Below are 144,179 nucleotides of genomic sequence, written 5' to 3'. Positions count from 1 at the left end.
CAAGTTTATAACTTATTTATAATTCCATAATTTCCATTTCGAGGTCTACATTTTAAATCAAGAGGGAGAATTTGATCCACTTCTTTTTCATATTTAACTATAGCATTCGAAATTGCCGCCATGATTATGATCAAACTAATTTACAACAATATTGACTGGTTGGCAACATAATGAAAACACTATAAATCGATCATTTAATTGGTCGAAACGCAACTTCCGTTGACTTTTTTTTTTTTTTTTTTGTGGCTTTGCATGTTTTTATATTTAGGGTGGATCTTATAATGCATCTGTTCCGTTTTCGGAATTACACTGGGATCTAGAAGCACAATACAAATTAAATACAGTAACTGCATTATAAACTTTCATGTTATTCTATTTGTCAAATTAAATATAACTGAAATACAGAGTCTGTCGTTATGTGCTGATTTATTTCAAACACATTATGTGAGTAAAGTTGCTTTCTTCTACGAGCAGTGTTGTCAACTCAGAATTCCATTTACCGCTGCACAAGCATAAAAAAAAAAAAAATTTGAAATACAAACTATACAGTGTTACGAATTGGAGAATTTTATATAAATATACACTAAATTAATACTTATTGAATTTGGTATTCCCAAAAAACTAGTTCGATTAATTAAAATGTGTCTCAATGAAACTTACAGCAGAGTCCATATAGGCCAGCTTCTGTCTGATGCTTTTCCAATTCACTGCGGGCTAAAGCAAGGAGATGCACTATCACCTTTACTTTTTAACTTCGCTCTAGAATATTCCATTAGGAAAGTTCAGGATAACAGACAGGTTCTTGTCTATGCGGATAACGTGAATATGTTAGGAGAATATCCACAAACGATTAGGGAAAACACGGAAATTTTACTTGAAGCAAGTAAAGCCAGGGCCGCCGGGAAGGGGGGGCAAAAGGGGCAAGTGCATATGGGCTCGTGAGCAGTAAGGGCCCGTCAGATTATGTGAGTCATGATTACTTTTTATTATCATGAATCATTATTCACAGATATATACCGGTACCGGTACTATAAAATTTTGTAAGACCATTTGTTACATGAATCTGATATATTAACCAACAACAGTAGAATTAATACAAATTACCACTTCATGATGTAAATGTTTGACTTGTATATAACAGAATATAGGCTCCCACGATTCAAGAATGTCGAATTTGATTTGACGGATAAATTAATATTTGAAATCCTGAAAAAAAAAAAATTACGTTTTCAACAAGTTCCTTAATTTTAATGCCAGATTTGCAGACTTTAGGAATTTATTTCTCCGTCAAATAAAATTCAATCATGATGAAATTTTTAGGAATGGCACAAAAAAATATGCTCTCTTAAATGCATATTAATTAATTTTTTCAGAGCCTCACATTAAAAAGTCGTAAAATTGTTAAAAATTCAGCACTAATCAAATCTTTACTGTATTAAGATAGACGTAGGCCTACCTTAAAATATGTATTTCTTGGAGCTCCTTTCAGATTCCAGACGTCTCTTGTTTTCCAAGGTTATTTTGTAGAATTCCTGACAGCTTACACTCAAGTTCATTTTAATACAAATTTCCGCTCTCACTAGTTCTGTTGACATTTTGTTCCTATCATCCGTCCACAAACCATTCATAACACTGAACACCATTTCCATATGCGCGTTACTTAATGGAATTTCTAGAACATGTCGCATTATTATTAACATATTAGGAGCCTTAACTTTCTCGAACAGAAAACTGGAAGTATACAAGTAACAAAATACATAAAACGTTCTGCCACTGACATGAATGTTCATTTACTTCATCTTCTTGGGAACATACAAATTTCCAGCGGGCAGCGCCCGGAGATCTGGCAACCCTATGTTTTTTTTTTAATTTTATTAAGTTATTTTACGATGCTGTATCAACATCTAAGGTTATTTAGCGTCTGAATGAGATGAAGGTGATAATGACGGTGAAATGACTCCGGGGTCCAGCACCGAAAGTTACCCAGCATTTGCTCGTATTGGGTTGAGGGAAAACCCCGGAAAAAACCTAAACCAGGTAACCCCGATCGGGATTCGAACCCGGGCCACCTGGTTTCACGGCCAGACGCGCTGACCGTTACTCCACAGGTGTGGACGGCAACCCTATGATAGGGATAGAATTTGTATGTACTAAAATATATAATTAGTAAACAATGTCAGTACTAGGTTGGGCATAGAAATCCTAGCCGTAAACAAATCTCAAACCTTGTTTCTCTTTCCATTTCAAAACATAGAAATAAAAGTTTTGAAGTCAGACGGTTCCTTTTCAAAGTGGCAGTTGCTCCTGCCTTGGAGAACATTAATACTAGAACAGTAGTAAATAAACCTCCCGTCTGTCTCATGTTCGCATACGTTGCATTTTGAATTTGGTACTGCATATTAAACAGTTTGAATTCGAATTCCAGCCCAGACAATCAGAGAAAGGCATTGATTGGATTGAATATTTCAAGGTTGCACAATTATGTAACTGCCCACTTTCATTAACGCCATCTCTCAGGGAATTATCGAAGTTAACTAATGTGGATTTTATTCTTCATAATAATTACACGAAAACAAATACAGAAAAAAAAACGATAGATTTATGAGGAAACCGATATATTATACAATATATTGAATCAAAATTTCGATATCAATATATCGATATATTGAAACGAAAATATTGATATTTCGTAAAAACCGATATATCGTTCCCATCTCTAGCTTTAGTTCTGCTGTATTGTTCGTAACGAGCACAACGTAAAAACAATATGTTAATGGCTTAAGAGCGAACATGTCAACAGACCAGTTATTACTACCGGTTCAAGAAATAAATTGTTTATGCTCTCTTTTCTTTGAACGAGATGACGTCATTGTTGTCCACCGGTCCGGTGAGATTCAGAATACGCTGATAGCGTTAGGTCTGGTGACCTGGGGGCCAAGGGAATAGAACGTGGTCATCTGCACTAACACGCCTTGAATTGCCGATACCACCGCAAAATTCTCTGTTTACATGGCGGTTCGCGTCCATATTTCGACTGAATGCGCGTTGCACTGCTATAACCACAGGTTATAACAGACGTACATATCGCATATTCCAACACACAAAAACTCTTTTCTTGTTTTGTCAAACCTTAGATGTTGATAAAGCGTCGTAAAATAACCTACTAAAATAAAAAAAAAAGTTTTGTCACCATTTTGTGCAGGCACTACACTCGTGCTGCCAACTGGTGTACACAATGCAAACCAGGTGCGTTTTCGGTTCTTTTCATGTATCACATTGTTGTTAGTGATGGGCGAAGTTGTTCTTTTCCCGGAACAGTTCCGACGGTTCCGGTTCCGAAAAAATACTATGTTCCTAATAACAGTTCCGAAATAACAGTCACCAGTGGTGATGAGTCGGAGTCGTTGAGTCGTTCAAACGAACGGTACAGTACCCTCTCTTCACCATGCAGCTCACACTGGAGAACTCATAGGCATGACATAGTACACATTCTTATCTATAGATGGCACTGCAATGCACATTCGAATCGATTTTGGAAAATTGCTGTGCATGCGGACAGAACTCTAAAGCTTAATGTTAGTAATTACACAGCTGTTGACTACAAGGACAGAATACACTTTGTTTTCGTACATAAAGTTATAAAGACATGGCAGCCAACTAAAAAAAATAACATAACATTTAAAACATATGGTATGTAATTTCTGTTCTCTCTATTACATAATAAAAAAAAAACAAATCATTAATTTTTATTTTTACTTTTCTTAATGCACAGTTATAATAATAATAATAATAATAATAATAATAATAATAATAATAATAATAATAATAATAATGATAATAAATATTACAATTTCATAATTAAAAAAGATATATATTGGCAGTACTGAAACCTGGAAACCCCGCAGTGGGTTAGTAAAATGTTAGAATCGCATCTTTACCAAAGTGTAATTTAAACTTCGCATTAAACCTCGCTCTCCAAATCAGTACTTACATGGGTAGTTTCCAACAAATAATGCTACAACATTTTTGTCGTTCTTTGATAACAGAGAAGATAGCACAAAAACTTATGCTTGTCAGACTTAACCTCAACAAACGACATACAGACATTGTAATTAAACCACTCCTTACCATTTACGACTTTAACCTTTGTATAGAATCAGCTGATCAATGAATTAATAATGGTATGCGTACTTTATGACTTTGTAGAATGTTTATAAAACAGAATTAGTCAACTAATGGTGAAATAAACCATAAAGCGGGAATGAATATTACAGATTATTAAATACTTAATATAACATTACAGATAATTGGCCAGTCTTACAAATGTTGATATTAAAGTTCGCGCCACCGCAAGGATTTCAATTTCCATGCGCCCCCCTCCAACCACGTGAGAGTTTCAAGTACCAACTTCATCCAACGAAGTTCCGTACAACATAAAGAACAACGAGAACAGTGTAACTGCAGCTGTCGTTGGTTCATCGGAACAAGCTCCGACGTTCCGACTGTTATCTCGGAGTCGGAACATACCTTGTGCAACGCGGTACTGCGAGCCCGCAACAGCTGGGCAAGTGAGCAGCTCGGAGTCGGAACACTGTTATTTCGGAACAGGAGGTTCCGACCTACTGTTCATTTTTGCAACAGTTCCGAGACCGGAACAGTTCTAAAATAACTGTTGTGTTATTTTTTACCCATCTCTAATTGTTGTACGAATAATACTTTGGAGAATATAGCAGTTTGAAAACGAATGATTCTTTTGCAGTAGCCTTGTATAAGGCTTGAACTGTAGGTTTACTACAAATTATAATAAGGGATAACTTAAAACAATCTCCCTCTTTTTCCCTCTCGTACAGAAACACATGTATACATCAATAAAACTACGTAACAGTGCCAACAGAAACTTTTAATGTAAAGTTTACCTTCCTGAAGATATCATAATTATGAAATGCAAACTCGAATTATTTTATTTAATCTTGTCTTGAAGTTTACACATTATACCGGGATCACTTTTTTTTCCTGCATTGTTGTGCAGTATGTTATTCATATTTTCTGAAAGTGGCGGCCTGAACGCCTGCAGACTTGTACAAGCTGTTACAAAAGAAACATTACAGTGCTTCCATTCCTCAAATGGAGTATAGAAATTCTTATACATTCAGAAATTAAAAATAAATATTATAGTCCAGACACATGATCTGTAAGACATTAATTCATCAATTTGAGAACAGAAACTTAATCATAAACAAAAGCCAAAAATATATTCTGAATTCAATATTTTCTGACATTAGTAGAAACAAATTCAGACAAGTTTGGGAGGGGGCCTATGAAATGGACACTACGAATGGTAATATTTTCATGTCCAGTTATTGTGAAGAATGTTAAGTAAGGATCATGGGTGAAAACTAACAAGAAATCATACTCCCAGTGTGTAAAACTATGGAATGATGTATGAAAAAAGAGGAACATTAAAGGTTGAACTACAAATAGAGAGGCGGTTGTTGATGAATACAAGCCGAGTGCGCAGACAGCGATAACACCAGTGTTGCCAATTCAGCGGTTTTCACGCTAGATCTAGCGTTTTTTGGCGTTAGTTTAGCGGGTAAAATTTATTAAATGTGTATTGCTGATATATTGATTTAGCGGGTATTTTTAGCACTCACAGCGGCAAAATAATATAATTGTACATTGACAATATAGCAATTTAGCGGTTTCTACACGCCTTCACAGAGGATTTTTAAGAATCGAGTGGCAACACTGGATAACACCTCTATAGGCACATGGCTTGGCTTTTACGAGTACTGGATCAGGGACGGGTCTGTACACTTAGGCATAGTTTGGTTCTTTATGGAACTTTATACTGTATTACGCGATGATTGTCAAAGTCCGACTGGTAGCCTGTGTGGCATTCGTGAATCCAACACTGACAGGTGGGTCACCCTGCATTAGCCCGTGATAGTCATTTCCCGTTTCATGTACCAGTAGGCTTGCTAACTTTCTTAAGTAAAAATTAGGGACAAAAACGTTACTGACAATTTTATTGCACTAATTATTTCCTCCTAACAATCCACATATTCAACAGTAGTATTCTTATAAAAGTATATGTATATTTTAACAGAACCACCTCATTTAATAAGTAAAAGAATTACAAAATCTTGCCAAAATTACCACAAAACAAATGGAAGAACAGTATAAATTCCTTATAAAACAAATGTTAACTCGTTGCAAACTAGGAACCCATATTATTGATGTAATTACTAACCTAATATAAACTAACCTAGTTTAACGTAACCTGAACTAACCTACCTACTGTAGACAAAAGATTTCATCCACTCTAAAACACAGATCTGTTTACGTGATTTATCACCAGAGCTATCAGATCTTCTCACACTTGAGGGGCTGTGGTATTTTACAAGTCCTCGTTGATATCTGTTTCTGTTGTAGAAGTCGTCGTATAAATCTTTCTTTTTTCAATTTTTCCTCCGAAACCAATGAATGACACATCAAGTGGAACAAAGTGGACATAATACTGAATGGCGCAAACTGAAGTCAAAGTGCAGAGAATAGATCTGTAGCCGGGAGGAAAAACGTCTTAAGTAAAAATTTTATACTTTTCAGGAGGGCAGTAGAAAGATTGAAATTGGTGTCAATTATAGAGTTTTTTTAATTAAGAGGTTTTTTCCTGGATATTATTTGTTTATATTTCTTCTAAAATAGATAAAGTTTCTCATTAAAAATTTTTCTTGATTACTTCCAAAAAAAGCCGCACTTAAGCCCTTTTAAGGCTAGAAGCCAAACTGAGTAGAAGGGACTATTAAACATAAGACCTTTTTCATGTCAAAATAAATTAGAAATTTTAATTATTAGGAATGCAAAATGAGTCTCAGACATAGGACTGTTTACCTTGGTACTTAAAGTTTTAAAACGAAAGGGCATCTGTTATGATAAAATGGCTAAAATACAATTTGGACCTTTTTAATAGGGAAGCATGGAAAGAAAACATGTGATGGTTTGTCAGGAATAAAGTATTAAATATTCTTAAGTTCTTTATTCTATGTGTGCTCGATTCAAAAAGTACTTTGGACATTTGGTAATGCTCTATAAATCCAGTCAGGAGTCTTATTTGACTTTAGCCGTTTTACCAGATTGTAGAGCATTGTTTCCGCTTTCAGAATATGTAAAAATCCCATTTTCACAAAAAACTGACTTAAGACCTTTTTCTTCCCGGCCACAGACTGATGATTCAGTAAGTATCCTGTAGGTTGTGATCAAACCTGTCTTAACTCGTGTATTATGATCATTGCATCCGTCACTATTGACACATCAACGAGAATTAAATTTCTGCCTTGAACATGCTAATAAAGTCATTTTTACATTCGTCACATATTGGAAGCATGTCTCTATGTGATTGCGGAAATATTTTCCAATCCAGACTAAATTACTTACTTGGTTTGAATCCTACCTTCGCGAACGTCAGCAATGTGTCATTGCAAGCGATTATTCTTCAAAATGGCGTGTCGTGAAATCTGGAATTCAACAAGGATCAGTTCTCGGACCTTTACTCTTCATGATCTACATTAATGACGTGAATAATATGATAAAACACTGCAGATATCATATGTATGCTGACGACATGCAAATTTATTTGCATTTCCAACCTGACTAGTCTAGTGATGCAGTAAATAAAATAAACGAAGACTTGAATTCGATTTCATTGTGGTCACACAAATTTGGATTAAGGTTAAATCCAGAGAAATCGCAAGCAATCGTAATGGGACATAATCGTCTACGTAATACTCTTCATAGTAGTACTATACCACATATAATATTGAATGGAATTATTGTTAAATATAGTGAAACAGTTAAAAATTTTGGCATTTCGAACACTCAAGTAGGCTAATACACACTAGCAAAAAAAGTTTGTCTTAACTTCACTCCTTGCTTCATATGAAAGAATTTCTACCACTTAGTCTAAAAAGGAGTCTTATTCAGACGCTTGTAATGCCCCATTTTGATTATTGCGATTCCTTGCTAACTAATGTAAGTTCACTCTTAGCTGAGAGACTACAACGTGTTCATAATGTGTGCATTCGATTCATCTGCAATACTCGTAAATTTGAGACCTTTCCTCCAGTTACTTTCATGGGTGCGTCTGAAGGAGTGAAGAACAATACATTCACTGTCTCTTCTGTTTAGAATCATGCATACTTCCACTCCGAATTATCTGCTATCGCGCTTTCAGTTTCTAACAACTCTTCGAAACCGGCATCAAGCACTACTTTCTTTCCCTCAACACAGAACGTCTTTATATTCATCCTCCTATACTGTAGAAATACCTCGCTTCTGGAATTCGTTACCTAATGACGTCAGGGACTACCGGACTTTAACACAATTCAAAATTAAATTGGAAAATTTTGTCTTATTTAATGCTTTTAGTTTTTGCTACAAGTGTTGATTGTGTTTTTTTACTGTAGATTAAAATTGCAAGTTTTTCGTTTATGTTCGTTAATTAGTTACGATTGATTAATTACGATACTTAATCACTCATCTACAGTTCGTGTGACTGCAACCTGTGTATATTTTTGTGTGGCTTTACTTTGTTTATATGTGATTTTTTCTTTTTATTTATATTATTGTATTCTGTATTTCTGGTGGTGTGGAAGAGAAGGCCTGATGGCCTTAAGTACACCAGAATAAATAAGTAAATTAAAAATCTGATAGGAACGAAAATCAGCTGTGAATGTCTAATATGTCACGAAATCGGGACTTTTGATACGTGTACAAATTATTTTGGGAAGCGGGACGCAATGGTTGAAATCGGGACTGTCCCGGAAAAAAACGGGACGGTTGGCAAGCCTATGTAAGAGTCCCAGTGGCCCGGAGCCCCAAGACCTTCTTATCATCTTCGGTTGACAGGTGGGAAAACCTGTCTCAGCCCCTGATAGAGCCAGGTCCCAGGATTTACTGCCTAACAGAGAATTTTCATTTGTTACATCTAGGCTTGTAATGTTTGGGACCGATAGGATGCGTAAGGGTGGATTCAAGTTGACTATCCGTTCACCAGTCATTACTCTAGCGTTCATAAACAGTATACGTGCCTAACATTCCGTTCACCAATCACTACTGGCGGATGCGTGAACAGCGTATTGTTCTCGCCAAGCTTAGACGACCTCACACCACTCCGCTGACTCGTGCCTTACCCAAAACGTAGTAAATCGTACGGTGCATGCCTGTTAGTTATGCAGCGTTGTCACATTATGACTCTGAATTAGCCCAGCCGCTGGGCTGAGGCAAGTACGATGTTTTTTTTAACATAGAAGTTAGTAATTGTTTCTTGTGGCAAGATAAGCTGACCTCTCTACTCTGGCTGAGGCCGTCTATGTTTGGCAGCGCTGTTATAAAGCAATTCAGTTATCGGACGCGGCCAACTGCATAACATAAACATCGAGAGCATGTTGATAGGACTTCTTTGACTTCTTTCCTCTGAGCTGGGATCGTCTAAGTTTGGCGAGTACAATACCTGCTGAATAATAATGCCGAAGGTTGAAGATTTTCAGGCGCATATTTTTGCAGCAGAATTTGGTGAGTGTTTTGAAGTGAATGTGAGTGAATTCTAAGATAATTCTTCTGCATATAACGAAAGGTACGTAAACATATATCTTTGTAATGCTACGTAACGGATACAGTATTTCATTTTAGAACTGTCTATATTTGTTTATGTGCATCTTATTACTCCCGTAATCGATCGTAGAACCAATTCAATGTCCTCGTATTAGCTCACGTCCTCGCAGGGGCGAATGCTAATCACGAAAGTTAGGCTTGATCTTTTATTCATACGGGAAGATGGGAGGATATAATAATTCATAATTAATAAAAATAATCAGACCCACATAAATAATTTATTTTATAATTATGAAATCATTATGAGTCATGGATTATATTCGCTTATCAGATGTAGAAGTTCGATATAATATAACAAACATGGCCAACAAAACAGTTTATTTAGTTTTTTCGACTCTGCCAATCAATGCATATTGTTCTATTGAGCTGCACTGAACGAGCGCACATATTCCCTATGTCTGTCTTCTCATGAATAGTTCTTCGGGAAAATGGATTTAATAATAAGGTTTCAATAACACACAATTCCGAACTCATTGCAATACTTCAAATTAATGTTTAAGAATTAATAATACATGCAGCAGCTAACACAATCACATTGCACTCGCACATCACAGCACATTCCCGCTGTCAGTACTGCTCTGTGTAACGTTAAATAGTCGTTGGTGTAGCTGTTGGATCAGGGCTTCAAACAACACATAACAGAAGCATGTGAGCCAAGGAGGAAGGCACTTGCGCGCGCATTATATTCACGCTGTTTCTACGTCTTTCCTGTAGCTCCGAGAAACGAGCAAGCGTTGCGATATTTGCGGGGTGCAACCTGCGGATGGTATTACGGCTTTACAGTATTCCAAAAAAAAAAAAATTAATGTACGTAATCCCATTTTGAGAAATACACATTCTACGAAAATATTGAGCTTGCGCACCAAGCATAGCATGCCCTGAGAAATCGCCCCTGCGTCCTCGGCCTATGTACCATGCTGCAGTCAACATTTGTAAGCGGTCCTCAACATTACAAGCCTAATTATAACTTTTTGAAAAACGAATCACCTGCCCAATATTGTAGAGAATTTGACGAGCTATTTCCTAGGGTTGATCCACCTAATAGGGGAACAGTTGATAAAATAATGAATAAATTCAAAACTACGAGATCAATATTGAGAAAGAAATCAAATCGAAGACGTCACAAAACAAATTCGAGGAGAAATAGCCAATATTACGGAAGCAGAGCTGTAACTTGTGAATGAAAATGTGCTTAGACGCCTACCTCGAAGCAAATGAAGAATTTCAACATCAGCTCAGAAATGGTAAACATGGCTTACAGTTTCAAATTACGGAAAAAATGTCCGTTCTATGGTATGTTTCGCGTGTTCTTCACTCGCAACCGACCGCTCTACAGGCCGCGTTTGCTTAGCTGCTCTGTTCAATGCTTCAAAACTGAGCTTCCGTGAGCGGGCTCTAGCTAAGTAAATGCACTCTAGAAAAATTACATAAGAGGTAAATAAAAACTCATGCATGTGGTATCGGGTGGGAGGAAAATGTAACTGAATGGAATCGGGTGGGGCACTACTAGAGATGAAGAGAGTTTATCTTTGCTAAGATTTGGTATCGTCAGTGGAAGTTGAAGGAACCCGACAATTGATAGAAAGGCAGGAAGGAAAAGAAACAAAAATAAGAAGATGGATAAATTATATTGGAATTTGATATTTACGGAAAATATTTTTTATTTACTGTAAAAATAACTACATAATATACTTTGTGGTTCGTTCCTGTTTATAACAATCAGCACGGAGAACACTTGTAGCATATCTGAGGTACAAAGGAATTCCTGAGTTGTGTAACATTGAAGGTATGCATGGTTATATTAACACGGTAAAACATTTCACAAAGATTTAACTCTGTACAGAAATTGTGACATAAATACCTAATGTGTACTTTGGAACGAAGTTATTGACAAGGCATCAAAGAACTGTTTTCAACAATCAACGTAGAGAACACTTGTAGCGTCTCTGAGGTACACAGGAATTCCTGAGTTGTGTAACATTGAAGGTATGCATGGTTATATTAACACGGTAAAACATTTCACAAAGATTCAACTCTGTATAGAAATTGTGACATAAATAACTAATGTGTACTTTGGAACGAAGTTATTGACAAGGCATCAAAGAACTGTTTTCAACAATCAACATAGAGAACACTTGTAGCGTCTCTGAGGTACACAGGAATTCCTGAGTTGTGTAACATTGAAGGTATGCATGGTTATATTAACACGGTAAAACATTTCACAAAGATTCAACTCTGTACAGAAATTGTGACATAAATAACTAATGTGTACTTTGGAACGAAGTTATTGACAAGGCATCAAAGAACTGTTTTCAACAATCAACATAGAGAACACTTGTAGCGTCTCTGAGGTACACAGGAATTCCTGAGTTGTGTAACATTGAAGGTATGCATGGTTATATTAACACGGTAAAACATTTCACAAAGATTCAACTCTGTACAGAAATTGTGACAAAAATAACTAATGTGTACTTTGGAACGAAGTTATTTACAAGGCATCAAAGAACTGTTTATAACATTCAGCATGGAGAACAGTTGTAGCGTGTCTGAGGTACAAAGGAATTTCTGAGTTGTGTAACATTGAAAGTATGCATGGTTATATTAACACGGTAAAACATTTCACAAAGATTCAACTCTGTGCAGAAATTGTGACATAAATACCTAATGTGTACTTTGGAACGAAGTTATTGACAAGGCATCAAAGAACTGTTTTCAACAATCAACGTAGAGAACACTTGTAGCGTCTCTGAGGTACACAGGAATTCCTGAGTTGTGTAACATTGAAAGTATGCATGGTTATATTAACACGGTAAAACATTTCACAAAGATTCAACTCTGTACAGAAATTGTGACATAAATAACTAATGTGTACTTTGGAACGAAGTTATTGACAAGGCATCAAAGAACTGTTTTCAACAATCAACATAGAGAACACTTGTAAGCGTCTCAGAGGTACACAGGAATTCCTGAGTTGTGTAACATTGAAAGTATGCATGGTTATATTAACACGGTAAAACATTTCACAAAGATTCAACTCTGTACAGAAATTGTGACAAAAATAACTAATGTGTACTTTGGAACGAAGTTATTGACAAGGCATCAAAGAACTGTTTTCAACAATCAACATAGAGAACACTTGTAGCGTCTCTGAGGTACACAGGAATTCCTGAGTTGTGTAACATTGAAGGTATGCATGGTTATATTAACACGGTAAAACATTTCACAAAGATTCAACTCTGTACAGAAATTGTGACAAAAATAACTAATGTGTACTTTGGAACGAAGTTATTTACAAGGCATCAAAGAACTGTTTATAACAATCAGCATGGAGAACAGTTGTAGCGTGTCTGAGGTACAAAGGAATTCCTGAGTTGTGTAACATTGAAAGTATGCATGGTTATATTAACACGGTAAAACATTTCACAAAGATTCAACTCTGTGCAGAAATTGTGACATAAATAACTAATGTGTACTTTGGAACGAAGTTATTGACAAGGCATCAAAGAACTGTTTTCAACAATCAACGTAGAGAACACTTGTAGCGTCTCTGAGGTACACAGGAATTCCTGAGTTGTGTAACATTGAAGGTATGCATGGTTATATTAACACGGTAAAACATTTCACAAAGATTCAACTCTGTACAGAAATTGTGACATAAATAACTAATGTGTACTTTGGAACGAAGTTATTGACAAGGCATCAAAGAACTGTTTTCAACAATCAACATAGAGAACACTTGTAGCGTCTCTGAGGTACACAGGAATTCCTGAGTTGTGTAACATTGAAGGTATGCATGGTTATATTAACACGGTAAAACATTTCACAAAGATTCAACTCTGTACAGAAATTGTGACAAAAATAACTAATGTGTACTTTGGAACGAAGTTATTTACAAGGCATCAAAGAACTGTTTATAACAATCAGCATGGAGAACAGTTGTAGCGTGTCTGAGGTACAAAGGAATTCCTGAGTTGTGTAACATTGAAAGTATGCATGGTTATATTAACACGGTAAAACATTTCACAAAGATTCAACTCTGTGCAGAAATTGTGACATAAATAACTAATGTGTACTTTGGAACGAAGTTATTGACAAGGCATCAAAGAACTGTTTTCAACAATCAACGTAGAGAACACTTGTAGCGTCTCTGAGGTACACAGGAATTCCTGAGTTGTGTAACATTGAAGGTATGCATGGTTATATTAACACGGTAAAACATTTCACAAAGATTCAACTCTGTACAGAACTTGTGGCAAAAATAACTAATGTGTACTTTGGAACGAAATTATTGACAAGGAATCAAGGAGCTGTTTCTAACAAGCAACATGGAAACAGTTGTAGCGTCTCTGAGGTACAAAGGAATTCCTGAGTTGTGTAACATTGCAGGTATGCATGGTTGTATTAACACGATAAAACATATCACAAAGATTCAACTCTGTACAGAACTTGTGACAAAAATAACTAATGTGTACAGACCCGAGGCAATTGAATTTTGGAATTTTGTGCCGACAGTACGTGTGAAGCAAATGAGGTTGTAGTTTTTGCTAATTGTAATATATTGTAATATATTTAATATATATTTAAAAAGTGTTACAATTAGCACATGTATGAAGCAGAGATGAAGAGTTACTGATGACATTTATTGATTGAATGAAAGCCCTACAAAGGGTATGAAGGAAAGACAAATAATTGAAGGGTTCAGAGCCATAGTAGGCCAAGCGCCATTTATTAAAAACGGAGAAAGCAAGGGTTAAAGTTAAGTGAATACCATAATTTAATGAAGATTGACATATAATTTAGCTTTAATGTGCACACTTTATATTATTTGCTATATGTTTCATTGAATTATGATAAGCGCTTAATTTTAAAACTTGTTTTCTCCGTTTTTAATGTATGGCGCTTGGCCCACTATGGCTCTGACCCCTTCAATTTATTGGTTGTATGCATTACTATTTAAATGATATCAACAATTTTCAACAGTTCAAAATGATTATTAAAACAACGTACCACCGATTTCAATGCACATGTCAGTTCTTTAGGTAATAGTACAGTGGAGCCTCAATTGTAGTCAGTTTGATTTCAGGCAGTTCGATTCTTGGATGGAGCACATCGACTCAGAGTTCAGCCACCTTACAGGGTCAGCAAGAACAATGGTCACAGGTTCTCATAGTTATATCGTAATTTTATCAACAGAGAATCGAGGCAATTTCGTAAATTAGGTCGCAAGAATGTAACAAAAAGATATATTTTAAAAGAAATGAATTTATTGCGGTTGAATTTAAATATCTGATAAATAAATGGACGATTATGAAAAGAAGGAACAATTTTAAACTTTTGTGGCATCTTTTTCATGAAAGAACTCTGCACTCTAGAAAATTAAAATAATTATAAATAAAATAAAGTTAATTATTGCTTGTACCATCGCATAAAATATACTTATTTTATATTATATCAAAGTACATACTGATCCTTTTGAGAGAACAAAGAAAGGGCATAATCTGTTCATTGTTTAGATTTGGTCTCCTTACTGTTTTTCTATTTTCAAGAATTGAACTGGAAATAGTATCAAGATCACTGTTTCCAGTAATACTTCTCTTACACTTTCCTACTGTACTCTCAGGTATGGTCAGTTCTATAGCTAAACTATCCACAATTTCAGCTTTCTTTAGACTCTTTATCACAGCGAACTTAGTTTTCATCGAGTACGAATTTCTTTTTTTTTTTTCTTTTAAGCGTGGTTGCGCTCAATACGAAACACCCGACTACTACCACGAGACAACTGTACACGTATACCTCATCTTCGTTCACTCACTCTCTATCCCCTACTGCCTAATAAAGAAAGGGTAAACAAGACATTTTCCCTGCCTAAAATTAAGGCTCCAGTGTACTTATACGTATTCTCTGAGATCGCCTTGGCGTTATTATATAAGTACAATACTATTCATAAAGCGAGCGACCAATCTTGTGTTTCTTTTTTCTTTGTAGACTTCCCTTTTCATCCATCCCCAGAGATAATATTCTCAAGCACTAAAGTCTGGGTACTTTGGAGTATAATGAATGTGACCACCGCCACCGATATATCGTTCGAGAAATGTTCGATTTATATGAAGTGTCACCTGATGGCTATAATGTGCAGGGGCTCCGTCATGCTGGAAGACCATGCTCATCCTTGTAGCCAAAGGAACCTCTTCCAGTAATAGTGGAAGCTCGCTTTGCAGAAAGTGTACAGTATATTGGTGCTACCTGTAACACGATTGTTATTGATCACACCGCACCGCACTGCATTTAAGATGTACTGAACTTTATCTAAACAATTCAAACTTCACTTGACAAAAAAGAAATAAAAATTACTCCAATTGAACACGAAATATTACAAGTACCTGAATCATTTTTATTCCTTCACATTGAAGTTGATGGTGAAGTTTGTATGTTGCTAACCTTCAGTCAGCTGTTCATAGTGTAATGTACTGTACGTAGTGTATATTAAACATTTTAACAACGACCAGTTCTGAAGATGACCCATAATAGGCCAAACATGTAAACAAGGTACGTTAGAATTTAACACAAGAAAGTCTTATCATACATATTTCGAAGTGATACAGTGTTAAAAGTTGTGTAATCAAGATGTATAAAAATATTATTTCTAAAATAATGCTATAATGCAAAAAATACTGTAAAAATAAACGTTTGTGAAGTGCATTACAAAATCTCGGAAATTGAAAAACTCGCTCTGCTCGTTTTTAAAACTTTTCCTCGATTTTATAAAGAGCACTTCCCAACTTGTATCGTAATATACTATTTCACTAGGATAGTTAACACTACCACCACTTAGATAATGTTTACTGTTAAATTGAAGCAGCCTTATCTTATGCTATGTTAAAATGATAACCTACACTTTTGCATAAAATAGTTAAAATTATCGAAATAGAAAATATAAAAACTGAAGAAGCGATCTTGAAAAAAAATATTGGCTTATATCAATATTATAAAATGATGAACATATTCATAGGGAAAGTGAGCAAGTTGGAGTGCAAAGGCGAAAATATGTTAAGTTGCACTCTTAGAACATGAGGTAAAGTTTATTTTGTCGTTTTAACACTCAATCAAGAACTTCATTTAATTGACGTGTCATCCCTTGACTCATTCATACGCTTCTCTGACTAATACAATTTTAATAAAAGTGTTAACGTCTTTTGTGACCGAATTAATTTAAAGCGATTTAATGAAATTACAGGTTGTGGATGCAGAATATGGTTAAAAAGGTTTCTTCGCGATTTCCTACAATTTCTGGAAGATAATCTCAACATACAGCGTTATTCAGGAAGAATAGTAAATATTTTAGGGAATAATAGCATGGACTATTTTGAATAAAAAGTTCATATAAGCATATGTCCAGTATTAAATGAGTGTGGAGATATAGCTGTTTGAATGTTACTGATGACAAGTGCTACAAATTGCTTGAAGAAACAAAAAATGACATTTATTCCTTCTATACCATGGTAGAAATACATTATTTCAATAGCTCTGTTAAAAACAATACATTTTTCTCTTCTGACTTAGTCTTGCCGTTCTTTTATGAGGACAGCACTGTTCATAATGTAAACGACCGCTTCGTCTATCTTGATGACGAATTTCACAATCAGGCAAAAATTAATCATTAACAAAATGTCTGTAGACAGACGTTTCGTCAACAGCAATACGTCTACAGTCAGTTCAACATTTTTTTGGTCAACAGAAAATTTGGCTATAGTCATTTCGTCAACAGTCTTTTCATTTTAAATTTATTTTAAATCAAGAGGAAAATTCGCACAAGGACTTTTCGTCAACATAACATTTCGCCAACACAATTATCGTTTGCATGGTTTTGGACATGAAATTGTTATCAAAATTTTTAGTACGAGTATGAATATGTATTGATTTTTAGTGTAGATTCTAACCAGAAGTTTCGATATGCCAAGACTAGTACAATCCAACAGAGCCAGCCTAAGTTAGAGGGCGAAATTCTAGAAAATGGTTGTTACTCACCATGCTAATATCTGGAAGTTTCTAGACAACATTCACAAGGACCAGCGTGAAAACATAATTATAACGCAACTACTGGAAGGACACGTCAAATTTAATCGGCCTAAAAATAAATATACTGTATTCTAAATTTGGACAAGAATTGAAATTATTGTAGGGAAATATAATGAATATGAAATAAACAATGACATACCACGTTATTTAAGTTCAATGAGCTACAATTTGAAATTATATGCATAAGACAACGTAGGCCTAGATGATGTAAGAATAGTACAAATAAATTTACATTTCATTATTTCCAAAGGTAACGTAGATTATGTATAAATAGTACAAACAAAATTTAAGTTTCATTATTTCCATTCATTCTCGTCAAATTTTTCAATCGGCGTACCCGTAGTATTCACGAATTTGAAAAATAGTCAAAATATTTCGTTGACGAATTTCACAAATAGTCATTATATTTCGTTGACGAAATATCTGTTGCCGACATTCCCCTTGTCGAGTTTCTCAGTTGTCAAAAGCATCTTGATGACGAATTTCACAACCAATCAAAATTAATCGTTGACGAAATGTCTGTAGATAGAACGTCTGCTAATCAGTGTAGGAAAACAGTTGTCATTAGTTCTCTTGGCTACAAGAATGGGCATGTTCTTTGAGCATGATGAAGCCCGTTTACATTTTAGACGTCAAGTGATACATCATCTAAATCTCACATTCCTCGATGGTCACGTGAATTTCTCACCAAGGTCTCCAGATCATGTTTGTGAAGATGGATGAAAGACGAAATGTACAATTAGCAGACGTTCTGTCTACAGACATTATGAACAGTGCTGCCCTCAGGCGATCTCAGAAGATCAACACGTACTATTTATTTCTACGTAGTCAATAATGCATAGTTATTTGTCTTTCATACAATATTCTGGTTTGTTATGCATAAAATTTAAACGGCTGTACTCCACACCCATTAAAAACTGGATACATGTTTATATGAACTTTTCTGCTCAGAATAGTCTATAATGTAATCCTCTAAAATATTTACTATTCATTCTCAAGAACCCTGTATAAAGACATTACATATGATTGCTATATATTGTATATTTTTAGTAGAGCCATCAATGTAGCTCAGTCGGCAGACTATAATCTTTTCGCTGTAAGCAAATCCTAATATAAACAATAGCACGTGACTGAAGTGAGGCTTCATTGGCCGCTGTTTGGCGCCATAGATTCTCAGTACGTGTTCCCGCCTACTGTTGTACATTCTGTTTCATGTTAAACATTTCGTGTTACTCGTCAAGTAGACCTAACCTCACTACTATGCATTCATTTGCTTAGGAAAGATTTACTTTATAATTACTGTAATTAAAACTCACATAACTTATATACATTTAAGATTATTTGTTTTTTTTTCTGCTTTTGAGAGGGTTTCTACTCTTATGTTTAATAACCATACATCAAAAGAGAATGCAGAAGCCATACTTCAGTACCACGTGCTTACGTGAACATCTACGAGCTCAAGTGACGCCAGCTTGTTACAAGAACAGACTACTTCGGTATTACTGTTTGTATTCATCCGCGTTCATAGTACATAACAAAATATAAAAGTAACTTTTCTTTCACATAGCGTTTTACATATGAGTGAAGTTATTTGTTTCATTGTATTTAACAACTAGAATTCAATTTTTTATTTTCAAATAATACATGATATTTTAAAAATACGGACTATATTTTCCTGCGTCGTGTGAGTGTTTCGAGTGCGAGCCAATCACGGGTATGACAGCCATGTGCTTGTGTTTACATTAGGGTTTTTCTTACAGCGAAAACAGTATAGTTATCCTGCTGATCCGGAGCTGCGTTCGGGCTTGGGTTGGATCTCCAGTTTGGTCTGATTGGTTGGTTTCTTCCGAGATTTTCCCCAGCCGTGGAGAGGATGCCGGGCAGTCTATGGCGAATTCTCGGCCTCACCTCACTTCATCTCCGTTTGGTCTGATCACCTGGTTGGGTTTTTTCCGAGGTTTTCCCCAATCATAATGAACATGTCATGTAATCTGTTGGCGAATCCTCGGCCTCATCCCATCACATCCTGCAAAAAAATTGTAATCTTATAACATTTTGACTTGTTCCACATCTTAAAGCTTCATCGCTAATGTAATATCTATGGAATACAATAAATGAAAAGGAAAAATGGAAAAAAAGAAGGTTAGAATATCAAAATTTCTTGATTATTTTAACGAGTAGAAGCTTGTCAGTGATTACAAGACCTTAGAGATGCAGCTAAATAAATTGTCTTTAAGGAAGGAGAAGTTACAATGACTGAAAGCGTAAAATCAATAGAATAGTTAAATAGGACTTACAAAACAAACTGGAGATATAATTTCGTGTTAAAAAGCGCAGGGACCCAACATGACGATAATGATTATATTGTATCTGGTATTTAACAACAGTCTATGGAGGCGGAACAGGCCATCGGCCTAAACCTTGAAGTTATTGATGATGATGATGATGATGATGATGATGATGATTTAACAACAGACTGAAGATCCCACGGAATATGACACATTTTCTTCACAGTTGAGTTTATTACGGAATAAGGATCTATGGTATCCGAGGATCTTATGTATGGGTTATGACAGTCATGTGTTTAGTCGGAAGTGGTAATTAAAGTGTTGAAATGTTTCCTAGCATGGAAAAAAGGTCTATAGAAACTTAAAAGATTGAGGCCAACTAGTGGTGATATTCAAGAAATTTAACAACTATACCTGATAAGGTTTAACTTGTCTCAGTAGCAATAAAACCAAGTCTCTTCAAATGAGGGTGGAGATTATAGGAGGGTTGTAAATTTTCAGGATTTCTGTCAAAATCTTGTTATTGTACAGGCTACCGGAACTCAGTTTCTTGAAAGAAAAGGTCAGTAACGGAACTATACAGTACGAAGAGAGATATTTTGTTACTTTATTTTGCGCTACAGAATGTATCAACTAGTCCCTTCCGCCACTGGCATCGCTTCACTCCCCCCATCGCAATAACAACACAGCCGAGGTAAGACATATTTCCTTTCTGTCTCTTTTTACAGTGAGACAAGATTTATCACACAGACTTTAGTTCTCTCATGTGTACCTATGTTAAACATATACAGTATATGTTGTTGTTTAGTCAACTATCCGAAGACAGTTCTGAACCCCACAAGTGATACCAAGAAGGCACCACTTATGATGCAACTAGGCCAAGAGATAATGGAGTAGGGTGCCCAGACTTCAGATCAGTGGCGTGGCGTGGTGTGAGAATTTCCTGGGTGTTGCCGGTTCGAAAATGATACCACAGTCGAGGAGAGGATGAATTTCTTTCGAGCGTTCTACTAACGTTTTACGAATATATATATATATATATATATATATATATATATATATATCTTTTTTTCCAAAAACAATATGCAATGTATAGAATTGTACGAAGAATAATAGAATTACAGGAATAGTAATAATAAATTTGGAAAACATTTCCTGAAATTACTGTATTTGAAGATCTGCCAGAAGTTGTATTGCGCCTACTTGTACTTCAGTTCAGTTCGTCGATAATTTTGACTTATTGAACATGTCTGTCGATTCATCCATGATCAAAGCGTTATAACTTGTTTCACTAATTTCCTTTTTAATTTCATTAATCAAAATGCAAAAAAACACATTCAGTTAAGTCATTCTGAATGTCATTTGATATTCCAGAAAACACAGTAATAGTCTGAAGGTAGTGATCTAAATTATTGTCATCACTTTGAGCAAGGAGGTGTAAAAGTTCCACATAATTGCCCTTGTTAAGAGCTATCGGACTCATCCCTACCGCTAAACAGAAGTTCTTGCTGGGCCAATTAACACACTACACTTATTAAACGAGACGTTACATATGTTTCTTTACACAGCTTCATTGTATTTTTCTATTGATTTTTAAATGCCCTGCTTAATGACAATTGCTTTGCAGTCTTGTAACGCGTTTTGGCAAAAAGAGAAATAGTCTCTTTTTGCCAAAACGCGTTACAAGACTGCAAAGCAATTTTTATAATTTTCATGACGCGCGCCATATTTAGCGATAAGTCGCTAAATCTAGGGAATTGTGAATCAGTCTTGGCAACAAATTTAGTAAAATACGATTAGCGACTTTTCTGCGGATTTTTATATCCTTCCACTTTTTCCTTTCTTTTAAGTTAAAACATTCAACTGAAGTCATGCACTTCTTAGTTTTAGAAGAGGCATGGGTGCATGCCTGAGTAGTCTAATCATTCATACGTGAAAGCCGTGATCTCATATATTTGTGATCAGGGTTGAAAGATGCTGATTTAATGATTGTCACTGGTTATGTCTCTCTCTCAATGCTACTGCTCCAACATCCATAAACGGTGGCAACTTTGATTGACACGTGAAGAGTCGCGAGCTGCAGCTAATGTAATCTTGGTTCTTCCCCGCAACGCGGAGATTTTCCACTCCGAACAGACCCGAGGCAATTTCGTTTTGGAATTTTGTGCCGACAGTTCTCGTGAAGCAAATGAGATTGTAGTTTTTGCTAATTGTAATATATTTAATATATATTTAAAAAGTGTTACAATTTGCCAGAAAATGTAGTGTCAATGATTGAATGAAGTGCAGTGTATTCACAATCTGCTGTTCCCACATCTTTCACCTCAACATCACAGCCATTAACAACACAACCAGACTCCGCAGAAAAGGGTGACGACTATGAAATGATGTTTTTCTCTATGTATGTTTTTCTTATTTTTATTTAGTGATATTTATTATTAATTTTTAGCGACATTTCTGGGGATTTTTTAAACAAACTTTGGAGAGATTTAGCTACTTTTTGCTGAAAAGTTAGCGAGATTGTAGGGCGACGTGTTGGCAACAGTGGCGTGTAGCATACGGAAACTATTCATATTCTTGATACCATTTTCGGTCTAGGCGTTTTTTTTTTCGCTTGAAAAAAGTAGTAAACACGGCCAGAAAAAGAGTCGTGATAATTTTGCACTATCGCACAGCCACGGTGATTCTGAATACCATGATACCACAGTCTAGTATATACAGTTACGAAGCTCAATGGGTAGGGAATATGCATCCATAGATAGTTGCTAACCACTAGGGTCGCTACTATCGCCTCATTGCAGACAATGCGAAATAAGTATGGGCACAGTCTGTTGTTCCTAGTACCCTCATCAACTCAAGATTCGTGACATTATATACTAGACTGTGATGATACATTAAAATGTCGTTCGGAACCTCCACATTGTCGAACAGATTGAAATTTTGCTGACAAGTTAAAAAAAAAACCTCCATGTGATTTAGTCTTCAAGTGTTTTAATTCAGGAGTTCATCTGCCATTCAAAACAATATTACCTTTTCTCACTAAATGTACGTGATTCTAACGAACAGTTTAAAAAGCTCTCTATAACACAGTCACAATAATAGGAGAATACTTCACCAGTAAATTTAGAAACCATACTTGGGGAGTGAAAGGGAAGGAAGAATAACACACGTTTGCCTTTATGTCTAACCGGCAAATAATTGCGTTACTATGGCACTGAAGGCCACTGACATTCAGCCTTGGCGTGTTTGCCTTTGAAGCGCTGCAGGCAACATGTGGCGTAAATCGGAAACACTGAAGTGTTGTGTATGTATTAGTTCAATTCTTCAGCGCTAGATGGCAACCATAACTTTTCTGATAGCGGCGAACAGCAGTAGTTTTTACAAGGAGATTTCCACGATTATTACAACCGCTCTCTGTTCAGAATCAACACATCCCCTTCAAAACAACGGTCAGATATCTTGGACTAGTACTGGACAGTCGTTTGACATACAGACAATATATACAGGTAATACGAGACAGAGCTTTGCAAAGATTCTTAGCATTATATCCAATACTTAAAAGCTTCATTCCCCTCAAAACCAAACTATTGCTGTACACACCACTTACACGATCATACATGTCCTAAACGTCAGAAATTTGGGCTCAAACCCATCCCCGCCACATCAAGAAACTCGATGCCATCCAAACAGCTGTGTGCAGAAACATCACAGGAGCTGATTTTTACATTACTAACGGACAACTGTACAGTGACCTGGAAATCATTTTATTCAGTGACTACGTGCAGCACTTACGTAAAAATTATCTTCAGAAACTACAAACACATCCTAATCCACTTATTAAACCATAATTACACATCACATTCAGTGAAAAATCAAGTAATGTTAACTTTTCTGCAAAAATCATTAACTCTGAAAGTTTACCTACATGTCCAGCTTACCAGTCTCCGTTTCTGATGGAGAAGATGGTCACACTTCATTTACGTACTCATGTAATACTAAGCAATATTCTTGTTAAAGCAAGGGTCCATGTGACCTGGAACTTGTGATGACATGTGTCTTTATTGACACCACCAAATAAATAAATAATAAAAAAATACCGGCAACGTAGGCGCCATGCCCCTGCTTCAGATGCATACAAACAAATTGTTCTTTCTCTGACACATATCGTCAAGTAAGGTGCATTGCCTGATAATAGATGTGCATATCAGCCAGAACCTCAATCAGAGGATATAGGACCTATTATGGATTATGGTATATTTCCATGACTATTACACTCTTACTACGTCATACTACTTTTGACCAATAAAACGGTACGAAAGGACGTATTTCAACCAATCATGGCTGCTTATCGCACAATTTTATCGCGTCCCTAGCATTTGTTTAATTTTATCACGTCCCTAGCATTTGTTTCTTTGTTTGCCAACATTTGAAACTGCGCTGGTCTGGACGTCAAAAAAAAAAAAAATATATATATATATATATATATATATATATATATATATATATATATATATATATATATATATAATTACAAACCACTCCAGTCGATGCACAGCAGTTTCAAATATGACTCGCATTGGCATTAAAGAACAAGAATTAATAAAAATCACTTATCATACCTATGCATCTTCTGAAATCCGATTTACAAATAAATGAAGAGCACCATTCGGAAATCCTGAATAAGTTGAATAACCATGTAGGCCTAAATCAACGAGTTCCACTTCTATTACGCACACGTCCAATATAACATCAATTGAACCACCAACCATATTCAAATTTGAGAATTGTACATTCAATAATTATTCCTTTTAAAATTATTCATTCGGAAATTCTGAATAAGTTGAATACACCATGTAGGCCTAAATCAACGAGTTCCACTTCTATTACGCACACGTCCAATATAACATCAATTGAACGACCAACCACATTCAAATTTGAAAATTGTACATTCAATAATTATTCCTTTTAAAATTATTCATGTTTATTTTTTATATTATCGTTGTTAATTAAGTTTTCTAACACTTGTGCATATTAGTTAGGTTATACCATAGCTTCTACTATATGATATGATGGATAGTCACGTATCAGAGATTGTTTAATATTAAGATTTATTGAAAATCATCTGTCAAGTGACGTTGATTACTGGGATTCGGATAATTGAAGTGCAATGTTGCATTTTAATAAAAATGAAACTGAATCAACAAAGCCTTCTTGACTAGTAACATTGCCATCGTGTATAATAGATCGAGAACTTCTCGACGAGAAGGCATTGCTCACTACTGCCATCTAGCATGCCTCTAGCGTAATATTTGTAATGTTGAGATGGTACAATAATACATTTGAAGACAGTTGTATTTTCGTAAGTCAATTAATATTTTATTGTATTGGAGTACTTCGTCACTTCTAATCTTCATATACTTTCTTCTAATCGTGTAATAGTCAATTAAATCCCACTCGAGTTTTGATTTTCTCTAGATAAATCAAAACGTCTAGTGAGATTACTGCTTATAAAACAATAATATTACTTTGTTTTAAGTGTTTACGTTTAAAATAATAATAATAATAATAATAATAATAATAATAATAATAATAATAATAATAATAATAATATATTCACTATATATTGTATTTCCAATTTCAAGGTTACAGAGGCAATGTGGTTAAAGTTATCTAATGGCAACCCCACATCTGTGCAGATAAGAAGGTCCCATAATATCATTGCTCCATGGGAGAGGTACAGTTTAGTGAAAGGTGTGAGAATGGAAGAAATTCTCTATCTGTTTCTCAGCCAATATGCATACTCGCAGAATTTCCTCAGCTATACATTTCGACATTGCCTATCAACACCGAAAAAATAATTTATCTAATGAATATGATTGAATAAGCCTATATACCACAACAATTTAGAAGGTTCTACATTGATTTAAAGTAATACTAGTGGCTTGTGCAGCAAATACTGCTGCAAACTAAGTTCGTTAGACATTCAAATAAAATTTTTTCAGATTTATTTTCAATGAAGAATACTTGTCTTTTTGATAGTTATTTGCTTCCATAATAATGAAACATACTCCCTCTGAATGGATTTTTTTTAGGCCAAATACTTTCTCTTGAACCTATCCAACTTCAGTTTTTGAGTTTCAACGCGAAAACGCAAGTATCAATGTCAGGACGATAGCAGTAGCTATTTCAGGTCATTGTGGATTGTAGGCAAAAGTTAAAAAAATGTCAGGTTTGCTAAGCTTTCGAACAATAGCATTTTCGTATAGCTGCTGCATGTAGAACTTGAAATGTACAGCGTAAAATCATTTTATCCTACTAAGAGATCTTGCTGAAATGATCTGAAGACTAAAAATTTTCTAGGCCTCTTATTTTATCAGTAAGTAATACCTTTTTATCTTTCCTTACGAACTGTAATTTTTGCGCTCTCTCGAGCCAATACTGAAGACAATGACACATATCAATATCTACACTACACCGCCATTAAGTATATGAAAAAGACCCAACCCCACTGGGTTAATAAGTATAAAAATATTTGATTTTTAATAAAAATATAATTATCTTACTTAAGTTTTGTAGTTATATATAGCAGTCACTCAGTAAATTATAGAAATGAAGATCTAAATTAAGATATTCTCTACATTTACTTACATAACCTCAAAACGTTTCACTTTCATGTCATCAATATAGCATCAATATTATGTACAATTAATGAAAAATAGACGCATCATGATATTGACTATAATAATATTTAATTTCTAATGGTTATAATGTCATCAAACCACCTCAAGTTTCGTAGATTTGATTATCAAATACAGAGCTGTACTCAGAAAATTATACACTGCAGAATCAGTTTTTAATAACAAATTGAATTGAGCTCTAAATATGTCGGCAATCCTGCAGGTCATGGCCTTCGTGTAATAGCCTATTGTTTATTGTAGTGTGTGTTTTGTTTTGAAATTCAATCAAGTCGGCCGTGATTCAATAAAATTAGTTCTCAAAACTGACAACAGATGGATTTTGGAAAATAGGAAAAATATGTAGGAAAATTGACATTTCACTGAAAACTACTATTTTTCCGAAAAACTTTGGATGCCAGGCATGAAAATGAGGGGTCACTCATTAAAATCCTTTCAGCCGTTTTCCCGTAATTTCCATTACCAGTTGAAATTATATATATATATATAGGTTTAAAATCACAAAATAACACTATGAAACTTACTCTGTAATGTGCTTTAGACCTTTATTCCATGTTCTTAAAAATAAAATCTAGTTTATTACCATGTTAACACATTGATTTTCATGTCAAGGTGACATTTGTATGAGTACAAACTGTAAAATAAAAACATGGATATTTTCAACATATTCTTACTTCCATTTCCTGAAAATTTCAGTTCTGTGCCATAGATCCTTATTCCCTGGGGACCTTCTTGTATCAACTATGACGTTACATATTGTGGATGGAGTTGGAAATAGAGAATAGTATTTGGTGAGATGAGTCGGGATTCGTTATGGTATTTAATACCAGATATTCGCGTTACAGTTGAGAAAAATGCTGAAATAACCAAACCAGATGCGTCAAAACAGTATTCGAACACACGCCCGAGTGGCTAACCCGGCACTACGCGAGTGCAGTGTAATGATGATGGAATGATGAAAACAATGCTAATGAGAAGGAAAACAATACACTTCATCTTAAATCCAGCTTGGTGAACATTTAATCCAGGGTCAGCTTCCTAAAAGATCCTTCGAATCCAAAGAGATCAGAAGTTACAGTAGCTCCAGATGGCCGTTTCGTTTCGTCCGACTTCAAATGCTCACGTTCAAGAAACCAGTCGTGGTAACTCTCTAATTTCTGCGTCCATCTACCTAGAAATCAAAATCATGCCCATTAGTATGTTTCGTTAAACCATGACAAATAAATAAATGAACAACTGGATAAATGAATAAATAACTGAATAATAAATAAAAAAAGTTAAATTATGGTTTATTTAACGACGCTCGCAACTGCAGAGGTTCTATCAGCGTCGCCGGTGTGCCGGAATTTTGTCCCGCAGGAGTTCTTTTACATGCCAGTAAATCTACTTACATGAGCCTGTCGCATTCAAACACACTTAAATGCCATCGACTTGGGCCAGGATCGAACCCGCAACCTCGAGCACAGAAGACCAGCGCTATGCCAAGTACGCTACCGAGGCCTACTAATAAATAAATAAATAAATATAAATAAATAGATAATAACCAATAAATAATGGCAATACGTAAATAAGCATTAATTAAATTTAATAGTCTGACCCAATATTTTGGGTTTATCTTGCGACACAGGATAGCTCACAATAAAATTTAAAATTACAAATTATATAAGCAGGTTTCAAACAAAAGAGATTAAGATATCAGAAAAAAAAATTAAATGAAGTGTACACCATAAAGATGCTGGCGAAATATCGCTACAGAAAATTTTGTTATGATGGTGACGATGGCATCTTGAAGATCTCTCTTGTATTTTTCTCTCCACTTTACAACGCCTTTCGGAATATAAATATTAAATATATAAATACATATTAAGTAAATAAATAAGTAGATAAATAATAAAAAATAAATAAACAAACAAATGAATAAATACATATCTAAGTAATAAATAAATAACTGAATAATAAATAAATAAATAATAAACAAATAAATAGGTAACATACAATAAATAAATAATAAATATGTAATTAAATAAGTAAATGATAACATAATAGTAAATACATTATAAATAAATACATAATAAATAAATTGATAATAAGCAATTAAAATACATAATAAAAATAAATATATCTATACTAATAATATATCTGTAGCCGAAATTTTTCTGGTAATTTTTGATTTTTCAAAAATAATTGGCCCTAACAGATATAATTAACCACCCTGAAACCGAAAATCGCATTTTTGAAATTTTTGTTTGTATGTCTGTCTGTATGTTTGTTACCTTTTCACGCGATAATGGCTGAACCGATTTATATGAAAATTGGAATATAAATTAAGTTCGTTGTAACTTAGATTTTAGGCTATATGGCATTCAAAAAACTTTATTTAAAAGGGGGGTTATAAGGGGGCCTGAATTAAATAACTCGAAATATCTCGCTTATTATTGATTTTTGTGAAAAATGTTACATAACAAACGTTTCTTTAAAAATGATTTGCGATAAGTTTTATTCTTTAGAAAATTTTGATAGGACTGATATTTAACGAGATAAATGAGTTTTAAAATTAAAATAACGCCATCTAAGACGGTGCAATGAAATAACAAATGACTTCGTCTATAAGGGCCCTTGGACAACAACAATCGAAAAAGGGGCTTTGGGCAGCAACAATCGAAAGCTATTAAACTTAGCCTACAGACAATGTTTCTGTGTTTGTATGAAGTAATATCGGAAGCTAAATTAGCCGATTTGTATAATTAATTATTATTTCACCATTGGAAAGTGTAGTTTCTCTAGATGGACATACTGCTATAATGTTATTACAGTAACGTCTTAGTAAATCGATGACAGATAAGATTAAAATAGCTTCTTATGCACAGAAAATTTGATAGGCTATTTTGTACATTAGTTTTATGTATTTCTTAAAATAATATTTATGTACACACTCATTTTAATCTCGGAGAATTAACGAACAACGAGAGTGTATTGATTTAGTATGCAGTAATAGTACGTTAGCTTACCGATCCATTATTTTATAATTCAAATTTTAACTATGCTCAATCGAATCGTGTTAAAATACATAAAATAGACTATATATGCAATAAATGCAATGCAAAAAAAATGGGTAATGAGCTAAGCAGATTATGTTGCGCTGTTGCAAAAGTTGTTGCTTCTGAGATTCAAGAGCCCCCACAAGAAATTAAAAACTTTTTTATCGGAGTATATCTGTTATCAACGCACTTTTTATATAATGTAATGTAATATAATATACTATAATATAATATATAATATATAATATAATATAATATAATATAATATAATATAATATAATATAATATAATATAATATAATATATACTAATAATAAATATGTAACCAAAAATTTTCTGGTAATTTTCGCTTTTCCAAAAATAATTGGTGTTAACATGTATAATTATTCATCCTGAGACCGAAAATCGCTTTTTTGAAATTTTTGTTTGTATGTCTGTCTGTCTGTCTGGATGTTTGTTACCTTTTCACGCGATAATGGCTGAACGGATTTCCATGAAAATTGAAATATAAATTAAGTTCGTTGTAATTTAGATTTTAGGCTATATGGCATTCAAAATACTTCATTTAACGGGGACTGAATTAAATCGAAATATCTCGCTTATTATTGCTTTTTTGTGAAAAATATTACATAACAAAAGTTTCTTTAAAATGATTTCCGATAAGTTTTATTCTATGCAAAATTTGGTAGGTCTGATAGACTTTTAAAATACCGGTAAGAATACAATACGTTTTCACCGCCGCCTCAGATTTTAGCGTTGTTGTTCCTGCAGTAATTCCCATGTGCAAAATATAAAATTTTTGAGTAGGAAGAAAAAACACATTTATTCATTCCATGGCAATGGTACATAGGAGATCGTGAATTCTTACATTTTCGAAAGAAAGAAATATAATTACATATCATTGTTTATGCTGTATCACTGTCTAAGTTATCATTGTTTATGCTGTATCACTGTTTAAGTTATTTGAAGGGTTCAGAACCATAGTGGGCCAAGCGCCATTTACTGAAGACGTAGAAAACAATGGTTAAAATTAAGTTATTACCATAATTCAATGGCACCATATAGCAAGTAATATATAGTTTACACATTAAAACTAAATGATATATCAATCTTCATTAAACTATAGTTGCATGTAATAACAAATAAGAAACATGTTAAAGGAATTGTCATTGCACCAAATGAGTGCTCTCTGGACCAAAATCATCGCATTTTAATTATTTAAATACAATTTCAATTAAATAACATCTTGAACGATTTATCCTTTTAACAAACACGAATGTTCCCTGGATCAAACGTCCTATTTTAATTATGTAATTACTTTATATTTATTTCTAACAGGTGCAGCGGAGCGCACGGGTACGGCTAGTAATAAAATATAATAAATAAACAAATAAATAATATTAAATACATAGTAAATAAATAAACAAAAAATTACTTAAATAAGTGAATTGGGGAATAATTAACTAATAATAATAATAACAATCTTATTTTGTTTCGTAATCTAACGTCATTGCTCTAGACATTGACTCTTTTTTAACTTTCATAACGGTGATACATAATTCCTTTTTTTTATTCTTCAAATTTGTGAGTTACTATTTAGCTAAAGTTCTTCTCAAGTTCTGTATTATCTGTTGCATAGAAAGCGTGTATCCAGCTGCTCTTCTGATTTTTTTAACCGGCTTTTATTCTGTTCTTGTATTTTGTTTCAGAGTTCAGACCACCCTTGCCTGTAATAAACTGGGAAGTACTGGTATATTTTACTTTTTATTTTAGAACATGTTACATTAAATTGCGTCTTAATAGTGTGGTTCATTATTATTTGGTGTAAATTTGTTTTGTAGTGACTCCAGTGTAAAAGTAGTAATTGTTTTCTATTTTTGACCATTTGCACAGAGTGTGCACCGCACATGTGATGAAAAATTGCTGGTGCACGTTGATAATGGTTGTATTCGCTTAAGGTCTCTAACACTATCCAGCGAGAAATTCCAGTTATAATTTTATACTATTTATTTGCTGATCCACTTCTATGAACTTCAAAATCCCTTGCTTTATATCTATGGGTAGAATGTCGAGTGCCCTGATCTGTGAATTCTTCCATGTTTCATCAAATCACTGTCAGAGAATTCTTACCGTCTACCCAATAAGAATTGATTCGCGAGAAGTTCAACGATTGCTATGAAACGACTTGTACTGCCTTTCCTCTTATCTCACCGAGAGGGTTGTTTCTTATAAGGACATCTTCATCATCAATAGATCAGTTCCGATCACACAGCTTCATATCCAGTCACCTTGCTATCTCCTTCTAGATCAGCGGTGACCAAAACTCGAGCTGCAGTGATTACATGCGACAGACAGCCTATGAAGTAAGGATACGGAGGAAAGGTACTTGGCTTGAAAACTACAACCAGTGGTGTTCCTATACTAACATCTTGATCAATCCCGTGGATAAAAATCTCAAACTTTGCTGTATCAGTAATGCCACTGCTGTCATCAAGAGCCAGTGAATAATATACTATTTTTCTTGCTTCTTTTTTTAACCTTACTCTTGAATGTAATCAAGAATTTTCTAAATTCTTCTCTCGATACTTGGTCGAAAAATTCGTGGTTTTTCAAAATTAAAAACTTCAAGTTATTTAAGCTATCTTAATCATTACTCTTTTCAGAAATTCTGTTCTATTGAAAGGCTTAAGGCCCGTTACACAGTCATCCGTATGCTACGCAGTACGCACTGCGGATCCGTAGGCAGTTTGCTTTCACAGTCACGCGTAGCAAATCCGTAGCAGATTAATTATATCAGTCGGCTTGTTTGTTTCAAAATGAGCGTGATTCAAGAAAAGCTTTTGGCTGCACATCATTTGTATTAAAAAGAGCGCATAATAGACCATATTGTGTTCACCCGCTACTAGTTCTAAAAATCCTGAAGGAAGCTTTTATAAATCTACGTAGTGACTTGCGCGAGACCGAAAGTTCCTTTAACGAATTGCGCATGTTTATTCAATCGTTTGATGAACAATTGGAAAAATTACAATAAATGCAGCTTGAACTGGATCTACATAATTATGTCCTACCGAGCTTATTGCTGTTAACATAAGGTGATAAAAATTACTCAGATGAATAAATTATTTATAATCGACATTTTATTATTTCTTGTTCATTATAACAAATTACAAAACCATCAATTATATTTGTTATAATCTATAATAGATCAGAGTTTCTCATCCTTTCTCATTTCCTCACTTTATTTTAGTGCGGGCCTCTAAGTATAAGTTGTAGATTGTGTAGAATATACTGTAATGTTTTTCCTTTCTCTTGTACGGGGGAGGGACTCGAAGGCTTACACTGCAGCCTGAAGCTTATTGTGCTTACCACCCTATTCTTGTGAATGATTGGGTAGCCGAACTGCCGCGCTCTTGTGCAAGTATAGCACGCTGCACCGTGTATGGATGATGATGATGATGATATCTGAATTAATAATGGCGAAATGAGTCCGAGGTCCAACGCTGAAAGTTACCTAGCAATTCTACTTCAATTAGTTGGGGGGAAAACCCCGGAAAAACCCCAACCAGATAACTTGTCCCAACCAGAATTTGAACCCGGGCCCGCTCGTTTCATAGCCAGACGTGCTGACCATTACTCCACAGCGGTGGACTACTGTAATGTTACTCAACCTTTTTGATTTTGAGGCTCCTTTTTTCCTCACATTGCTTTAGTGCGGCTCCCTGGCCTGAGGTGTGGAGCAAAATGTAGAACATACAAAGTAGTAATATGAAATTTGGTATCAATTCAAAAAGAAAAAACTTAATTAGCTTGTTTTAATTTAATGTAAAATTGTCAGATAATAAAATTTTCAAAGAACAACTTTTAAAATTGTTATATTATTATTATTATTATTATTATTATTATTATTATTATTATTATTATTATTACTATTATTATTATTATTATTATTATTATTATTATTATTATTACCACCATTATTTTTTCATTGCACCCCACTACCATTTGGTCGGTCACCCTCAGGGCTGCAGCTCCCTTCCCGGTTGAGAATCACTGATTTAGATTAAATCTGTTTTAAATACACTGAGGAAATATTTATATTGACTAGGTACTCTTAATTAAATATTCCTTAACTTATTTTATAGATAAGAGCTTTTATATATATTATATACAGTAGTGTGTTGCCCATAATAGGTAAATTCCTGTGAGTGAAAGAGTCTCTTTGGAGGTTGGAGATCGGAGAATTGACATCAAAGAAGACTATCGTTCTGTTTGGGAAATGTTTCCAGTGTGACAATGTGAACTGATATTTGTGTATTCTGATGTACGATTTTTCTGAATATTAGCCCACCGAAAAATGGCAAATGGACAGACTAAGTAAGTGATGTGAATGGGAAGGACGGAATAAAAGGGGATGGTTCATGTTTTGTATTCGAAAGACTGTGTTTCCATACAATAATGTAGTTTCTACTTCTGAAAAATGTCCTAACAGCTAACTAAATTATCCTCAACGGAAGATTTTTTTTTCTGGAACTTCTGCCATGTCTTCTCTCACCTTCATCACTCATCTGCATTTCATTGTGTGTTATTGTCCATTTCTGCAAAATTTTTCAATATAATGTCACACATATCACGCCACAACTTCTACCTGATGCCTCTATTTTTGTATTATTCACAAAAAGGATCCCAGAAACATTGTCTTCTATCTAATTGACTGATAATAGCTGCGTATCCAAACTCATAATGCTTTCAAACATGAATTTTACTGCTTATTATGCCGCTACGCTATGCGTAGTACGCATGACTGTGTAAGCCCACATTTGTCCAAGGTATTCATCTCTTCTCCGTAGTCCGTAGCGCGTAGCGGGACGTCCGTATGGATCCTACGGATGCGTACAGTACGCAGAACTGTGTAAGCTCCGATATATGTAAGGTATTTTGCTACGGATCCGTAGTCCGTAGCGCGTAGCATACGGATGACTGTGTAACGGGCCTTAGAGCACGAGATATTTCAAACCCCTTCCTGGCTATGATTTAAGACATGTCAATTCCTGGCGTTTAACAGTTCGTTGGCACATAATATTGAATCAGTTTTTCTACAATAGTATTATTAAATGAATGACTAATAAACAGTCACCCTTATCTAAAGATTAAAAAGATTAAAACTGAGATAAAACCTAATAATTTTATCCTTCTAGGGAGAAAATCTAAAAATATCAATATTCATGCGCATACAGGAAAATTATAGAAACACATACTTAGGGGTCAGTAATAATAATAATAATAATAATAATAATAATAATAATAATAATAATAATACATTATTCAGCATGGCAATTAATGTTTCTATATACTCCTAATTGAACCGTTGAGCAAAGTAAACATATTACATTTTGTCCGACAGAACAACAAAAAAGTTCTCCTTCTCATTCTTTACGAAAGCACCTCTTACTGCTTGTAGAGACAGAGTTTGTAGAGCAACATGATACCGCCACTGCTTGTCTTCAGTACGTGAATGAAACGCACAGCAATGTACAGGAAACTCCTCGTACATCTATCCATCCATCCTTCCTTTCCGCTATAAAGCGCTCAGGCTCTCCTGAGCTCTAAAGCTCGCGCCTGGCCATATGGGCATCAGTTGCCGTAACTGGCTTAGATGTAACTGACGTCAGTTAATGGATGGCAGCAGATGGTGAAAGCAATGAAAACTTGACAGATGCGGACATAGTCGCGGCTCTTACTCAGCAATACACTATTCGGTTGTGGACGGCAGTGATGATGAAACAGACGGTGATAAGTACAGGCCAGTCACTTTATGGTGACAGCTCTGGCCTGGCGACGCAGTGGTTTGGGCGAGTTCACTGTTTGTTCGAAGGGGGTGTTCATTTTAGTCTTCCCCTGGCTGCGCTGGCGGTCACATCTCGGGAGCGTCAGTGTGGGCGTACAGTCGCGCTAAGGACGTACTACACCACCACTGTCTTGTATATTGCAATTTATTGTGTTTGTTACGTACATTTCATTTAGTTACTTAAATAGTTGTAGTGCTTCTGTTTTGTATTGTTTAGTATGTAATATTTATTGTCTAGATTCACTGCTTTGTTCTGTTTGTGAAAATGCTGCCTGTTAGAAGCAAACTGAAAGGTCGGGTATTGCAATCGCAGTCGCGAGAAGTCGTGAGCAACGTGTAGCGCTTTATGAAGATAGCGCCGGAAGAAAAAACGTAACAAATGTTGGAAAACTTGTAGCAGAGTTTACCGCTGTGTCTGAGAGCTGTGTTAGCCAAATAATAAGGGAGACTAAAGACATTGATAATCGTCGCCAAAATCAACTGTGGACAACTTTAATGAAGCTATCATAAGACGAACCAAAGCACGAGTTCTATATTTCACAGAAACAGCGGCCCACACTTAAAAATATATATATTATTGAAATTGAAAGACTGTCGACTTTCAGGGAGGTATCTCGACTTTGAGGAAAGTTATTATGAAATTAGGATTTCATTGGAAATAAAAAACACAAAATAATCGCCAAATTCTGGTCGAGCATCACAGTATTAGGGTCAAACGTTTGCAGTATTTGAGGAAAATAAAGAAGTACAGAGAAGAAGACCGCTCCATCTTTTAGATGGATGATGATGATGATGATGATGGGAAAGGTAAAAGTGAAGCACTGACGAACATTACCGATATTTCCGCGTGAGTATATTTCATTGTTAATTAGTGATTAACTGTTAAATATAGTGATTCGATTGCTGCTCAGTGTATTTCCACATTAGTGTTTATTAGTGATTATTGTTTGGAACTGCTGCCCATTGTATTTCCACATTGGCTTACTTCTTTATTGTTTATTATTGTTCCGAACTCCTCCTCATTGTATTTCCATTAGTTTACTACTTTAGTGTTTATTAGTGACTATTGTTCCTAACTGCTGCTCATTGTATTTCCACATTACTTTTCTTCTTTAGTGTTTATTATTGTTCCGAACTCCTCCTCATTCTATTTCTATTAGTTTACTAATTTAGTGTTTATTAGTGACTATTGTTCCTAACTGCTGCCCATTGTATTTCCACATTAGTTTTCTTCTTTAGTGTTTATTATTGTTCCGAACTCCTCCTCATTGTATTTCCATTAGTTTACTACATTAGTGTTTATTAGTGACTATTGTTCCTAACTGCTGCACATTGTATTTCCACATTAGTTTACTTCTTTAGTGTTTATTATTGTTCCGAACTCCTCCTCATTGTATTTCCATTAGTTTACTACATTAGTGTTTATTAGTGACTATTGTTCCGAACTGCTGCACATTTCCACATTAGTTTACTTCTTTAGTGTTTATTATTGTTCCGAACTCCTCCTCATTGTATTTCCATTAGTTTACTACATTAGTGTTTATTAGTGACTATTGTTCCGAACTGCTGCACATGTATTTCAACATTAGTTTTCTTCTTTAGTGTTTATTATTGTTCCGAACTCCTCCTCATTGTATTTCCATTAGTTTACTACATTAGTGTTTATTAGTGACTATTGTTCCTAACTGCTGCACATTGTATTTCCACATTAGTTTACTTCTTTAGTGTTTATTATTCTTCCGAACTCCTCCTCATTGTATTTCCATTAGTTTACTACATTAGTGTTTATTAGTGACTATTGTTCCTAACTGCTGCACATTGTATTTCCACATTAGTTTACTTCTTTAGTGTTTATTATTGTTCCGAACTCCTCCTCATTGTATTTCCATTAGTTTAATACATTAGTGTTTATTAGTGACTATTGTTCCGAACTGCTGCACATGTATTTCCACATTAGTTTTCTTCTTTAGTGTTTATTATTGTTCCGAACTCCTCATTGTATTTCCATTAGTTTACTACATTAGTGTTTATTAGTGACTATTGTTCCTAACTGCTGCACATTGTATTTCCACATTAGTTTACTTCTTTAGTGTTTATTATTGTTCCGAACTCCTCCTCATTGTATTTCCATTTGTTTACTACATTAGTGTTTATTAGTGACTATTGTTCCGAACTGCTGCACATTGTATTTCCACATTAGTTTTCTTCTTTAGTGTTTATTATTGTTCCGAACTCCTCCTCATTGTATTTCCATTAGTTTACTATATTAGTGTTTATTAGTGACTATGGTTCCGAACTGCTGCACATTGTATTTCCAAATTAGTTTACTTCTTTAGTGTTTATTATTGTTCCGAACTCCTCCTCATTGTATTTCCATTAGTTTACTACATTAGTGTTTATTAGTGACTATTGTTCCGAACTGCTGCACATTGTATTTCCACATTAGTTTTCTTCTTTAGTGTTTATTATTGTTCCGAACTCCTCCTCATTGTATTTCCATTAGTTTACTACATTAGTGTTTATTAGTGACTATTGTTCCGAACTGCTGCACATTGTATTTCCACATTAGTTTTCTTCTTTAGTGTTTATTATTGTTCCGAACTCCTCCTCATTGTATTTCCATTAGTTTACTACATTAGTGTTTATTAGTGACTATTGTTCCGAACTGCTGCACATTGTATTTCCACATTAGTTTTCTTCTTTAGTGTTTATTATTGTTCCGAACTCCTCCTCATTGTATTTCCATTAGTTTACTACATTAGTGTTTATTAGTGACTATTGTTCCGAACTGCTGCACATTGTATTTCCACATTAGTTTACTTCTTTAGTGTTTATTATTGTTCCGAACTCCTCCTCATTGTATTTCCATTAGTTTACTACATTAGTGACTATTGTTCCGAACTGCTGCACATTGTATTTCCACATTAGTTTTCTTCTTTAGTGTTTATTATTGTTCCGAACTCCTCCTCATTGTATTTCCATTAGTTTACTACATTAGTGTTTATTAGTGACTATTGGTCCGAACTGCTGCACATTGTATTTCCACATTAGTTTTCTTCTTTAATGTTTATTATTGTTCCGAACTCCTCCTCATTGTATTTCCATTAGTTTACTACATTAGTGACTACTGTTCCGAACTGCTACACATTGTATTTCCACATTAGTTTTCTTCTTTAGTGTTTATTATTGTTCCGAACTCCTCCTCATTGTATTTCCATTAGTTTACTACATTAGTGTTTATTAGTGACTATTGTTCCGAACTGCTGCACATTTCCACATTAGTTTACTTCTTTAGTGTTTATTATTGTTCCGAACTCCTCCTCATTGTATTTCCATTAGTTTACTACATTAGTGTTTATTAGTGACTATTGTTCCGAACTGCTGCACATTGTATTTCCACAATAGTTTTCTTCTTTAGTGTTTATTATTGTTCCGAACTCCTCATTGTATTTCCATTAGTTTACTACATTAGTGTTTATTAGTGACTATTGTTCCAAACTGCTGCACATTGTATTTCCACATTAGTTTTCTTCTTTAGTGTTTATTATTGTTCCGAACTCCTCCTCATTGTATTTCCATTAGTTTACTATATTAGTGTTTATTAGTGACTATTGTTCCGAACTGCTGCACATTGTATTTCCAAATTAGTTTACTTCTTTAGTGTTTATTATTGTTCCGAACTCCTCCTCATTGTATTTCCATTAGTTTACTACATTAGTGTTTATTAGTGACTATTGTTCCGAACTGCTGCACATTGTATTTCCACATTAGTTTTCTTCTTTAGTGTTTATTATTGTTCCGAACTCCTCCTCATTGTATTTCCATTAGTTTACTACATTAGTGTTTATTAGTGACTATTGTTCCGAACTGCTGCACATTGTATTTCCACATTAGTTTTCTTCTTTAGTGTTTATTATTGTTCCGAACTCCTCCTCATTGTATTTCCATTAGTTTACTACATTAGTGTTTATTAGTGACTATTGGTCCGAACTGCTGCACATTGTATTTCCACATTAGTTTACTTCTTTAGTGTTTATTATTGTCCCGAACTCCTCCTCATTGTATTTCCATTAGTTTACTACATTAGTGTTTATTAGTGACTATTGTTCCGAACTGCTGCACATTGTATTTCCACATTAGTTTTCTTCTTTAGTGTTTATTATTGTTCCGAACTCCTCCTCATTGTATTTCCATTAGTTTACTACATTAGTGTTTATTAGTGACTATTGTTCCGAACTGCTGCACATTGTATTTCCAAATTAGTTTACTTCTTTAGTGTTTATTATTGTTCCGAACTCCTCCTCATTGTATTTCCATTAGTTTACTACATTAGTGACTATTGTTCCGAACTGCTGCACATTGTATTTCCACATTAGTTTTCTTCTTTAGTGTTTATTATTGTTCCGAACTCCTCCTCATTGTATTTCCATTAGTTTACTACATTAGTGTTTATTAGTGACTATTGGTCCGAACTGCTGCACATTGTATTATCACATTAGTTTTCTTCTTTAATGTTTATTATTGTTCCGAACTCCTCCTCATTGTATTTCCATTAGTTTACTACATTAGTGACTACTGTTCCGAACTGCTACACATTGTATTTCCACATTAGTTTTCTTCTTTAGTGTTTATTATTGTTCCGAACTCCTCCTCATTGTATTTCCATTAGTTTACTACATTAGTGTTTATTAGTGACTATTGTTCCGAACTGCTGCACATTTCCACATTAGTTTACTTCTTTAGTGTTTATTATTGTTCCGAACTCCTCCTCATTGTATTTCCATTAGTTTACTACATTAGTGTTTATTAGTGACTATTGTTCCGAACTGCTGCACATTGTATTTCCACAATAGTTTTCTTCTTTAGTGTTTATTATTGTTCCGAACTCCTCATTGTATTTCCATTAGTTTACTACATTAGTGTTTATTAGTGACTATTGTTCCAAACTGCTGCACATTGTATTTCCACATTAGTTTTCTTCTTTAGTGTTTATTATTGTTCCGAACTCCTCCTCATTGTATTTCCATTTGTTTACTACATTAGTGTTTATTAGTGACTATTGTTCCTAACTGCTGCACATTGTATTTCCACATTAGTTTACTTCTTTAGTGTTTATTATTGTTCCGAACTCCTCCTCATTGTATTTCCATTAGTTTACTACATTAGTGTTTATTAGTGACTATTGTTCCGAACTGCTGCACATTGTATTTCCACATTAGTTTTCTTCTTTAGTGTTTATTATTGTTCCGAACTCCTCCTCATTGTATTTCCATTAGTTTACTACATTAGTGTTTATTAGTGACTATTGTTCCGAACTGCTGCACATTGTATTTCCACATTTGTTTACTTCTTTAGTGTTTATTATTGTTCCGAACTCCTCCTCATTGTATTGCCATTAGTTTACTACATTAGTGACTATTGTTCCGAACTGCTGCACATTGTATTTCCACATTAGTTTTCTTGTTTAGTGTTTATTATTGTTCCGAACTCCTCCTCATTGTATTTCCATTAGTTTACTACATTAGTGTTTATTAGTGACTATTGTTCCGAACTGCTGCACATTGTATTTCCACATTAGTTTACTTCTTTACTGTTTATTATTGTTCCGAACTCCTCCTCATTGTATTTCCATTAGTTTACTACATTAGTGTTTATTAGTGACTATTGTTCCAAACTGCTGCACATTGCATTTCCACAATAGTTTTCTTCTTTAGTGTTTATTATTGTTCCGAACTCCTTCTCATTGTATTTCCATTAGTTTACTACATTAGTGTTTATTAGTGACTATTGTTCCGAACTGCTGCACATTGTATTTCCACATTAGTTTTCTTCTTTAGTGTTTATTATTGTTCCGAACTCCTCCTCATTTCCATTAGTTTACTACATTAGTGTTTATTAGTGACTATTGTTCCGAACTGCTGCACATTTCCACATTAGTTTACTTCTTTAGTGTTTATTATTGTTCCGAACTCCTCCTCATTGTATTTCCATTAGTTTACTACATTAGTGTTTATTAGTGACTATTGTTCCGAACTGCTGCACATTGTATTTCCACAATAGTTTTCTTCTTTAGTGTTTATTATTGTTCCGAACTCCTTCTCATTGTATTTCCATTAGTTTACTACATTAGTGTTTATTAGTGACTATTGTTCCGAACTGCTGCACATTGTATTTCCACATTAGTTTTCTTCTTTAGTGTTTATTATTGTTCCGAACTCCTCCTCATTTCCATTAGTTTACTACATTAGTGTTTATTAGTGACTATTGTTCCGAACTGCTGCACTTTTCCACATTAGTTTACTTCTTTAGTGTTTATTATTGTTCCGAACTCCTCCTCATTGTATTTCCATTAGTTTACTACATTAGTGTTTATTAGTGACTATTGTTCCGAACTGCTGCACATTGTATTTCCACAATAGTTTTCTTCTTTAGTGTTTATTATTGTTCCGAACTCCTTCTCATTGTATTTCCATTAGTTTACTACATTAGTGTTTATTAGTGACTATTGTTCCGAACTGCTGCACATTGTATTTCCACAATAGTTTTCTTCTTTAGTGTTTATTATTGTTCCGAACTCCTCCTCATTGTATTTCCATTAGTTTACTGCATTAGTGTTTATTAGTGACTATTGGTCCGAACTGCTGCACATTGTATTTCCACATTAGTTTACTTCTTTAGTGTTTATTATTGTTCCGAACTCCTCCCCATTGTATTTCCATTAGTTTACTACATTAGTGTTTATTAGTGACTATTGGTCCGAACTGCTGCACATTGTATTTCCACATTAGTTTATTTCTTTAGTGTTTATTATTGTTCCGAACTCCTCCTCATTGTATTTCCATTAGTTTACTACATTAGTGACTATTGTTCCGAACTGCTGCACATTGTATTTCCACATTATTTTTCTTCTTTAGTGTTTATTATTGTTCCGAACTCCTCATTGTATTTCCATTAGTTTACTACATTAGTGTTTATTAGTGACTATTGTTCCGAACTGCTGCACATTTCCACATTAGTTTACTTCTTTAGTGTTTATTATTGTTCCGAACTCCTCCTCATTGTATTTCCATTAGTTTACTACATTAGTGTTTATTAGTGACTATTGTTCCGAACTGCTGCACATTGTATTTCCACAATAGTTTTCTTCTTTAGTGTTTATTATTGTTCCGAACTCCTTCTCATTGTATTTCCATTAGTTTACTACATTAGTGTTTATTAGTGACTATTGTTCCGAACTGCTGCACATTGTATTTCCACATTAGTTTTCTTCTTTAGTGTTTATTATTGTTCCGAACTCCTCCTCATTGTATTTCCATTAGTTTACTACATTAGTGTTTATTAGTGACTATTGGTCCGAACTGCTGCACATTGTATTTCCACATTAGTTTACTTCTTTAGTGTTTATTATTGTTCCGAACTCCTCCTCATTGTATTTCCATTAGTTTACTACATTAGTGTGTATTAGTGACTATTGTTCCGAACTGCTGCACATTGTATTTCCACATTAGTTTACTTCTTTAGTGTTTATTATTGTTCCGAACTCCTCCTCATTGTATTTCCATTAGTTTACTACTTTAGTGTTTATTAGTGACTATTGTTCCGAACTGCTGCACATTGTATTTCCACATTAGTTTTCTTCTTTAGTGTTTATTATTGTTCCGAACTCCTCCTCATTGTATTTCCATTAGTTTACTACATTAGTGTTTATTAGTGACTATTGGTCCGAACTGCTGCACATTGTATTTCCACATTAGTTTACTTCTTTAGTGTTTATTTTGTTCCGAACTCCTCCTCATTGTATTTCCATTAGTTTACTACATTAGTGTTTATTAGTGACTATTGTTCCGAACTGCTGCACATTGTATTTCCACATTAGTTTACTTCTTTAGTGTTTATTTTGTTCCGAACTCCTCCTCATTGTATTTCCATTAGTTTACTACATTAGTGTTTATTAGTGACTATTGGTCCGAACTGCTGCACATTGTATTTCCACATTAGTTTACTTCTTTAGTGTTTATTTTGTTCCGAACTCCTCCTCATTGTATTTCCATTAGTTTACTACATTAGTGTTTATTAGTGACTATTGTTCCGAACTGCTGCACATTGTATTTCCACATTAGTTTACTTCTTTAGTGTTTATTTTGTTCCGAACTCCTCCTCATTGTATTTCCATTAGTTTACTACATTAGTGTTTATTAGTGACTATTGGTCCGAACTGCTGCACATTGTATTTCCACATTAGTTTACTTCTTTAGTGTTTGTTTTGTTCCGAACTCCTCCTCATTGTATTTCCATTAGTTTACTACATTAGTGTGTATTAGTGACTATTGTTCCGAACTGCTGCACATTGTATTTCCACATTAGTTTACTTCTTTAGTGTTTATTATTGTTCCGAACTCCTCCTCATTGTATTTCCATTAGTTTACTACATTAGTGTGTATTAGTGACTATTGTTCCGAACTGCTGCACATTGTATTTCCACATTAGTTTACTTCTTTAGTGTTTATTATTGTTCCGAACTCCTCCTCATTGTATTTCCATTAGTTTACTACATTAGTGTTTATTAGTGACTATTGTTCCGAACTGCTGCACATTGTATTTCCACATTAGTTTACTTCTTTAGTGTTTATTATTGTTCCGAACTCCTCCTCATTGTATTTCCATTAGTTTACTACTTTAGTGTTTATTAGTGACTATTGTTCCGAACTGCTGCACATTGTATTTCCACATTAGTTTTCTTCTTTAGTGTTTATTATTGTTCCGAACTCCTCCTCGTTGTATTTCCATTAGTTTACTACTTTAGTGTTTATTAGTGACTATTGTTCCGAACTGCTGCACATTGTATTTCCACATTAGTTTTCTTCTTTAGTGTTTATTATTGTTCCGAACTCCTCCTCGTTGTATTTCCATTAGTTTACTACTTTAGTGTTTATTAGTGACTATTGTTCCGAATTGCTGCACATTGTATTTCCACATTAGTTTTCTTCTTTAGTGTTTATTATTGTTCCGAACTCCTCCTCGTTGTATTTCCATTAGTTTACTACTTTAGTGTTTATTAGTGACTATTGTTCCGAACTGCTGCTCATTGTATTTCCATGTTATTTTACTTCTTTAGTGTTTATTAGTGACTTTTATTCCGGAGTATGAAGTGAATACAGTGACAGGAGCTCAAAATTATGCAGACGCTGCAACGTGAGACTTGATTTCTGATATGACTGTATTGCCCTCCCTCCATTCGCTCCGTCTCGGATCGGTCTCCCTCCCACAGTCGAACCTGTTCCTCTCTCTCGTCGACGAGCTGTCACCATAAAGTAACTGGGCTGTAGCAGCTCGTATCACTCGCAGCTATGCCACAGCGGCATTCGACCTTGCCCTACGCTACACATCGCGAAACCAATTGATGCAATGTTCATGAGGCGGTGCCGAATATTGCATCAACCAACAGGTTCGTTTCATTACAACAGAAAATTACTGATTTTATGAACATGACAAATGTGCAACATTATGCACAGAAAACATTAATATTGTTGTAATTACACTTGAATGTGCTATTTTCATAATTTTTTAACCCTTAACCTTGGATATGGGGTATATTCTACCCAAGCCACTTTAAAATCCTTCGTTAATTCTGCTATCCGTCACCCAACACAGGATGGCTACCGAGTACCTTCCTGGCAGTTGACTATTCATTGTTAGATGTAACGGTTGTGTTCCTGTAGGTGAATAATCATAACCTAAACCGTTTTAATTTCAGGCTTGGGTAGATTATACCCCATGTCCCAGGTAACGTTAGTTTTTCCACATTTATCTCATAGCTTCTCTAAAGGTAAACATGACATCCGCATCGAAGGACTGTATGCGGGCTGATGATCCGAAGTTCGGTGGTTGGACACAGAATACTTTGGAAGCTGAAGAAAGTGACTTTATTGACAATAACTGTGTTATAGATCCAGTGAGACTGCAGAAATTATGTTTGTCATAACTGCCTAAATTCAATCTAAATATTTGGTACAAGTTTTGTAACAATGGAATTAATTTTTAGTTTAATTGATGCATTATTGTTTACCGTTCAATGTTCTGATATTCAATTTTGTTAATGATTAGGTTATGTGCTTCCATTCTTTATTTATTAACAGTGTCGAGGAATTTCTCAAAATACAAATTTGGTGGCAGTAAAGCCTTCCTAGCCATAATATATATATATATATATATATATATATATATATATATATATATATATAAAATATTATCTCAGGTGCCTGCAAACTTAATTTCATTGCCATATGTCACATAGACTTGAAAATAGCGCCTGGTTTTTAGAACTGGGTAAAAAATACCCCACATCCAAGACAGTGTGACAAAAATAATATGTCACAGGTTGCGGGTTAAATTAAAAGAAATTGAGTAAATTTATAAATTTTTTCTTTTCGCTACTTTGTACTATTACAATAAATTATGTTTTTTTTTTTAATAATATAGTTCGGATTAACGAGACTCCACTGTACATTGTTAGAAACTATGTGATCTTTTGTGACACTAAGATTTTTGTTTGTCGCTACAGCTGTTTGTTTTCATTTTACCTTTTCCACAGCAGTACTATTATGTGCTGGAAGGAGGGAAGGTTATAATTCCGAGAAAGTTTTATTAGTTTTTAATTTCCACATGTTTACTATCTTTATAATGCTACTGGCCTTGAGACTGTCCAAATGGAGGCGACTCAAGAAAAGTAACTGCCCTTGAATAAAAACTTATTGATCATCTGACACCAACTGATAAACAAGTGGATGACCGCCAAGGTCTCTCTGTCTAGACGTCGCTTATTATTATTATTATTATTATTATTATTATTATTATTATTATTATTATTATTATCTTATTCACTTTATATATTATACAAATTTGCCTGCTGCGTCTTGAGACGGTTCCTCGTATAGGATAAGGAGATTTTCATTAGATTAGTATTTCGTGTTAATATTCTCATATGGATAGAATACGCGGACGTGTAAGTTAGTTTCAAAATCTGAGACGGAAGTAACAGGTGGACAGGAAGGCCGAAGGGAAGCCAGGCTGACAGGAAACATGTGTCCAGGCGTGGAGTTGACTGATGAGGGAATGTATGGACTTTGCCTGCGGGTGGTCAGTAAGATGACGCCAAGCCAGGTTCCAAAAGAGATGATCTGGTATATGTCAGAGAATAGGACGCCGGAAGTAGGAGATGTTCTAGTTAACGAACAATTTTTGAAGAACGCGTCTTAAGTGACGTAAGTGTAATCATGGCCAATCAGGATTCTTGATAGAGACACGTGATATATAGACAGGAGGGCGAAATTCTATGTTTGGTGGTTGAAAGTAGAGGATAGATTTGGCAGATAGAGAGAAGGCAGATAGACAGTGTTCGGAGAGGTCGAACTCCACATATTCTCGGCAAACCTAACTCGGCAGTATAACAATTTACGGACTTTGAATTTTTTAGTGGGTGTAGTAAGAAGTCGTGTGTTGCATTATTATTATAAGTCTGAATTCTTTCCTCTCATCACGTTACCAACTGTCCGTTATATTACTGGTGTTTTATAGTACAAAATATATAATTACGTGAACTCAGAAATTAGTATACCAACTTGCGGAAAGTGAGAGCGAGATATTATACACTTGGACGCGCATTTCTGCTGATCTGAAACGAACACTTAATAGTAATAATAAACGCTTTCATAGTTCTTACCAACAACTTCTGGTGTGCGCCTACATCATTTCAACCTACGAGCACGTCTCCCAAACCCCATGTCCCGACCGTTTTGCAGCTGACCTGGGAACCTCATCCTCTACCGGAGTAATCTCGAGGAGGCTGGCGCCCAAATTAATCAGTGTACGTAGTTAATTATTGACATCGACGTGGCATCCTCGAGATACTTTCCATATTTCGGAGCTGGCAGCCGAGGGCGACGACGACGGTTACAAAAATTGGCGCCCAACGTGGGGCACGAGATGAGCAGCGAGGCCCGAATGAACAACGAGCTACAAGATGAACACCTGATGGCGTGAGGAATCCACGGCGGGGATCGACGCGAGAGCCGACAGCCGACGCAGGGTTAATGCGGCTCGAGATGGCAACAATGACCACGGCGGGGATCGACGCGAGAGCCGACAGCCGACGCAGGGTTAATGCGGCTGATGGCAACAATGACCACGGCGGGGATCGACGCGAGAGCCGACAGCCGACGCAGGGTTAATGCGGCTGATGGCAACAATGACCACGGCGGGGATCGACGCGAGAGCCGACAGCCGATGCAGGGTTAATGCGGCTGATGGCAACAATGATCGCAGTGGGGATCGACGCGAGAGCCGACAGCCGACGCAGTGTTCGTAGAGCAGCTTGCAGTACCATGCAGTGTCAACGACCGACGGCCACAACACCGTGCAGACCCAAAACAGCTGAGAACAACGTTGGACGGTGGGGGAGACGATCACCCAGGCGTAACCTAGAAGACGTCGATACGTAAGCATAAAGGGTTTCATTTCAATTGTTGTATCCATATATATGTACATGTGTGTAATTCATTTTGGTAGGGTTTATTTTGTTTTTGAGTTTAAGGGGAATAGTTGAGGATATATTATATATTACATGTTGCTTAGGAGCCAAACTAAAAGTGGAAAAATGGAGACTACAGCAGGGACGAGTACTAGCCAAGATAAAGAAAGTTCGAGAGGTTCGGACAATGTCATGTCGAATAGTGTGTTAGAGCGGATATTGGAACAGATGAATCAGATGAGGAACGAAATGATAGAAACTAGTAATAAATTGAAGAGTGATTTGAAGAGTGAGATGGCTGAGAATAGTAGCAGGCTAGAGAGCCAGTTCGTTAATTTGAGAAATGAAGTAGCCGGGAATTATAGGAAATTGGAATCTATGCTGGTCTGGAATTGTAATGAATTGGATAATAAGATAGCCGAGAATAGTAATGAAGTGGAAAGGAAATTAATTGAGGATATTAGTGAATTGGATAATAAGATAGCCGAGAATAGTAATGAAGTGGATAGTAAATTAATTGTGGATATTAGTGAATCGAATAATAAGATGGCCGAGAGTAGTAATGAAGTGGAAAGTAAATTAATTGTAGATATTGGTGAATTGAATAATAAGATAGCCGAGAATAGTAATGAAGTGGAAAGTAAATTAATTGTGGATACTAGTGAATTGGATAATAAGATAGCCGAGAATAGTAATGAAGTGGAAAGTAAATTAATTGAGGATACTAGTGAATTGAATAATAAGATAGCCGAGAATAGTAATGAAGTGGAAAGTAAATTGATTGAGGATACTAGTGAATTGAATAATAAGATAGCCGAGAATAGTAATGAAGTGGAAAGTAAATTAATTGAGGATACTAGTGAATTGAATAATAAGATAGCCGAGAATAGTAATGAAGTGGAAAGTAAATTGATTGGGGATATTAGTGAATTGAATAATAAGGTAGCCGAGAATAGTAATGAAGTGGAAAGTAAATTAATTGAGGATACTAGTGAATTGAATAATAAGATAGCCGAGAATAGTAATGAAGTGGAAAGTAAATTGATTGAGGATACTAGTGAATTGAATAATAAGATAGCCGAGAATAGTAATGAAGTGGAAAGTAAATTAATTGAGGATACTAGTGAATTGAATAATAAGATAGCCGAGAATAGTAATGAAGTGGAAAGTAAATTGATTGGGGATATTAGTGAATTGAATAATAAGGTAGCCGAGAATAGTAATGAAGTGGAAAGTAAATTAATTGAGGATACTAGTGAACTGGATAATAAGATAGCTGAGAATAGTAATGAAGTGAGAAATAAATTAGCTGTGGATATTGATGAATTGGGAGATAATCTAGATGAAAATTGTAATGTATTGGATAATAAATTAGAAGAGAATATTGATGAATTGAATAATATGGTAGCCGAGAATAGTAATGAAGTGGAAATTGAATTAGCTGTGAATATTAATGAGTTGAAAGAGAAACTAGATGAAAATAGTACTGAACTGAAAGATAAGTTAGCCGAGAATATTAATGAATTGAGTAATGAACTAGCTGAGAATTGTAATGAAGTGGAAATTAAATTAGCTGTGAATATCAATGAGTTGAAAGAGAAACTAGATGAAAATAGTACTGAACTGAAAGATAAGTTAGCTGAGAATATTAATGGAGTGAATAATAAGAAAGCAGGAAATAGTAATGAAGTGGAGAGTAAATTAGCTGAGGATATTAATGAGAATATTGGGGAATTGAATATTAAGGTAGCCGGAAATAATAATGAGGTGGAAAGTAAAATAAATATGGATATTAATGGATTGGACGATAATCTCGATGAGAATAATAATGAATTGCAGTATAGACTAGCCGAGGACAGTATCAGGTTAGAGAGCCAGGTGTTAGAAAATTATAGAGCATTCAAGGAGCAAGTAAATAGAGTAATCGAAAAGTTTTATGAGTTTGGGAGCGAGAAAGAGAATGCGGAAACCATCACAAACATGGGGCGGAGGGCAGAAGAAGCCTTCCCACCCCACAGAGGGTACAAAAGCAATGACCATAATGACGGTTGGAGTAGGGATCGGCCACACAGTGCTGGCGGTCATGGTTTACAACCCTACAATAATGACCGATTTTCTAACAATAGTAGGAAGCGGTACTGCAACGATCAAAGGAGTGAATATAGGAAGGGCTATTGGAGGCCTCATTTTTCTGCAGGAGGAGAAAAAGTTAAGTGGAAGCATGCTGGTAGATTTAATGTGAGGAGTAGCGTGTCTCCACGTGTAAACTGTCAATTTAAGAATGGCACAATGACATATGAGAAAGGCCGCAGACGATCCCATTCGGAGAATGACGATCCGATTCATGATAGACATCCAGGCGACGTACCAGGTTAATGAACGAGAATTTGTGTAAAGTTAAAAATAATATGATTTTAATTATAAGAAAAATAAGAATGTGTTTGTTTTGTGCATGTAGTATTTGAGTGGTATAAGCAACTAGAACCAAGAACTGATTTCAGTGCTGAAAATGTTAACCTTGGGAAAATCTTTGTTACTTTTGTTTTCTTTTTTTGCCACCTTCAGAATTAGTTGTTTTTGTGTGTTTTCTTGTAGGATCATGCGATAAGTAGTATTCCCTGTGGCAATAATTTAAGGATAATGTTAATAATGATTAATAATAATGATAGAATATTTTTTTTAGTTAACTTCATTTATGTTCATTCATTTGTAGAGGTTGAATGATTCGATTTGAATATGTATCCATTTTTTTAGAATCAATATTAAGTGCCAGACCATCATTTTTATTTCGAGACATAAAGTTGTCCTCTATATTGAGGGGACGTTATTCGAGATGTGTATTCAAGGTTGCAGCTCATGTATGAGATATGATAAATAGAGTCAGTTAGTATTTCAGAAGTATTATGTATCGTTTGGTATAATTTTGATTCTGGTTAATAATTATTTCGGTTTTATGGACGTAAATGTGTTTTCAAGGCTTCAGATAATATATGAAGTATGATATAAAGGGTTAATTGGTATTTTAAAATGTATTATGTATTATTTAGCGTATATTTTTTTTTGTGGTTCATAATTCTTATTTCTATGTTATAAGTATAAGTATGTATCAAGGAACCGATCATGAATGTGAGTGAGAGAGCGCCATTGTATTCGGATGTGCCCTGAATGTTACGATTGGATGCTGTATATATGTCAGGTAGAAGTCAGTTAAACTGGCGTGTGAGATGTAAGCAGGCGTGAGGTGTGTATATAGATTCATACATGTGAATAGTTGTAAATATGTAATAATTGTAAGTGTAAATTTGTACATTGTTTATAAGCATAGCAAAAGGTGTATCCAAGTGTGACTAATTAGGGGACACCGGAGACTAGTAGCGAAGGTATTTTTTTTTTGGGACGTCTCATAACAACAAATATTCCCTTGGGAATATTCTTTGTTATGAGAGGGCATTTGAGACGGTTCCTCGTATAGGATAAGGAGATTTTCATTAGATTAGTATTTCGTGTTAATATTCTCATATGGATAGAATACGCGGACGTGTAAGTTAGTTTCAAAATCTGAGACGGAAGTAACAGGTGGACAGGAAGGCCGAAGGGAAGCCAGGCTGACAGGAAACATGTGTCCAGGCGTGGAGTTGACTGATGAGGGAATGTATGGACTTTGCCTGCGGGTGGTCAGTAAGATGACGCCAAGCCAGGTTCCAAAAGAGATGATCTGGTATATGTCAGAGAATAGGACGCCGGAAGTAGGAGATGTTCTAGTTAACGAACAATTTTTGAAGAACGCGTCTTAAGTGACGTAAGTGTAATCATGGCCAATCAGGATTCTTGATAGAGACACGTGATATATAGACAGGAGGGCGAAATTCTATGTTTGGTGGTTGAAAGTAGAGGATAGATTTGGCAGATAGAGAGAAGGCAGATAGACAGTGTTCGGAGAGGTCGAACTCCACATATTCTCGGCAAACCTAACTCGGCAGTATAACAATTTACGGACTTTGAATTTTTTAGTGGGTGTAGTAAGAAGTCGTGTGTTGCATTATTATTATAAGTCTGAATTCTTTCCTCTCATCACGTTACCAACTGTCCGTTATATTACTGGTGTTTTATAGTACAAAATATATAATTACGTGAACTCAGAAATTAGTATACCAACTTGCGGAAAGTGAGAGCGAGATATTATACACTTGGACGCGCATTTCTGCTGATCTGAAACGAACACTTAATAGTAATAATAAACGCTTTCATAGTTCTTACCAACAACTTCTGGTGTGCGCCTACATCATTTCAACCTACGAGCACGTCTCCCAAACCCCATGTCCCGACCGTTTTGCAGCTGACCTGGGAACCTCATCCTCTACCGGAGTAATCTCGAGGAGGCTGGCGCCCAAATTAATCAGTGTACGTAGTTAATTATTGACATCGACGTGGCATCCTCGAGATACTTTCCATATTTCGGAGCTGGCAGCCGAGGGCGACGACGACGGTTACAGTCTTCAGTTTCAGTGTCACATATCTCGATGTACATTTGTCTTCATTTATAAATTATTTGTATAAACTCTTCTTTAGCCCGTCCATGTGAATTATCAGCTCATCCAGTAGTCTCTCTGTTACAAAGCTGGGATATTAATAAAATAATATAGGCCTAACGCTACCTGTACGCAGAGGCGCATTTAGGCCTAGGCAGATTTGAGGGGGCGGCTTTTAAGCTATTACTGTTAATTTTATATATATATATATATATATATATATATATATATATATATATTTTTTTAAATCTTATTCATAACTCCTTAAAAGAGTACATGAACTTAAACGCACAATGAAAAGGATATGAATAACGATGGCAACAATCAGTTCAAATGTAATCAACGGTCTGCCAACGGAAAAAAGACAGTTTTTCAACAATAGTGTCACAATGCGATCATAGTAGTGATGGAGGAAATAAATTAAATACCGATATATTGATATTGCAATATATTGCAAACCTAATTTTGATAAACATTATATATCGCAGGAAATATATCGATGTATCGAACGATTATCGATATATCGCTATTTCTTCAGCAAATTGCATTTTCAGGCATATATTTACTGTATTACTCGTACAATAAAATTATTTAAATTTTAATATTCCTTTTTACCACTAAAATTAACATCATAACAGTCAAAAGCATAAATGTAAAAGTAACAATAAACAATATATTTTCAATACCACATGATGTAGGTACTAACCTAAATATAAATTATGGTGAAGGCAAGGGAGCTTAAATGATATAGTGGGAAAGAGTTAAGTGAACTCTACATGGTTGAGTATTTGATATTGGAATATGATTCAATTATTCTAATGTTATATAGGATTGAATCCAGGACACATACACTGATTTTTTCTACCTAACAACGTAATTATTTTTAAATGTAAGTAAACCGTACTTAGAATGTTACAAGTTTTAACAACACAGTTGATTTGATACAATCCTTCTATAGTAAGTTCCCATTGCAAGTTATTGTTACACTCCAACTTTCCAACCAACAATGGTGATGATTATGCAGTAAAAGGTATGATAAGAAAATAGAATGTCAGCACTAGGTTGCGCATAGAAGTTATAGACGTAAACAAATATCACATCGGTATTAAATCCTTGTTTCTGTTTCCATTTCAGAATATATAAAATAAAAGTTTTCATACCCGTTTTGAGGGCAGACTGTTTCCTTTCAGAGTGGGAGTTGCTCTTGCCTTGGAGAACATTAATAAAGATATTAAAACAGTAGTAGATAAACCTCCCGTCTGTCTTACGTTCGCATACGCTGCATTTTGAATTTGGTGCTGCAAACTGTTTAAATTTGAATTCGAATTCCAATCCAGCCAATTAGAACAAGATATTGAGTGAGGCTGCACATATTATGTAACTGTCCATCTTTAGTAGCGCCATCTCTCGGGAATTATCGGAGTTGTCTAGTGTGGATTTTGTTGTTGTTGTTGTTGTTGTTGTTAATGATAATAATTCCACAAAAAAAATCGATAAAGTTATGAGAAAACCGATATATTCTACGATATATTGAATCAAAATTTCGATATCGATATATCGCTGTATCGAAACGAAAATATCGGTATTTCTTAAAAACCGATATATCGTTCCCATCTCTAGATCATACCACTTTTTTTTCAATATTTAATTCGGTGATATACAGAGCGTGTCCTCTCCTTGTAAGTGGTTTCCAATACCGGAAATATCTCTGATTGAGATTCTGGCTGATATGTAAATCTTTTATCAGCCAGTACACCTCACTTGACGATATATGTCAGAGGAAGAACTGCATCTGAAATCTGATTAGTGTAACATGTAGCTAGTCAGCTATGTATGCAATGGAGGGGGAAAGGAACTGGTTACCCTACCCCATTATCTCCTGACCTAGTTGCCTTATGAGTGATGCCTTGATGGTGTCATTTGTGGGGTCCAGACCTGTCTTCGGACAGTTGACAAACAACAATACCGGAAACTCGCGAAAGACAAGACAATAAAAAAAAGAAGAGGAAATTGTGAAAGAAGTGCAAAAGTAGATGTCCTATTTAAAAAACGAAATAGCCAGTTTGTTCCAGTTCGAGTCCAGATATATCAGAGTGTATAAAATAATGTGGCGATCAGTAGGTACCGAAAATAGTGGAGTGTGTGGTTTATCTGAGTCAGGCGTTTCCGATGTTAGAAACGGTAATAATAACGCAGAATCAATTATTTCAGTTGACCTAAATCAGCGTTGTCGGACAGAGCCTAAACGGAGCGGAGCGCTCCACTATGACTCGTTGAGTGCTCCTGTGCTTCCACAGACATAAGCAAGTTCACGCTCGACTGCACTCTCTAGCTCCACAACCGGTTTTGGAGCTTACAACTCTGGCACTACTAACCTAAATTACACATATAGGGCGAAATAAGAGGCGGAAATATTTTTCTCTGGCTAGAGGCGCCAAGTAGCTAGATTCGCTCCTGCCTGTACGTATGTTTAGTCAACAGTTCGAAGACTGATTAGAGCCTCATAAACAGGCCCCGAATATTTAGATAAAAAAATCTGTAATTAGGCTTTTTCAGCCCATGCTTTAGGATTTTAAACCGTCTATTTAGGAATTTATAGGTTTTATGTACAAAAAAAATAAGCAATATACTATTAATGGACTGTAATTCTATTAGATTTACATTATCATATCTGTTATTAGACACAATATTATAAGTTTAAAATACAGCTTGATGATTGACCTGATGATTATGAAAAGTTTTATGCAACTATTTGCCAATATGTCGTTGTAACATGATTTTAATTGGAACTCAGTTCATTACATATCTGGCATCTCATTATATCGTCGGTTTACAAGCAAAACACATTAAGTCAATATTATTTCTAAGAAAAATGCGTTTATAATGTACATAATGTATGTGTATAAATTAGAATTGGAAAATTAAGTACACATAAAAAGAAACAACCCATCCAAAATAATATTTTGCGGATTCAGTTTTGTTAAAGCTTTCAAATCTCTCCGCAGTGCATATGAAGAGAAGGCGTATGTGATTGTTGATAGTGATTCGTCCGTCGGACGTGGACGTTAAGCCAGGCGGCCCCCTTGGTGCTATTCGACAGGAGTAGGCTACGTGCCGGCACCGGGTTTCCCCTTCTCCCTTCTTCATCATCATCACTCATTCCAGACACTACAGTTACTCTAACACTTACACATATACTCACTCTAGTACACGACATAACTCTCCACAGATACACATCATATACAGTATGGCCCGCCGAAGTGATGTACAACTAGAAAATGGGTCACAGCCCTGCCATCTATCCGCAATATGCGGAATCCGAATCACGTAAAGTGAAGTGGGTAGACATTGGATACGTAGGTCTACATACATACATACATACGTACATATACACATATACATACATACCTGTATTTATTTTTCTGTATGTGATTTGATCCAGGTTGAGTGGAAGAGAAGGCCTGATGGCTTTAATTCTGCCAGGGAAAATAAAACTACATACAGTCCACACCTGTGGAGTAACGGTTAGCGCGTCTGGCCGCGAAACCAGGTGGTCCGGGTTCGATTCCCGGTCGAGACAAGTTATCTGGTTGAGGTTTTTTCCCGGGTTTTCCCTCAACCCAATATGAGCAAATGCTGGGTAACTTCCGGTGCTGGACCCCGGACTCATTTCACCGGCATTATCACCTTCATATCATTCAGACGCTAAATAACCTAAGATGTTGATAAAGCGCCGTAAAATAATCTACTAAAATAAAGGAATACATACATGCATGCATACATACATACATACATACATACAGAACAAACATACATACATACATACATACATACATACATACATACATACATACATACATACATACATACATACATATATACATACATACATATTTTTGATTTAATGTATTTTGCTTGTAAGCCGACGATATATAACTATAATATTTAATAACAAAAAAACAAGGTAGGTCTACTAATGAAAATCACAACTGGTTCATACAACATCTGGCATCCCAATAAAATTTATACATATTTCCTTGCCTCTGAGAGTCTGCATCTCAACCTGAGCATACTAGAAAACGATCCGAGTTCATAACACCGACACTGAAAATGGGGCATATGCCTGTTGTGAGTATTTCTATCTTTTTCAAAGTCTTCAGCTAAGCAGTCGTGCCCTGCTGCTTAATTTAATTTTGGCCACTGCTTTCTCCCTTGGTCTGGTACTGAATGGCTTCCAGCAATCTTGATTGTTTTCCTACCCCTTTAATTTATTTATTAAGTCTATTTCCCAATAATAATAATAATAATAATAATAATAATAATAATCTTTATTAAACATAAATGTGTACAACATTCAGGAAATTTTTATTTGTTTTGAAGGCCTGGTTCCGACCCTCGAAGAGTGAGAGTAATTGTGAAGTATTGATGAAATAATGATAATCATGATGGTGATGAAAACGGCGAGTATCCCGAGAAAAACCCATCACGCCCGCTTCGTCCACCACAAATTTCTTCATGACCCAAACGGGGATCGAATCCTGGTCGACACGGTGGAAGTCAGAGACGCTAAGTACTTCGTTGGGCACTAAGAAATAGTGTGTGGCTTATTTATCTTAGTTACTTTTAAGGAAACTTGAATCTGCGTAATAGCAGGGTCCTTAACTTGGCATTATTCGTCCCAACTTTTAGTTCTGCAAGGGAATTTTATAATGTTACATTTGTTCGGATCAAATTTCTTCACATTTAAAGGACAAAACTAAAATTCTTTCAATCATTTGTGATCATAAAGCACTGCTCTCTTAAATTGACTGAGCATATTCGGAATTAAATCAATGGCTTTCCCAAAACACGCTGTGAAATATTTCTTATAAAACAATTTTCATCTTGAAAAGGAAGCGAGCAAAAGGGGGCTATATATTGTATTAAAGGGAGAAGATAAGTTTTAGTCTGACATGAACTTAATGAACTTCTGTGTTGGTAGATTCGTATATTAACCATAATGAAACAAACTCTCTTTCTGATAGTTTATTGTTTCTTCTCTCGCACAGCTCACATGCCAGGTTTTGCCGCCTCATCTATAGTCCGGATCGGCTTACTTAATACCGTAAGGGTGAAACCTAACCATTTTCCCACTATTACTAAATATATTCTAGTGGATTATAGTGATTTTTTAGCTCTCGGGTTGAATTTTCTTTTACCAACTTCGTTTCGAATTTCGGGCACTGACAAATACAACAACTGGCAGTTATTTTCTAACTGTTATGTTAACAGCAATGATTACGGTTTACAGTAAAGCAAACTGATGAAAATGCAACTAAGTAAATACATTTTTAGGTTAGGTGTCATGAATCGTAAACTCTTTAGTGAAAGCAATACATCTCATGTTGCCTGACAAAATAAATTGTAATATTAGATCATACTAATCCTATACTAATGCTACAGTCGCGACGCTGTTATTCCCGGCGTGACCCCTCATCTTTGCTTATGTCTTATGAAGTGAAGGCTCTATAAAGTCTAGGTGGTGGTATCGTTCGCTATTTTTGTTCTTTCGTTGCCGAGCTACGAGACGACGGATCTATTTACCACACCGTTAAACATTATCATGTCGTAGCTCCTATGATAATAAATCAAACGCACTGTAATTCAGCAAATAATTGAGCGGCAAATAACGTCCTCGTGTGCTTTCTGCGAACGCCAAAGAAAGAGCCAAAATGGCGGGCGATTATATATTAAGTACTTATCCAGCCTTAGGAAGTGCTTTACATTTTCATCAGCGAATTACAAGACGCCCACGTTTAAACGTAGCCGACCTGCAACGTGATTGGCTGCCGGAAATAAGAGCGACGGGACTATAATTACCAACATAATATGCGAGAAGTTCAGGAGGAAAATATACTATTTCATAAATAAATTATTGAACCATTTAGGAAACTCCTTGCAACATAAAGATGAGGTGTTATGAATAAACAATACATTATTATTATTATTATTATTATTATTATTGTTATTATTATTATTATTATTATTATTATTATTATTATTTCAATACGTAGCATTGTGATTTTAGCCTCTTTGGTGATATCTGGTATAAGTTGGCAACACTGAAGAGACGGCGAAATTAGCGTTTTAGGAACTACTCTTACGTGATCCTCACTATATACCGAGGGCATTCCTTAGAGGTAAAGGCGGCGGACACTTAGGACTGACATCCCTAATGCCATTAAATGCTGATTGTCTGCAAAGATGGGACCTTTACCATCTCGCCACACTCTGGGCCGATTTGGCCTGCCATGGGGTTGATTTTACCTTTAATTTACATTTTATCAAGGATGATTATTAAAAATTTTCTTACCCATGTATTCATCTGACGAGCCAGCTCCTCCTCCAAGTTCCTTTGGTAGGATCCTCCTTGGAATTTGTTCATAAAACTTTGTAAGATCATTTCCGAAGACCTGAATCTGAAAAAAGATGGGGAAAATAAACGTTTGTATTAGTTACGCATATAATTTGTTTGTTTGGATGAGCTTCGCGCTCAACACGAACATAAAGATACGTTAGAACATTAATTGTAAAATCAAAGATTTTAATGAAACTGAATTCAGTAGTAATGTGTCTGCTTAAAGTAGGGTAATGTACCAATTTTTAAAAATCCAAGTATTATTATTATACTTACAAATGCTTTTTAAGAAACCCGCAGGTTCATTGCCGCCCTCACATAAACCCGCCATCGGCCCTTATCCTGTACAAGATTAATCCAGTGTCTATCATCATATCCCACCTCCCTCAAATCCATTTTAATATTATCCTCCCACCTGCGTCTCGACCTCCCCAAAGGTCTTTTTCTCTCCGGTCTCCCAACTAACTATAAGCATTTCTGGATTCGCCCATAAGTGCTACATGCCCTGCCCATCTCAAGTGTCTGGATTTAATGTTCCTAATTATGTCAGGTGAAGAATACAATGCGTGCAGTTCTGCGTCGTGTAACTTTCTCCATTCTCCTGTAACTTCATCCCTCTTAGTCCCAAATATTTTCCTAAGAACCTTATTCTCAAACACCCATAATCTCTGTTCCTCTCTCAAACTGAGAGTCTAATTCTCACAACCATACAGAACAACTGGTAATATAACTGTTTTATAAATTCTAACTTTCAGATTTTTTGATAGCTTAATAGGACATAGATGACAAAAGCTTCTCAACCGAATAATAACAGGCATTTCCCAAATTTATTCTGCGCTTAATTCCCCCCCCCCCAGTGTCTTTAGGCCTGTATTTGTTACTGTTGCTCCAAGATATTTGAATTTTTCCACCTTTTCGAAGGCTAAATCTCCAATTTTTATGTTTCCATTTCTACAATATTCTGGTCACGAGACATTATTATTATTATTATTATTATTATTATTATTATTATTATTATTACTACCTTAAGATTTCTTATACTACTGTCAACAGTACGACTCCTACTACTACTACTACTACTGCTACTACTACTACTACTACTACTACTACTACTACTACTGCTGCTGTCTACTGCTACTAATACTACTGCTAGCTACCACTACTACTATTTCTACTGCTACTGTCACTGCTTCTGCTATTATCGCTGCTCTTGTAACTACTTCATACATGGGCACATTTTTCGGTTACGTGAGGCACTCGATTTGAAATAGTTTGTTTACTAGGTGAGGAGACTGCAGAGTAGCATGGGAAATATAAACTGCTGTGACCTGCGTCATCTGATCGCAATCGCTAAGGCGGTCAGTGGTGAATTGTTAGGAAATCGCTTGGTTAACGTGAGAGACTCGAAAACTTTTATTCAATTTGGCAAATTAATTCGGCAGCTTTAATCATAAACCTCTTTACTATTTCTCCATCATTGAATTGATTTAAATCACAGGCGAGAAATTGCGTAACTAGCCAATAATATTCCATCACGTTGTCTACGTTTATTTTCTTGAATATTCTGGCGTTTCTCAAGATTACTTAATAGATTTGCATGTTCTCGACCTAAAATAATTTCAGAAAATCATATTTCGTTTTCTACGCACACTTGATTTTTTTTTTTATAAATTTCTTTTGGAAATAATACGTACAAACAACATTTAATTCCTCGTATCTTTTAATGCAACGTGTTTAAGGTATAATGTCGTATTTAGTATACTATGCAAATGTTAAGATCATAATTTTTTTTTCGGAATAGTACGAAAAATAACATTTAATTTGTCTTACCTTTTAATTCAGCATGTTCTTTATGACGTAAGGAGTAATGTCGTTGTATACTAAATTTATTAATGCCTAATAGGATTTTCGAGCATAACATACATCGTATGTTCTTCCCTTCTAAACAGCAAAAAAACTCTTCCTCCCATTTCTCATGAAATAATAGTTTTCTAACGCGTACACACTGCTTTGATAATGCCATTATGCCACCACTGATATTGCTTATGAAACTGATATAGAACCTGCCCACGCCTAGGAGCTACGTGAGAGAGGAAAGGGGCCTGCGAAGATGATGTCACTCAGAGCGATAAGCTTCTGTGAAGGTCAGTGAGGCACAAATTCTTAATTGAGGCATGATGCGCAAGTATGAACTACTTCTATAGCTCCTCCTGCTACAGTTGCTACTATATGTAGGCCTACTATTACTACCTTTCTTAATGCTAATGAGACTATTGTTAGAACCAATACTAATACTATTGCCCGTGCTACTACTGCTATTAATAATAATAATAATAATAATAATAATAATAATAATAATAATAAAATCTTCGTCCAAATCTTTTACTTTTGTTCGCCATTCTGTCATTGTTTCGAGAATATTACGTATCAATACTAGCGCCATGACAATAGAACTCGAATTGAGGGGGTGAGGTGCTACGGGGTGCAAGTGACATTTATAAAACAATTAGTTAAGTACATACAGGGTAAGGTAAATCATAAGGAATTTTAATGACAAAGGGATATACTATCTTTTAACCAGATCACACGTTAAAATTATAGTACATTATGCAACGAGCCTATAATGATAGGAATTAAGACCAAGTATGGATATTTATGAAACGAGCGCAAGCGAGTTTCATAATATTTATACGAGCGTCTTAATTACCATTATAGGCAAGCTTCCTACGACTTTTTATGCTCGACTATATTTCTAACTTGAAATTATTCAGATGTATACTTTTTATTTGTATCTGACAAGATCGGAAGTGAGCTTGTTCTTGGTCGTGAATTGTGTGATGTGCGCAGACGCGAAAGTATTGATTTTTTCCTAGGAACAATAATGTGATTGACCTTGATGTAATCCCGTTAAACTTGATATAACCTTGATTATTGAATTCGACATTGAAAAACGAGATGACAAATTGAATTTATTTGAATATTATTTACAATTAACGCTAATTATTATAGTAACAGAACATAACCTTCTGCGACAGTATTGGATTTCCAGCCTCCGTGACTTTTCGCTAATTGTCTTTCGATTGCATATCCGAGAATAATCGATACTTGCGGTTTTATAACGGTGCAAAGCTGATTTGTCATTGGCTGAACACCTGTAAGCTGAGTTGTCATTGGCTGAACACCTGTACTTTAATGAGTAGGTGTACTTTAATGACATGCATTAAAGGACTGCTACCAGGTGTTTAATTACTACATTTCGGCATGGTCGAGCATAAAAATTAATACTTTACAGAATGTACGAAAGCTTGAACATTTTCAATCCCATTTCGTCAAAACTAACTAAAGTGTTCTTATACACCTTTGCTTCTGACTTTTTCAATTGTTTTGAAATGTACGGTACAGAATGGCTGATTCGTAGAGATCGGCACTGTAAATCATAGCCCCAACTATCGGCGTTGGAGGGAAGTTTCGAAGCAGTTCCTGTTCGCGAACCAGTACAGTAAATTCCATCCATGGTATAAAGGATAGCTTGTATGAGGAATTGGAACAGACTTCGATCTGTTATCTAAATATCACATGATATATTATTACGATGTACCAAAGTAGAGGGAACCCAAGAGGTGGAACTTAAACTGAGAAGATTCAATCCGATATCGGGATGGGAATCCGGTGTGGCTTAGCAGATAGAGCGTCAGCACGTAGAGCTGAAAACCCGGATTCAAATCCCGGTGCCGGAGAGAATTTTTCTTCGTCCCACTCATCCTTCATCACATGATAATTTTATTGGATCCTCAGATTGAGGTTCTGGCTGATATCTACATATATTATCAGGCAGTACATCTCACTTGACTGTATGTGTCAGAGGAGGAACAATTATTTGTATCCATCTGAATTCTGATTAGTGTAATATGTAGCTACTCAGTGATATGAGGGGGAAAGGAACTGGCCAACCTAACCCTTATCTCCTGGCCTATCAGTGATATGAGGAGGAAATTAACTGGCCAACCTACCCCTTATCTCCTGGCCTATCGGTGATATGAGGGGGAAAGGAACTGGCCAACCTACCCTTTATCTCCTGGCCTATCGGTGATATGAGGGGGGAAAGGAACTGGCCAACCTACCCTTTATCTCCTGGCCTATTAGTGATATGAGGGGGAAAGGAACTGGCCAACCTACCCTTTATCTCCTGGCCTAATTTCCTCATGAGTGATGTCTTATTGGTGTCACTTATGAGGTTTAGACCTGTCTTCGGACAGTTGACTAAACAACAACAACTTTTATTTTGATTGTTAAGGTATAGTACTCTATAATAGGGTAAGTTTCTTTCTTAGTACAGTTCTCAGGTTTGTTACATATTTTAGGCAGTTTAATTTACTTCAGTGTGAAGTAGTGAAATGTTTTCTACATAGATGTGAATCGCATGTAAAAGAACTTACTCTGGATACGATTTTGGATTTGAATACTGCCTTTATCATTGAAATAATTATTTCAGCATGTGGCGGTGTATTTATTATATATGCAGCCTTTACTCGAACCTTAAAACCTCCCTGAAAAGAAAAAGAAAAATTGAATTATTACTCTTTACAAGTTCAAGAAATTTTACACAATACATAACACACATATTACAATTATTATCGCGTTGAATTTTTATGATTGGAAAAATGAAACGTAGGGAAGAAAAATAATTTGATGAACACAAAATAAGGATAAACAGCAAAAACATAGGAGAAAAGACAAAAATTTGGTTCATATACGTGTGCGTGTGTGTCTATGTGGATGTAGTTAAAATTTACAAAATCGGACAAAGTGAGATGTTCCACAGATATTTTAAATTATGTATTTATTTAGTTTATTTTTTTCTGTACATTATTGCTAATGTGCAGATCAGTGTTACAGAACTGGCGACGATTATTTAAAAAATAAATTTATTTTATTATACAATTTATATAATAATATCCGCAAAAATGACAGTCTCAGAATTGACAGTCACAAAACTGATAAAAAAAATTCAATTTGTTGTACCTAAAAATCTCATCTTGATTACTGGATTTAAGATTATGTTGAATATGCACACCCTCATATCTGACTGTTAACATAAATAAACATGACACATTTTACAGAATTTGACTATCTCAGAATTGACTGGTAATAAAGGTACTCACCGGAAAACAGTTTTTACATATGTTTTTCTTTCTCTAATATAAAAATTACAAATCACCTTTTCACTGCATACTCCTACACTGTGACCCTTAACAAACAACTAAAGAGCTTTGGGGACTCTTGCTGTCATCCAATGGATACCTATATCGTTTGTAGCATGTACCACAGAACTGACATTGACTGTTAGGGACCGATTTAAATAATATTTAGAGCATTAAAGAAACAATTCAATGACTCTCTTTTGTAAAAAAAAAGTAATAAATGACAGGGTTATGCTAAGATTTAATCCTATCAAATATTGTTTTTCATTCTTTTAATTGCTAAATGGCAATAAAAATGCTTTTGGAGATGTAGTCAGGAACACGTCACAGAACTGACATTTCCACACCCAGATTTACTGCTCAGACGTGATAAGGTTTAATTTCTATTATCCAAATAATATTTAAATTACAACATGATGATTGTTATTGTTTTAGTTGGTAAAATTCTATAATTTCCAGTCAATTTCACAATAAATTTCAAGGACATGTTTTTGCCAATTCCGTGATTTCTAGCCATGTAATCATTAAGACAAAATAAATAAAACCACGCTTGAACACACAAATGAAATAATTTGAAACAATATTAATATTACAGTGAAACTTCTCATTTACGGACATCGAAGGGACGGAACAATCTGTCCGCATGTGGGAGGTGCCCTTTATTGGGAGAGAGGCTCCCCAATCTCACAGTAAATTTCTAATAGGGTAAATTAGGGTCTGTTGAACAGTTGGGCATGTTGGACACTTTGTACTTTAACGTGTTACCTAGCCACTTGTGGGCACCACATTCTGCTAGAAGTCATTGGACACTTTGTACTTTAACGTGTTACCTAGCCACTTGTGGGGACCACATTCTAGCACGTTAAAGTACAAAGTGTCCAACATGCCCAACTGTCCAACAGACCCTAATTTACCCTATGCATTTTGTATCCCTTCACGCTTTAAATGAAATGTATTACTATAGTTTAATTCTACAAATATAGTATACTACAGTAAATTCTTAGCAACTTTGAACTACAGTAGATAGGACCGAAAAAGGAAAATACAGTACTGTGCCATGCAATTTTATTCTAGGTTTACAGTTATGCAGTGCTGTAATTTACAGTTTTGAACTTAACCTTTACGTTCAGGTGCCATGTCTCTCGAAACAGAACAACTTATTGAAGTGAAGAGAATAATCCTACTAACTATATCATGTGTTGAATACAATTTCATGATCGCGGAAACGTTGGACCCATCAGAAGGTTAAATTTTATGACTTGTTTATCCACCCGCTTCCAGCTAACAAGGGGTAGCCGGCTGGGCTAGTGGTAGCCTACAGTACAAGATCCTTAATGTCTTCTTTCATGTTAAGAAATTTCTGTACTAAATTTTCCATTTTTGTAACACATGAGATCTTGAAATCCAAGTTCTGTCCGCAGTCAGGAGGTAAAGCAAGCTTTAGGACTGTGAAACAACTGTCCGTGTCTGAGAGTGTCCGTAAACGAGAGTTAAATTTATCATTATTTCTATATTATTTCAGTTGATACATAAAAACCTGTCCGTATATGAGGAGTGTCCGTATCTTGGGGGTGTCCTTAAGGAGAGGTTTTACTGTATTCCTCTAATACGGCAGATAAGCGCAATAATTATTATTCCAGTACGAACAGGAATAACTCTTTTGTAGATGACTTGCCGCTTTGTATGCATGTATTCATGTAAGCTATTTGTATATATGTATTTGTGGTCTCGCGGCTAGAGCGCTGGACTTATCATCCTGTGGTCCCGGGTTCAATCCCTTGATTTATAACTTGTATTGGGCAAGCTCTTTTTTATTTTAGTAGGTTATTTTACGACGCTTCATCAACATCTTAGGTTATTTAGCGTCTGAATGAGATGAAGGTGATAATGCCGGTGAAATGAGTCCGGGGTCCAACACCGAAAGTTGCCTAGCATTTGCTCATATTGGGATGAGGGAAAACCCAGGAAAAAACATCAACCAGGTAACTTGCCCCGACCGAGAATCGAACCCGGGCCATCTGGTTTCGCTGCTAGACGCGCTAACTGTTACTCCACAGGTGTGGACTGGCAAGCTCATGGTCCAGTAACACAGGAGTTTTCTCCGGGAAGCTCCTGTTCCCCTGTGGCATTCCAACAAATCTCCATAACCGTCTCATCGCGAGAAAGGATGTAACAAAATAAGGCAGTTGATGAGTGAAATTTCTACTTTGTACAGTTTTTAAGCTGGAGACTCAATTTTGTGTACATGTACTCCTATTGATACCAGTAACCAAGTCTTTAAGTTTCATGTTTATAGGTGAAGTAGTTCGAGAGTTGAAGAGCTAACATTCTAAATGTGCTAAGTGCCAATTTTTCAAATTTAATTTTATTCAATCTAAGAGAGTAACACCCAAATGAGAATACCATATAAAATGGTCTTTGTTGTAGCTCAGCGACTCATTCGTGCGCCGAAAGACGGCGTTGTACAAGGACATCATTTTATTTTTACTTGAATTTTTATTGTACATAAGTTTTTGAATGTACTTCACTCCCACTCCTTCTAGTAGCAAACTTCCACACACAACCAAAGCCACATATGTAGGGGAGAGTTGGTCAAAACGGGATACTTAACACGGAATCTTGTATATTTCCTATTGAAGTGATAGGAAACAATTCAATTTTTACTTATGAATCCACTATTCTATGTACTTTCATAATACATTTTGATTTTCACTTCTAATGATATAGCTAAAGTGGGAAAACAATTTTCTTCGAAAGTGAGCAAGTATCCTGTTTTGGCCGACTAGTTGGATAAAACAGGATACTTATTTAAATTAAGCAAGGAACTGAAAAAAATGTGTGTTTTTATTATAATGCATAATAAATACACCAAAAAATGTTTTGCACCACCTGTCAACCAGACCTTCAGTAAAAGATAAAAAGAAGGAAAGCTAAGGAATGAAAATGTATTTATTTTTAACAGTTGTTGACAAAATTATAGCAATGGTGTGGATGGCCAAATGGAAATTGAGTATTGGCTGGAGTACCAAATCTCTATCCTAGCAACTTCAAAAGAGAGTAGTGCTTCCTCTTGCATTGATAATGCTTGGATTCTTCGTGGCATACTGTCTACCACCACATTTATCAATCCACATTGATCCATTCTGTCCCATTCTTCAACAGAAACTCTGCATAGGTCTTCGAGATTGCGTGAGGGGTCAGGGCGCGCAGACATGCTCAATTGGATTCATGTCTGGAGAACATGCGGGCCATTCAAACCTGGCAATTCCTTCACGATTATGAAAGTCATTGATAACAACCGCACAATGGATTCTGGAATTATCGTCCATAAACATGAATCCTTTTGCGAAGTGCTGATTAAACGGTGCTACTATGGCTTGAAGAATGTTGTCTCTATATTGTGGAGCCCTCAGCATTCCTTGGATCGACACCAATTTTGTCCGCGACCCCACATAATGCCATCCCAAAACATCACTGACCCACTACCTTACTGCATTTGATTGTAGGGATGTCTGAGTCGTGCAGCATTATCTGATTCTCTCCACACACGTCGTCGATGATTATCAAGCAAAAGGCATATTTGGCATTCTTCCGTGAATAGACTTTGTGCCAGTTTTGTACAGTCCATTGGTGATTATTTCTTGCCCAGGTGTAACGTGCCTAGGTGTAAGAGTTGGGCCTCGCCATGTACGTCTGGAGTGCAGTCTGCTATCATGTAATCGGTTTCGTACAGTCTGATTGGATACAAATCTCCCTGTCACAGTTTGAAAGTCATTGTTAATCATGCCAGCAGTATTCTCAGCGTTTCTCATGGCAATAATCCGCAGATATCGATCATCACAGTCTGTTGTTGCCCGTGGACGACCACTACGAGGCATGTCGTCGACAATACCTGGATTTCGGAAGCGATTCCAGGTTCGTACCACATCACTCTGGTTCAATCCTAAGAGGCTCGCTACATGCCTTGAAGACAGTCCTTCCTGACATGGAGAAACAATCCTCACACGGTTGAAGTTCGTAATTGACCTCCTTGCTATTGTTCAACCTCTTTAGAATGAAATAAAACTGTTTTACCCTGGGTTATTCGCTGAGAGATGAGATTTCTTGCACTTCTGTTTACATCTGTTTACTTTTTCAGTCGGATTCTAGGGTAGACTTCTATTGTTTCTCAACATTGTTTACGTTTTTTAGACAGTTAAAAGGATAGCTTTCAAATGTTTTTATGGATATTTCTTGAAGTGGAGCGTAAATACCACTTCTACAGATGATGCAAAACTTTTTTTGATGTATTAGTAGTACTAAAATATGTATGTGGGCTTAAATGAAGAATATCAAATTGTTATACATAAGGTCTATCCTGTTTGTTGACATTGATTCATAGTCCTTTTGCAGAATTTTTCATTTACAAAAGTTACAGTAGAATTATTCGCAGTCTTCTGATTCTATATTACTGCACGCCTGATGAGCCCATTCTTGGCATTGAGTACACTTATTTCATCATCCCTCTTCAGATTTTGAATTAGGGAATTCGTCGTTGTCTTCATCCTCTTCTTCCTAACTACTGTCATTGTTGGTTGTCATAGCGAGAACATATTCAATTCAGAATTTAAAGTGAAATCCCACATATGCAATGCAAGTTGGATAAAAAGGGATACTATCCCGTTTTGCCAAACCATTGGGTATCCTGTTTTGTCCGACTAGGAGTTGTAAAGAAAAACATGGCGTCACAACAAAACGGTAAAAGCTACAGGGGTTTTCTTTAAAAAGAATTAAAGACTAATAATGTTTTATTTATATAAGAGACTTACCTCTTCAACTCTGCAAATTTAATCCCAGAATGTGCCAATTAAAATCAATGGAAACAATTTAGTTAAGCAGCTTATTTTAAACTTCTCTCTACACGACAAAAATTAACGTGTTCGATCTGAATGTGAGCACTGCACATTGTCCCCTTCTAGTCTAAGAACAAAGTCCTCGCATCATTCGGTAAGTTGCAGCACTTTCCAACGAAATAAGTCGGGTATCCCGTTTTATCATACCATCCTGTTTTATCCAACTCTCCCCTAGTCGTCTTGTGGTCATAGTAAACAGTACAGAGTGAGTGAGTATAGTACGTTCCAGAAATATGGTCGCATTTTCCAATGAAAAAAGAGCATTCATTCACTATTGAATCATATTTTCGCACAGATACTGTGCTTCCGTTCAGTTATATCGCATTCCGGTTTCCCCCACCCGTTTCTGCTGTCTCCACTGTAAAGGCTAGTGGCTAAGCTGTCTTAACTCTTTTCTGAAAACATTTGCTGTTAGGAATTGGACTTCTACGTAATATTATACAACTATTTAAAATAATTTAAATAAAAGGGCCTCGTTAAGTAAATAATTGTCACTTGATTTTCCCCCTTTCGAATACTCTCCTACATAACCACATGGACTGGTAGATAGCGTATCTGAGTAAATTTATCTATGCTGATCGGGCAGAAGTGAAGATTAATTTGACAGTACGTAAGGTACACTGTTATAGAGTAGGTACAGAATCATATCAATAGGCGAAGGATTATGGCTCCTCCATGTCGCCTGATTTGAGTACTTTGCATTATTTCTTTGGGGCTACTATGAAACAGTTGTGTTTGCTAACCATCCTACAACAATAGAAGAATTAAATAATTACATTGAAGAAACCATACATTCAATTTCAGAAGATTTGCTTGAAAACGTTTTTGATAATAAGCACAAAAGAACTGAAGCCTGTATCAAAATGAACGACCACCATTTTCAATAATTTGTTTAAATATCCATATTTTGATTATTTAAAAAAATTAAATGCACTGTAAATATTGTATGCTAATGTGCTATAGACAGTATACTATACATTGCATAATAAATACGTCCGATTTGGATAGTTCATTTAGTGAGTAAAAACACTTAAGTCTACTGTTAATATAGTACTGTATTTTGATTAAATAAAAACCCGACCAAAATGATCACACTCAAAATCGTAACATTTCCTAGTTTATGTAAATGGATGCACTACTTTTCTTTCCTCCTATACCTAGTAAAGTTATTTGTATTGTGTTTTACACTAGTGTCGTCAAACTTCGGTCGTGAAGGGAGTAGCAAACAATGTTTCCGGTTCTCAATCGTTAATCCAAAGGTATAGTCAGGTTAATATTGGAAATGTTAGCAAAAACAAAATGTTGTCCCTGTAGTTATCTCAACATGCATTGTGTTTTTCATCAATTTTTCTGAAAGTTGTTTTTGACACTTATCATATTTAGAATGTTAGGTCCTCAGTTATTTAAATTGCAAGAAAAATAATTTTCATCTATTCAACATTTTCAATGTTCCTCAAATTGTAAGTATCACGTCTGAATTTTTTTCCCAATACGTTTGATCTTTTTAGAAAGTTCCTATGTTCTCACATTTTTAGTTTTATTTTGTACAGAATGATTCACGACGTTGTAACTATTCTTGTAAAAAGTGAAGATACATCTCACCAGTTAAAGAATTTAGGTAAATGACCAAGCAGCTGGTCATCTAGAATACAACCATAGTCTAGTATATGCAGTCACGAAGCTCAATACGTAGTAAATATGCATCCATAGATAGTTGCTAACCACTAGAATCGCTACTATCACCTCATCACAGACAATGCGAAATAGTACTGTCATCCTCTGTGGAATTTAGTGCTGAGAGGAATGCGGTTCCGACTAGTCTAGCGCGGTACTGGAGTGGGAGGGAACAGTGACAGCGCCAGTCTGGAAGGAAGTACAATCATACTGAAAACATTCGCCCAATTTACGAGAGCAGTATGCCTATTAGTTTTATAACGTATTTTTGGCGAGATAGAGATACAATCATTCGTACTTACATGTTCAGAGAAGGAAAGTATTGTAGAAAATTTTATTTATTTTATTTTATTTATTTAATGTATTTAATTAATTAATTAAATTAATTAATTAAATTAATTTGTTTGTTTGTTTATTTGTTTATTTATTTATTCTGGTGTAGTTAAGGCCATCACACCACCAGAAATACAAATACAATAAAATAAATAAAAAGAAAAATCATAATAAAACTACAATAATATAAATGAAAAGAAGAATCATACTATAAAATTTAGTAATTAGTAGAATTGAATTAAATTTGTAAAGTAATCAATTTAAATATACTGTACTGCTGAACTCACTTGAGAAGTAGAAAGCACTTGATTTGTATTTTAAGACATCATCAACAAATGATTTTCAGCATGACATTATAGGAATCTGTTTTTCACGATACCAATCACACATATTCTAAAATTCCAATAGAATAAAACCAAAAACTTTTCCACAGCATGTTTCCTTAAAAATGACTTGTAACGGTGAAATATTTAATATGAGTAATTCATATAATATTAACATAGCTAACATCAGGGAGATGTTTGAGCAAAAATTGCAACAATATATTTAATATATTAATAACAAAACCATATAGGCCTAGGTAAACAATATGTATATGAAATATTCACATACTACTACAAACTGAAGACTGAATATTTTTGGACGATTGATACTTCCCACTCCGCTCGGCTCGGATTGACTGTAGCAACAAAAGAATCTACCTGCAACCCCCGCACCGATGGCAAGAATACCTCAGGTCCCAGCACTAAACTCGTCGGAGGAAGACAGTACCTGCACAGTCTATTGTTCCTAGTACCCTCATAAACTCAAGCTTCGTGACTATATACTACAGCTTGCCCAAGTCAAGTCTGCGAGTGGGGATATCGGGATGGAATGTGGAGGAATGTAGAGGAAAACACAGTTACCACATAGGTCACTTGACGCTCAGATTTCGAAGCGTGCACATCGTTTAAAATACACCAAGGAGCGCATGCATTTTTGTCCTTGTCTTCAAATAAAGGCAAGCTGTGACAACAGCCTACCTCCCTCCTCATGCAACTTTCTCTCCTACGCTCACGCTTGCCAATCGGAACGCCAAACCTCACTGTCGAGAGTGGTCAAGCAGAAGTATAAATGCAGTCCAATCTATTTCATAGCGTCTTAAATTGTTCTCGGAGTGTTCGAAGTTACAGTTATGTTGCTCATACATAGACCTATAGTGTATTTAATTTATATTTGTATATATTTATTTATTTTGGTGCAACAAACTATACACAGTGAAGGTAGGAAATACATTTACCGTGTAATTAAGTTCTGTGACGAGGAGAAAGAGAGAGGGCAGTTGATAGTACCCATAAACAATGCGAACACGTGGATCACTGGCAATCCAAGTATCTGAGAGAACAATCTCACAAATAAGAAAGGAGGGTCATATAACGGAGGATGCGGGAACTGAATTAGGAACTCCCGGCAAGAAAAGGAAACCATCTCAAAAAAAAAAAATCCTTAGATTACTTTGAAATGTGTGCGTTGCAGAACATTATTAATTCTATGTATGCCGTCAAAAAGGAAGTGCCCACTCTAAACAAAATAACTGTATCATAATTATATTAATTGCTGCATGTTGCATTGTCTATTTTTTATCACATCATGTTATTTCTGTATCATATCAAGTTTACTTGCTTCTTACGTTTCATTACCGCTCTATGAACTGAAGCGCAATAGTAAAACTTTACTTTCGTAAGTAACTGTTAAGGCTCATTCACAATGAAAATTAAACATAACGTAAGCGTGAACTTAAGAATATAAACGTTAAGGTAAAATCAAGAAGTCATACCATCATTCACGAGAGGAACATAAACATAACCGCAAACATACTTGGTAACCATGGAAACATAACAACGACGCCATTTCCTCATATCCTGTCGTATACTTCAGCGCTCCACGATTGTGTTCTGTTTGCAAATCACGTAAGCATAAGCATGAAAGTTTGGAGTTTGCAGTCTTCCATGTTAACGTCTAACGGCAATGTTAATGTCAGTGTTTATGTGAATCATTGTGAATGATCCCATTTGGTAACCTGGGCGCAAACTTCTGTGTTTATGTTACGGTTATGTTTAATTTTCATTGTGAATGGGCCTTTAGGGTCTCCTCTCGTTATCGCTTCCTTTCAGTACAGAACTGCCACCAACTTCCCCTCCCGGCTCCCAGACTTAACTTGGTCGGGCGTAGACTGTGATACTGTTCTCCAACCAGGAGATAAACCGTGAAAGGAATGTGCTTACTATTGCGTCATCTATTGGGGCGAAGTAGATAGATAATATTAGAGTTATAATATCAGTTTAAAAATTATGCGCTCTCCTGCATATGTTATTTCCTGTATGGAGGGAATAAAATACCAGGAGATTAACAGTGATTTAATTTTGTAACTAGGGTAGTATAAAAATGTGTATGTCAGTGTTATGGTTTGTGCTTTGAGAGATAGCCAATAGAGATACGAGTACCCACGTGTGTGATCTTATGACATCAACATTCATTTACAGCATCACCCCGCTTCGTTTCATTCCCTGGAGACTTTCTCGTGGTTGGAGTACAGTATATACCACACCACACACTGAGACTGAATCAGCTTAGTAAGTAGCGACTATCAACAACGTTCACGTAGTTATGGCAACAAACATTCCCAGCGCTCCATTCACTATGACGCGTTTCAAAAATGTGTTTAACTCCGTAATTATGAATGTGATCCAATTAATTATCATATGCATTCATTATAACCGCAGTATATTTGGTATTTTTAATTTAATATTATTGTGGATATTCATATGCTTGTCGACCTGGTTGGCAGGTTGGTATAGCGCTGGCCTTCTATGCCCAAGGTTGCGGGTTCGATCCCGGGCCAGGTCGATGGCATTTAAGTGTGCTTAAATGTGACAGGCTCATGTCAATAGATTTACTGGCATGTAAAAGAACTCCTGCGGGACAAAATTCCGGCACATCCGGCGACGCTGATATAACCACTGCAGTTACGAGCGTCGTTAAATAAAACATAACATTTTTTCATATGCTTACCATTGCACAAACTTCATACTTGCGAAGTCCTGCGATATTGACCTTTGCCACATGTGCCAGAGTGAATTTACCCAGATCAAGGATATATATGTCAGATAAGCAATATTCTTCACACATCCTTACATCTAGTGTCATAAGAGTGAACTTGAAGAAATCGTCAGGATTAAACAGAGTGGAGTCATTATTCTGTAGTGAATAACATACAACCCTTTCGTAATTTTCAGTGAGATCTGGCATTGGGAAGATATACCTGTAACAGAAAGAAATGTAATGAAAAGGACTCTAACATCTAGCATTAAATTTTCCCTCATGTCAAATGGGAAAATTAGTGTTTCTATATACAGGATGTTTCTATATTCAATTTCATCTACTCTACAAATCAAAATGCATAATTTTGATTGTTCCCATATAAACTGCAATTGTTCAGTTATTAATGAAATTAAGGAGATTAAAATAAATACTTAGGTATAATTATTGATAATCATTTAAAATGGAATAGTCATATCCATTATATTTGTAATAAATTACATGAAACATATTACTTTGTTGTTCGGAGAAATATTTTGTCAATTAACTGTTTACGTATAATGTATTTAGCATTATTTCAGTCTGTATTTATGTATAGTATTATAGGTTGGGGTGGAACTTATAAATCCAACCTATATCCGTTAACTTTATTACAGAAAAAAATATTAAAAATTTGTTTAAAAAAGCAGAAAGATTATTCAACTGAATTATTGTTTAAACATTTCAAATTTTCAATATTAAACAAATTTATTATTTTATTTTATTAAAATATTTTCACAGAAATCTTAATAACTTTGAAAGGTATATACATAAATATAAACTAAAAATATGACTTCTCTGCCTTTGTCTGAACCTAAATGTAAAACCAATACAGCTTTTTATCATAGAATGAGTCAAGGTCCCAGATTATTAAACAAATTTTATTCTAATATTATTATAACCGCGAATCCTCTCCAAATTAATAAAACATATAAAAATTTGTATTGGATTTATAGTTTGGGTTTAAACATATTAAACACTTTTTAATCTGTATTCACTCTCAATTTTAATTTTATTCTTGTCTGTATTGGAATCCTCTCCTGAGTACGAGTCTTACTCATTCAGGAGTGGGCTAGTTTATCTTACATTGTATTAACTTGTATTCATTTCAAACTTACTAGCAATAGATAGATAGATAGATAGATAGATAGATAGATAGATAGATAGATAGATAGATAGATAGATAGATAGATAGATAGATAGATAGATAGATAGATAGATAGATGGATGGATGGATGGATGGATGGATGGATGGATGGATGGATGGGTGGGTGGGTGGGTGGGTGGGTGGATGGACAGATAGATATTTTAGGAGGATGTAGTATACACCAAAACAAGAAAAAAGTCTAACAAACATGGGTCCTAAAAGTAATAGCTTAGCTGTGAGCACTTGTTCACCATCGCTATTGGAGGTGTGCATCCTTCTGCCCTACATCTTAGGGAATCACGCGCTCTTTGAAACACTTCTGGTTGGTCTTGGATTTGCTGGCAGCCATTGATACGCGATCCTCTCGTGCTTGTACATCATTGCTATAGGATGGATACACCAAAGCCTTCAAGTGTCCCCAAAACCAAAAATCCAAGGAATTAAAGTCAGGGGAACAAGCAGGCCAATGTACTGGACCTCCCCGACCAATCCATCGCTCATTAAATGTCTGTGTTACGTTTTCTCGGAAAATGGGCCTGTGTTCCATTGTCCATGAATCACATCTGTAGCCTTTGAAGGTATGTCACTTCCTCTAGCAAGACAAGCAATTCGTTTGCAATGAAATGATGATAGATTGCACCATCAATCTGTTTGGTAGTATGTAAGGTCCTACTAGTTTATCGCCAATAATTCCTGCCTAATTATTAATTGAAAATCGGTGCTGATGCCTTGCTTCTTCAACTGTGAGAGGATTTTCATCAGTCCACACATGTTTATTATAGAAATTAACTATTCCCCATCTCTCGTGAAACCAGCCTCATCTGTGAACCTCTTTGTATTTAACAGCAGCGATGGTGAACATGTGCTCATAGCTCTTAAGGTATGAGTTTTAGAAACCATGTCTCTTTGACTTTTTTCTTCATTTGGTGCATGCCAGCTCCTCTCTAAATATGAAATAGCTTTTCAAACACACTATATAAATATATTTCACGTAAGCAATTCATTTAAGTAGCATACGTAATAATCCACATTATCCTTCTGTACCCTTTTTGAAGTCCATTTGTCTTCATGGCACATTTTAATTTGACCGACAAAGACCTGTATCTTGGTCACCACATATTTGAATGCTTTTGATGTTAGAAATGATTTTTTCGTTGTGTGGTCGTTTGTGGACTCACACGGAAGCCACAAGCCAGTCCCCCCTCCACACTAAAATCTCTCGTATTCGCCTCATCACCTTGTACTTTTGTAATGGTTGGGAATTTCCGTGTGTTATCGTTTCCATCAGGTCTACCAGATGTCTCCCGCCATGATCACACCTCGAAATAAATCCGCCGATGTCATACGAGCTTCAACGACATATTTTTCATGCACAGTTTTGTTCTGAAGGAAAAATAAACACGTGTTTTTTCCCACTCTGTACTAATCTTTAATTTGTTTCTCTTTCTTTTATTATTTGTATTACTTTAGCATTATTCATTTGCTGCTATAAATTCGAGACATTAGGCCTATAGCTTAATAACGTTCTCCTTCCACTCCACCGATGGAAAGCAGCTCAACTTTTTCAGTGATTTTTACAATATACGGTAGTTGTGGGAGAAGGGTTGCCTTTTATTCACTGATATTAAACGTAAGAGGCAAGGGGCGAGTGCCTCGAGTGTTTCGTTTAACTAAGGACGTTATTGATAATCCATGTTGACTCTTTCGTACACTACTTTTAACACTTGAATATAAATAATCGATTAAATGGCGATCTTACTCGTGTTAATTATGTAAGCATGTGCGGCTTACAGCCTATACAGACACACTAAAACACACCCTAATCAAATTCTCAACACACAGATCAATTTCAGAACACACACACTATTTGACTTAACTCTTCATCACACGAACGCACCCACACAACAGGCAGCGAAGTTGAGATGACGCCGAGACACAGAAGGCTCTGAGGATAGTGTCAAGTAGCACCGAAACAGCTGTAAGCCGCACATGCTTACATAATTAACACGAGTAAAATCTCCATTTAATCAATTATTTAAGGACGTTATGTTTCGTCCACAACTATGTTACTGTTCTACCTTTTCTTTTATTGGAAAAACATACTGTGGTGTAGTTTATGCTGCGAGGGATTTTTATGTGAAAGTGTTGGCTACATTGTTCCTTTTTTTGTTGTGAACGCACCCCCATTTTCGCCTCCTCTGATTGGAGGAACAAGGGAGTGGGGCGGCTGTCTGCTGGAGGAGCTAGGAGCGGCCTCGAGAGACGGGACTCGGGTTCGAAGCGAGTCAGACAGAGGACGTCTAGTCTCCAACCTCCACGGGAGGATTCGTCGGTTGTTTGTACTTCGCCAACGCCGGGTTTGAGTCGACCCGCCTGGTTGAATCGGAACGACTCTGGTTATGTATGGGACGCATCACCGATAGAACATCGTTTTCATATTGCAGTTACATAGACCCGGTGGCGGTCTGCTTCATCTCTAACAAAGCATTGGCCAGCTCTGTTAATTATCATATTCTACACAGCGTGAAATCGCCGACATCCTTTAGATGACAATGAAGTTTCTTCGAGTCTATCGTGGTGTTAATGGTGATGGTTTCTGAGTCGGTGACGAGGTATTCTACACGGACCTGCACCGGCAATCAGCTAAAGGTTGGAGTGTTGAACTTTGTACGATTTCTCAGAGCCCGTGTGCCATGGAGAACTGTACTTTATGTGGGGGGTTTGATTACTCGTAGTGTATAGTACCATATTTTCACTTATCATTCCATGTTAGTTATTAGTCCTCTCTTTCTCTCTCTCTCTCTCTCTCTCTCTCTCTCTCTCTCTCTCTCTCTGCAATTTACGCCGTTATCAGACTTTAGCATTTAAAATTCTTTTATTATCCCCACTTCCTGCTTGGGGGGTATTCTTATGTTTTCACAGTTCTTAATTTGTGTATTATTTGTAGCTTCTTTCTCTCTATTTGATTGTGGTTTATTAAATTGTTATGTTTTTTTTATTTTAGTTGGTTATTTAACGACGCTGTATCAACTACTAGGTTATTTAGCGTCGATGAGATTGGTGATAGCGAGATGATATTTGGCGAGATGAGGCCGAGGATTCGCCAGAGATTACCTTGTATTCACATTACAGTTGGGGAAAACCTCGGAAAAAACCCAACCAGGTAATCAGCCCAAGCGGGGATCGAACCCGCGCCCGAACGCAACTTCAGACCGGCAGGCAAGCGCCTTAACCGACTGAGCCACGCCGGTGGCTTGTTATGTTTATGATGGCTTGTGTTATAAGTACTATTGTTAGAGGCAACCAAAAACCTTGAACCATACGATCCTCTTTATTTTTTTCCTTCCTGGGTTTTCCCCAGGCACGCCAACACGACACGACTTTTTTTTTTCTGACACTGTACATAAGGTAAAAGAAATCGTACGGTAGAACAAGGAGACAATTTAGACATAAATTGCCAAAAAAGTAATATTATTAAAAAATAAAGTAAAGTAAAATGCATGCAACTAATCCTCACATTCTAGACGAACTAAAACAAACATTCGAACAGAAATTAGGTCCATTAGTGCAGAGTAACTGACGCGCAGAAATGATAGTTTGTTAAGAAGATATATTGTGTACATTACACAAATTGGACAACACTTTTACTACCGGCACCTTCTGTGAGAAGGGTGAGTACCGAATTAATTAATAAATTTAGTCTTCTAATGTATAGTTCACCGTAAAGGAATCCCGGTGAAGTGTTGTGTCACCGTGAGTTTACGGTAGGAGATTCCAGCAATTGCAATGGGTAAGGAGACAATTTGCGAACCAATAGTTTTGAACATTTCCCACTAGAGTCGTGCACAATCGGTCACGAAAAATATAAATTGAAGCGTTAGGCCGAATAACGGTCTAACCACCTCCCTCCCCCACTCTTTCTCTTCTACTATCAAAAAGAAATTGCTAATTTCTTAGATAATCCCATAATATGATAATAAGGGAAAATAAATATACTGTAAGTTCACAGGGCTAACGGCTTCGAGGCTGGGTACCTGGTTCTAATGAAGTGCATTGGTAGCAATATAAAACATGGGGGCATGAGATAGTTACTCTGCCTGCCATAATAAATTCACTTCAATTAAATTCCCCAATGTAAAAAAATTACGGTCTATGTTACAATCTGCTAACTGTGTAGGAGGAACAAAAATGTTACATCGTAATTCCGCTCATAAATTTACTATTGGACGGGCTACGTAGACCGTTATTTCATCAGCATGTTTTGTACACTAAGCGAAGTATACGATAGTACAGGGACATCATTTTATTTTTACTTCAATTTTTATTGTACCTGAGTTTTTGAATGTACTTCACTCCCACCCCTGCTACTAATGAAGTTCAACCGTCCTCCACACAGATCCAAGACCGCATATACTGGGTGTTCATTTCAAAGTATGTCATGACGTCATTGTTGTGAGTCAGCGATTTGAAGCGAGTTTCAGCTTTTATGTCAGAGAAGTTGGCTATTAATCGAGGCGTTCAATCTGAACTTGAGAACGTGTACGCATAACTTGAACGTCGTAGCAACAGATGGCGGTCTGTACGGTCTGTGTGCTACCATAACCTCTTTCGAACTGTGTTTTGCGCGGCCAAGTCGTACGCAGGGTATTTGTTATCGGTTGCGTACGGCAACATTCCACAATACAAATCAAATGCTCCGTGTCCATGTTGACCGTCGAAGTTAATGTCAACAAATACATAAGAAATCGTCTTAACCCTCTCCCCATATCGTGACAGTAAGAAAAAAAACCACCTCAGTACATGTTTCCAAACAGTTCACATTCCTGCCACTACCGGCGTTGCCGTACATATCAGTAAGTACTCTCCAGAATGAACGCCGTACTTGCTATGCAACTTCTCTGGCACATAGGTAATACGCCTCTGCGGAAGTGTAGGAAGATTGAATTGTCTAGGCTCATCGATTAGCCATATGAGGTATACAGCGAGCCATGACACACTTTGAACTGAACACCCAGTACAGTCATAGTAGCCTTTCGGCCATAGTAAACAGTACGTTCCAAAAATATGTTCAGGTTTTCCAGTGACGAAAGAGCTTTCAATATTGAGTCATTTTCGCACAGGTACTGTCGTCCATTTGCCTACGTCGTATCCCGGTTTCCCCCACCAACTTTTATTCGGTAGCTAGTGGCTGGGCTGTCTTATCTCTTCTCTGAGAACATTAATTTCTGTTAGGAATTAGACGTCTACGTAATATTATACAACTGTTTAAAATAACTTAAGTAAAAGGGCCTCGTTAAGTAATTAACTGTCACGTGATTTCCTCCCTTTCTACAACCCTACGACATAAACACTTTAACGGACAGTAGATAGTATGTCTGAGTAATTTTATCTTTCCGGATCGGGCAGAAGTGAAGATTGAATTTACAGTAGCCTACGTGAGGTTCTCTTTTATAGAGTAGGTACAGAATTATTTCAACATGAGTTACTAGTACGAAGGACGAAACTGGTAATTGGGATTAGGTACAATAGTCTATAGTGCGATAATATGCACATTAGAACTGAAGCCTATATCGAAATGAACGGCCACCATTTTCAAAAATGTGTTTAAATATCCATATTATGATTATTTTTCAATTTAACTCCATTATCTATAGTGTAGGTATGTTAATGTGCTGTAGACAGTATAATACACACTGCATAATGAATACTTCCACATGGACAGCTCAGTTCGTGAGTAAAAACACTCTTTGTTAATATTGTACTATATTTTGATTAAACAAAAACCTAATGAAAATTATCAAACTCAAAATCGCGATATTTCCTAGTTTACGTGAATGGATGAACTGCTTTTCTTCTCTGCTATACCTAGTAAAGTGATTTGTTTGTATATTACGCCAGTATCATCGAACTACAGTCGTGGAAGGGGGTAGCAAACGGCGTTGATCCAGTTCATATTAAAAATGTTAGTAAAAATATGATATCCCTGTATGTTACTGAAAGTCATATTACACATCAAATAAGATTGTAACATTTATAACTCCACAGAAATGCTACTGGAGAATACAGACAATGAGCAGTCTTATACGAGGGAGAGACAAAATGTAAAAGGTAAAAAGGTATCGCCGTCACACGCCATGAAGGCACTTGGGGGCATGGAGGTAGAGCCCCATTCTTTCCATGACCTCGGCACTAGAATGAGGTGGTGTGGCCGGCACCACGCTCTGACCGCCTTTTGAGTCAAAAAGTAACCTTAATAATTATAGTTTTATTAATTCAATATATACAATTAGACTACAAACACTTCATCAATTTTCAATATAGCATAACAGGAACACTTGTAGTGAACGTACTGTGGACAAAATTGGAATTAAATATGATATGAAAATCAATAAAGAAAAAACAAAAATTATGGCCTTCTGCGGAAAATACCCTGTGGCTAGCAAAATATGTTTAGATTCAAAAATATTAGAAAGAGTAAATTATTTTACATATCTCGGATACACATTATCTTTTTTTGATGAAGTAGATATTTCACAGAAAATTTCTAAATACACCAAAACAATGGGAATAATTAACAACATTATGAAACCTTCTCTAGTACAAAGGCATACTAGAATTCGCCTGTACAAGACCTTGGCGAGACCTGTACTTTGTTACGGCAGTGGGGCATGGACATTGAGGAAGAAAGACGAAAGCAGAATAACGGCCAATGAAATGAAATTTATGAGATATACAACGGGATATGCGAAATGGGATCACAAAAGCAATGAAGATGTAATGGAAGAATTACAACTAGAACCTGTAATTAATCACGTAAAACATTATCAGAACAACTGGCTAAATCATTTGCATCGCATGCATAGAGATATAATCCCAAAAGTCATGCTCCACTATCGTCCAAACGGGAAGAGATCTCTCGGTCGTCCAAATAAGCGCTGGATTGAAAATTCAACTCTGAGACATTTTAGACAGCTCCTTTCTGACATTAAGAGCAAGCTGTGACAGCATATCTCATTACAAGAAATTCCAGAAATCTGATCTTGAAACGAAATACTTTGATAAAATTCTAAGATAAACTATAGTGGCAAAACACAACACAGAGCAACTAACATTAGGTAAAGTTAAATTAAAGTACAACTAATAAAATACTGAAAAAATAACAGGGAGGAACTCACATATTTTGGGAATCTTTCACACTAACCTGCGACTTCTTCTTCCTTGTTGTACCCATATACTCAAGACCAATATCTCTCAGCGACTTTCGTGACACATCTTTCCACTTATTAATATTAATTTGTCTGGATCCTTTTTTATTAGATTTATTTAGCCAATCAATATCTACCGTAAAAATCGTCACTGTCTTGCAGTCGTCTATTTTACATAATACGAGTAGATCAACTGAAATCTGATACACAGAGTTAAAGTACCCAGTATTTGTAAAGAGAACAAACTCTCGTACAAAAACTCCCGATACTATGTAAACAACTGGACACGCTAGAAGTGACTAATGACATAGACCGTTGTTCCAGCCAAGAAATTCATGGTTGTGTAAGACTATACAGAGTATTATTCCATTAAAAACTCGATTTTAAAAAATTGTAACATAGACCGTTAATCGGCCCAACGCTTCAATTATACAGAGACATCATTTTATTTTTACTAACATTTCTAATATTAATCTGGCTATACCTTTAGATCAGTGATGTCAATTGGTGGCCATAGGAGCAAGCGCGCGCTTTAGAGCCCAGGAGAGATATGTTTATTTAGTAGCCTTACAGGTACTGAAACAATGTTTTCGTAAATTTAATATATACGTAGTACTGAAGATAGTGTATTAAAATTTTTGAAAATATTTGCATGGAAAATGTTTGTAAGGAATTGAATTAACAAAGCAAGTACTGTTACATCACAAACAAAATATATGTGCCTATCTATTCGTAAAACGTCAGCTCTATAGCTTCATACGATGGAAGAGTAATGGAACGGAGAAAAATTCTCTCCGGCGCCGGGATTTGAACCCGGGTTTTCAGCTCTACGTGCTGATGCTTTATCCACTAAGCCACACCGGATACAACCCCGACGCCGAACAGAATCGTCTCTGATTGAGTTCCAACTCTTGGGTTCCCTCTAGTGGCCGCCCTTTGCACTACGTCATAGAGGTCTATGAACATAGGACCGAAATCCACACATGTGCTCAGGTGCACTCGTTATGAGTGACTAGTTGGCCGGGATCCGACGGAATAAGCGCCGTCTTAAATCACTTCGTGATTTACGCATATCATATATTATTTCAATGTACCGAAGTACATATGATATTTCCATGCAGATATTCTGCGTCATCATACGATGGAAGAGTAATGGAACGGAGAAAAATTCTCTCCGGCTCCGGGATTTGAACCCGGGTTTTCAGCTCTACGTGCTGATGCTTTATCCACTAAGCCACACCGGATACAACCCCGACGCCGAACAGAATCGTCTCTGATTGAGTTCCAACTCTTGGGTTCCCTCTAGTGGAAATATCATATGTACTTCGGTACATTGAAATAATATAATCTATAGCTTCAGCTGATTTCGAGATAATTTAATATTCTGATAACAGAACGTTGCGCACCAATATCCCCTAAAAGCATAATGCGATAAGAGTTCTATTATGTAATATTAGTTACAGTTAAAACATATAGCTAGACAACTTTGCTTTGTACTATAATATTGTTTTGATTACTTTTATAAGGCTAAAGATACCATGTATATCAATTTCAACTTATCATGTCATATTCAGTGTTTTTCTTTGGGATAACACTTTCTTTATGAATGATGTGTTTAATTCACTTAGTACAGTATAGTTGTAGTTATTATGGAATTTGTGTGAATGTTCCTTCTTTATTCTTTATTATGTTGTTAACGTTTAAAACACAACTGCAATATTAGGCTAAAAATAGATGTTAGTACTTTTGTTTTACAGACAATATAGAAAATAACAAACATAAAGAAGCCATATAAAAATAAGGACATAAAATTTCACGTTCCGTTTGAAGTTTGTGCACCACTGTTTTCTTAATCCAACAGGCTGCTTATTCCTCCTAGCATACCTAGCGCTTAATGCCCGCGCACGACGTCAAGGCCAGAAAAATGCGCTTGCTTTGACATAACTGCTTTAGATTAACGGTTGAGAACCGGAAACACCGGCTAGCCCCTTCCGCGACTGGAGCTCGATGATACTGGCGTAAAATACAAACAAATCTCTTTACTAGGTATAGGAGGGAAGAAAAGTAGTTCATCCATTTACGTAAACTAGGAAATATCGCGATTTTGACTTTGACAATTTTCGTTAGGTTTTTGTTTAATCAAAATACGTACTGTATTAACAATGAGTGTTTTTACTCACGAACTGAGCTATCCATTCGGACTATTCATTATGCAGTGTACATTATAGTATCTACTGCACATTAGTGTACAATATAGACAATGAACTTAAATTGAAAAATAATCATAATATGGATATTTAAACACATTTTTGGAAATGGTGGCCGTTCATTTCCATACATTCTTTAGTTCTTTGGTGCATATTATCGCATTATAGACTATTGTATCAATTTCAAGTACCAGTTTCGTCCTTTGTACTAGTAACTCATGGTGAAATAATTCTGTACCTACTTTTATAAAAGAGTACCTTACGTACTGTATTTTCAATCTTCACTTCTGCCCGATCCGAAAAGATAACATTACTCAGACATGCTATCTTCTGTCCGTCCAAGTGGTTTTGTCGCAGGGTCGTAGAAAGGAGGGAAATCACGTGGCAGTTAATTAACGAGGCCCTTTTATTTAAGTTATTTTAAAAAACTGTATAATATTACGTAGACGTCCAATTCCTAATAGAAATTAATGTTTTCAGAAAACGGCTAAGACAGCCCTAGCCACTAGCCTTTACAGAGGGGCGAGCAGAAGCGAGTGGGGGAAACCGGGATACGACGTAGGCAAATGGACGATAGTATCTGTGCGAAAATATGAATCAATATTGAAAGCTCTTTCGTCACTGGAAAACACGAACATATTTCCGGAACGTACTATACTCACTAACTCAGTACTGTTCACTAAGGCCTGGCGACTTTGACTGCATACACAGCCTTAGTTCTGTTTGGGGAACGGTTGAAAGTTTACTAATAGAAGGGGTGGGAGTGAAGTACATTACAAAACTCAGGTACAATAAAAATTGAAGTAAAAATAAAATGATGTTCCTGTATATTGCTATCGAACGGCCCGCACTTTAGTCAGCATACGAAGCTCTTCCGTCTCGCGAAATGTCAGGTTCGGCTTAAGGAATATTCGAGTCGTTTCTCACTCTTTGTGGGTGGACGGCAAAGAGCCTTGCAAGGACGCGGTTATCATCGCGTAGGTCTACTTTAATTGATAATTATTGTCTCACTACTTTCAATCATCCATCGATCCATCCATCCATCGATACAATAATTCATTCATCCATTGATCCATTGATTCATCCATTGGCTGGTTCAGTGAGTCACCGATTGGTTCAATAATTAACCGATTAATTAATTAATTAATTAATTAATTAATTAATTCATTCATTCATTCATTCATTCATTCATTCATTCATTCATTCATTCATTCATTCATTCATTCATTCAGGTATTACAGTTGGTATCGTCAAGAGAAAACGTATCTTCTTGAAAATTCTTTATTAGTGAAATAATGCATTTGTTTAGAGTATTAAAAAGGCATTAACAACTACTGTTTTAGGGGTATACATTTTGAGTTTAAAGTGTAAACATTACAATGGAATGTATGTACTTATTTTCTCTTATATTTAGTAAGTAATTGCAATTTATTCTATTCTTGCATTTCTTTACACACTAGTAGGCTATTAGAGTGTAGGCTTTCACGGCCGGCGTCAATAGGAGAAAAGTTTTCCGGGCTATGAGGCCGTGGTCCGTTGGTTGTGCGACCAAACGTTTCGTTCACTGCTGCAGTGAACATCTTCAGTGGTGCAGATTGCTGGTGCGGCTGGTTCTACTGCGCGTGCCGATTACAGTCTGAGCTCGCCTCGGTCCGCGCTCGAATCTGCTTCCCGGGCGGGCTTGCTGTTGCCTACGGGATTCGCGTCCGGAGTTGTGTTGTTTAATTGTGCTACGCGAGCGGGTTTGATGTTGGTTTTTCTTAAAATGCCGGATACCAGGCCTTATTAACCTTGAGGCCTTCCTCTTTGCGATTGAAATTGTTCTTAAGTTTCCTATTTCAATCGCCTCTCGGTGTAGTCTCGCGTAGAAATGTGGTGTGTCGCTGAGTGTATCGGTGTTTTCAAACCTAATTTTATGTTCACCTTCCAGATAAGCATGTTCAGCTACGGCCGACTTATCTACGTGGCCAAGACGGCAGTTCCTTCTGTTCGGAGATCCGAGCCTTGAAGCTCCGCTGTGTCAAACGTGAAAATGGAAGTCATCGAAAAGCAGAAGTCAGTAACATTCTCAAAACATGCAAGGTAACTGTGAAGCTGACTTGAATAATTTCAAGAGAAAAATTGTTCCGAGGCCGGGTATCGAATCAACGCTCTACCGTCTGAGCCACCCAGAAACTGTACCAGACACGGATCAATTTTTCCCTTTATATGGATATACCTCAAATGAACTGGCAAGACGTCAAAAACCCAACATTTAGTGCACTCAAACTCTGTATGACTTGATTTGTAGTTTTCTGTTAACGAACAGCGACGTACGTATATTATGCAAATCTGGTTTCATATATAGCTTTCTGTGATGCTTATTTGAATAATTGAATTATTATTTACTTAATATAAATAGGCAGTGAGGAATATGTTCCTCCGTAAAATCCGACTCACCATGTAGAGATGCAATTTTTAAACCATTTCGCTGTGGTATCCCAGTTAGACATCATGTCTGGTGTCACATTCTTCATCGTGAAGTAGAGATCAATGGATTTCTTTGCCTTCTCTAAACTGTTCTTGCATCGGACAATCCATCTCTCGAGCCTTTCGTCGTCTGTAACAATATGGATTATTATAATCATTCAAATAATACTGAAGTACGCGGTAGAGGTCCTCTCTGATATCGAAGAACAAAGAAGTCTCTTAATGAAGACTCTCCACGAGCCTCGGCTATTTTAAATCAATAACATAATTAAACATTTGCAATCGTCTTCTTTTCTTTCCCAGCAGTAATCCCAACCGTATTCCACTAAGGTTTAACTTAAAAAAGAAAAAAACTCGTGGTTAGGTTTAACTTACGTTTAACATAATCTTTAAATTAACTGCATAAAATCGGGCCTCATTTTGTCAGTGTGGAATTTTATGTATATTTGAAGGTCGTCTGCATAGACATGGTGTAGGCAGTACTTCAGAGATTCTGATATGTCATTCATATAAACTGTCAGCATATGTCAGCATTTATGCGGATATGTCCGCTTTTTGACAATAAAAATAGTCGTACGCATACATTTTTGGTAATCCTCTTATTTGTCCGCGTTTTCCATATTGAAATATTATTATTTTTTTTTCCTTTGATCTTATGAGTCTTGAACTGCAGTTTAAACGGCAGTAGACTGCCGATTAAGTTAAACTCAAGTTAAGTCAAGATTAACTGGTAGTTAAGGTTTATAATACGAAGCACAACGGAAAACTTCAGTTTAAACTGAACGTAAGGTTTAAACGGCGTTTATAATACCGACTCTAAATGATGCAATAACTAAAATTAATGGCGATCTCGACTCGACTTGGATAAGGACACGGAAATTCCGACTTAAACTAAATCCAGGAAAATCACAGTCAGTAGGCCTAATTGTGGGCTATTCACATTTGTTAAGCACTATTAGCCTACCATACCAAATTTGTCCCCGATTAAAATATACGATACCGAATTTCCGTTCAGTGAATCAGTAAAGAACCTAGATATTTATATGGATAAAAGTTTAAATTGGAACCTTCAGGTTGCAGAAACCTGCAAAAAACATATTCTCATTAATCCACTCGTTTAGGCGATTGAAGAATTTTCTACCCTTTTCCCTGAAAAAGATGTTAGTGCAAACACTCGTGATGCCCCACTTCGATTACTGTGATATTCTGCTTACTGACCTAAGCTTTACTTCGGCGCAGAGACTACAACGTGTTCATAATATGTGCGTCCGTTTCGTCTGCAATATTCGCCGGGCTGATCACGTAACACCATCCCTCGAAATGTTGTCCTGGCTCCGTCTAGAAGATCGTAGGAAAATCCACTGTCTTTCCCTCAACTTTCACATATTGCATTTCTCCACTCCTGTCTATCTTGCGTCCCGTTTTCAAAATTTATCCACCCACCATAACCTAGACACACGATCACAACACTCCTCAATATTATCCATTCCCTCCAACCGAAATCCTCATATTCATCTTCTTTCACTGTGGCTGTTCCTCGGCTTTGGAATTCCCTACCGAGTAATGTCAGGGACTGTTAGACATCAAACCAATTTAAGAATAGACTAACGAAATATTCGTCTAACAATTCTTGTTAACAATAATAGCTGTTTCAGGTTTCTCAATGTTTAATGGTTAAATATTATATCACACAGTAAATATTTAAATTATCTCATTATTATTATTATTATTATTACTATTACTAATACTACTGTCCACACCTGTGGAGTAATGGTTAGCGCGTCTCGCCGCGAAACCAGGTGGCCCAGATTCGAATCCCGGTTAGGGCAAGTTACCTGGTTGGGGTTTTTTTCCGGAGTTTTCCCTCAACCCAATACGAGCAAATGCTGGGTAACTTTCGGTGCTGGACCCCGGACTCATTTTTACCGGCATTATCACCTTCATTTCATTCAGACGCTAAATAACCTAGATGTTGATACAGTGTCGTAAAATAACGCAATAAAATAAAAAACTACTACTACTGCTACTACTACTTCTTGCCATTGTTTATTATTGTCTCACTAACATTACTTATCCAACTTTCATTATTTACTTTCATGTTGTTTTATGATCTAGATATTAATGTAAGAACTATGTAAGCAATTGTATTCAATTAGAATTATAGTCTGGCTGGGCGGAAGAGAAGGCCTACTGGCCTTAGCTCTGCCAGATTAAATAAATAAATAAATAAATAAATAAATAAATAAATAAATAAATAAATAAATAAATAAAAAATAAATAAATAAGTGGATGAATGGATGAATGGATGAATGAATGAATGAATGAATGAATAAAATTAGCTATAACATCACTGTTTCATATCATATATGTTTTTATGTAATTTTCCTTTTTATTTGTCTTGTCTGTGTATTGTGTATAATATGTCTATATCTTATGTGTTGAACATGCATTTGTATGTCCTGTCTATTTCATGTCATTTTTATGTCATATACGTCCTTAAGTAATATGTATATTTATACGAAATGTTTACTTATTATTATTATTATTATTATTATTATTATTATTATTATTATTATTATTATTATTATTATTATAGTGGTTCTCAACTTTTTGAAGACTGTGAGCACCACCCACGTGTAATAGGCTACTAGGTGAGCGAACACCATGAAATGGAATAGATTTAATAGGTATGTATGAATACATAAAAACAAGTAAAATATGTAAGTAAATAACTAAATAATATATTTTAAAACACTCACACGATATCCTTGAAGTTTAATATTACTTAGAATTACAGTGATTCAAAAAAGAGAAGTCGCTTGTAGCTGCAAGTAAACAGTCTTGCAGATGTGAATTAGTTAATCGTGATCGTGCTTTGGCCTTGAGCTTATTCCGGATATATCCAGACATTAGAGAGAAACGCTACGCAGTATCTGGAGTCTTTTTGTATCTTCTGTCCCCCAAAGGCGATGAATTTCTTCTTTTAAAAAACAATATTTCAGAGCTAAGGAGAACTAGACATCTATCAACTGATGTTCTGTACGAGCAGCAGATTATTTTCTTGAATGGTCTTCATTTTTCTGATTAAGTCCATACTGAATTGAATGGAGTTATACACCATGAAGACCTATTAAGTCTGTAAGATGATATAATGAATGGATAGGAACGTTATTTGTTCAAGTTCGTACAACGAACTTTGAATTGAAAAAAGACCTCTTAAGCGTGCGTGCTCGCGGGCATTTTTTTCTCGCATGACGAGAGCACCAAAGTCATTAAAAGAACCGGGCGTTGGAAACTGCATACCAAAATTTGCTACCTGGATTTCGGTCATATAGGAACTGCACACCAACATTTTCTACCTGGATTACGGTCATAAGGAAACTGCACACCAAAATGTTTTCTACCTGTTTGCCGATATTTTAATTTACCAAACTGTTTTAATTTTGTTCGATATGGAGCGTTTGTTTACATCTGAAAGTGGACGGGGAAATTTAGTGCTGGTATATTAGGACAGTAAATTTTATAAAGCCAAGGAACTGGAAAACTATGAAGTGATGTGGAGTTGTTGTGTTAGAAAATGCAATGCGAAAATTTATAGCTTGCTGAACAATATGGAAGTTATCAGAGAACGCGGTGAGCATAACATGTGGTGGACATTAGAAAATTAAGTCGAAGATAATTAATGCAAGTACGAAAAGAAAAGCCATCGATGATGTTAATATTAAGCAATCAAAATTATTTCATGCTGTTTGTCAAATCTTGCCCACAGAAAGTCTGAAAGTGCGTAACATACTGTATATCGAACAAAAGATAACTTATACAGATCGCGGAGAAAACTTCAGCCTGTTCTACCTAAAGTTCATGACAGACTGAGTCATTTAAACTTTATTACTAACCGAAGCGAAGATGTTGTTCTTTTCAATGACAAATGCAGTGGAATACTGTAATTATGTTTACCTGTGTTTCCAACCTGGACTATTTATGTGGAATTGTTACAATATACATGGTCGGAACTTTTCGTTATTATCTGCAGTTTTCATACCAGATGTTTACAATTCACGGCATAAAGAACGATCAATATGGCCCTTTGATTTTTTGTACGTTACCTAACAAAACCGTTCAAACTTCTGAAAAGCTATTGCAGATAATTATAAATAAATGTGTAGCGCGCAATATGAACTTCACTCCATCTAATGTAGTAATAGAGTTTGAACTAGCTATACAAACTGCAGTGGTGAAAACTTGGGAATTCGTTACTAGGTTGCCGCTTCCATCTTGCGCTAGCATGGTGGTGTAAAATGGAGTGTGTAGGATTGGCGAAGGAGTGCAAAGAAGACAGTGAGATAGGACAGTGGCTGAGGATGGTTTTTGAGATAATGTATTTGAATCCAGAGGAAGTCGGGGATTTCTTCGCTTGGAACTGGCTGAGGTAAAACCGATAGATAGACTTGAGAAATTTGCAGATTATTTACTGGAAACGTATATCTCCGAAGATGCAGTTTTCCCTCCCACTGTATTGGCAGCCATGACTGCATCGACCTCTCGTAAAACAAACGGCTGCGAATCATTTCACAAGCATTTTAATGTCGGTTTTTACAGCAGTCATCCTTTATTGTATAAATTCGTGAATCAACGTTTGGACATACAAAGTGAAACTTTTATTAAACTCCAAAGCAATAAAGGAAGAAATTAAGCGAAGTTTAAATGTAAAATCAGCCAAAAGCAAAACAAACGTATTTTGTAAATTGTGCAGTTTCCGGGTAGGATTAGTAAAACCCTCGTGAATCAGTGTGCAGTATCCGGATAGGATTAGTGGGTCCCCCGATAAACGGGTGCAGTTTCTGGATCAAAGTGTGCAGTTTCCGCCTACCCAAAAGAACACCATGGTGCTCGCCGCAAGCAACAGGTTGAGAACGCCTGCCCTAGACGAAGACAATATTAATTTCGAACTTCATTTTCTGAAAGGAATGAATATGGGAACTCGAGTTATGCAATTAAGAAGGCAATGAGAAGTAGAAAAAAGAAAACTACAGAAAAATCGAACTTTGTGGAAGTAATTCCATACGTCGAATCTACCACGAATCGCATTAGCAGAAAGTCAGCCGAAGCCAACATAAAGACAATGTCGGTTATACCTCAGAAAATTAGCGACTTCAAACCCGTGAAAGACATTGTAAGCACTGTTGCCAACATATTGCCCTACAATCTCGCTAACTTTTCAACGAAAGTAGCTAAATCTCTCCAAAGTTTGTTATAAATCCCCAGAAATGTCGCTAAAAATTAATAATAAGTATCACTAAATAAAAATAAGAAAAAGATACATATGCGGAGAAAAATATAATTTCCTCGTCGTCGCCCTCTTCTGCGGAGTCTGGTTGTGTTGTTGACGGCTGTGATGTTGAGGTGGAAGTTGTAGGAACAGCTGATTGTGAATACACTGCACTTGATCCAATCATTGACACTACGCTTTCTGGCAAATTTTAAGTGTGGAAATTTTCACCCAAGCGTTTGACCACAATGTTTTTTTGTTAAACCTAACATTTTAAAAATATAATATATTAAAATATATTAAAACCAGCAAAAACTACAGTCTCATTTGCTTCACACGAACTGTCGGCACAAAATTCCAAAACTCAATTGATGCAGGTCGGTTGGGAGTGGAAAATCTCCGCGTTGCGAGGAAGAACCAAGAATTAATTGGAGCTGACGACTCGTCACGTGACAATCAAAGTTGCCGCTGTTTATGGGTGTTGGAGCAATAGCATTGAGAGAGAGAGACCTAACCCGTGAGAATCATTGAATTACCATCTTTCACCCTGATCACTGATCACAAATATATGAGATCAGGACTTTCAAGTATGAATCATTTAGACTACTCAGTCATGCACCCATGGCTGTTTAAAACTAAGAAGTGCATGACTTCAATTGAATATTTTAACTTGAAAGAAAGGAAAAAGTGGAAGAATATAAAAATTACCAGAAAAGTCGCTAATCGTATTTCACAAAATTTGTCGCCGAGACTGATTCAAAATTCGCTAGATTTAGCGACTTATCGCTAAATATGGCAACACTGAGTGTAAGACTCAGAATTCCGGAATTTTACTAAAATGCATGGGAATGTGACATATAGGACGCAGTACTGAAAAACGAAAATCATAACATACTGGCTATAAGCACCGTGGATTGGTCTCAAAATCGTACTGGTGGCGCCGCGCAGTGTCTCAATTCCTAATTAACTACAGGCTCGCAGTCATTCACTAGTCATGTGTGATATAGAAATTATATGCGGCTTTCTGCCGATAAAAAGTTGTAATATTAGTAAGAATGGGTTCATTGATTCATAGTGTTCTGTCCAAGAGCAGGTCTTTCACTGCAAACCCAGCAATCTCCAGTCGTTAATTATTTTATAGACTCAGTGGAAAGTTCAGTACTGCCAGAGGAGGGTAAAAATGTAACTACGAAGTTCCTGAAATATCAGTGAAGTTGTTTGGCATTTAAATCATATTTCAGACCAATGAATGAGGGTGAACAGTCATATTACTAAAACATTGACGTGTATAATATTTGTGTGTATACTGTCTCTATAAATTACGTATTTTAATGTGATTTAATTCTAAAAGTAATCTTAATTACACTTCCCGAATAATGGGCGACTGCAAATTCTCTAAAACACAACACATATGAACAGTATCAACACACTACCTCTGATTGAGGTTCTGGCTGATATGTACATCTGTTATCAGGCTGTTCATCTCACTTGACGGTATGTGTCAGAGGAAGAACAATATTGTTTGTATGCATATGAAGTCTGACTAGTGTAATTTGTAGCTAGTCGGCGATGTATGCTCTGGATGGGGAAAGGAACTGACCACTCTACACCATGATATTCTGGTCTAGTTGTTTCATAAGTGATGACTTGTTGGTATCACTTATGAGATTCAGACTTCTCTTTGGACAGTTGAATAAACAACAAGATCAACATGAGGAAGCAGTTCAATTGATAGTTTGTGTAAAATGTTATACTGCATATTTTAATTCGCTGAATGCACCTTTCAACATGAATTCGAACACTGGATCACGACATTATATTTTATGAAATAAATTATTAATAAATTAACATAAAGAATTTAAAACATTGCTTGGAACAAGAAATACACCGGTGTAAGTAGTTTCGACTTCTTCAGCTGTTAATTTACCATCGTGCAGATACGGTGGAGTAACAACAATGATCCCTTGATCGGAGAGGTTTGTTACTATTCCAGGAAAACCTGACTTCATCACCACCTTCTAATAAAGTCAATAATCCGCAATCAATTGTTATGCATGTGTCACTCGATCTGCCTCGGTAGCACTTAGATTTGAAGGCCACCATCTGATCCACGCTGGGTGGCTGTTCCACTTCTGAACAATTAATTGTCACTCTACATTTTTCAATATTGCAGGCATTGTTTCCTGAATACTTTCTCTGCTAGGCCAAAACCCAAAATTACAGTAACCATTGTGGATGTCAACAACATTAAAGTGGCGGTAAAAATAAATTATAATTATAATTGTACGATTAACTCCGAACATCACCCTCATAGCAGAATACGACAATCCAGTTTTCATTTTAATTGATGAGTAGACGATTTTCTTTACTAATCTTACTCTTGGACAGAATTTTTCGAAAGCTTTCGATGTAAAATTCACTAATAAAAATGGCAAAAATAATATGTATGGTCTACATCTTGGGGCTTTTCGACTATATATAGTAGCTATTTTTGGGTTAAATGATAGAATTGGAAATATTTCTGATTATGATTCTACGGATATGATTGTGTTTCAATTGGCAGCAATTTTTACAATATATTCGAAACCACAAATGTCACTCCCATTAAGTCTGGTAGTTCTGTCTCATATTTTATTGTAGAATAATTTCGGAAACCTTGCATTTCATTAAACATATCATCTGTTCCTGAACGCTTGTCATAACATTCCTTATGTGACTTCATTTCGGCATGTAATGGAATAGACACTTGAGTAGACAATTCACACAATTCAATTGTGAAATAAAAAAAACAAAATCACTAAAAATGGTTTCATTTACTTCTGCCTGTATGGCTACTTCATTTTTCGAAATAACACTTGTTGAGCATTCGCCTTCCATAAAACTTAAATTTTCATCTTTTCTTCTTCTTTTTGCGTCTCTTTCTTATCTTTGCGGAGCTAGTTGAGGTGAGGCAGTCTTTTTTTTGTAATCTTTTATAAAAATACTGGGAACGGTATGCTAGTTTTGGGGGTGTTCTGATCTCATTCCCAATAAAATGAATTCCGCAAATTCTTGCTGCGGGTGTTGGTTTCCAAGGTGAAACATTAACACTTGAAATCAAGAATTGAATATCGATATGAATACATTTTAAAATAAGTATATTATTATTTATTGTTCCTAATATTATATATAATATATATGTAAAGTACTCGGTAATTATGTATTTTTTTAAATTTAAATGGTAAATTCCTGTCGTTGTTAACTTAATGGTTATTTATAAACATAATACTATATACATTCTATTTTTTATATCAGGCCTAGTATAGGCCTATAATAATACTATGATTACAGGCAGTGTAGCCTTATTTACTTTCGTCTGCGTACTGCTTGGATCCACAATTAGCGTTGTTGCGCTTCAGTTTTCTGTTTTGTGAATGAATAAAAACAATATCGGTTGGTGTGTTCCTATAAGCACTACTACACTCAAGAACACAGCAATTTGCATTACCTTTCCGCTTTTTAGGATCATCCATATTTCTAATCATTTAACCTGAGATGTTAAGTATATTCATACGCTTCAAGCACAACTCTATCGCTGCTGTCCCGCAGTTAGTAACAACAGTCGCCACCTGAGGAGCTTGCATGGTGCTTATATTAGATTACCTATCAACCGAACAGGTCTGCAATAACTGAGAATAAAATTGCAACAATCATAGACACAAGAATTTGCTCGATAAGAGCAGCATTCTAGCTAGAAAATCAGGCTATTGGAAACGTGTAATGAGAGATGCTATAGATAGAAATTGATCGTGACAATGGGTTAATATTGAGCAAGACATGGAGACCAATTTTACATATGCTTAAAACACAGGGGAGAAAAATTGAATATGTATTCCATAAAATTACTTACGTGAAAAATACTTCACTATTGTTAGATAACATGAACTGGACATTCATTATAATTTCTAGTATAGGGCTACAAATATGTGGGATAGAACTAGAATTAATTAGACTAGCAACTTTTTGTCTGTAATGTGGACAAAATCAGGTCTTTCTACTAAATCGACTCTCCTGAATACGAAATGATAATAGAAATGTCGTAAGACGCAACGTTTTTGCGTTACAGAGGTATGTATGTATTTATTTACACTGCAAGTGGGCAAACACCCAGTGGCAGTTGTACAAACAATAAAAACAATACACAATACAATTAATACAGTAATTACAATTAATAATAATACATAAAATAGCCTAATTAATAAGTGAATCTAATTTTACATTACAACGTACATATATAGGCCTATAGGCTATACATTAGTTTCACATTGGTACTGATAATAATCTTTCACTTTACTCGCATCTCACTCACTGTACTGGCACTATGACACATTTCACTGACACTTTAGAACACATTTCATTGTCACTATAAATTATCACTGATCGAAACTATTCACTGCACTGTAAAACCATAACTTCACTGACTCACCACGCTTCACTGATAAAACAGCTCAAATAAGACATACAATTACACACTTATCTATATATAAAATTTGAACTGGTAATGGAAATTACGGGAAAACGGCTGAACGGATTTTAATAAGTGACCCCTCATTCTGAAGCTTGGAGCCCAACGTTTTTCAGAAAAATAGTAGTTTTGAGTGAAATGTCAATTTTTCAACATAATTTTCCTATTTTCTAAAATCCATCTGTCGTCACTAATTGCATTTCAGAATAAAACAAAACACACACACGCAATAAACAATATTGCACGAAGGCCACGATCTGCAAGAATGCTGACATATTTAGAGCTCAAATTAAATTGGTTATTACAAATTTAAAGACTTACTAAAATTAATTTACAAATTCGACTATGCGGTGTGTAATTTTCTTAGTACAGCTGTGTATTGGATATTAAAAACTACAAAACTTGAGGTGGTTTGATGACATTATTACCATTAGAAATGAAATATTATTATAGTTAATGCCATGATGCGACTATTTTTCATTCATTATGCATAGGCCTATTAATGTATATTGATGATATGAAAGTGAAACTTTTTGGGGTTATATACGTAGCTGTAGAGAATATCTTAAATTAGATCTACATTTCTATAATTTACTGAGTGGCGGCTATTATTTATATATATAACTACAAAACTTACGTAAGATAATAATATTGTTATTAAAATCAAATATTTTTATAGTTATTAATCAAGTGAGGTTGGGTTTTTTCATATATTTAATGGCGGTGTGGTGTAGATATTTATATGCGTCATTCTCTTCAGTATTGGCTCGAGAGAGCGCAAAAATTACAGTTCCTAAGGAAAGACCAAACGACATTACTTACTGATAAAATAAGAGGCCCATAAAATTTTGTAGTATCCCGATCATTTCAGCAAGATCTCTTAGCAGAATAAAATGATTTTACTCTCTATGACCTGAAATAGCTATTGCTTTACTCCCACACGAAAAACCCACTGATCGTCCCGACATTGTTACTTGCGTTTTCATGTTAAAACTCAAAAACTGAAGGTGGATGGATAGGTTCAAGAAAAAGTATTTGGCATAAAAAACCATTCAGAGGGAGTATGTTTTATTATTATGGAAGCAAATGACTATCAAAATGTCTGGTATTCTTCATTGAAAATAAATCTGAAAAATTAGTTCGCAGCATTTGCTGCACAAGCCACTAGTTCATACTTTTAAACAGAACTACATTTAAACTAAACATTTCTAGTCTAAGATCCTCTTACAAGCTATTTTTAAATAATTTACAATTCAAACCAAGGGAGTAACTCGTCAGGCTAAATAAATACATGTCCCTTAGAAACACATGTTACCTTAATTTTAATTTACACTTTATACACAACTCCTTAAGGAAGGACAGCCCTCAAAAACCGCTGCAGGTAGGTCATTCCAATCATTTAGAGTTCGATTTAAATGAGAACTTACCGACATCCGTTTTCTGTTTCCTACATTTGATTTTAAAATCGTGATCGTTCCTATCATAGTTCATCTCCTACCAATACTACATGTACAAAAATACAATCTTAATTCTTCCCTGAAGGAGTAAAAACTCGTGCTCAGGGAGTTATCTAAACACATACTTAACACAAAGATAATTATCTGACACAAAGTGGGTAAAGGTAAAAATATAGGAATAAATTAACTTTAAAATACAATTTCAATTAAACAAGTTAACTCATATAAATACATATACATATTAAATCAATATATATTCTTTAAAAATTAAATTTCTAACGCTATTTTTGAAATTTCTGATACTAAAATGTTCTAAATTTGGGTATTTTTCAGTTATTTTATTATATAACCTTGGATCAAAGTAGGTACCATGGCTAAGAGCTATGCTTGTGAAACACTTTGGTTCCTCTAATCGTATAAAATCGGATCGTTTAGTTCCATATTTGTGATGATAAAATTTGAATTTATTGCTATTTTTATGTATGAAGTTTCATAAGGCAATGTAATAAATTTGTTTAATTTTCAAAAGATTAAAATTAGTATTAGTGGAGTGAGATTAGAATTACAAGCATTTCCCCATCCTAAAATTCCATACTGGAGATTGGGTTGAAATAAAGCTAAATAAATTAGACGTAAAATATTAACTGGTATATAAGACCGAAGTGTAACAAAGGTATAAATTGTTCTACGTAATCTATTGCATAAATATGGAATATGTTTATTCCATCGTAAGTGTTGGTCGATTGCAAAGTCTAAATACTTAACTTCTGAGGATTCGATTAATATGGGACATTCACAATTTTGAGATGACCAATCAAATGATGAATTTTGAGCCTAAAAGGAGATTGAGGGGGTTGAAGACCACTGGACCTTAGTGAAAACGGAACAACAGTTGTTTTGGATGTGTTTAAGGAAAGAGGGGTCCACACCTGTGGAGTAACGGCTAGCGCGTCTGGCCGCGAAACCAGGTGGCCCGGGTTCGATTCCCGGTCGGGTCAAGTTACCTGGTTGAGGTTTTTTCCGGGGTTTTCCCTCAACCCAATATGAGCAAATGCTGGGTAACTTTAGGTGTTGGACCCCGGATTCATTTCACCGGCATTATCACCTTCATCTCATTCAGACGCTAAATAACCTGAGATGTTGATAAAGCGTCGTAAATTAACCAACTAAAAAAAAAAAAAGGAAAGAGGGTTTGATTCAAACCACTCTTTAATTACCTGTAATCCATTATTCCCATTAATATAAGTGCCTTTCCAAGACTTTTCGCCAAAAAGAATTATGGTATCATCCGTATACGAATGTATAAACCCATTATATTTGCGTAAATCAGTTAGGCCTAATAACAGATCATAACATGATCACTATAGCAATATGGCATGTAGGTAGTGATGTGTAAATAGAGAGTCTTGTGAACGCTAACAGCGTATTCCGAATCTCACAGAACCGGTGGACAACAATGACGTCACGCTGCAGCGAAATAAGAACAAAACTGCTGGAAGGTTCGATGGCTATCATGGCAACTATACAAGTTGTTGCCTGTGCTACGCTAGCATCTCGTTTAAAGAAAAGAGAGCATAAACAATTTATTTCTTGAACCAGTAGTAATAACTGGTCCGTTGACATGTTGCCCATAAGCCATTAACATATTGTTTTTACGTTGTGCTCGTTACAAACAATACAGCAGAACCAAAGCAAAACACACCGCCATGACGCAACAGTGCACGATGTCATTCGTCTGCTAATTCCCGTCCTATACAAGAACCAATCAGATTCGCTGATGGCGGCTGATGGAGACTGCCACCACCTCTGCAAGCTGATGGAACCGGTGCGACATCGGTGGAGCATCGGTGACGTCATCGTTGAAATTCGGAACACCGTGATGCCATCAGATTGCTCAGCGCTGAGATTCGGAATACGTTCTAAGCTAAGGAGTTGGCTAAGTCAAGGACATATCGAGTAGTAATTATTAAGGATGGAACATTTAACAAGTCGCGTTGTTTACATCAACTCAAGGTAGTACAGGGACTTCCACTGAGCACTGTTATGTTTGAATCAAAATATTGTACCTTATAATTAGGTGACTAAAACAAATAGATTATAAGACACATTTACGAAAGAGACTTCTCATTCTCTTCGTTGTAGAAAATGGTGATGAATTGTGTACTTTAAGTGTCTCTAATTTTGTTGTAATTTATAACTGTATACAATAGGTAAATTGTCAAACATAAACCTGTCATTTCCATGCCCACAGACTGTTAGCTTGTTGTCGACGCATATGCAAGTACAAACACGGGCGCTAGAAAAAAGGCGAGTGAGGATAAAAAGAGAAACCAAGAGTCAGGAAGTGATAGGGAAGAAAGTAGTGAAACGAATAAGGGTACGAGTGTAAGTGGAAATCTAGGATGTGAAAATGAAAGCGTGTGTGTGGGGGGGAAATAAAAGAGGAATAGAAGAAGAAATAAATGGAAAGAAAGACAGAGATAGAAATAAGACAGAGACGAACAGTAAAGAAAGGTCAGAACCTGCGACAGCTGAGGATATAGCAGAAGTATTTGTTATGTTTAAAAAAATGTGGGGATGTGATCAAAAAGTACAAGTAAAGTGAAATTGTAAATGATGGAGAAGCGTAGGGGAGAGGGAAATTGTATAAGCAGATGTGTAGAGATAAATGTAAGTATTAATAGAAAGTGAGAAAGGATTAGGTGTAAGTGGAATAGTGAGAAAGTGAAAGTGAGCGCAAATAGGAATGAGTGAAAATAGTGAAAAAGGGTTAAGAGAAGTGAACAAGTGACAGCATAAAATTAATACTAACTTTTGAATGTTGGAACAGTAAATGAATATAAGAGAAAGATAAGAGAAAAGGTCAAAGAACAAATAGGACATATAATTCATTATGATAATTTATAGAGAAAAGTGAAATTGAGATTTTAGTGAATAGTAGTTAGAGGAAAGTGGGGGTTTGAAAGACGTACAGTATATAATATTGGATATATTAGGATTAATGAACAAAAAGAGATTAGCAAATTAAATGTAGGAGAAATACTGAAGGGGGGATTGAACCAGTAATAAAAAAGGTACATAGTGTAATTGGGAGTATTTGTGTAGACGTGTACTGCAAATAATGTGTTACTGTAATATGTTAATGGTGGCACCAGATACAGAAATGTGAGGTACACCATTACATGTAAACAAGTGCTGTGACAAAATATATCATATCATATAATATATCATATATCATATATCATATCATATCATATCATATCATATCATATATCATATCATATATCATATATAATATCATATATCATATCATATATCATATCATATCATATCATATCATATCATATCATATCATATCATATCATATCATATCATATCGTAAATTTCGTAACATATTATCTAACGTAATAAAGAGAGCGAAAGCTAATTATTTCTCCATCAAATTAGAAAAATATAGCAATAATTCTAAAATGTTTTGACAAACTGTGCGAGAAGCGGCAAATATTGAAGTAAATAAAAAAGAACAATTTAATGAGATTGTTTCTCCAAATGGTTTAATCTTACGTGATAAAATACACATTGCAACAGAATTTAACTCGTATTTTACAAACATTGGCTTGGATATTGTATCGTCTATAAAAATAACAATTTCCTTACCAATGTAACTTCAGTAAATGCTTGTATGTATCTTTACCCCGTAACAGATGACGAAATAATCAATATAGCCAGAACTTTAAGAAATAATGTGTCACCTGGTCCTGATAACATAAGTGCTAAAATACTTAAGAAGGTTATAAATTATATTCCAAACCTCTAACTCATATTTTTAATTTATGTTTTCTAAATGGCAAATTCCCAAATAAATTAAAAAATGCAATTGTGAAACTTATTTTTAAAACAGGAGACAAAACAAATATGAACAATTATAGACCAATATCATTACTTTCATGTATTTCAAAATTACTAGAAAAATGTATTAAAGTTCGATTAATGAATTATCTTGATAAACATAATATATTAAGTGATAATCAATTTGGTTTTCGAAAAAAATTCAGTACAGATAATGCAATATATCAAGTTAGTAAAACAATTGTTAGAGAATTTGATCAAGGTAACAAATGTATTGGTATTTTCCTGGACATAAGAAAAGCATTTGATACAGTGAAACATGATATCTTAATTGAGAAATTAGACTTATTAGGAATCAAAGGTAATGCTTTAAACTTAATAAAATCGTATCTTCACGACAGAATTCAAATAACGAAAATTGACAATTATTCAAGTCAACCTTTAATTATTAATATAGGTGTTCCCCAAGGCACAGTTCTAGGTCCTATTCTATTCTTAATATATTAATGACTTATTAAAAATTGACTTACAACAGTACAATGGTGTTCACTATTCTTATGCAGATGACACAGGTTTACGTTTTGGTGGAAAAACCTGGTATGAGGCATATAATAATTCAAATAATGGACTTAAATTAATAAAAAAAATGGTTTGACATAAATTAAATTAATAAAAAAATGGTTTGACATAAATTATCTTTCTATCACCGAAAACAAAACTATAATTATTCCATTCTCATAATCTGAAAAATGTAACAAACCTCCTACATCTTTATTAAGTATTAAATTACATAATTCTGATTGTTGTCTTCTACAGTGTAAATGTCCGATTATTAAAGAGTTCTCTGAAGTTAAGTATTTAGGCATAATTTTCGATAATTATTTAAAATGGAACCAACACATTAATTACCTTTGTAATAAATTACGTAAAATAGTGTATTATTTTGTTTTATTGAGGAATTACTTGTCAATAAGTTTATTACATAAAATACCGTATATTTAACTTTATTTGAATCGGTAATTATGTATGGAATTATAGGATGGGGTAGCTCATTTAAATCCAATTTTAATCCACTTTATTTATTACAGAAGAAAATAATTAAAATATGTCTTCGTAAACGAATTGAGTTTCCATCTCAGAATTTGTTTCTAGACTTTAATGTACTTAACGTAAGACAAATTTATTACATTGTATTAACAAAATTCATACATAAAAATCGAAATAATTTTGAATTGTATTCTCATGGTTATGAAACAAAAGGTATGAATTCTTAAGATTGTTTGAACCAAAATGCAACACTGTTACAGTATTTAATCATACTAGTAATTTAGCCCAAGAATATATAACAAATTTATATTTAAATATCCTAATCTTGTCAATTCGAATAGTTCTAGTATTAAATTTAAAAAGTTATTTATGGATTTTATAAAAATTGAAAAATTGTAAATTTAAATTTATATACTATAATTGCAAATTGTATTGTATAATTATTAATTTCAATTCAGAAATCCGCCCCTGAGCACGAGTTCTATTCTTTCAGGGGCGAGCTAAAGTTTCTCTGTATATTTTATATTTTATGTTACAATTATTAGCAAAAAATAAATAAATAAATAAATAAATAAATACATAAATAAATACATAAATAAATACATAAATAAATAAATAAATAAATAAATAAATAAATAAATAAATATTTCATATCATATCATATCATATGCAAGTACAGTAGAAGCTCTTAAATTCGACAGAAATCAAGTTCGACATCCTATAGTTCGACTGCTTACGTAGCAGAATTGGACACGCCCCTATAGGGGCACTAAGAAATGTGTTTCCCATTTGAATGGGAATTGGTTCTGTGTCTTGTAGTGATATTTTTGTTAAAGGAAAATAGAATATTTTATTCATTAGGACATCCATATTGTTCACTAATTTTGAATTAATGAACTCTTCTTTTCCTATTTGAGAATTATGCCGTTTGTGAGACGGAACTGTCGAAACCTACTGTGGTACTAGAAGCGCATACACAAGTCTCGGGGTTGGCAGGAAATGCAAGTACAGTACTGTATTCGTTGATGGATAACCAATAAGAATTTGTATTCATTTCATCTACCACACCCACTACCCTTATTCGACAGAAATTTCAATTCTGTTCTGTCGAACTTAGGAGAGTCCACTGTACAAGACTCAACGCTTAACAGAGCCGTATGAACTTCGGTTCACGAAATTGACTTCACTAGATACAACACCTGAGAATAGTTATTGCAACATACCTGGTTCTTGAGGTAAATGCGGCTGGAACTCGAGCCAATCTCTTAGTATCTGGACAGCTTCCTTCATGCTTTGTTCATTTAAACCAAACTCACTGCGAACTCTTTTCTTAATGTCTTTAGTTGCAGGGGACAGACTGTAGACTGACATTTTGGTTTACCTGAAAGATATAGATATTTCGTTATCGGAAATTGTCTGGAGGACCTTAATTCATTTAATATTTATCCAAACTGTTTATGAATGTCATACAAATTAGTCACAAGCATGCTAAAAGCGATATAAGAATGCTAAGGTCCACACCTGTGGAGTAACGGTCAGCGCGTCTGGCTGCGAAACCAGGTGGCCCGGGTTCGAATACTGGTCGAGGCAAGTTATCTGGGTGAGGTTTTTTCTGGGGTTTTCCCTCAACCCAATACGAGCAAATGCTGGGTAACTTTCGGTGCTGGACCCCGGACTCATTTCACCGGCATTATCACCTTCATTCATTCAAACGCTAAATAACCTAGATGTTGATACAGCGTCGTAAAATAACCCAATAAAAAAAAGAATGCTAAATGAATTACTTTGCAATCGAGACATCGCAAGAGAGTAAACATTAGTGTTACATTACATATTATTATATTTAATGTTATATCTAGAAAACTGTGAGGAACGTTTGATTAATTGGCATTATTTCATATATAATATTTAAAATTATAACTTAATAACTATTAGTCCGATTAAATTCAGTTGGTAATATTATTACTGTTAGGCCCAGTTTCTTCAATCTTTGTTAAATTATAACAGTGTGTTATTGCATTTTAACTGTAAATTTAACAGTTGAAGCATTTCTTCAACTACTGTTAGTAGTAACAGGCTGTTAAAACTTGTATTAATTTAACTGACAATTTCGTGCAGTTAAATCATTTAACTCTCTGTCTGGAAAGATTTTTTTTTTATATTTAGAATTTTGCATTACAGTTTTAGAATGCCGAAAACGTATATGGCGTACAATTTTGCTTTTTCTATATTTAACTGTTACATTAATTTATTCATCGTATCAATCCGTACCTTACTTTTATTGCATGTTGTTGGCTTAGTTTCGGTTCCTGCTGCAATAAACAACAAATTCATTTTCAAAGTTTCGAATGGCGTACAATTTTGCTTTTTCTATATTTAACTGTTACATTAATTTATTCATCGCATCAATCCGTACCTTACTTTTATTGCATGTTGTTGGCTTAGTTTCGGTTCCTGCTGCAATAAACAACAAATTCATTTTCAAAGTTTCGAATGAAAATGACTGCCGAGTGTCGGATAGTATAACCTTGTATGCGGAAAAACTGCGTTCAACATCGGCTGAAACCAAGGGTGCATATGTAAAATATTTCATATTAGCAATTTCATTTCTACATCACACAGCAATAAAAAAACGGTGGTTTCAATTCATTATGCAAAATTGCAAAACTTTTAACAGATGATAAGTGCGATTGTTATAAACTTGATGTAGAAATGAATTGATGATGTGAAATATTTTACATATGCGCCCTTGGTTTCAGCAATGTTGAACGCAGTTTTTCCGCAAACCAGTTATACTATCCGACACTCGGCATTCATTTTCACGAGTGTTAGCCAGCCACAGACGATACAAACGATGTAAATGTGAAACGCTTCGAATTAAATACGAGCAATTTTACAACATTAAAACTGATTACAAAAACAAAATTTTGCAGGCTAAAACTAAGGCATGGAAGGAGTTCTGCGCATCGCAAAGTCCACAAAACCCATGGGGGAATAATTTATAAAATGTGCCGAAAACCCGAGAACTTTAATAGATCACTCACTACTATCCAAACCGACAACGGGTTTACCTCTAATACATACGAAACAGCTAGTGTCCTAATCAATAAATTCTTTCCTGATGATTCTAAAGACACGGATGTGCACAAGCGCACCAGATTTGAATCCAAGCTGTCACCTGACGCGGAAGATAAACCACAATTCACAGCGGAAGAGGTAGAGAGAGCAATAAAAAATTGAATGATAAAAAAGCACCAGGGATGGATGCAATCTCTGCCAGTATCATTAAAAATGTACATATGAGCTGTGCCGATCTCTTTGTGAGTATTTTCAATAAATGTATGTCATTGCAAGTCTTTCCTGACTGCTGGAAAATCGCAAATGTTGAAATAATACCAAAACCTCACTGTCATAACAACCTAACAGCCAACGCTTATCGGCCTATCTGTCTGCTACCTATTATGGGAAAACTCTTGGAGAAACTTCTTATAGATAGAATTATGTATAACGTGTATAGTGTAAATATGTTAAAAGGGAATCAATATGGGTTCACACCGCAAAAATCCACAGAAAATGCAGTGCTTCATGTTGTGAACTGGGCAAATCAAACTCTAAGACGTCGGCAGTTCGGATTACTCATATCACTGGACATTTCGGGGGCATTTGACAACGCTTGGTGGCCTAAAATTATGTCTCAACTGAAGAAAAAAGGTTGTCCAAGAAACTTATATAACCTAGTCAAAAATTACTTTAGCAATCGGAAAGTACAACTCTCAATAGGAACTATTACTCTAATGAAAGACGTTAATAAAGGATGTCCCCAGGGTTCGTGCTGTAGTCCAGACTATGGAATATCTTATATGACGACCTGCTACAGATGGATCTGCCAAATGATTGTCAATTAATAGCATATGCTGATGACGCTCTCGTCCTAATAACAGCTTACAATATAAACTGTATTGAAAACAAAGCCAATGAAACGCTGACTTCCATATCCAAGCGGGGAAAATACAACAAACTGCAGTTCAACCGTCTTAAGATAAAAGCCTTGCTGAATACAAGGAAAAGGAATTACGACCTACCACACATACAGATGGACATGAAGGATATTGACATAGTAGAGACACTTTTGTATTTATGCGTTACTCTCGACAAACGTATGTCTTTTAAGGCACATACTGATTCACTAGTCACTAAATCATACTAGTTTCAATCTGCTTTGCATAGGGCCACCAGACCAACCTGGAGGCTTAGACCTGATGTACTGTGAACAATATATCATGGCGCTTTCGAACTATTGATATTATACTGTGTCTCGGCATTTCAAAATATACTTCACAAAAAGTGGGTTCAAAACAAATTAATACAAATTCAACGTGGATTCATTCTACGAATCACGAAGGCTTACAGAACCACATCGACAGACGCCGCCCTAGTGATCGCGGGTATACCACCATTGTTTTTAACAACCATGGCTAGAGCTGAAATCACCAACGTCAAAAGAAATGGGATATTTTTAGAACAAGAATGACATCTTGAGGTGGAAAAAAGGTCTCATTTTCAATTAACTGGTCATCTGAAAGAATTTCACCGTGCATCAAATACATATACAGATCGACATGAATACAACATCTATACTGACGGCTCTCGGTTGCAAAAGGAGAACGCCGTCGCCTTGGTGGGCTGTGCTTTTGTTACCTACTACAACACTACTGAAGTTCACTCTTCCACGTTCCGAAGGTTGTATTTGCTTAATGTGGGTGCGCGGCCACACAGGTACTGAAGGAAACGAAAGAGCGGATTCATTAGCGAAGCAAGCAGCCTCAACCAACTCAGAATATAAATATTCCACCTGTCCTATTTCATACATTAAGCAGAGGATCAAGCACACAACTACACTCAAGTGAAATACATACTGGAACTCTAGTGTTAAAGGCTCTGTGACCAAGAAATTATTCTTTCCCAATGTACAAGACAGACTATGTTGCAGTCAGTTCTCAACCGACTTCTTTTTCACTCAATTTATGACCGGCCATGGAAAATTCGGTTGCTACTTTGAAAGATTTAGGATCAAAAGTGCAGAAGAATCTCTGTGCATATGCAAAGACAATCAGACTGTTGAACATTTGATTTTTCACTGTCCAGTGTTCGAAAGAAAAAGACACTTTTTAAGATATCACATCTCGGACTGCAGTTTAAATTACTGCACACCCCTTTACCATTTACTTAGGAAAAATGTTGTTATAAACAATCCACAGAGTTTATACACCACATCCACGCAAGACTGTAGCTATTAAGTGTATGTAAATTAATGACGATATAAAATCCTAATGCACTATCTAAAACAAGTTGTCTCTCCTTGGGACATAATAATAGTAATAACAACAATAACTATGTTTGTATTATAGATTTTACTATTGTTCAGTATTTGATGACAGGTAGGCCTATATAGTTTGTAACCGCAAGTAATTTTGTTTATTGCTTTACTATCGCAAACCACCTATATATTAGGTGTTTAATTTGTAACCAAGTCAATTTTGTGCATTATCTCTTTACTATTGCTTAAAATTATGTATAAAATCGCAAATTTATGTCATATTCTTGCAATCTCTCTACACCTTTGAATATAATTTCTAATTTTATTTAATTTTGTTTTAACTGAATGTAATTATTGCATAACGTATTTAGTATTGTTTACTGTCTATTAATTAGTGTATTTATATTGTAATTATGACTCATGCCTACTACTACTACTTCTTTAAAATTACGTATTATCTCTACATAATGTATGTCACATGTAACAAACTACAACCTTAATATACCAAAGGGTAAAATAGGATTTCAATATTTGGATAATAATAATAATAATAATAATAATAATAATAATAATAATAATAATAATAATTAATAATAAACCAGGAGAACAACATGGAAGAAAAGTAAGATACGGAACAGATGTGATAAATAAATTAATATAACAGTTAAACATAGGGAAAACAAAATTGTACGCCATATACGTTTTCAGCATTCTAAAACTGTAATGGAAAACTCTAAATATAAAAAGAAACATCTTTTCAGACTCATGTTTTACTACATTTGTAACAATTTAAGTATGATTTCCAACATTTATTCTCAACCTAACCAGCATTTTATTCATTTCCGATATTAACCCTTATATACAATGGATATATTGTCTTGATTTTATAACAAGCAATACTCGTATACAAAACACGGAACGTGCTTGCTTAGGCGTGTGTCAAATTCGCTTCCGCTGCCTGTACTTGAAACACGTCGACTACATTCTGACCGGCGTCTTATGTTCACCTCGGACTAATACAAATATACCGATGTCACGGCCCTAGTTATCACATCATAATGTAACAGTTCAATGCTATCAACGTTTGAAATGTGAAATATTTTTTTTCGATATAGTCTTATGCCCATATCAGTATTTGGGTCCTTGCCGCATCTAAACTTTTAATTCAATGTGACCAAACTCTGGGCTGTAACTTATAATTATTGATATATCAGCTAGAACTTCAATCACAGGCAACTGATGTAAGAGAGGTAATGGAAACTTAAGGCGCATACAATGCGGAATGAACTTCTAAGAATTATGCTTAGTTTATGAAGGTCGCGCCATCTAGCACACGCATCCCTATACAAAACTGTAATCATCTGTATAGGTACGTTGGATGTGAAATAATATTAAATTCTTTCTTTCTTTCTTTCTTTCTTTCTTTCTTTCTTTCTTTCTTTCTTTCTTTCTTTCTTTCTTTCTTTCTTTCTTTCTCTCTCTTAGTTTAACCTCTCCCTTCTAGGTGCATTTACACTACCCACGCCACCCGGGCCTTACAGGGCTGCGACCTGTCGGGAGAGGAATTAAGGCCCATTCACAATGAAAATTAAACATAACCGTAACATAAACACAGAAGTTTGCGCCCATGCTACCAAATGGGATCATTCACAGTGATTCACATAAGCATTGACATAAACATTACCGTAAGACGTTAACATGAAAGTTTGCAAACTCCAAACTGTCATGCTTATACTTACGTGATTTGCAAACAACACAATTGTGGAGCGCTGAAGTATACGACAGAATATGAGGAAATGGCGTCGTTGTTATGTTTCCATGGTTACCAAGTATGTTTGCTGTTATGTTTATGTTCCCATCGTGAATGACGGTATGACTTCTTGATTTGACCGTAAAGGCCCATTCACAATGAAAATTAAACATAACCGTAAGATAAACACAGAAGTTTGCGCCCATGCTACCAAATGGGATCATTCACAATGATTCACATAAGCATTGACATAAACATTACCGTAAGACGTTAACATGAAAGTTTGCAAACTCCAAACTTTCATGTTTATGCTTACGTGATTTGCTAACAGAACACAATCGTGGAGCGCTGAACTATACGACAGACTATGAGAAAATGGTGTCGTTGTTATGTTTCCATGGTTACCAAGTATGTTTGCGGTTATGTTTATGTTCCTCTCGTGAATGATGGTATGACTTCTTGATTTTAATGTAACGTTTATATTCTTAAGTTAACGCTTACGTTATGTTTAATTTTCATTTTGAATGAGCCTTAACGTTTACATTCTTAAGTTAACGCTTACGTTATGTTTAATTTTCATTTTGAATGAGCCTTAACGTTTACATTCTTAAGTTAACGCTTACGTTATGTTTAATTTTCATTGTGAATGGGCCTTAAATCTATGGATCACATACATATGGAGGGCCTTCCCGGATGAGGGATCAGCTCAATGCCAGGGCCACCTCCGATACAACACAAACATTTAAGACATTACACAGCATTCACTCACACATATGAAAGGATTAAGGGAAGGATCGCCGTCCATGGCCGGACTTTCAAGAGGTACAATCCCGGAATTGCCTGGAAATAACTGAGGAAACCATTAAAACCTCAGTCAGGATTGCCGACCCCCGGGATCGAACCCCGGACCTCCCGAATGAGAGGCCAGCCCTCTACCACGCCGCAAGCCCGCTCGGTTAATATTAAATTGTATGAATTAAATTAAAAAATTATGGCATTACGTGCAATAAGTCGGAAATTTGATTCTATCTGACAAGGAAATATGAATGTGAAAAGTTTACTTGTGCCGTGAGTGTTAACTTCCAAATGTTGGAGTAGTAGGCTGCATACCTTCCTCTTCTCAAACTTGTCTCTTGAACTCAGCACACACAACTGGCTGGCTAAATGGTCACTGAAGGCTACATCTCGGGACTAGAAACCGGTTTGACGTCTCTTAGATTTGGGTATAAGTCACATCTGTGCCATATTGTTTTAATCTTTGAATAGCGACAGATGTATAAAAATAGTTTACCAACACGGCCTTGTGACAGAAATAAAAGAAAGGAATAACATTTATAGGAACGCGTGACTCAGGTGTAATAATGCTTTTAATCTCGACGGGTTATTACGGAAAATTAAGTAACTCTTTCATTAAACAAAAACTATTATTTCCACATTTTCGATGGGCATTTAAAGAGACAATTCGTATAAAATTAGAGCTGAGGTCCTTTTCTTTTGCGGCGAATAAAACTCTTGCATATCAGTATGCAATTTTGGTCAATTCCTGCATTATTTTGCACAATAATATAAATTCTTTGTTATTTCGTAGGCTAAAAAATGGTCTTTTTTACTCTCGTCATGGAAAATACATTACTGAATATTCATACCAAGGTAATCTTAAGGTTCTTTGTTTATTTTAACATTATCTACAATTTTCTACCGACACTTACTGTACCTATTGTGTAAAGAAATTTGTGTCACTGTCTCCCATGCTGTGTGTTAAAAATATAAACTAATAGGCATCACAAAACATTTCTATTTCTATTTTATATATAAAAATAAAGTCACTCGAAACGCGGTTTGAGTAATAGATTCAATTCGCAATTTTCTTCGATGAAGGTAACCAGTAAAATACCTGTTATTATTCGGTTGAGAAGGTTTTGTCATCTAGTCTGCTGTCAAAAAATCTGAAAGTTAAAATTTATAAAACAGTTATATTACCGGTTGTTCTGTATGGCTGTGAAACTTGGACTCTCACTTTGAGAGAGGAACAGAGATTGAGGGTTTTTGAGAATAAGGTTCTTAGGAAAATATTTGTGGCTAAAAGGGATGAAGTTACAGGAGAATGGAGAAAGTTACACAACGCAGAGCTGCACGCATTATATCCTTCACCTGACATAATTAGGAACATTAAATCCAGACGTTTGAGATGGGCAGGGCATGTAGCACGTATGGGGGAATCCAGAAATGCATATAGAGTGTTAGTTGGGAGGCCAGAGGGGAAAAGACCTTTGGGGAGGCCGAGACGTAGATGGGAAGTAATAATAAAATGGATTTGAGGGAGGTGGGATATGATGATAGAGACTGGATTAATCTTGCTCAGGATAGGGACCAATGGCGGGCTTATGTGAGGGCGGCAATGAACCTCCGGGTTCCTTAAAAGCCAGTAAGTAAGTAAGTAAGTAAGAAAGAAGGTATCCAGTAACCTCATATTCCATGGTCACAGATTACTGCAGCACTGAAGTCCTCAGCATACAATACGCAGACACCACCCTCTCGCTGACCTTCTACAGGCAGAAGTTATCAACACAGACGTTATGTAAACATCATCCTCTCGCTGACTCTATACAAGCAAAAAGAATCAACTTGGACGTAAAGTAGGCCTAAACATAAGTAGAAATGAAATCGGGAATCAACGCGGAAGTCATTCATAAGGATTTTGGAATCAATCCGGTCGTAGCCCTTGATAAGACCCAGGAACCCAGAGTCCCAAGCTTTCCTGATCAGCCGACGCTGACAGATGGGCCATCCTGCCTCAGCCCCTGATTAAGCCAGGTTCCACCGGCACACGATTAATACTGCATGATAAGAACCAGGGGCCCGGAGCACCAACTTCTTCCTATATTTGCATCGGAAATATTTACTATCCCCAAGACTTCACTCCATCCTATTTTTATTATTGTAGACTAGCCGTACCCGTGCGCTCCGCTGCACCTGTTAGAAATAAATATAAAGTAATTACATAATTAAAATAGGACGTTTGATCCAGGGAACATTCGTGTTTGATAGAAGGATAAATCGTTTAATATGTTACTTAATTTAAATTGTATTTAAATAATTCAAATGCGGTCATTTTGGTCCAGAGAGCAATCATTTGGTGCAATGACAATTCCTTTAACATGTTTCTTAATTGTTATTACATGCAACCATAGTTTAATGAAGATTGACATCATTTAGTTTTAATGTGTATACTTTATATTACTTGCTATATGTTTCAGAAGTTACTGTAATAACATTGTAGAATTATGTCCATCTAGAGAAGCTACACTTTCCAATGGTGAAATAATAATTAAACAATTAATTAGTTTCCGATATTACTTCATACAAACACAAAAACATTCTCTATAGGCTATGTTTAATAGCTTTCGATTGTTTTTGTCCAAGGCCCCTTATAGACGAAGTCATTTGTTTTTATTTCAGTACAGAGCCTTAGAATGCGTTGTTATTGTAATTTTAAAACTCATTTATCTCATTAAATATCAGTCCTATCAAAATTTTGTATAGAGTAAAACTTATCGGAAATTATTTTTAAAGAACCTTTTGTTATGTAACATTTTTTTTATAAAAATCAATAATAAGCGAGATATTTCGACTTATTTAATTCAGGTCCCCTTATAACCCCCATTTTAAATAAAGTATTTTGAATGCCATATAGCCTAAAATCTAAGTTACAACGAACTTAATTTATATTCCAATTTTAATATAAATCGGTTCATCCATTATCGCGTGAAAAGGTAACAAACATCCAGACAGACAGACATACAAACAAAAATTTCAAGAAAAGCGATTTTCGGTTTCAGGATGGTTAATTATACATGTTAACACCAATTATTTTTGGAAAATCGAAAATTACCAGAAAAATTTTGGCTACAGATTTATTATTAGTATAGATAAATAGATGATATATGAAGAGGTGGAGATTGTTGGTGGAAAGATACTGTCATCCTCTGAGGAGTTTAGTGCTGAGAGGAATGCAGCATGGATGGAACTCGCGCTCACAAAGTGCTAAAAAACCTTGAAAGAGAGAAAGACAGACGGAGCCAGCCGCAGCAGTTACAAGTTGTTTGTAGTTTTGCTGCAAAAGCAGTTCACCGCCACGGTACACTCTGGCGGCTCATGCAGGTGGTCGTGATATCTACGCCATGATTTCAATTTCAGAGTGACACATGGTACAATAATTATAGTAATTTTAGATAGACTGTACCTAAACGCATAACAAAATTATATTATTTGCTAGCTTTGTAAATTAGTTTTGTAGCCTACTGGAAAAACAAACTGAATACAACCTTTTCAAGGTACAACAAATATAGCTGCAACACTTATTTATTATTACACTATTTGTTAATATTTCTTATATATGTCTTATTTGAAACATGGAATGCGAAAATTTGCAAGTCTTTATACATTAAAAAGTATTCCTCTGTTCTCAGAAAGGTAATAGTCTGTATTCGCAAATAATCATAAATTCAAGGAAATACAGGGACATCATTTTATTTTTACTAACATTTCTAATATTAACCTGCCTATACCTTTGGCTTAAAGGTTGTGAACCGGAAACACCGTTTGATACCCCCTTCCACTAGAGTTCGATGATAGTGGCGTAAGATACAAACAAATCACTTTACTAGGTATAGGAGGGATGAAAAGTAGTTCATCCATTTACGTAAACTAGGAAATATCGCGATTTTGAGTTTGATAATTTTCATTAGGTTTTTCTTTAGTCAAAATACAGTAAAATATTAACAATAAGTGTTTTTATACTCGAACTGAGCTGTCCATGTGGATGTATTCATTATGCAGCGCATATTATACTGTCTATAACACATTAGCGTACAATATAGAGAATGAAGTTAAATTGAAAAATTATCATAATATGGATATTTAAACACATGTTTGGAAATGATGGCCTTTCATTTCTATACAGGTTTCAGTTCTTTTTTTTTTTTTTGCATATTATCGCACTATAAACTATTTGCACCTAATTCCAATTACCAGTTTCGTCTTTCGTACTAGTAACTCATGTTGAAATAATTGTGTACCTACTCTATAAAAGAGTACCTTACGTACCGTAAATTCAGTCTTCACTTCTGCCTGATCCGAAAAGATTAAATTATTCAGACATGCTATTTATTGTCCATTCAAGTGGTTTTGTCGAAGGTCGTAGAAAGGAGGGAAATCATGTGACAGTTAATTACTTAACGAGGCCTTTTTATTTAAGTTATTTTAAACAGTTGTATAATATTACGTAGACGTCCAATTCCTAACAGAAGTTAATGTTTTCAGAAAAGAGCAAAGACAGCCCAGCCACAAAGGGACGGGCAGAAGTGGGTGGGGGAAACCGGGATGCGACATAGGCAAACGGACGACAGTACCTGTGCGAGAATATGATTCAATATTGAAAGCGAACATATTTCTGGAACGTACTATACTCATTAACTCAGTACTGTTTGTGTTTACGAAGACCGTAAGGCGACTTTGACTGTATACGCTTGGAGAACGGTTGTAAGTTTACTAGTAGAGGGGGTGGGAGTGAAGTACATTCAAAAACTCAGGTACAATAAAAATTGAAGTAAAAATAAAATGATGTCCCTGTATATTTTTACATGTCACGGCGGATGAAATAAACTTACTTCTGAGCTATTTCTGTACATTGAGAGCTTTTACATTTCTTTCTTGTATTAAACTCTGCTTCAAGCACATGCAGTATACAGTGTCTAACATTCTTATTCGTACATACAGCATGTAATTTAAACGAATAACACAACATTTTGTATAAAATAATTATACTTACATACTAATACTAGTGTACCATGTTTTAAAACTATTTCTTAGAATGTTAATTTACAATCACTTTTTATTTTAATCCCTAAATAACAAAAATATTAATAAATAAATTACTTTGAAAGTAAAATTGTATGTCATTTGTATTCGTACAGTTCAGTAATGTTGACGTATTCGGGAGTGCCGTGCCTTATGATAACAGCGAGTTGGATGTTTGGCAGCCATAGCGAAAGGTTGCGGCGAGGAGCTCAGCTGGTCTCTACGATTAGATTACATCAGTGAGTGTATACTTTATAGTGATGGGCGAAGTTGTTCTTTTCCCGGAACAGTTCCGACGGTTCTGGTTCCGAAAAAAATACTATGTTCCAAATAACAGTTCCGAAATAACAGTCACCAGTGGTGATGAGTCGGAGTCGTTGAGTCGTTCAAACGAACGGTACAGTGCCCTCCCTCTTCACCATGCAGTTCACACTGGAGCACTCATAGGCATGACATAGTACACATTCTTATCTATAGATGGCACTGCAATGCACATTCGAATCGATTTTGGAAAATTGCTGTGCATGCCGACAGAACTCAAAAGCTTAATGTTAGTAATTAAACAGCTGTTGACTACAAGGACAGAATACAACACTTTGTTTTCGTACATAAAGTTATAAAGACATGGTAGCCAACTAAAAAAAAATAACATAACATTTAAAACATATGGTATGTAATTTCTGTTCTCTCTATTACATAATAAAAAAAAGAACAAATCAATTTTTATTTTTACTTTTCTTAATGCACAGTTACAATAATAATAATAATAATAATAATAATAATAATAATAATAAATATTACAATTTCATAAATAATAAAAAAGAAATTTATTGGCAGTACTGAAACCTGGAAACCCCGCAGTGGGTTAGTAAAATGTTGGAATCGCATCTTTACCAAAGTGTAATTTAAACTTCGCATTAAACCTCGCTCTCCAAATCAGTACTTATATGGGCAGTTTCCAACAAATAATGCTACAACATTTTTGTCGTTCTTTGATAACAGAGAAGATATCACAAAAACTTGTGCTTGTCAGACTTAACCTCAACAAACGACATACAGACATTGTAACTAAACCACTCATTACCATTTACGACTTTAACCTTTGTATAGAATCAGCTGATCAATGAATTAATAATAGTATGCGTACTTTATGACTTTGTAGAATGTTTATAAAACAGAATTAGTCAACTAATGGTGAAATAAACATAAAGCGGGAATGAATATTACAGATTATTAAATACTTACTATAACATTACAGATGATTGGCCAGTCTTACAAATGTTGATATTAAAGTTCGCGCCACCGCAAGGATTTCAATTTCCATGCGGCCCCCTCCAACCACGTGAGAGTTTCAAGTACCAACTTCATCCGACGAAGTTCCAAGTACAACATAAAGAACAACGAGAACAGTGTAACCGCAGCTGTCATTGGTTCATCGGAACGAGCTCCGACGTTCGGAGTCGGAACATACCTTGTGCAACGCGGTACTGCGAGCCCGCAACAGCTGGGCAAGTGAGCAGCTCGGAGTCGGAACACTGTTATTTCGGAACAGGAGGTTCCGACCTACTGTTCATTTCTGCAACAGTTCCGAGACCGGAACAGTTCCAAAATAACTGTTGTGTTATTTTTTACCCATCTCTAATACTTTAGTTTAGACAACGAATAACATAACCAAGCCCACCCGTATGAACACACTACAAGCAGCGTTTAATAAAGAAGATCCAAGACCATCGGCTGTGGAAATTCATACTTGGATAGATGAGAAGCTCAAGGTACGTGAAAGTGATATACAAACTTTGCAATTAGTCGCGAAGCAGTATGCTGTTTATATAAAATTTAAGTCTGCAATCCTCTACGAACAATATGTACAACAACACAGTGGTGAATCTAACTTCGAACTCATGAATGGCTCAACAGTGCGAGTTAATATCGGTCCAGCAGAACTAGATTATGTGACAGTGAGAGTAATGAATGTGCCTCCGGAAATATCGAACGATCGAATCAAAAACGTCCTTACAAACTATGGCAAAATACACAGTATTGAAAATGAAAGATGGTCTTCACGGTATAGATTTCAAGTTGAAACAGGAATTAGAATAGTGAAAATGTCAATGGACAAACATATTCCAGTTACGTTACTGATAGAAAACTATGAAGCATATACAGGGACATCATTTTATTTTTACTAACATTTTTAATATTAACCTGGCTATATCTTTGAATTAAAGGTCTAGAACCGGAAACACCACTTGCTCCCCCTTCCAAGACTGGAATTCGATGATACTGGCGTAAAATACAAACAGATCACTTTACTAGCTATAGGAGGGAAGAAAAGTAGTTCATCCTTTACGTAAGCGAGGAAATATCACGATTTCGAGTTTGGTAATTTTCATTAGGTTTTGTTTAATCAAAATACAGTACTGTATTAACACTTAGGGTGCTATTCATAGACATTTCGCAGCATGCGCTACGAGCGTACTAAGCTAGCCCCGGCTATCCACTGGTTATTTGTGCAGAATTCAAATCATATCCTATCGCTAACACTGGTTTATGAATACGAAAAACGCTGATCATCCACCGGAAACCCGCGCTAAAAATGTCTATGAATACGGCCTTAGTATTTTTACTCACGAATTGAGCTATCCATTCTGACGTATTAATTATGCAGTGTATATTATACTGTCTACAGCACATTAGCGTACAATATAGAGAATGAAGTTAAATTGAAAAATAATCATAATATGGATATTTAAACACATTTTTTAAAATGGTGGCCGTTAATTTCGATAAAGGGTTCAATTCTTTTGTGCATATTACTGCATTATAGACTTTTGTGCCTAATTCCAATTACCAGTTTCGTCCTTCGTACAATTAACTCATGTTGAAATAATTTTGTACCTACTCTATAAAAGAGTACTTTACGTACTGTAAATTTAATCTTCACTTCTGCCCGATCCGAAAAGATAAAATTACCCAGAAATGCTATCTATTGTCCTTCCAAGTGGTTATGTCGCAGGGTCGTAGAAGGGGGGGGATCACGTGACAGTTAATTACTTAACGAGGCCCTTTTACTTAAGTTATTTTAAACAGTTGTATAATATTACGTGGACGTTTTCAGAAAAGAGCTAAGACAGCCCAGCTACTAGACTTTACAGAGGGCGAACAGAAGCAGGTGGGGGAAATCAGGATGCGACGTAGGAAAACGGACGACAGTACCTGTGCGAAAATATGATTGAATATTGAAAGCTCTTTCGTCACTGGAAAACGCGAACATATTTCTGGAACGTGGTATACTCACTCAGTACTGCATACGCGGCCTTGGCTCTGTGTGGCGAACGATTGCAAGTTTACTAGTAGAAGGGGTGGGAGTGAAGTACATTCAAAAACTCAGGTACAATAAACATTGAAGTAAAAATAAAATGATGTCCCTGTATATCGTATCATGGACAATAACAGACATGCTTTCTATGTGGTAGTACTGAGCATTTAAAATACAACTGTCCGAGTCGTTTTGTAAGAAACATTCCGACAGCACCGCGTACTCGATTGCTGATGAGTGATTTATTCCAAGAGCCACATGCTTCGTCGAAAAATCGTAACACGAAGTCTTCGATGTCAACAACCCACACTGACGTAAACTCACAAAAGAGCACAATGCAGGTTCCGGCCGGTAATGAGAAAATAGACGTCATTGATGGAACTGATGAACGGAATAAAAGTATGCCGATAAAAACGGTCAGTGATTCTGAAGTCAGTAATGTCCCGAATAGCAAGAGGGAAGATGAACGGCAGCAGCAATCTCACACAACATCTAAGAAATCCAGTTTGGTTTCTGATTCGGAAACTGAAACAGATGAAGAAGGAATAGATATCGGACTACATGCACAACCAGAAAAGAAACTGCGCATGGATCATGGAGTGAATAAACCGGGATGTTCGTCCTACGACAGAGGTACAACAGACCGAAACGAGCAGAATATTGGAATACGGCTTACAGATGGTGATGTGGTGCTGCAGACAGACGTAGAACTTAATAGTTCAGTGGTTGCGGAAAAAAATTCCGTGCGTAATGAATCCCCCAGCGAGCGGCCGTCAAATTGGAATGACGAGATGGCTGATGAAGTGGACGACGAAGAACATGCAACAACCGTGAGGGCAGAACAAGGTAGTGCAAAAACAAGATCTCAACGTAATACCCGAATCCACACTTATCGAGGAGAGAAGAGTAAATTCAGTTTTCCGTCAATAACAAAGTAATGATACACTTCCGTATATATAGGACTGCGTCACTTGCATGTGTACCGGACATTAAGGTGTAAGTAGCCATTGTTAACCTTTTGTATATTATACGGAACCTATGAAAATTGCAGCATTCCAAAATTATCTGTTATGCTAAGATATTTATGTACTTTCTTTACAAGAAGTTTTTAATTATAGGTTTTTCTGTTAAAAATAACTATAATACATATTGAATACAGGAGGGAACAACTTAGGTCTTGCCACTTTTACAAAAAGATTGTTTGTCCAATATTATGTAGGTTCTTTTTTGTACTATGAATATTATTTTTGTTTTGTTCATGTTAAAAACATATGCTGTGGCCACGGTAAATATAAATGGTAATGTGTCTCCTGTAAAGTTTAAAATGTTACAAAAATTTCTGCAGTTAAATGATATTGACGTCTTATTTCTACAGGAAGTAAAAACGACTGATTTTTCGATGAGTTTCAATTATACAGCATATGTGAATAAAGGTACAGAAGGGCTAGGTACTGCAATTTTAACCAAATCTGGTATTACATTAGAATCAATTGAGAAAACTTCCGTCTGGTAGGGGAATCAGTGGTATATATCAACAGCATCTTTTTGTTAATATATATGCTCCATCCGGAGCTACGAAACGTAGAGAGAGGAATGTTTTTTTCCAAACTGAAGTTCCATATTTATTCCGCAACATGCCATCACATATTTTTGAGGGTGATTTTAACTGTGTATTAAGCCCAAATGACTGTACTGGGGTATTTAATTCTAGTAATACTTTAAAAGACTTGACGTCACAATTACAGATGAGTGATGTCTGGACAAAATTGAGAACACAAATTAAATATACGTATTTTTCGGGTAATTCTGTAGCACGATTAGATAGACTTTATGTATCTGCTAGTTTAATATCCCAATTAAAGAGTGTCGGTGTATTGCCCGTAGTGCAGCTGTTGTTCTTCACTTAACATTAGATATTTATTATATTTCATACGGCAGAACCTACTGGAAAATGAAGGTTAGTATTTTAAATGAGACTAATTTTCTTCATGATTTCAATATCTTATGGTCGATATGGACTTTGAAGAAAAACACGTATATTGATATAGCGGATTGGTAGGATAAGTTTGTGAAACCCAATTTTTTTTATCCAATGCCACTAGGTTGTCTTTTCGACATTTCTGGTCTTCTCTCCTGGCCATGGCTTAGTTGTAACCCACTTCTGAGGTTGGGGCGCCTGGAAGGCGGAGTTACATTACCCGGATGATGTGATAGGATGATTATGATAATGTGGTGCCAGGAGAGGTCTTCAGTCTAAACTTAATCTAAATTCCAGACCATGGACGAACACAGGAATAATCCCTAATTAAAAGAATGTAGGCCACATTATGCAACAAGCCTAACTACTTTTGTATATAGATCATTTTTAAATTATTAAGTTTGTACTTTTGTGAACTGATATCAATAAATCTATCATTCACATTCATTGTCATTTTCTTCTAATTCAGTCTTTTTGCATTTTAAAATAAAAGTTTTCATCTCTGTTACTAACCTCGGCATTTCTAAACTACAAGATTTGTAATCTATCTTAACAGCTTTAGTAGATTTGGTTAGGAATGCTTCAAATTCTCCCCATTTTTATTCTTAAATGCATCAGCCAATGTCAGTATAAATATTTAAAGTAAAAGACGTCTTATACTACATACTATCTGATACATTATCCATATCTTAAGTATAAATATAATAATGATATGGTTGTTGATAAGAAATAAATTCTGTCTGTGTATGATTTAATTTTAAATGACATATTATAATGAGAAAAACCTCATTTTTAAACAATATCTTAATTATTTTTTATGTAAGCAGCTGTACCTATTATAAATTAGCATATTCTGGAAGTTGCTTTAAGAGAAGTAAACCTAAATTGACTTTATTGGAAGTTTTCATTTGGTTGTGTGTTGCCACCCCTTTGGGTCTACTGGAGAATACGATACAAAACTACTTTTTTGTGTTGATATTCTTTTGTATAAAGTTTATTATGTTGGCTATAACGTCATGAATCAATACCTACTTTGGTTTGTTTTGTAATGTGCTTCAGTTACTACATAAATTTATGAGATTGATTAATGACAAGATAAAATTTCACTGCCAGTGACAAGGTTAGGTACGATTTGATGAGGAGATAGATAGGATTTTAGGTAATTATTTACTTTTCTACAAAATTTATAGAACTAATCATGCTCCTCAAAATCACCAATCTCAGGGATTCCACAACATGTCGAAAAAGAAAACAAAAGCGGAAAACACGAAACATAAAGGCAATCATTCCTATCCCCGCCAAATCCAAGCAGCCGAGGCACGTGACAAGGTTAGCGGGTTAGTTGAGGGGATATATACCTAGCCTACTAATGTGACAAGATTACTTATATACATATTCCCTCAACCAACCCACCAAGCCCGCCACACACCTCAGCCGCTTGATCGTTACTATACAAATTTGGCAGACATAAAAACAACCACCTTCATGCCTCGCGCCTTCCGCCCTTCCCCTCCTCCTCAACATGATGCAAAACCCCCAAAATTGACGAATTTGAAGAACAAAATCAATTTCATCAATTTAGCAGAGAAGTAAATAATTGAAGCCTTGCCCTGAATAGAGATCTAAGCTCCAATTTTATTCTTTTGAGAAATTTAAGAAAAACTAACTACAACTAGATCCGTCTTTCACAACGAACAAACTTCGGCTTTGGAATTTCAACCTGATGTAGTTGCCATAGCTACCGACAGATGTCCCCATATGATAGAGAAACTATCGTAGATTCCTAATCCACTAATAACTCGTTTTCGACGATTGTGGCACTTAGATCCCTATTTGAGGCAAGGTGTCAATTACCAGATTTTACTGTCAGTATCAAGGTGAGGTAGAGCTCGAAGGGGAGTATGATTATTGATAAGGATTTATTAAATGTTCATATGTTTTACTAGTATTTTTGTAAAAAAGTATAAATATTTACCCACTGTTAGTAACGAGATTAGGCAGGGTTTGATGAGGAGATTGGTTAGTGACAATGTAGGATTTCACTATTAGTGACAAGAGAAGATACGATTTTTTGCATAGATAATATTAATGACAAATTATGGTGTATTTCAAACAGTTATTAAAATTTTTGACAATTTTCATGTTTTTATATCATATTCTACATAGGCCTATGAGCAGTCAGGTTCTGCAGCACCCATTTTACGATAATATGTTATGATTTCTTTTTCGCATCGTAGCCTACAGGTGAGCAGAATTTTTTGGGTTCTGTTAGTGGTGCTTCAACTCAAATTATGGATTGTAAGTGGCGGTGAGGTGAGTATGAAGATTTCGAAGTATGGAAGAAAGTGAATTTTGTTGGTTAGACCTATGTTGCTCAACACCATTTTAAAAGCAAATAGCCTACTCTTTGTAGTAGCATACGTGTAAGGGAAAAGGAACTGGCGACCCTACCCCATTATCTCCTAGCTTAGTTCCTTCACTTATAAGTAGGGAAAGGGATTTGGAGTATTATAAAGAATGGTGAAACGTAGTATAGATATTCGTAGCTCAGCGACTGTCAAGCGAGCTGCATGGACGAGTACAGTCCACTTCATACAAACTTACACGCAATGTGCTGTAAACGTATTTCAGAATAAACAAATTGAATATGTAATGACATATAGTGACCTACATACATAATCTTTTTTAACTACATGTGCTTTTCTTGGCAACGCACAAGACACCAATAAACAACATTACAAATATACATAATTAAATATCAACCTCTGCATGTTCGCGTGTTAGTCGACATATTGATGGTTGATAGACAGTTGTCTTCTATATGGAACTCGCCTCTGAATATGTGTGTTTTTCTGTCAGGAAATATGATGATATGTATACAACGTATACTACAATATTTACAATATATGCAATATATATTGCAATATTTACAATATAGCCTAATACAGTATCATTAAATGTTGAACAAAATGTAGAACCAAACGAAATGGCATTTTCAATTAATGCTATGTTTTGTTCATGAGACAATTATTCCTGCTGTGCCTTGTTATAATAAATTGTAAATATTATTTTCAAATTTTCAAAATACAACTTTACTCTGTTGCAAGGAAGGACATTTTTTTAACATCTGCAGAGACAATTGGAGAGTACTTGAAACAAGATACGTCAATTAAATTAGCATGTTGACTGACGTCATTGGGACACGTTTTTATTAGTACATCTGAAATCCGACTAAGAATACCGTACCCATCATTTTTAATTAAAACTCTGTTCATTTTTTCACCAACACGTTTTCCTACTTCACCTTCTACTGCACTCAGTTTATTTACAATAGTCCTCATAATATTTATTTGCTCAACTAGTTCTACTCCTGACTTTTCCAATTGAATAATGGCATCCGGTGAATATCCAAAATTTGGTTTAATATCCATGACTTCTTTCTCGATTGTTCTATCATTTAGCAGTTCCTGGCATATCTGAATCGCAACGGCATCATCGGGATCGAAAGACTGGACCACTTTCTTCACAGATTGGAGGTGATGTGCGTAATAATTGTAAGCTTCTAACCATGGCCCCCAGCTCTTAATTTTGTATTGTTAGTTGGTTTCACTTTCGGCATTGTACCTGCACTTCACTACTCTGAAACGCAAACCTGCATGTTGAAGTTCTTATGCGACAACTGTCCCGTTCACCTGTTGTTGACGTGCAGAGATCTGCGAGTATGTCCTGGAGGGGAGGACTTGGTATAAAGGGTTGTAAACAAATTGCTGTGTAGATGCCAATACTAGCTTTTACTGCTCCAAATTCCGTTCCCTACTTATAAGGTATGAGGTTCAAACCTGTTTTCGGACAGTTTACTATAAAAAAACGGTAATTTTAAAGACACGATGGAAAGACATGCCACAGATGACGTCACAACTACTATAGAAATATGAATATTGAACTAAAATTATTCTCTTATTTCCTCTCTCTTCCTTCTCTATTTTATTTTCTTTCCTCCTATCTTTCTCTTCTCTCGTTTTCTCTTTCTTCTCTTCTCTGTTTTCACATATCTACAATTATAGCCTACTCTAGTTATATATATATATACAGGGACATCATTTTATTTTTACTTCAACATTTATTGTACCTGATTTTTTTAACGTACTTCACTCCCACCCCGTCTACTAACGAAGTTCCAACTGTTCACACAGAACCAAGGCCGCAGTACTGAGTTAGTGATTATAGTACGTTTCAGAAATATGTTCGCGTTCTCTAGTGACGAAAGCTACCAATATTGAATCATACTTTCGCACAGGTACTGTCGTACGTTTGTCTACGACGCATCCTGATTTCCCCCACCTGCTTCTGCTCGCTCCACTGTAAAGGCTAGTGGCTGGGCTTCCTTAGCTCTTTTCTGAAAACATTAATTTCTGTTAGGAATTAATTGGACGTCTACGTAATATTATGCAACTGTTTAAAATAGCTTAAATAAAAGGGCCTTGTTAAGTAGCCTAATTAACTATCACGTGATTCCCCCTCCTTTCTACGATCCTGCAACATAACCACTTGGACAGACAGTAGATAGCATGTCTGAGTAATTTTATCTTTGCGGGTCGGGCAGAAGTGAAGACTGAATTTACAGTACGTAAGGTACTCTTTTATGGAGTAGGTACATAATTATTTCAACATGAGTTACTAAGTATGAAGGACGAAACTGGCAATTGGAATTAGATGCAATAGTCTATACTGCGATAATAGGCACAAAAGAACTGAAGCCTGTATCGAAATGAACGGCCACCATTTTCAAAAATATGTTTAAATATTCATATTATGATCATTTTTCATTTTAACTTCATTCTCTATATCGTTCACAAATGTTCTGTAGACAGTATAATATACACTGCATAATGAATACGTTCGCATGGATAACTCAGTTCGTGAGTAAAAACACTTATTGTTAATACTGTACTGTATTTTGATTAAACAAAAGCTAATGAAAATTATCACACTCAAAATCGCGATATTTCCTACTTTACGTAAATGGATGAACTACTTTTCTTCCCTCCTGTACCTAGTAAAGTGATTTGTTTGTATTTTACGCCAGTATAATCGAACTCCAGTCGTGGAAGGAGGTAGTAAACGGTGTTTCCGGGTCTCAATCATTAATCCAAAGGTATAGCCAGGTTAATATTAAAAATGTTAGTAAAAATAAAATGATGTCCCTGTATATATATATATATATATATATATATATATATATATATATATATATATATATATATATATCTACATATATACACAGGGACATTGCATTTTATTTATTCAGCACTGCCGACATAGAGATTCCATCCAGGAACCTTTACATCTCACTATTTATCCAACACTTAGCCATTAAGCCAAGGAGACAAGTTACAAATCAACAGTCAAAATCATCTGTAGAATTATAACAATTATTTCTATAATAATAGTCTATAAACAAAATAACAGAATGGCAGATACGTATTATCAAATCAGAGTCTGTATCAAATAGGTCGAGAACTTATAAATTCCTACTTACTGTCAGTACTAGACATTACTTTCATGAATAGGCTACGTGCAGTATGGAAGCTGGTAGTAGTAAAACTGTGCAACGTGAGAACATATAGAACACACGTTAATGTGGATACATATTATTATATCATCACTAGAAACTATAGAAAAAAGTATTCAGCTTTGTAGAGAATGTAACTTACTTTCATCAGAACAACCAAAGAATTGTGTACACTGTGAAAAACAATTGAAAGTTGTCACTTACAAACGATCATTAAAAGTGAATTTTCCTTTCGAATTACAGTGCAGTAAGTTGAAACCCAAAATTAAATATGCCTTTAAATAGTACTCATGAAATCTTTATCACGATGAAGAGAATTTCTTAAACTTTTACTATTGTTGTATAGCTGATATACAAGATCATTACGAACCCTCGTCACGATTACGTAGTAAACTTAATAGCTTTAAAGCGAAAATTCTTTCAATTTATAGAAAGCGTATGGAAGGTTTAAAAATACGCAGTCGTGTCCAACAAGAAATAAATAATGAACGTACTAATTTGTACCATCTTATGAAAGCTCATAAGAGGCGCCGTTCCAATATGTTGTTGCATGTCACAGATATGGATGGTACCCATTATACAAAGCAATTTGATACCAGTCAATGCTTCCACCGTTATTATACAAACCTCTTTACTGTGCCTTCCAATAGAGATACTACATTTGACATTTTTCAAATACCTCCATTACCATCGGTGAATGCGGAAAATAATAGGGCATTGACACTACCAATATCAAAAAGTGAAATCTACACTGTTATTCTACAGGGTAAAAAATCTAAAACGCCTGGTCTTGATGGGATTCCGCAGGAATTCTATTTAGCCTGTTGGTACATTATAGGTGATGATTTAACAGCGGTTTTCAATGTCATTTTGCAACGTAACAAACTGTGTGAATCTCAAAAGCGAGGAATTATTACGCTAATTAGGAAAAATGGCCACTCTACTGATGTCACCAATTATAGACCTATTAGCCTCTTAAATTATGATTACAAAATATTAGCTAAGTTTCTTGTGAATAGATTACGACCTTTACTGGCAGAGATTTTACATCCTGCACAGAAATGTGGTGTTACTGGAAGAAATATCTTTGATGTTACATGCTCACTACGAGACTGCATTGCCTATTGTCAGTATACAACACAACCTGCAATATTAGCGTCATTAGATTTTCAGCGTGCTTTTGATAGTGTTCGTCACTCCTACTTATTCAATATACTTAAATGTCATGGATTCAGTAATCAATTTATTCAATATGTTAAGATGCTCTATACTGATATTTCAGCTATTATACAAATTAATGGTTATTTTACGTCATCTATTCATATACAGAAATCGGTGCGACAGGGTTGTCCGGCGTCGATGGTGCTCTTTGCACTAGCTCTTAATCCGCTACTGTTTAAACTGGATAGCATTATTAATGGAATTGCGTTAAATGGTTATAGATTATCAACATTGGCGTATGCGGATGATGTTAGTGTTATTCTTATTAATGGTACTGATATTCGGAATATGTGTAATATCCTTCAGTATTTTGGTTTAATTTCTGGACTTAAAATTAATGCTACAAAATCGAAAGCCTTGCTTCTTGGCAGTTGGAATCCTATACCAGCACTTCCTCTGTTATAAATTGTTGAAAACCTCAAAATTTTGGGTATTACATATTATTCATCTTTACAAAAAATGTAAGCGGCAAATTGGGATCCTTTAATTCAACAAATTAAGTTCACAGCCAAGGAATTATATAATAGGGACTTGTGCTTCTATGAAAGAATTTGGGTAGTTCATACATGTGTACTGTCACAATTATGGTACAAAGCACAGATATTAGTACTGCCAAATAATAATGCACGACGGATAACCAGTGTTATTTCGTGGTTTATCTGGCATGGCAACATTTTTAAAGTGCCGTTATCCACACTTGAACGTTCTTTCAAAAGTGGAGGACTTGGTCTGTTTAATATAAAATATAAATGTCTCGCTTTATTTTTACATAGGAATCTTAAGCTACAAGAGGGTGGTGCATCTTTTTCGACGGCATGGTTGCACTACTGGAAATCGCAGCTTGACCTCCACATCCCATTAGACTTTAAGTCAGTTACCAACATATAATGTACACTTAAAAACATTGCTTCTTGAATTGTGCTATTTGGATCTTTTGAAAATGGACTTTCGTATTGTGTGTACAAAATATATTTCCAATCGTCTCCTTAATTCTTTACCTCAACCAGAAATGCGTATAGCAAGAATTATGATACCAGGTGTTCAACTGTCACAAGTTCAGAAAAATATCACTTCCCACTTTCTTCCTGTTGATATTAGGTCTGTCTGGTATATGGTCACGCATGATATCTTGCCAACTAAAGAACGTTTACATCGCATCCATATGATTGACTCTGATACATGTACGGCCTGTGGTCAACAAGATACGATTATTCACCGTCTAGTCTATTGCTCTCGTGTTGTGCCGGCTTGGGAGCGATTGTTAATTTATTTACGCCGAATCGAGTCGAAATTCTCCGACTGGTTCAAACACTATCACCTGATATGGCCTGATTTCCACATTTCTCCACCTGATAAACATGTTGCGGTCGTTTGGACGATAGCCCATACTGTGTATTTTATTATTCAATATCATGAGATTATAAACAGGGAGACTTACATTGATTATATGTGTTCTGAAAAACTTAAGTTTTCTCACAGAAAAAGACGCCATAACTAATATTCGTCAGCCTTTAATTTCTTATGAAATGTTTCGTTCCACAAACTGGACCGGTCATCCTTTTTTATACCACTCTTATAGCGATTGTGGCTAATGTGAAATAGGTTATTTCTTCACTTCTGTAATTAAAAAAAAAATCGGCCCTAAGAAACATATTATGCTATGTAAATAAATGACATTCTTCACTTCATTATTTTTTACTGATTTTGTTGCTAAGTAATACTGATGAAATTGAAGTTCATTTTTTTACTAAGCAACAATGATATAATACAAAAATAACTAAAGTTCCTCAATTGTAGCCTATTATTTGCTATTGATTTAGTTGCTAAGTAACAGTAATATGTGGAAATGACTGAAGTTTTTCATTTTATCATATGTTCTTCATTCTTAAGTAACAATTACATATATATATATATTTGTTATATATTTGTTATGTATACTGATTTTATTGTAACTGTTACTTTAATAAAAAAAATTGTTATTAAAAAAAAGTGCAACGTAAACAGTGCATTACCCCGTGCTGTAGGGTTTGTTTTGCTTCAGCTGTCAGTGCTGTTCAAAATGGGCAAGTCGAAGGAACTCATTGCCGAGCTAAGGAGACAACGGTTAGACTGGCTCTTAAAGGTCATTCCTTAAGAGTAAAAGCCAGTCCACGTGGTTAATAAATTCAAATACTGTGGATCTACTGCAACTCAGAACAGGAAACCAAAAGAAAAAATACTAAATGAGAGGGAAGAACGTTTTATTATAAGACAGATAAAATCAAATCCACGGTTAAGTGTGTCGAAACTACGTCCTGTCATGGCAAAAACCACAAGGAAAACTGTTAGTGAATCAATGGTGCGGCGTGTTCTATATAAATATGAATTTCATGGTAGAAGGCTAAGAAAGCAGGAAAAATTGAGCTTTAAGAATTAAATTTGCTAAAGCTCATGTAAATAAAGATCTAGAATTTTGAAACAGTGTTATTTGGTCGAATGGGACCAAGATTAATCTTTTCGGATCCGATAGTGCCCATAGTGTGGAGATAGAAGAATGAGGCCGACAAAGTGGATAACACTCTTCCCCCTGTGAAACATGGGGATGGCTCCATAATGATTTGGGGCTGTATGTCCTCGAAACGCGTGGGTAACATCGACTTTATTGATGGAATTATGGACAAAGTGGTCTACAACAACATTTTGAAAAATAACGTCAAGAAAAGTAGAATAAAAATGGGTTTGCCGTCTGTCTACATTTTCCAACAAGACAATGACAGCAAACATATGGCAGAAATGAACAAACACTGATTGATATGGAACGTCCCGAAGCAACTCCATACTCCTCCTGAACCACCCGATTTGAATTCCATCGAGCATTTGTGGTCCAGATTAAAGAAAATGTACATAAAGTACAATTTCGTCCAAAGGACACCTCAAAACTGTTGTACTAAAATAATGGGAATAGTTCACCCCTCAGCAATGTAAAACGATAGTAAATTCCATGCGGAGAATGTGTCAGGCTGCGACCAAAGTCAGAGGATATGCAACCAGATATTAGAACGTAATTGTTTATGTTATTTATGTATTGTTATTTGATTTTGTTACTAAGTGTACGAATACAAATGACAGGTAAAGAAATTCTATTTTTTATTAAATTTTGTTTATTTATGTATTGTTGGTAGATATAGATTTTATTTTTTTGTTTTATTTCTATTCATAATACTACTGAACAGAATTTTCAAAGAGAAGTATAATACTTCCATTTCATACGACTTTTATTACGAAATTTGTTACATATTTCTACCTGTACGAATAAAACTGAGAGACACTGTATATGGAAGCAAAGAGTGTATTTGGAAATTTTGACTTAGGCAGCATTACGAACAGCTCGATTCCTGATTTCGCTGGAATCTGAGTGGCGTGCTATTTTGTAGATTTATAATTCATGCTATAAACTTACAGAATTTTCTATCGGAAGTAAGCCAAAAGGATATCAGGAAAATCTTGATTCCTTGTCAATTGTCACTGTTTCTACAAACTTACCAGTAATTCTGCTGTAGGTCTTGAAGTAGGGTCTTATATTTTATAAGAAGATTCTCTTATCACTCTTCAAGACTGTTTATAATCAAAGAAAGTGCAGTTATCTATGTTCTACATGATACTGCTACATTTCAAATTTATCCGTAAATGCTCTTAGCTAGTCGATTATATGTCGTGCAATTCTGTAACTCGCACGCACAACGTGCTAACGATATTTGATATCAGTTTCACTTTGCTGATATCCCATTTTTACCTTTAGCTGTTCTAAAGCAAATCTGGACAGTATTTCTTTACTAAAAACCTTCACTGTGTTTATTTGTAACATAAAATGTCATGCGTAGCTAAGAAAGTGTAATAGGACATAATACAAACTTTATTTCCCTTCTTAATAAAAAAAATATTTCTCTTTCAACTCATCACTAAACGGAAATGACCTGGAGATTATATTATTTTACACTTAAAATGAGCCGCCACTTACTGCAGACGCGAGCAAACATGAGTCTTGCAAGAACCGCATAAAAACACTACAACTAGTACAGAGTCCGTTCTATCTGCACTGAGGTTGTGTTGACACTTTGAGAGCACGAGTTGCCCACCCATGGGAATACGGTTCCGACTAGTCTAGCACGGTACTGGAGTGGGAGGGGACAGTGACAGCGGCAGTCTGGAAGGAAGTACAATCATACTGAAAACATTCGCCCAATTTACGAGAGCAGTATGCCTATTAGTTTTCTAACATATTTTTGGCGAGCTACAGATACAACCATTCGTACTTACGTGTTCAGAAAAGGAAAGTGTTGTAGAAAGTTTTATTTATTTATTTATTTATTTAAGTTATTTATTATTTATTATTCATTTATTTATTTACTAATTATTTATAATTTATTTCGCTGAAGTTAAGGCCATCACACCACCAGAAATACAAATAAAATAAAATAAATAAAAAGAAAAATCATAATAGAACTACAATAATATAAATGAAAAGAAGAATCATACTATAAAATTTAGTGATTAGTAGAAATTGAATTAAATTTGTAAAGTAGTCAATTTATTTTTAATTAAATTTATATATCTTCTCACCATTCGTGAGCTGCCACAAGGGACAAAGAGTACTTAACCATATAAATTTTTACAAGTTCATGAAAAATCATTAATTTTGTTTTAACAAAGAAATTCTTACAAGTACATAGCTGCAAATAGTTTTTTTGTGATTAGTGGAAATATACCTATTTTTAGAAAGGTAAGTGTTACAAAACAAGTAAAGAATACTACTGAACTTAGTTCGATTTCGAATATAAGTGATTCTTCAGGAGAGCAATTGATCCTTTCAATGCAGCTAAGGTTACAATCGGAATAATAGATGTAGGTATTCCAAGCCTCTTAAACACATCTTTCATGAAGAGAGTAGCAGTACCTCTTGCTCCAACCAGAAGTCTGATTACTTTAAGCTCTTTTAGCTGGTATTTTTTGAGGTAATAGGGAATGGTAGGGTTGTAGGTATTCTTTTTTTCATTATCCACTCCTGCTGGCTGTTCCTCATCCGTTTCGAAACGCACAGTGTGATCAATTATGTATCCAGATCTTGTAGATTCCTTGAAAGCTATTATATCTATGCGCCGTGTAGGTACTGCCAGTGACGGAGAGACCATACTGCCATTGACGGAGAGCCCATGTACTTCTTGAAAGGTGTTGTAGCCTAATCGGCATCTTTAAGGGCAGTGGCTATAATTGATCGTACTTGGTGGTGTCTAGCGTTTCGCAGAGCTTCGCCGTGCGGACAGGATCCCAGGGCGTGTGCAAGAGTTTCAACCTCGTTGTGGCAATGCCTACAACGGTTGTCCTGAGATCTTCCCGGCACAGCACGTACTGCAGCAACATTTCCAACCATTTTAATGCCATCGCGCCATTCGCTGTTGGAGAGTCCTTCGTGTTTACAAATCCATTTGTTGGCACCAGGATATTGTTTAAATAAAATTACGCCTTTCCCTTTCTGTGGATGACGACACCAAATGTCAAATTCTCTGTTCCTCAGAAGGTTACGAATCTTTGTAAGATTTAAGAAATGTTCATTCTTATGAAATAAGGCATCTTCTGGAAATATAGTATTTTATAGGTTATACTGTACTGCTGAACTCACTTGAGAAGTATAACTTCTTGATTTTATATTTTAAGATATCACCAACAAATGATTTTCGCATGACATTATAGGAATCTGTTTTACACGATAGCAATCACACATATTCTAAAATTCCAAAAATTGTCCACAGCATGTTTCCTTAAAAATGACTTGTAACGGTGAAATATTTAATACGAGTAATTCATATAACATTAACATAGCTAACTTCAGGGAGAAAACTGAAGACTGCATATTTTTGGACGATTAATACTTCCCACTCCGCTCGGCTCGTCTTGTCTGTAGCAACAAAAGAACCTACCTGCAACACCCCCGCACCGAAGGCAAGAATACCTCAGGTCCCATCGCTAAACTCGTCGGAGGAAGAAAGTAGAAGGAAACGGGAGTACCACGAGAAACGTCTGATTTGTCCAAAACGAATTCCATCACTTTCTAACCGGGGATTGAAACCTGGACACCTGATTGGAAGAACAGCGAGCTACCACCTCAGCCACAGGGGCGACAACGTGTATACTTACTTTCAACATAAAGAGCACAGACGAAGAATACAGTAACCGACAATGATTCATGTTCAAGATGTCAGAGATGCACTTAATAATCATTTACCAGCTTTGAACTGAACTTCAACAAAGACTCAGGCAATAACTCTCGTGCTAGAAAAAGTGTAGCTTGGTGCGCCACTGCAATAAATAACGCTGCCAACAGGCTTGTGATTAAATAGTGGGGAAAGATATTCGCAACAACGAAAATAGGGGATGGAGTAATAACTCCACATCTTACAACAATAATGAAGTAACAACAGAAACATTAAAATTGTAAAATATATATATATATATATATATATATATATATATATATATATGTATATATATATATATATATATATATATATATATATATAATTTGAACTGGTAGTGGAAATTACGGGAAAACGGCTGAACGGATTTTAATAAATGGCCCCTCATTTTGAAGCTTGGAACCCAAAGTTTTTCGGAAAAATAGTAGTTTTCAGTGAAGTGTCAATTTTCCTACATAATTTTCCTATTTTCCAAAATCCATCTTTCGTCAGTTTTGAGAACTAGCTAATTGCATTCAGGATAAGCGAAGCGAGCATCAAGTCGGCCGTGTTGCATTTCAGAATAAAACAAAACACACACTACAGTAAACAATATTACACGAAGGCCATGGTCTGCAAGAATGCCGACATATTTACAGCTCAAATTAAATTGGTTATTAAAAACTTAACTTACTAAAAATAATTTACAGGTTCGATTCTGTGGTATGTAATTTTCTGGGTACAGCTGTGTATTGGATATTAAAAACTACAAAACTTGAGGTGGTTTGATGACATTATTACTATTAGAACTGAAATATTATTGTAGTTAATGCCGTGATGTGACTATTTTTCATTCATTATACATATTAATGCTATATTGATGATATGAAAGTTAAACGTTTTGGGGTTATGTAAGTAGATGTAGAGAATAACTTAAATTATATTTTGATTTCTATATTTTACTGAGTGGCGGCTATATAGTATATATAGTATATGTTACTGAAAGCTATAAAATTTACGTAAGATAATAATATTATTAAAAATAAAATATTTTTATAGATATTAATCAAGTGGGGTTGGGTCTTTTTCGTATATTTAATGGCGGTGTGATGTAAGTTAGATATTTATATGCGTGGTTCTCTTCAGTATTGGCTCGAGAGAGAGTATCTTTCATTATTATGGAAGCAAATAACTTTCAGAATGTCTGGTATTCTTCATTGAAAATAAAACTGAAAAATGTTTATTTGAACGTGTAATGAACTTAGTTTGCAGCATAAAAAGAAAAATCATTTGATATCATTTGATAGCATTTGATATCGGATTATATTCGTCATGTTCTAAATGCGAAAGACTGGTTTTACAACCGCCAGCATGGTTTTAGGGAAGGCTTCTCATGTGATAGTCAAATTACGTCGCTGGTTCAGGATCTAGCTGAAGAGGTAGATAGAGGCGGAAGAATCGATGCAGTTGTGATTGACTTTTCGAAAGCATTTGATTTGGTGCCACATGACATATTAATAGATAAGTTAAGTAGGCTAGGAATAGATAAAAGAGTGGTGCTATGGATCCAAGAATTCTTAAAAGGTAGAACCCAGAGAGTTAGAGTAGGTCATGAAATATCGGAAATTGGAAATATAAGTTCAGGGGTGCCACAGGGCAGCGTTCTGGGTCCATTACTCTTTATAATATACGTAAATGACCTATGCCAGGATATTACATCAAATGTGAGGCTATTTGCAGACGACTGCATTATCTATAGAAAGATTAGAAATAATTCAGATGTAGATGCTATTCAAACAGACTTGAATAACATTTACAACTGGGCGTTAAAGCACAGGATGAAAATAAATGGTTCTAAAAGTAAATCTATAACATTTTGTAAAACCCGAGAGGAAACTAGTCTTAATTACGAATTCAGTGGTGTTGTAATTCCGCAAGAACAATGTTGTAAATACCTAGGAGTGTATTTAAACTCCAAACTTTCTTGGGGAGAGCATGTTGATAATGTTACAGGCAAAGCATGGAGGGCACTTCACTTTATTATGAGAATCTTGAGAAAGGCTAGCCCCAAATCGAGGGAAATAGCATATCTAACATTAGTGCGACCGTTAATGGAATACGGAACTACATGTTGGGATCCCTATAGAATATATCAGATAAATTCCTTAGAAAGAATCCAGTATAGGGCAGCTAAATTTGTTAAAGGTAAAAGAGAAGATGGGAACGATACGATAAAAGAACTTAAATGGGAAACTTTGGAAAACAGACGTAGGAAAACTAGAATAACATCATTGTATAGAGCACATCTAGGTCAGAAAGCATGGGTAGACATAACGGCTCGGTTAGAAAAGCCAACGTACTATGGTAGGAACGATCATGATTTTAAAATCAAATGTAGGAAACAGAAAACGGATGTAGGTAAATTCTCATTTTTAAATAGAACTATAAATGATTGGAATGACCTACCTGCAGCGGTCTTTGAGGGCTGTCCTTCCTTAAGGAGATTCAAGAATAATTTAAAGAGTTGTGTATAAAGTGAAAATTAAAATTAAGGTGACATTCAACATTTAATTTTTTAAGGTGGCATGTATTTATCTAGGCTGACGAGTTTACTTCCTTGGTTTGAATTGTAAATTATTTAAAAATAGCGTGTAAGAGGGCCTTAGACTAGAAATGTTTAGTTTAAATGTAGTTCTGTTTATAAGTATGCATAAGAATGCAATTATTTGACTTATTTGAACTGTTGTATCAGTGAAGCGAGGTGAGTCAGTGAAGTTATGGTTTTACAGTGCAGTGAACAGTTCCGATCAGTGATAATTTATAGCGTCAATGAAATGTGTTACAGAGTGTCAGTGAAATGTGTGCTAAAGTGTCAGTGAAATGCGTCATAGTGCCACTACAGGGAATGAGATGAGAGTAAAGTGAAAGACTATTGAAAATTATGTAGGACCTATACATAATTATGTAGGTTGTGTTGTAAAATTAGGTGTTTTATTTTATGTTTTATTATTATTGTGTTAAATTGTATTGTGTATTCTTATTGTATTGTGTATAAAATTGTATATGTGTTGTAAATTTTATTATGTATTGTAAATTTTATTGTGTATTGCTTATCATTTTAACTGTGTATTGTTAATATTGTATATACCACTGCCACCGGGTGCTTGCCCACTTGCAGTGTAAATAAATACATACATACATATGCTGCATAAGCCACTAGTTTTATCTAACACGAACGATTGCGGAATACAATTCCCCTCTCATTCTGTTATTTTATAGGCTATACCAGGCATGTCAAAACCCTGCACATTGTGCACTTGTCTCTGTGCGATGTACAGTTACTATTGCCCTACCTCGAGGGGAACGCGACAGGGCTGTACATTACCTGCAGTAGCAGAACAGCTTTGGTTTCAGTAACACAGATCAGTACAGGTGCTCATTGAGCTGTGATTGTGAATGCGTTATGGAAAATAAAGTGAGGAGTCCACAGATATAACGAAGAAGAGAAATCACGAATCATATAACATAACTGTTATGATGTTTTCCTCAGCCAACAGTAATTATTTTAAAATGAAAGGCTTTCATCATACCATGTGGACCTAAAGTGATGTGAGAATTTAAATCAGATTAGTAAAGTTCTCAAAATATGATATTCGCCAGCTCTTATTTCTTAATCAGTACTCTCACGGCAAGACAAACATGACAATTATGTTGTTTTGGAGTCTGTACTAACACAGCCATCAATGGTTGGACGACTTACAACTTTTATTTTATAAGCTGATAAGTGATGAGAATATTGAGTGAAGAATACATGTCAGGCTCTTGAGGTTGAAAGGGAAGGAAAAAGCAACTATTTGTAAGGCGGAAAAATTTTCTGGAAAAATAATACATAATGGCGAATTTTACATCTCACGTTTCTATATTATCTTAATATACTTACGTTAATAAATCTTTAAACCTGACATAAAGAAAATGTCCTCGCTTCACAGCTTGTGAAGTACTCTTTTAACTCAATTCAGTAACGCTCCCAACTTACTGATACTTGCTCTCAACGTTTTCCAAATAAACTATATATAAATTTAAATTTAAGCTTAATTTATCCAATTTAATAATAATATTGTGAATTTATATTAATATACAGCAAGGAAATGATTCCAGTGTAAAAGCCTCACAATGTCCTATTGCATGTAATTGGGAGTAAAATATTTTCTTTAACATTTGTGCACCAATGGTCCCAATAATGCTTGAGGAACAATGAAAGAGTAATATATTACTTTGAAATAATTAGTACCTACTACGTAAAATGAAATACTGTGTTCGTTTTTTGTTGTTTCGAAATTACTGCAATATTTACATTTTCTTCAAATACTGTATACAAATCATGTAAATAAATGATTCTTTACAAACGACTGCTTTGTAAATTGTAACTGAGTAAGTCTATTGTTTCTTGTGTTACAATTATTGTCAAATATAGACACTGACAATAATTGTGTTTTTTCCTTCTGATAAATGTGTTTATAATGTCCAAATGTCAATTTAATTGAACACTAGAAGTGCAGAATAGATTCTTGTACATCCCTCCCGCTAAGAACTGGCAAGAGCAACACGTGAATGACGCAATCTGCACAGACCGGGGTTCCGCGCACATACACTGCACTTTCAGTATCTGATTTCTGACATGCCTGGGCTATACGTTAGAAAATATGAAGGGGAGAGTGGGACAAAGCTTAAGAGCTTTCACTAAGTCGTAAATAACAGCTTGTTAAGGCGAGACTCCACTGATAATCATGAAAATTTTTCACAAAAATTTTAATACCTATTTCATTTCTTTAGAATGTATATTTTCATACTCCAAATCCATTTAGTTCAATTCTGATTACAGATACGGTTATTTTTTAATTAAGACTGCAAGAGGCGTGGCATTTAAAGTGATGTCAAAATTATTTTTTTTCATCAAAGAATTCTTTAAAAATTTCTGAATACAAATCTATTAACTTTTTGTTCTGAAGTTGGCTCCCTGAAGTTACTAGATGATTATATCGGAGGAGAATTTTAATAGGTATGTGTTACATAAATAAGTATTCATTTTACTTTCATATCCATTTTTCCATAAGTTTGTTTTTCTTGATTCAACATCAACATTTTTGTGACAATCATTAATCAATCTGGATGAAATTTTTACTGCAGGTATATATGAGGTTGCTGCATGTTTCTATGCATTTATTTTGTAATAAATGGTGCTACTTTTTTATTTGCTTAATATTTTTAATGAATTATAGAAAAAATAACATTTTTCAAAATTTCAAAAAAAAAAAAAAAATGTTTGAAAGTGAATAAATGAGATATTTCATAAAATGAATGCATGAAAGTGTTTCTGTATGTCTTGTAAATGTAACCAAAAAAGGAAGCTTAAAACTTGAGATCTTCTATTAAAAATTGTATTTGAAAATATTTCTAAAGAAATGAAAAGCCAAAAACATTTGTGAGTTCAAAATTTAGATTTTGTTAGTCTTTTACACAATAAGCATGCTCTCAAAATTTGATTGCAGGAAAATGATTAGGGAAAAAGTTGTCATTTTTAGCGAAGTGTCCCCTTAATAAATACGTTTCTATATTTATATTCCGAATGTAGTAGAGGAAACCACTCTTTATAGTTCGCAGCGATCGCCGAAGGACAGTCTTATATATTTGACTAGGTATGTTTGTTTTACCAACCCCCCTGATTATTTTTCACTTTGCTCCATGCATGTTCTTCCTCTGACGCATATCGTCAAGTGATATGTACTGCCTGATAATTGATGTACATATCAGCCAGAACCTCAATCAGAGGATATAGGGCCTATTATAAATTATTATAGATATTAATCGTGTTATATTTTTGAGAATCAATAATTCTCAATACATAAACTGAAACTAAGGTAGGTGTCCCTGATATGGCCATGCTAACGTTTGACAATTTTTCTAGCCGCCATTTAAAAAAAAATGTAAACCACTTTTTTCTTACTCGTTCTCAGTCTAATGGACCTTCTTAAAACAATTTCCTTTCCCCATAAGAGTAGCTTTAATTGTCCAAAAAGTCTACCTAGTGGCCATATCAGGAATATGTGCACATGATAAGGCCACTCTTGTTCCATGTTCTACAAATCGTGATTGTTTTCAGTTTGATAGTGCAGTTGTGCTAAAATTAAATAATTTTGGTGTAAAATGAATAAATATGACACTTAATAATTTTTTTTTATAATTAAAAAATGTAGTCAAAACAGGTTTTTCCATAAAAAAATTACGTTGTTTTTCTTAAAATACGAAATTTTTGCGTAATCCCAGCTATAAGGCATGTAAATTTGTCAGGTGAAAAAATAAAAGTGAAATGAACTTGATATGGCCATGGTGCATTTGATATGGCCATATCAGGAGCAGGTAAGCTTTCACGAAAATCGTTTGATTATGAACAACTCGTAAAAGATACGCAATCAACGACAACACCAATCGACAGAACATTAAAAACTGAATGGAGTACTATGGTTTTCATGAAAAAAGTCTTTGAAAAACATGCATAAAACAAAGGAGACTTACCAGAGAAAAATAAGAAGAGGTCACATGAAAACCGCAAAACAGGCAACTGACGCCAATTGCTCAACCTGACTGGATGGAAAACGATCAAGTGACATACCAGGATGCCCTTTCACTGGATACTGCTGCAATTTAGCGAATTTTTTGGTTAACTAACTCACAATAGCGGGGTGGCCATAGCAGGAACATGGCCATAACAGGAGCACCCACCTTATAAGTCAGAAATAGAAAAATAACAAACTGCAAAACATATTCCAGTTGCAAACATTAATCGATACCCGGCTCCGGAACAATTTTTCCCTCGAAATTATTCAAATCAACTTTACATAATACACGTCACTGTTCGTTAACAGAAAACCACAATTTAAGTCACACAGAGTTAGTGTGCACTCGAAGTTGGTTGCTTGACGGTTGTCAGCCCACTTTGAGGTATGTGGATATAGAGGAAAAATTGGATCGGTGTCGGTTAGAGTTCCCGGGTAGCTCAGTAGTAGAGCGTTGGTACATTAAACCAAAGGTCTCGGGTTCGATACCCGGCTCCGGAACAATTTTTCCCTCGAAATTATTCAAATCAACTTTACAGGGAGTTATACCTGAAATCTTGATTTGCATAATACACGTCACTGTTCGTTAACAGAAAACCACAATTTAAGTCACACAGAGTTAGTGTGCACTCGAAGTTGGTTGCTTGACGGTTGTCAGCCCACTTTGAGGTCTGTGGATATAGAGGGAAAAACTGGATCGGTGTCGGTTAGAGCTCCCGGGTAGCTCAGTGGTAGAGCGTTGGTACGTTAAACCAAAGGTCCCGGGTTCGATATCCGGCTCCGGAACAATTTTTTCCTCGAAATTATTCATATTCCAGTTTCTCGTAGGCCACCGGCGAAGCTCAGTCGGCGCTTGTCTGCCGGTCCGGAAGTATGCTAGGGTTGATGTTTGATTCCCGCTTGAGCTGATAATATGATTGAGTTATTCTGACGCTTTCCCCAACCATAAGACGAATTCCAGATAGTCTAGGGCGAATCCTCGGCCTCATCTCGCCAAATACCATCTCTCTTTCACCAGTTTCATTGACGCTAAATAACCCGCAGTTGGTACAACGTCGTTAAATATAACCAAGTAAAAATTAATATTGTGGGCATGAAATGTACCATTACTTATTAAGTTAAATTGCAATTTGCATTCATTTTATAGAAAACCGTGGTTTAAAAGAATTATTTCATTTCCATTTCACTGTGCCCCCTTGTTTCACTTTACCCCTTCCACTTTGTATCACAACCACCATTAAGAAATAAAAGCCTGTTTCGCTATCTTGAATTGATATAAAACGTGGTTTTAGCTTTCACAGTTTAGTGAAATACATAAGTTAAAGTAACATAAATATAATAAACAAAAGATATGAGTCACTAGAATATCATTAATACAAAACTAAAACAACTATAGTCCTGTCGCTCTAATTTCCGGCAGCCAATCGCATTGCAGGTCGGCAACATTTAAACGTGTGCGTCTTGTGATTCGCTGAGGAAGACGTTATTAATTTCTTAAGGCTCGATAAATACTTAATATAATCGCCCGCCATTTTGGCTCTTTCGTTGGCGTTCGCAGAAAGCACACGAAGACGTTATTTGGCGCTCAATTATTTGCTGAATTACAGTGCGTTTGATTTATTATCATAGGTCTACGACATGATAATATTTAATGGTATTGCAAATAGATTCCTCGTATGGTAGCTCGGCAACGAAAGAACAAAAATGGCGGACGATACTACCTATTTAGACTATAGAGCCATCACTTCCTAAGACGTAAGCAAAGAGGAGGAGTTACGCCGGGAATAACAGCGTCGCGAGTATAGAAACTTACATCAGCAATGTAGAAAAAATCTTCTTGCTCTGGCATAATCAAAACACCACTTAGCAACGACACAACTACACAAATTTAAGGCTCTCTAAACTCCTCATCTAATAGTAGGCGGGCTTACATATGTCAGCACCAAACAGAGAGTTATTTCAAGTTTTTCACTTTTCCCTCCCGTTCACTTTGCCCCTCTATCCCCTAAATAACTTACGTTGTATTACAAAGAGGGGAGAATGTCCACTAAGAAGGCGCCTACTTACCCAGTGCTATTTTCTGAACTCCAAGCCTTCTATAGACAAGAGCAAGTGGCTACTCTGTATCACTTTATGGAGAAAGAAGTTATTGCTAGTCTTCGTAGTAATGTGACAGTGCAGGTCTTAAAGATGTTGCTTATATCTGCGACAGAGACCTACTTGGGAAGTAGTGAATGAGGGATTTACATAAAGGTGGGCTGCAAAAACTGCAACACTGTTGCAATAACATGATCTAAACTTAATTATCGTAAACAAAATCTGGAATTAAAATGTAGTCTACCTTGACGCAATCCTGCCAATGAGCTTCAAATGAAAGCAAGAAGAATTTCGTAATGTTTTTGTTTCATATCTCTGCGCGTAAACACATCATGTCACTGCTATTATAAGACTTGTTTATGTCTAGAATGTTCTTGGTATTTCCCTTGTAGTAGCTACCAGTTTCAGTTTATCTCCGTTCAATCGCACATTTCGATTTAATGTAATAGCGTATAAATTTTCCATTAGACGGGAGTCATTCACCTGTTTTCTATCCACAAATATCTTGTTTATAATCTCGGGAATTCTCTGAAATTTTTGGTGATGACTGAAATTTTCTTCAGTATTTCGATGGCATGTCATATTGTATTTTTGATACATTACCTCTATATAATCAACTAACATTACCGAAATATCTTGTGAGGTTTCAAAGGGCTATTGAAAGAATAAATACTTTGCTTTCAGTAATAATAATAATAATAATAATAATAATAATAATAATAATAATAATAATAACACTTACTTACAAATGGCTTTTAAGGAAACCGGAGATTCATTGCCGCCCTCACATAAGCCCGCCATCGGTCC

General features: G+C 35.4%; 1 protein-coding gene across 3 annotated transcripts; it reads right to left on the bottom strand.

The window, feature by feature from the left end:
• Positions 1–27,251: 27,251 nt before the first annotated feature.
• On the bottom strand, positions 27,252–143,488 carry LOC138698310 (retinol-binding protein pinta-like). 3 transcript variants are annotated; one of them, XM_069824130.1, is made up of 7 exons: positions 143,343–143,488; positions 104,660–104,817; positions 87,281–87,440; positions 74,217–74,466; positions 63,502–63,612; positions 59,021–59,126; positions 27,252–27,902 (listed from the first exon to the last, which is right to left on the bottom strand). In XM_069824130.1, exons 2-7 carry the CDS (start codon positions 104,805–104,807, stop codon positions 27,751–27,753), a joined length of 927 nt encoding a protein of 308 aa, XP_069680231.1. In that variant the 5' UTR covers positions 104,808–104,817; positions 143,343–143,488; the 3' UTR covers positions 27,252–27,750. The 3 variants fall into 3 exon arrangements, with proteins under 3 accessions (XP_069680231.1, XP_069680234.1, XP_069680233.1); XM_069824133.1 differs by lacking the exon at positions 143,343–143,488 and adding an exon at positions 111,614–111,737; XM_069824132.1 differs by lacking the exon at positions 143,343–143,488 and adding an exon at positions 111,565–111,666.
• Positions 143,489–144,179: the final 691 nt, after the last annotated feature.

This window comes from Periplaneta americana, chromosome 4, assembly GCF_040183065.1.
Source record: "Periplaneta americana isolate PAMFEO1 chromosome 4, P.americana_PAMFEO1_priV1, whole genome shotgun sequence".
In the NCBI taxonomy this organism is placed as follows: Eukaryota; Metazoa; Arthropoda; class Insecta; order Blattodea; family Blattidae; genus Periplaneta; species Periplaneta americana.
Note: the sequence above shows the minus strand (reverse complement) of the source record. Positions and strands in the feature narration are given on the sequence as shown.

Excerpts from the sequence above, each read along its gene's own strand:
- LOC138698310 (XM_069824130.1), bottom strand. The coding sequence starts at position 104,807 with ATGTCAGTCTACAGTCTGTCCCCTGCAACTAAAGACATTAAGAAAAGA. Across the intron at positions 74,467-87,280 it reads AAAAATTGCATCTCTACATG|GTATATCTTCCCAATGCCAG; the intron begins GTGAGTCGGATT and ends TTTCTGTTACAG. Across the intron at positions 27,903-59,020 it reads CTCGTCAGATGAATACATGG|GTAGATGGACGCAGAAATTA; the intron begins GTAAGAAAATTT and ends TTTGATTTCTAG.